General features: G+C 37.6%; 8 protein-coding genes across 15 annotated transcripts; 5 read left to right on the top strand and 3 right to left on the bottom strand.

Annotated features, from left to right (window-relative positions):
• Positions 1-42,968: 42,968 nt before the first annotated feature.
• si:ch211-76l23.4 (uncharacterized) lies at positions 42,969-48,636 on the bottom strand. Of its 2 annotated transcripts, none has more exons than XM_067478362.1 (4): positions 48,500-48,636; positions 45,767-45,893; positions 45,056-45,185; positions 42,969-43,614 (listed from the first exon to the last, which is right to left on the bottom strand). In XM_067478362.1, exons 2-4 carry the CDS (start codon positions 45,882-45,884, stop codon positions 43,356-43,358), a joined length of 507 nt encoding a protein of 168 aa, XP_067334463.1. In that variant the 5' UTR covers positions 45,885-45,893; positions 48,500-48,636; the 3' UTR covers positions 42,969-43,355. The 2 variants fall into 2 exon arrangements, with proteins under 2 accessions (XP_067334463.1, XP_067334461.1); XM_067478360.1 differs by having other exon boundaries at positions 48,479-48,631.
• A 1,065-nt stretch (positions 48,637-49,701) lies between these two features.
• Positions 49,702-64,754, top strand: ift70 (intraflagellar transport 70). Of its 2 annotated transcripts, none has more exons than XM_067477916.1 (19): positions 49,702-49,883; positions 50,010-50,075; positions 50,736-50,945; positions 51,224-51,280; positions 51,421-51,556; positions 52,002-52,106; positions 52,214-52,342; positions 55,250-55,299; positions 55,817-55,969; positions 56,772-56,837; positions 56,985-57,038; positions 57,318-57,383; positions 58,223-58,293; positions 59,959-60,166; positions 61,014-61,085; positions 61,551-61,654; positions 62,424-62,502; positions 63,218-63,347; positions 63,487-64,754. In XM_067477916.1, exons 1-19 carry the CDS (start codon positions 49,836-49,838, stop codon positions 63,621-63,623), a joined length of 1,941 nt encoding a protein of 646 aa, XP_067334017.1. In that variant the 5' UTR covers positions 49,702-49,835; the 3' UTR covers positions 63,624-64,754. The 2 variants fall into 2 exon arrangements, with proteins under 2 accessions (XP_067334017.1, XP_067334016.1); XM_067477915.1 differs by having other exon boundaries at positions 58,217-58,293.
• Positions 64,755-64,793: 39 nt separating this feature from the next.
• On the bottom strand, positions 64,794-74,111 carry c15h16orf89 (chromosome 15 C16orf89 homolog). Its single transcript, XM_067477917.1, has 8 exons — positions 73,809-74,111; positions 70,326-70,478; positions 69,721-69,871; positions 69,489-69,606; positions 67,536-67,698; positions 67,053-67,157; positions 66,562-66,651; positions 64,794-66,297 (listed from the first exon to the last, which is right to left on the bottom strand). Exons 1-8 carry the CDS (start codon positions 73,984-73,986, stop codon positions 66,194-66,196), a joined length of 1,062 nt encoding a protein of 353 aa, XP_067334018.1. The 5' UTR covers positions 73,987-74,111; the 3' UTR covers positions 64,794-66,193.
• A 1,057-nt stretch (positions 74,112-75,168) lies between these two features.
• Positions 75,169-80,608, top strand: alg1 (ALG1 chitobiosyldiphosphodolichol beta-mannosyltransferase). Its single transcript, XM_067478422.1, has 13 exons — positions 75,169-75,485; positions 75,834-75,911; positions 76,014-76,117; positions 76,233-76,381; positions 76,561-76,650; positions 77,581-77,694; positions 77,988-78,103; positions 78,621-78,659; positions 78,757-78,816; positions 78,918-79,028; positions 79,531-79,645; positions 80,111-80,186; positions 80,277-80,608. Exons 1-13 carry the CDS (start codon positions 75,200-75,202, stop codon positions 80,406-80,408), a joined length of 1,470 nt encoding a protein of 489 aa, XP_067334523.1. The 5' UTR covers positions 75,169-75,199; the 3' UTR covers positions 80,409-80,608.
• eef2kmt (eukaryotic elongation factor 2 lysine methyltransferase) lies at positions 80,587-83,374 on the bottom strand. Of its 2 annotated transcripts, none has more exons than XM_067478423.1 (8): positions 83,212-83,374; positions 82,998-83,060; positions 82,811-82,891; positions 82,284-82,385; positions 81,824-81,957; positions 81,443-81,687; positions 81,020-81,166; positions 80,587-80,722 (listed from the first exon to the last, which is right to left on the bottom strand). In XM_067478423.1, exons 1-8 carry the CDS (start codon positions 83,329-83,331, stop codon positions 80,622-80,624), a joined length of 993 nt encoding a protein of 330 aa, XP_067334524.1. In that variant the 5' UTR covers positions 83,332-83,374; the 3' UTR covers positions 80,587-80,621. The 2 variants fall into 2 exon arrangements, with proteins under 2 accessions (XP_067334524.1, XP_067334525.1); XM_067478424.1 differs by having other exon boundaries at positions 82,284-82,382.
• Positions 83,375-83,904: 530 nt separating this feature from the next.
• pigq (phosphatidylinositol glycan anchor biosynthesis, class Q) lies at positions 83,905-96,861 on the top strand. 4 transcript variants are annotated; one of them, XM_067478415.1, is made up of 14 exons: positions 83,905-84,008; positions 85,882-86,076; positions 86,332-86,518; positions 86,650-86,867; positions 88,171-88,367; positions 88,818-88,961; positions 89,476-89,596; positions 89,866-89,992; positions 90,195-90,348; positions 93,741-93,852; positions 93,939-94,019; positions 94,496-94,610; positions 94,928-94,989; positions 95,235-96,861. In XM_067478415.1, exons 2-14 carry the CDS (start codon positions 85,924-85,926, stop codon positions 95,385-95,387), a joined length of 1,824 nt encoding a protein of 607 aa, XP_067334516.1. In that variant the 5' UTR covers positions 83,905-84,008; positions 85,882-85,923; the 3' UTR covers positions 95,388-96,861. The 4 variants fall into 4 exon arrangements, with proteins under 4 accessions (XP_067334516.1, XP_067334515.1, XP_067334517.1 ...); XM_067478414.1 differs by lacking the exon at positions 83,905-84,008 and adding an exon at positions 84,536-84,861; XM_067478416.1 differs by lacking the exon at positions 83,905-84,008 and adding an exon at positions 84,538-84,861 and having other exon boundaries at positions 88,818-88,949.
• Positions 96,862-98,866: 2,005 nt separating this feature from the next.
• On the top strand, positions 98,867-118,070 carry LOC137100543 (ras-related protein Rab-40C). Its single transcript, XM_067478421.1, has 6 exons — positions 98,867-100,327; positions 107,417-107,477; positions 110,103-110,163; positions 110,339-110,416; positions 112,822-113,044; positions 113,451-118,070. Exons 1-6 carry the CDS (start codon positions 100,186-100,188, stop codon positions 113,723-113,725), a joined length of 840 nt encoding a protein of 279 aa, XP_067334522.1. The 5' UTR covers positions 98,867-100,185; the 3' UTR covers positions 113,726-118,070.
• A 1,016-nt stretch (positions 118,071-119,086) lies between these two features.
• On the top strand, positions 119,087-123,603 carry LOC137100542 (zinc finger protein 883-like). Of its 2 annotated transcripts, none has more exons than XM_067478420.1 (2): positions 119,087-120,245; positions 121,237-123,603. In XM_067478420.1, exons 1-2 carry the CDS (start codon positions 120,122-120,124, stop codon positions 122,712-122,714), a joined length of 1,602 nt encoding a protein of 533 aa, XP_067334521.1. In that variant the 5' UTR covers positions 119,087-120,121; the 3' UTR covers positions 122,715-123,603. The 2 variants fall into 2 exon arrangements, with proteins under 2 accessions (XP_067334521.1, XP_067334520.1); XM_067478419.1 differs by having other exon boundaries at positions 119,090-120,317.
• Positions 123,604-124,324: the final 721 nt, after the last annotated feature.

The following is a 124,324-nucleotide window of genomic DNA, read 5'->3' as shown; positions in this document are numbered from 1 at the left end:
AAATTGGTTGCAGACTCTTTATGATCTAAGTAAAGACCTTACTGAGCCTATCAGAACTATTGTGACTGATTTAGTTCCTTTCTGAGGCTACTAAATAAATGTATGAGTATAAGTGGTACTTTTTGCATTTACACCATGTTTTTATTTGACTTAAACTGTCCATCCAACGTTAAGGTGGATTTCTTAGTGTGAACAAACAATACTTTTGTTTTCTGTACCGACAGTATGTCAGTGTATGATTTTTTGAAGATCCTAAAATAGAGCTGTGAATCATTTATCTGCGTGATGAGTGACTCCCCTTTTCTTATTTGAAAACACACACCTGCATACACACTCATTCTCACTAACACACAGCCGCACATATATTTTGCTGTTTTGCTGGATAGATGCCCCTGACAAGATTTCCCATTGGATATATGGGACCATCTGTGGGTTCGCCCAAGCTTTGTTTGCAGTCTGAATTAAGTCCCAGCAGCAGCCAGTAGATCACGACGTCCGAGTTAACACAGCTCACTGCGGCAGCATCCAGTAACAAGATACACCCCAGGCACCAACAATACACCCCTGCTATATAGACACCACCTCGAAATTATCTTCAAATGCTTGCACCAGATTATAAATGTCAGGACCATCACACAAGCACCTTTTACATGCTTTCTTTTCCTTTTTTTTCTTTTTGGACAATATGTTGCTAAGGTCAGGATGCAGTTTTACATTGTGCAGGGTTTAGTACAGTTTTCTGTCTTCTGTAGGCTACTGATAATATTCATGTGAAAGGGCAGAATTTCCGTCATCAGGCTGACAAATGCTTGTCGAAGCAATTTCCCTGCACACTGACATCAGTTTAGTGTAAATCTTAACTCCGAAAATATTTATTGTGTATCAAACATTCACTCTTTTTGTTAAAAGGTGGCTCTGAAAACTTGCTTATTCAGTCAACCATATGGCCGGATAAGAACTTTGATACTAGGCAGTTCTGCAGAATTGCAGATTTTTTTTTTATTAAAGTTCTTCCTTTCTTTCGTTGACATAGTATGGTTAAGGAAAGAAAACTGCTGCTTACTCTTCACTTTCAGTTTTTAAAAGTTGCGCACTGTATTTTAGACAGACAGCAGATGGACAGGACAGTGGGCAGCAGGTGAGGGTTTGGGGAATGGTGAGTGTCACTCACAGGGAAGTTGCACCCTGTCACACAGACTTCATCAGCAGAGATTAACACCTCCAACAGGAAGTGATCAACATTTGGACTCCCTGCAGGAGACCTCAGAGGTGAGGAGACAGACTCACTGCTTCTGACTTTGGACTCTGGTGTCAAATTTCTACCTGTCACTTTAAGAAAAAATCCACTGTGTCAAACACACGCGCGCACACACACACACACACACACACAGTTCCAGGGGAGGAATGGTTTCATCTCCAGGGAAACACACTGCCAACCGTTACCCACACAGCTGATATTTGAGTGCTGTCAGCAGCTGAAATTGACTCAGGCTTGTGAAATAAAGTGGATGTTGTGTTTAATCAAAGTGAGCGGTTCAGCTCAGTGACTCGGTGTGGCAGAAGTCAGATTTTATGACTAAACGCTTTGGCTCTAAATACTGAAGACAAGCTTTCATTTACATATCTTATTTTGTGCCTATTCAAATAAAACATCATGTGCACAAATTAATGTATGTGTGTGTTTATTGTTTACATATTTTATTGGGTTGAATATTATATTTTAAATGGTAAATGGTAAATGTTCTGCACTTATATAGCTCTTTTCTACCTATTGGCACTCAAAGCTCTTTACACTGCTTCTTATTCACCCATTCACACTCACAATGAAACACACTCACACACCGATGGGGGAGCTGCTATGCAGCTGGCCGACGCTCGTCGGGAGCAACTAAGTTGGGGTTTAATGTCTTGCTCAAGGCCACTTCAACGTGTGACCGGAGGGATTGAACCAACAACAATGGAATATAGTTTTTACAACAATCTATTTATGGAATAACTTTCCTTACGACTCTGCTTCTCTACACTGATCATTAAACCTAAAAAACATAATAATGTAACAAAACCTTAAACGGGGGTATGAAAGGTGCCTTTCATTCAAAGGAAGTTATAACAATTTTTTGGAATTGACTTGACAAAACATCAAAACATTTTTTTTTTACATTTCTTGAATACATCTTCTCCCTTGTCAACTTAGATGGCAACAAAATAATATTATGAAATCTGAATAGATACACTATAATTCGAAGCCACAACACAAACTCAGTTATTAACTGAGAACACCCCCTCTGTCTCTGAACTATATGTAGAAAGAAGATAAACAGACTTTCAGCTGTGATTAGTGCTGCTGACAGTTTAATTCCCTTGGTGTGCTTTTACTTAAACTCAAACAGGTTTTATTAGAGTCACCCAGACTCAAGAAAATAAACTAAATTCTTGATAAATTAACGTCTCTCAACTGTCAGTGTGCCACACAGTCAATAAAGCAGCAGAGAATGTGTCTCTTTATCACCTCATACATTAGAGTCTTTGAACACAGAGACTGACGAGTAACTTTCTTCAGTTTAATAAAGAGTAACAGTGTCCTTAAAACAACAGACTGTGCTATGTGAGATTTTTTTCAGTTTAGTTTAGAAAGGTTGGACGTTCATCTCCGTATATGGAGATGCAGATTTAACGCAAGCAGATTTAACATTAAGTCACTTGGCTGGAATTCTGTTGCAGATATTTGTAACTTATTTCTTTGTAATCAAAAAGAACATTTCATATATCCACAACGTGATTCTTCTTAGGACAAATGATGTCACTTTTGCCATTCGTGTGTATTAAGCTTAGAATTTTAGATATCTACAATGTCATTATAGTTAACAAGATTTATTATTCTTGAAATTATCTGGAAATGTAATTAGGACATTGAGTAGAAACAATGAAACTTCACATATCATCAAAGAATAGCTTTCGCATTGAGAAAATATCAATTGATAGGAAATCAAATCAAATTTAAAAAGTGTTCATTAAATATTCCAAATTATGTTCTTTGTATATATTTACTATTTATTTATTATGCTCTTTTTTCTTAGTCTTTAGTCAGAATGGCCATTACAGATATGCAATCACATTCTTGTAGAAATCTTATTTGTAAGTGTAAAACTTTAATTGTGCTGGTCAATATTCAATTTACTGTAAGGTATGTTTAAATCTTTGAAAAGTATAAGTTGCCATTTTAACATCACAGACTAAATATCTCTTGCAAATATAACATTTCAGATATCCACAAAGACATACTCCTTATCCACTGTTGTCATTTCAGATATCCATGTCATCATTCTTCCTAGGACAAATTTTGTCATTGTAGATTTTAATATATGAATATTCTGGATTTCTGCTCGTAGAATATTTACTGGATATTCGTCCATTCATCCTTTCATTTTCTATAACCACTTATTCTGCTCAGGGTTGAGTTCTGCTCAACCCTGAGCAGGTGCTCTTTCCACACAGGAAGGCGGGGGATTCAAACCGGGCACCTTCTAACTGTGAGGCAGCAGCGCTAACCACTGTATCACTGTGCAGCCCTTCTTCCTGAGATTTACAATCCAATTGTTACTAGTCATAAATGTAATTTCAGATATGTTAAATAAAATATATACATTTGTGGATGTCTGCAGTTGCAGATATCCATAATCCTAAATATGTTATAATCTGAAATTGCATTTTAACTAATCATTACAAACCATTTTTGATAGTCACAATGTCTTTTTGAATGTTTAAATTATGGATACGAAATGTCTTTGTTATTTTGCATATCTGAAGTCTATCTATAATAGTTTTTACCTAGTAGATGTATTACAGATATGCAGAATAAATATTTTGGATATCTGAATTTGAATGGCCGACACACATTTAAGGCAAACGTGATTTGTCTAACATAGATACATGACAGTTGTAGATAGAAAGCATATAACAGTATGTAAAATGTTCAATATGACAATGAAGAATTGCATCACAGATATCTGCAATATATATCCAGCCTACTTATACTTTTTAAAGAAATATCGAAACATGTAATTACAGATAGCAGTGTGATTCAATTTAATGATAAAACTGCTTGCCATAGTCTCAGGCTTCCGGAGTCCTATTACAATTTGCAAGTTGGATAAAAGTCAGACAGTAATTAAGACTCTTTGTTAATTTAGTCACCTTTATTTACTTAAATTCACACCGTGGGCCATCAGTTTGCTTAGAAGCAACTCCTGATTATTGTTAGAAAATCATCACAGATAAATACATGTTTTTAGCTTTTTCTTGTGCTACAGCAGTGTTTCTTTCATCGTTCTTTCCTATTTTCTAATTTCATTTAATTCATGAATGGATTAGTCACCTGGCAAAAAATTATCTGCTCTTTCATTGCTAACAAGGCTTAAACTCTTGTTCCATGAAGATTTACTCAATCCCTTCTCTCAAGTTCATAAACGTACATGTAACCAGCTCTAAATTTGTTCTTTTACTTAAGATATTTTAAGTTGCTGGCAAAATAAAATTTTAAACGCAGAACTGTTGCTGGATCATCCGTCTCTTATTGCTGTTGGTCACCTTCAGCAGCTAAACACACACACACACACACACACACACACACACACACACACACACAGACAAAAAGAAGAGCAGTTTGTGGTGAACATAATCTGTGAATCAATTCCACGCTCAGCACATTGCTGCTGGTTGTGTTTTTCCAATTAGGAATCTGGATGTGCATGTGGAGGAGGGTTCTGAGGAGAGGTGAGCTATAAATTTGGCCAGTAAATGACATTTATGCAAATTCCATCAACTGGATTGCTGACAGTGGGGTTTGGTATGTCGATGCAGATGGTTTTCTTCTCTGGATCTCACTCTACAGGTAGGATTAAGTGACGGATTAGGTGATGAGTCTTTTCACTACATGACAACAACTGGAGGTCAGTGGAGCACGTGATGTGCAAGTTACAAGCTATAGGTTTGGTTACGTTTGTATTGGTTAAGTTAACTAAAACTACTACTTGAATAAATTATTGTTCAGATTAAAGAACAATTAGTTCATTTAAAGAATGTCCTATAATGGTCATCATTTAAAGCAAATGTCCCCACTCGAACATAGAATGAAAAACAAGCCTGTCATATGAGTCTGACAATGGACCCTACTCACTTTCACGTTTTGGCCTTCTCTGCACCACTCTACCCACTCACACACCTTACCCTCTGTCAATTCTTAGACCTGCACTCTCTGTCTCTCCATCTCTGTCTTATCCTCTCTTCCCATCAATCTCTGCCCTTCACTCTCAATTCCTCTCTCACACTGTTTTCCCCAGCCCTGCTTCCTGTTTCCCAGCTTTTATTTTGTAGTCCCTCTGTTCCAAATCCTGTTTAGTCATTTCACCAACTCCACTACTCATCATCAGCCTTGATTGTTTTCACCTGTTCTCTTGCCTATTTAAACCCAGCTCTCCCCACTGTTGCCTGCCAGATCATTTCTTTATCTCCTCTATACTCCTGGATATTGTGTTATTCTGCTTGGACTCCAGCCTGTCCTGCTCTACCTGATTTCTCTTTTTGGACTCTCATTATTGGTCAGAGGTTTTGTATTTGTTTATCCCTGTCTATCCACTTTTGCTCAGTGTTGGGTTATTTGATCTGTGGTGTGGTCCTTAGTTTTCCCCGCTTCAGTCCGTTCATTATTGGTTATTTGGGTATTCAGGGTTTGGTCTTTAGTTAGCCCCCTGCCCGTCAGCTTCTGTTAAGTAATCACTTTAGATACAGTAGTTGCTGACTCCTGGTGTACCTTCCTCTTTATATATACATACCATTTGATTTATTGTTATCTTTGTTTTTGATCAGTCTCTGTCCGTGTGTACATTTACATCACTGTCATTAACCCAAATCATTACTGTTTTTTGTTGTTGTTGTTGTTGTTCGTTTTTCTTTTTTCCCTCTGTTGGCCCTGCCAGGTTTGCTTTCTATTCTTTAGGTCCCGCAGCCCTGTATTATATTTTGTCTGTTCCCTTATAGTTTGCCCTTTCTGTCCACTTTTGGAGTGATTTTTTTATTTTTTTTTTCCTTTTAATGCAACATTGAAATAAAATCCTTTCACCATCTTACCTCCTCTTGCCATCTCCTAATTGGGAACTTAGACAAAAATCCCCACACAGCCCAGTGAGAGGCAGTAAAATTAAAACAAACCTTAGTCACCTTTAACTTTCTCTGATGGTTGAGTGTAAAGGTCAGTCATAAGTGTGACATCGCATAGCACATCCAGGACCAGTTACCCTCATTCATATATATGACTAAAGTTTAATGCATTAACACATCAATTTCCTCTATATGATCACATCCTTTTACAGTGAGGCTTCATAAAGAGTTTAAAAAAAGGACAGAATTCTTACAGCTTTAATGGAAATTTTTGTCTGGCATCCTAACAAAAAGGGATTTTTAAAGTTGAGATATTTAGGGAAGTTTGCTCTAAACATGATCTGCCATCTTCCAGTTAAGAAATTCCTTAAACTGTTCAGGCCTACTAAAACGCTGAACATAAATCATCGTATACCTCTGTCAACTAGTCAAGCTGTGATTAACATGTAATTAAATAATTTCTTTGTTCCTAAGCGTTTGAAACTGCTAAATCAGAATTTGGGTTCCAAGTAGGCTTCAGTAATTAAGTCATTTTTCTGCATCTACAAGAGATTTGGGATAAATGAATTAATGCGTCGTATTACCCACTGTTTGAAGTCATCATCACTCATTTTACAGTTCACCATGCATCCTTTTCAGCTGCTCTCTTTATCCTGTATTTGTGTTAATTTTGTCAGGCATCATTCCAACCATGCAGTATTGATTTGGTCAGCTGACTGTTAATGAACTGAAATGGTGGCTGCAGTCCAGTTATGTTGTTTAATGATAGCAGAGATGAGAATTTATTGTTTTACTAGTCTTATTCAGGAGTTTCAGCATGGATAGAGATCGCTTTTCAGATATAAACATAGTCTTTGTAGTAATTTTATGGCTGACACAGCAAGGGCACACTGCACAGGAGTGTGTGTGTGTTGGGAAAGATATTTACATCTCTACCACTGGTAGAGGAAGAAGGGCTAATTGACACTCAGCAAAATGTTGAGATGCAGCAGGAGTAAATGCCCTGCTAAGCATTCCTAGTGTGAAGTCTTCTAGACATGTGTTTCCTGCTTACACTGTCGGGTTCAGCATGACCAGCTTAATAATCTTTACAGTAAAGTCCACTGTACACGACCTTAGCACTAAAAAAGACACACTCAACTATTTCCTGCAGCACCAATCCAGATCTAAAAGTATAGTGAATATGAGGATAAAAGGTATCGTGGAAAGAAAAAAAAAAAAACAGCTCTGTGTGCTGCTGGACATGAGAGTGGAGGACAATTAACCATTACATTTTCCTAAGACAACAAATGCACTTCCACCACATAATATTGATTTGACTTTGCTCTAATCACCTTTTTTCCTTTACCATCAGAAAAAAGTTGTGACTAGCACCTGTTACCTGGTACTTTTTTGATGTCATCTCCATTAGGCAGCAGTCAGAGAGCAGTGTCAAAGAGAGAGAGCAAAGTATTTCCTAAACTCTTCCGATTTTGTCCTGCTGCTTTCAGATTATTCTAAAACAAAAATAGCCTTCTTCTGACGAACAGCTACATAACAGGATCAAGGACCGCAATCCCTCGACATCCTCCTTTGTTCCTGTGAGTTTGTGTGTCGTGTATGTGGTGGTACCAAAACAACCAGTTCCATTTATTATCTGCAGTGACAAACTAGGTACCTGGTAACAGCGAGTAGAGTTGAGCCGAGTTGAGCCAGTGGCATGTGGGGGAAAAACACCAAAAGCTAAGTAGGATTGTGTCCATTTTTTGAGAGCTTTATGTGTAACTCATGTCCAAAAAGTACACTCGAGTTGCTTTAAGGTCAAAGGAGGTTGTGAGCGGTGTTTACTGACAGAAATAGATAGTGAACCTAAATGTTTTTAAAGAGAATAAGATTTAAAAAGTAAAACAGAGTCAAGACTGTCAAACAGCTTGTTAATCCTTTCTGTGACCAGCTGCCGACTTCCATAAGCTGCAGAGGAGCTGTGGGTATGCATGAATATCAGTCCATCTGTCTGTCTGCTGGTCTGTGCACACACTATAACTGTATTCAGTGTGTGTGTCTGCAACCAGAACCCCTGCTCATCCCTATTTTTTTTTTTTTTTGTGATTTCCCCTCAGTAAAGAATTGTGACTGTGTGCTGACCTGAAGCTCATTATACCCTTGGCTGAACCTCCTCTTCATGCTTCTCTCTCCTAATCTAATGGGACTTTCTGACTGTCTATCTGTCTCCAGCAGCCATCCGTATCAGGGTTCCACCAAAATGACTTTCTGAAGGCCAGTAGCAGTATTTTCATTATCCTAAGCAATTATCTATGGCTGATTTTATGCCAAAATTTTGCCTAAATAACAAATATGTTTATCTAAAAATTTGTGTTCTTGTTGAAACAGGAAAAGAACCTAAACCTGAATTTAATCTATTATATATTAGTGTGTGTAGCAGTGTAACTGAGAAAGTTGAATTAAACCAGTCTGACAACAAATGTTCACTAAACATGCAGTGCCTGTAAAATGGTGTGGACACTTGCAATTAATATAAAATTTACTAGCTTTAAAATACCTGAGGGGTCATTTACCCAGTGTTAGGACTACATTCAGTGGTAGGGTGGCTAATTGTGAAAATAAAGTGATAATTATTTTCATTATCAATCCACAGATGAATTGGTCTATTAAACAATAGTAAGTATTTAAAACAAATGCCTGTTTTAATATTCCACTGAGTAGTTCAAAACCCTAAATACATTTGTGTAGTGAAAACAATTCTGTTTGTTACTGCTTCACATTGACAATGTAGGTGATGTTGAAATTGTAATTGTATGTATGTACGGTCATTGTTACATACTGAAGAGACCACTCTGAACGAAGATTATTTAAATATCTATCTGAATTTAAAAATTGAGAAATTGCACCAACAACTGCAAAGGCTGCAAAGCTCACCCATTAACATGTTATGCATCCATTATCTTTAAACCCACATACTGTTAACAGTCACGGGGGCCTATCCCAGCTGTCATTGGGCTAGAGGCAGAGTACAGCCTGGACAGATCCCCCGTCTATCTCAGGGCCAACACAGAGAGACATACACAGGCAAACTTTTCTAACATGATATAATTTAATTACTCAAAGTTAAAGTGTGAAACATTTTTCACATTCTTCTTTTTCAAAAATATCCTCTAATGGGTGGAGAGCTGTGGTGGAAGCCTTTGAGAACAGCAACCATTTCTACTTGAGTTTTTTAACACACCTATTGTAATTTGATAACTATGAGTAGCTGAAACTCGGTGGAGTGTAAGGAACAAAGCAAAGCTGCATCAGAGCAGGGAGATTAAAATGTGGTTTTACTGGGCATTATGTGCTGGAACCATGTCTTAATGATCAGCATGCAGTGACTCGTCATTTCCATGATCATTAAACAGATGGAAGATGTTATTTTTCGGTTTGTGCACAAAATCCAAAGAAACGTGTTAGACGAGAAAACAAAAAGCACAAAAACACTTGCAAACATTTGATTTAGTATTATGAGACAAAGCCTTTCCACGTTGTCTCAAACACATGCTTTTTTTAAAAAAAATCATCTTTCTTTACTGATTACAAATAAATCACCAATCAACAAGGCTGTGGTGCAGAGGAAAAACTGTGAATATATCGGTAGAAGGATGCTGAGGTTGGAGCTGCCAGGCAGGAGGTCTAGAGGAAGACCAAAGAGGAGATTTATGGATGTAGTGAGGGAGGACATGAAGTTAGTTGGTGTGAATGAAGAGGATGCAGAGGATAGAGTTAGATGGAGGCACATGATTCGCTGTGGCGACCCCTGAAAGGGAACAGCCGAAAGGAAAAGAAGAAAAGAAGAAGAACAAGGCTGTGGTGCAAAGGGGACATATTTCAGCTAGGAAGACTGTGTTTTTTGCAAAAATGTTACCACTGGACCCTCAAACAGTGAAATATTGTAGAAACTTATAGTAGACTCAAGGTAACATGTTTGTTTGCACTGTGGACGAGTTGTTCTCAGCTGAATAGTTGTGTAAAGAAATGGATCATACGATGCTTTTTAAAGAGTGTTGTCTGTGTTTTCAGGAATCACTGCATTCGCTCAACTGCTCTAAATGAATTTCATCAGGGCACAATGTGTTGAGCTCGCAAGCTTAACCTTCTTCGCAATAAGATGCTTTTGCAGTGATGCTAGCAATGTGGCATCAGTGTAACCCCAGCGATCAATCACACTGCACAGACTACCTTCAGAGTGCGGAGCAGCAAAACAGGCTCGTGCTTGTACTTCAAATCACTGAAGTCATAATTTAATTTCACACCTGCTCCTGCTTTTATGGGGATACAGATGAGCTGTTTCTTAGGTCGAATGGGACTTGAATGGCTTCAGCACCTGCTGCCCGGTCTCATCTCAAATTGCTCCAATTCGACTCATCTATTCAGCTCCACAAGACCAGAACTGGTCCACAAGTTGGGAGGATCCATGAAGGACTTGTGTCAACTGGAGCAGTTTATCAGTGACCTGGGAAAATGAGTCAATATGCAACTGTTTTAAACAACAGCAGGAGAATTAACATCCAGAGCACCATGAATCGTAAGCATGAGATACTTGATTCAATCAATTATTACCTAAATTCAACAAGCAATTACCTCTTTACTTTTAACTTTACCTCAAATCTTCCTCTATATCACATACAAAATGAGTAATCAAAGGAGAAATTAGATGTATAGACCCAGGTGAGAATAATTGCTGATGTAAATTCTTTCTGCTCTCTGCAGGTTGCATTAAAGTCAAATTAAAATTTACTTTGTGTGGAACTTGTGAGGGAAACAAAAGGGGAAAAAATCGTTAGAAGATGGGAAATGAGATAAATGACGAGATAGATTCATCAATCAGCAGAATGGATGGATGGAGGCACAGCAGTGCAAAGCATGATACGTGCTTTATAGTAAAACAGAGTTTGTTAATAACTTAGGGATGATAGACAACATCCTAATTACAACCATTTTTACAGTATACAACTGAGATAAAAGCTGCAACCAGCACAATCTGGTCCACAGTGCTTTTGTTGATTTTGTGAATCAGACATTGGTGGCATTTTGTCGAAAACATAAGCTGCTTCTATGTTTTGTGATTTTGTGTTTTGTGTTCAATAACTATTCAAAGCACAGTGCTGTGTGTCTTACGGTTGCATTATGTGACATGTTTCTTCTTTAAAGAAGCCAGTCAGAAAAGAGCTCCAGTTGCTGTACATGTTTGGACTTTGTATTGAGACACAGCGACGACAAACTAAAGTACAAATACTATGTTCTTGGCACAGGCCCAGCGATTTGTAGATTTTTATGACAGCTTTGGGTTTTCCTGTTCTCCAGAAGATAAATTACTTTGGTAAATAGAGCAGCACCATTAGATCATAAACGTATATTGTATTTCATAATCTAAAGGGGTAGTTCACATTATAGGAATAGTTTGCTAGTACTTGGGAAATAGGCTTATAAGGTTTTTTGCCATGATTAAGATTAGGAAGAACAATACCTGTCTCAATTCTCTGACTTACCGGTGGAGTAGTAATTGGAAGCCAGTAAGTGTAGTCTAACAGTCCCTCTAAAATTCATAGTTTAAAATATTAGGGTGTGTGCGTGCATGCATGTGTGTGTTTGTCTGTGCATTTAAAAAGGGAGCATGAGTCTGAGGCTTGGACAACAAGGCTGAAGTTGTAAATCTGAGTCCCCACTTGGTGCACACAGCAAGTTGGCCATTACAGTACAGACAGACATGATTGATGGTTGCAGCGCTGGAGAGGGAGACAGGGAAAGTGACAGACGAGGGACAGACAGCAGGAACTATACACCATACGTCCTTCTGCACTGCCTGTCAGTGTGTCTTTATTCCTAGAGCTTTGCAGAGAGACAGGATCAGGTAGGAACAAGCGATGTTCTCAGCATTTTGTTTTTTTTGTTTCTCTGTTTTTACGTCAATAAAAGTAAAGATGTTAAAAATTCAAATCTGTCTTCTGCCTGCGAGTTGCATATGCAAACATTGAAACATATTTAAGAAATCCAAGCTGTCACACATTTCACTATCCAGTTCAGATGATTTCTAGGAACAAGCAAGAACCAGTCAAACAGTTTTATAGTTGCAATTAGATTAGATTAGAGTAAAAGCACATTCAGGAGTTGAGAGGAGTAAAGGATGTGCAAGTATATACTGCACTCAGGTAATCTACATTTAACTATGTTGGTTTAAATGTGCTGAATTCTCACAGTGCATCCAGAAAGTATTCACAACGCTTAACATTTTGATATGTTACAGCCTTATTCCAAAATGGATCAATTCATTATTTTCCTTATAATACTACAAACAATACACCATAATGACAACATGAAAGAAGTTTGTTTGAAACCTTTGCAAATTTATAAATAAAATAAGAACTCAAATTTATTCACAGTCTTTGCCATGACACTCAAAATTGAGCTCTGGTGCATTACGTTTCCACTGATCATCCTTGAGATGTTTCTGCAACTGGGAAATTCAGTTGATTGAGCATAATTTGGAAAAGCATACACTCTATATAAGGTCTCACAGTTAACAGTGCATGTCAGAGCTCAAACCAAGCCATGCATACAAGAAATTAGAGAGAGGGGCCTTATTCAGGCAGGTGACCAAGAACCCGATGGTTACTCTGAAAGAGCTCCAGCATTTCTCTGTGGAGAGAGGAGAACCCTCCAGTAGAACAACCATCTCCGCAGCACTAATCATCCCTGTATGGTAGAGTGGCCAGACGGAAACCACTCCTCAGTAAAAGGCACATGACAGCCCACCTGAAGGACTCTCAGACCATGAGAAACAAAATTCTCTGGTCTGATGAAACAGAAATTGAACTCTTTGGCCTGAATGCCAAACGTCATGTGTGGAGGAAACCAGGCACCGCTCAACACCTGGCCAATACCATCCCTACAGTGAAGCATGGTGGTGGCAGCATCATGCTGTGGGGATGTTTTTCTGCATCAGGAACTTGGAGACTAGTCAGGAGGAAAAGATGAATGCAGCAATGTACAGAGACATCCTTGATCAAAACCTGTTCCAGAGCGCTCTGGACCTTAGACTGGGCCGACAGTTCATCTTTCAACAGGACACTGACCCTAAGCACACAGCCAAGATAACAAAGGAGTGGCTACAGGACGACTCTGTGAATGTCCTTGAGTGGCCCAGCCAGAGCCCAGACTTGACCATCTCTGGAGAGAACTGAAAATGGCTGTGTACCCCATCCAACCTGATGGAGCTTGAGATGCACTGCAAAAAAGAATGAAACTGCCCAAACATAGCTGTGCCAAGGTTGTATCATCATACTCAAAAAGACTTGAGGCTGTAATTGGTCCTAAAGGGGCTTCAACAAAGTATTAAGCAAAGGCTGTTGATTTTGTGATTTTTTTTTTCATTTTTTATTTTTGATAAATTTGCAATGATCTCAAACAAACTTCTTTCACATTGTCATTATGGGGTATTGTCTGTAGAATGTTGAGGAAAATAATGTATTTGGCTGTAACATAACAAAATGTGGAGAAAGTTAAGGGCTGTTAATGCTTTCTGGATGCACTCTATGCAAACAACTACAGGTTTCCAGCAACTTGTATGTGTAACAAAATGAATGCCACAAACAATTAGGGCAGTTCTGAAGGCAAAAGTGTGTCCAATCTGTGCTCTACCCTACTTTGCTCCTTTTCCGGTGCAAAATGATTGTACAACATACATAATTATCACAAACAATTAGAGGATGGTATATTTAAGTCAGCAATGTCTTTTAGAGCCACTTCAAAATAACTCCAGATTCAAAGATCATCAGTTCAAATAATCATACACAAAGTAATTGGGAGGGGAAGCCACTTTCCACGGTTTGGAAGAATAACCAGACTGTACCACTCAGTGCATTAATAATACAATACTATAAAACAACCAAGGAACTGCTAAGGTACAGGAGTTTTGAGGATGGGTGTTTCAACAGGACAATGACCCAAAACACATGTAAATGCTGCTTGTGAACTGGATAAAGCAGGTTAACATCCCGACCTGCAGTCTGTGCCACAAAACTAACAATCATGTCCAATCAATTTAATTTACCACATATGGACTCCATATGTTTTCACAGTGTAGCTCAATGAGAAAAAAATGCTTAAACAAGTGTAGTATGCAAGGTAACAAAATTGAAAAAAAAAGTGAACAGAGTCTGAAAACTTTATATGATACTTGTCATTATGCCCCAGAAAAAGGACAGTTCAAGGATATTACTAATAACACTGTATTGCATGACAGTCATGTCCCAGTGTATGTACTGTAAACTTCTGACCATAATATAATTGTGCATTTGGTTAAAAATGTGTACTGTATGATATCAGTGTAAACAGCCAATCATTATCTTGCATTATCTTGCTGGAGAAAGTCAATCATTCAATCATGTCAATCATGTTCCTAATCATTTAAGTTTCAGTTGAAATTCTCAGCAACCATTATTAACCACATGGGGGTCCAATTCAGAATTCAACCACCCTGGGGAGGAGCCCCAGCATGGATCAGGGCCATCCTTTTTTTCTCGTGGCCCTCTGTCATGTGTCAGGATTAGTCAGGCGTTGAGATGGACCTTGTTATTGAAAAACTCACCTGTCTTGTCCAGCTCTCTCTGCTGCCATCCAACTACCTGTTCTGTGGTAGAGAAAAACATCCAATTTCTGTGATATTTTACGTTGTAATCAAAGTGTCAGGGGATGTGAAATGGAGGAGATGCACCATGAATCCCTACCCTGGGAAAACAGTTTGGAGGGTGTATATGTCTTTGCCGGTCCAACTACTCGCTGAGTCAATGTTTTATTCACAGCATCCGTTCTGTCTGTGTTCACCTCTCTGAGTTTTGACATAGAAGGTTCTTTAACTGGCAGGTAAAAGAAGACAGCCCATGATGTTGTTTGACTTTACTTCTTTCTCCTGCAGAAATACTGTTGATTCAATTGTTTCATCATTCTAATCCTTTTCTGAATAAAAGTGAATCTAGTTGGAACGGGGGGGGGGGACTGAATACGTTTTTCTTTTCTATTCAGAAAGGAGTGTGTTGGTGAGGACTGCAGTATGAGTGCAGATGTTGTCACATCTGCAGTTGATATTTCTTTGGCTTGATTCCCCCGAGGTCTGCTCAAATGAGGCATCGTGCCTCTTTCTCTTCTCTGTGTTTGCACTTGAAGTGTGGTCTGAGCTCCTATTGGCCAACATAACTGAGCATGTCCCAGGAGTTGCCACTTCAGTTGATTTCCACCACAACACACCATAGAATTTGGGATTTTGAGCAAACATTTTTCACCATATTGTATGGAAAACCATGAAAGAAAGTTTTACTGTGTACCCAAGCATTATACAGCATCTTATTAATTATTTCTCTGTGAGCTCCATTGTGACACATCAGCGAGTTACACTGTTACACAGGTTCTTTCATTACCATGAATATTTGCACTGTAAATTATTTTGACTCATTTCCACACACAGCATTGTGTTGTTCCAAATGCACACTCTGGTGCCCAACAATGACACTATTTTTCACTTCAGGTTAATCTGTCATCTCTATAAGGAAATTATTTTTTTAATAATGCAATATAACTTTGAGTAGTTTTTTTTTTTTTAAGAATTATGTCTTCAGTGGGAGCCAGTTGTTAAGGGCCACAGACAGTCATAAAAAACTGGGATGCAGAATAACACATGGTCTTTTGTGGGATTTATTGCCTGTAATAAACCTAAACAATATCAACAGATGTATCCTTTAACTAGGTTTTTGATCTAGCGTGCTAACTAAAATTTAACAAACTGAACTACAAGCAAAACTTTTTTGAAGACAATGAAACAAAAGCCTCCACAGAAAAGAGATCAAGATAATAGATTTAGACCATTATCAGCCTTCCGGGCAAAGCCTGCTGTGATATTGTAGGTCTCCAGCTCCCAGCCAAAAGCAGGTAAATATATGCTCTCTGCCATGATGCCACTGTCTGAAATGTCCAGGCCTGCATCAACAGAGCAGATGGACGGTTGGTCAATTTCAATTATAACCTTCCCTCCTTGTCAGCCTCCAGTGGGCCAGATCCCTGCTGCTGATTGGACAGGACGTGGCTTCATTAGCTGATGGCAAAGGCAATCAGTCTTCACTTTCCACCTGTCTTTACCTCCTTTTTCCTTTTCTTTTGGTGATATGTCAGTATGAAACTGCAATGAAAGCAGTCAAACAGGATCATAATTAAAGTGAAAGAAAAAGAAAGAAAAGTGTGAGAGAAGCAAAACGTGTTTACATGAGGGATCAATAGCTAATCCTGAGCCTAATCTGGTGTCTCTGGTTTACAGCATATCTGTCCTCCCACCCTGCTGCTGGTTGCCTCCTTATGAAGAAAACAACATTGTTTGTGTCTGAAAAAAGCCCTAGTGATTTAAGAGCTAATTCCTCCACCACAGCAGAGTCTGCACATTTTATCTCAGCCTGAAGGGAGGAAGGAGCGAGAGAAAGATTTCTGAAGAGAAGATGATAATGAAACAGAAACTTTTTTTTTTTTTACATACATTCACACTGTACGCTGAACATGTCAACATCTGCCAGGTTACAGCATTTATGGGCAAAAGTGTAAAAATCCCAATGCTTGTGCAAAAAAATGTCAACTCAAGGTCCAATTACTGGTTTTCTCTTGTGTTCAACTATATCACATATTATAGTTAAACTGAGTTGGATCAGTTCACAATACTTAATTTTGTAGAACCATTGAGGCGAAGCACATGTTCTTGAATTTTAATGCTTTTCCATGATGTTTCCTCAAACTTACAAATCACTTTTGCCCTTAACTTTAAGCAAACAGTAGACTCTTCATTAGCATTTAACAGTCTACAAAGGCAATAGCTGTTGTACTGTTGTAATTCTGTTGTACTGCCAATTTAATGTTGTTATCATAATGTTAACATTCACCACCTTGGCCTTCAACAGAATCCCTTTCTGCCTTGCTAAAGACACACCACTTCCTGCATTTAGACTTAATGTTGACACTGGACATAAATTGTGAACCAAGGATTTCTCCCCCAAAAAAGGAAAAAAGGGGCTTTTACATACATACATGGACATGAAGAATCACTCAGACTTTCTCTTGTTCATGTTAGGTAACCCTCTGTGATCTTATCTTTGAGTTGGTCTCAGATTCAATCCTTAGTGAACGCTCCAGCGCTCAGAATAAACCCCCTTCCCCACCACCTCTGATGTGCTCCCTCCTCCATCAGCCTCTTGCTTCATTCCATCCACAGCTCAGAATAATAACTCACCACCAGCCCACTGAAATATCAGGCTGGATATCGATTAGAGAGCCGGACGGGGAGAGATCGACTTCTTCAAACATAGACAGAGATGGAGTAGTTTTACGTGGGTGTGTTCAAGGAACACTCAGAGTGCAACAGTGTTAAAGAAAATCTGTGAAAATGACCTAGGAGGTAAACAAATGAACTCCCTAACAATCAGAGGTTCATGTCCTCATGTTATACTTCACTTGGTAATGTTTCCTCATATTTTATCAAAGGCAAAACCATTCGGCTCTAATCACTTGTGAGTAAGTGAACATTCACAATAACATTGTGAAAGGTTTTTCTTGTCCGGATGAACCTACAGAGAATCAGCTGAATCTGCAGCACCCCTCAGTCTGATATGTTTAGCTGTCTGGACCATAACTTTTCTGTTTCAGATCACTGGCACCTCTCTCATAATGTTGCTTGGCCAGAAGATCCAGATGTTTGTAGAGAGCAAACAGAAGTTGGTAGAGACCAAAAACAGAGCTAAAAGACAGTGAATAATAAGCTTATATTACTTAGATGGACACAGAAAACAATGAGAATGAATGGCAATGGGTTTTCTCTATACATCTTTATAGTCTTGGCTTTATTCTGTAAAGTGCCTTGAGATGACTATGTTGTGAAATGGCACTATATAAATAAAGTTGCATTGAATTGAATTACTACATAATCTACTGCTTGCCAACCAGTTCACCAATTTTTTAACTTAAAGGTGATGATACAGAATGTCAAGGTGTTCAAACTGTTTCAACTTTGCTCAAGAGATCAAATCAAAATGTAAACATCTGAAACCAGCACAGTAGGTTTCTAGTGTCAAAAGAAAATTATAACTTTACAAGTTTGTTTGACAGGCTACCAAGAATGTTTAAAGATAAAAGAATGTCATGTTCCACAGTGTTGCCCCAGGCTAGTTACTATTAATGTGACTTTAAATGAGGTTTTCATCTTTAAGCCACAGAAACGAAGTTTACCTCTGTGTTCAACTCACGTTGGTCACATAAAGCATCCACCAAAAACCAACACCATTAACACCAAAAAGGTTTAAAGTAAGAAAGTTTTCACAGAGATAGATATAAAACAATCCCAAGGTTGCATGTTAGGGTTTGAGGAAAATCAGGATCCCACGTCCTGATTGCACATTACCTTTAAATCTCGAGGCTTCTTTAACCTTGGTGGGTGTAAGCACAAGTGAAGGTTATCATCCCTCTCTGTCACCTTCATTCTTCACCGCAGACATTGAGGAACACAAACATACAGCTACAGGAACACTTCAACTTAATGTCAGATGTCTTTCAAAAAGTCTTGTTTTAATCCTTTCAACTTCCATTTCACCTTGTTTAGATTAGACATTTCAATGTCACGGGGCCAAAATTAATCATATTAGGGCTGAAATGTCTAATGAAGTGACCTCCACTTTATCTTTGGGAGCACAATATACAGTATACACTGGCTGCACTACAAACACACACACACACACCTACACACACCTCCACCACCTCTGTCTTAATTAAATTAGGCTCTACTCTGATCATTAGCATAACCAATTGAAGTTAGAGTGAAGGGCATGACAATAGACTGTTTCATGAGTGCTAAGGAATGTGCTCTACACTCAGCAGCATTGACAGTCTTATTTATACTGAGCAGTATGGTTGTAGTGAAGTCCCCAGACTTTCTTGCCAGACATATCTTTACAGCATTGCCAAACTTTGTTAAGTATCCCTTTACTGATACCACTGATAACACTTGTCATGTGTGCATAACAAATGAGAGGAAAGATGAGAGGAGTTATTTTATGCAATAACTAACCAGCCCCTATGTAATAGTACGGAGCCCAAGATGGGACATGGTTGGAAAAAAAAAAAAGATTAACTTTTCATTATAAAAATACGTCTGGGTCAGTTGGTCACAAGAAATACACAACAATGGAGGGCGTGCTTTACTTTGAGCTTGGTCTCAAATATGAAGACAGTAAGTGAGAAACACCAGTATCCTCTTGATGTGACCTTCATTCAAAACCAGGTTTACTGTCGAGCACTTCAACATTGTTAAGTTTGAGCCCAAGTTCCTATTTTGCGAGATCTTGCTAATATTGTTTTGAGATTTTGCAAAAGTTTATCTTATTTTTTCAACCATTTCCCTTAACGGGTGCTGTATAATACAACCAAATTACTAAAAAAATGTATTTCTTAAAGACATTTCACCTCTTGACCTTGGAATATGGTTGTTTCAGGCAAATATGAAACATAATCATAAAGGATTTCTTCTCAGCACTTCAGCCATATGTTGTACAGTAGTGACCTGCCACAGGCCCTCAACCTGTGACTGGATTACACAAAGAAAAGTTACTCTGTGGTTTGTTTGAGCTGAGTGAAAAAAAACAACCAACCAAAAAAAACCTCATGTGTTGTTGATGTGCTGCTCAGCACAATGCAAACCACACCCCCAGGTTTGAAGGCTGTGACAGAGCCTTTACCAGGCTATTCATGAAAAACAAGAGCAGCTGTTTCCTGAACCTGAAATATACTTTTGCCTGTCTTTGTTGTTAGATAGATGAACAGGTTAATTCAGATAAAGCAATTACTGATATTGCTGAGAACAGGCACTTCTAAACCACGTCTGTGTTCAGAGACGCCCAAAGAAGTATCAATACTGAATTTATCATGAGAAACTAAATAAATTACATAGCTCATTAAAATTAAATCTTATAGCAACAAATTCATAGATTGCTATTATTTTCAACATGTAAATGCACTATTGTAATCAATCACTCTCAAAACAACAGATGTTTCTAAATTGATTTAAAGTTTTAAGATTATTAAGGTAAACTGATGAGATCATATCAAACACCATTACCAAACAGCTTTGATGGTTTAATGCATTTCCCTTCCTATTAAGAGTTTCAAACAACAGCAGGTTTTGTCATATTTACCAAATGTGAGCACACTTTGGCATGTTTTGTAAAAAAAAATAAGATAACAGAAGTATTTCTATATAGTTCTCCATATTTGTCTCTGATAAGCACTGTGCAATACATACGATCAAGTGTGCATGGAAAACCAGAATGATCAAAAACTCTGAACATTGTACCTTCCAGCTGTGTTCATTGTTGCTGGTTCGCCTGTAACCACCAACATGAAGCAGAAGGAGCTCAGTGTACATTCAGTACACTGCTGTGAGGGGTGTTTGTGCAGCCATAAAGGGAGCTTACACTTGCAGATGCTGCTCTAAATATATTTTTGTAAACCCAGTGGCGCACCTAAAATTAAAACTGTAATAACACATATTTGGGCACAGGACTGCAGCTGTAACAAGTTACAAACACAGAACTGACCTGAACCATTATTTGAATTACAAATAGATAACTGGTTAGCAAACATCTGGTTCATTAGTTGCAAAATCATCTGCTATGGGCACCAGCTAAATATGTCCATCTACTGCAGGAGTTGTCTATTGAGCTCTGTAAAGCAGAGGGAAGCTGCAGAATCATCTTATACTTCTTGGTAAATTCATCACTACACATGACATTATCACAGTTTTTACATTGTGACTTGCTTCCCCTTACCCAAAACAGGCATCCTATTTAGTTCCACACTCATACTCCCAGTGTGAAGACTATCAGAACATACGACTTTTATAGCAAATACTGTATATGGAAAACCAAACTGTTGATTTTTCTGTACTGTCCTATGTTGCCCAACACAAAGAAGGAAGAAGGAAAGAAGGAACTTTGATGGGGGAAAGTAGTATTATTCCAGTTGCAGTGTTCAGGTTTCTCTGTCCCTGAGCCAAGAAACTGAGAAATCCCTCCAGATAATGAAACACCTCCCACTGTTGGAGGAGGTCGGACACACACACACTTCTAGAATTTATGGAGACAATAATGAAGAGAAATGATTTCACTTTCATGGACACACACACACACAGCGTGCCACTTGCAGGAGAAAGCATCTGGTCTCACCAATGGTACAGGTGGTGGGGTGTGACACCGGCCACCTGGCAGTCTTTACATATCCTTTAATAGATGAAATGAATGACATTGTGTGTGTGTGTGTGTGTGTGCGTGCGTGTGTGTGATCTCAGCAAAGCTTTCACCCTGTGGAGGTTCTTTATTAAAACACCTGTTGGGTTTTCTCTGTATGATCACACCTGTCCATTACTGACAACGATGACCATACCTGCCGAGGTGAAAGTGTGTGTACTGACACTTTCCGTTTGTGGTGCTGGGTTATGCTTTTCCCTCAAAGGAACCCAGTTACCCATACATTGTTTTTCTTTTTGGTTTTTATCATAAACTGTATGAAATATAAAAACAGGTAAATTGAAACACACTTGCTGACAGAAGCCTCTCTTTTTACTGATCACTCTCTTCAGCCTGACCATAATTGTTGCTTCTCCAGCGTATTCTCTCTGTATAAACACTGGATAACACTCCTGGAAACATGAGATTTCAACTTCTTCACTATTTCAAAATAAAAGCTGTATGAGTGTTTCTGTGTGAGTCAGGTAGTCTTCATTTCCTTTCGACAGCGAATCATGTGCCTCCATCTAACCCTGTCCTCTGCATCCTCTTCTCTCACACCAACTAACTTTATGTCCTCTCTCACTACATCCATAAATCTCCTCTTTGATCTTCCTCTAGATATCCTGCCTGACAGCTCCAACCTCAGCATCCTTCTACCGATATATTCACAGTGTCTCCTCTGAACATGTCCAAACCACCTCAATCTGGCCTCTCTGACTTTATCTCCGAAACATCTAACATGAGCTGTCCCTCTGATGTCCTCATTCCTGATCCTGTCCATCCTCGTCACTCCCAAAGAGAACCTCAACATCTTAAGCTCTGCTACCTCCAGCTCTGCCTCCTGTCTTTTCATCAGTGCCACTGTCTGTAAGCGGAACCACATTGCTGGTCTCACCACCGTCTTGAACATCTTTCCTTTCATTCTCACTGATACTCTTTTATCACACAACACACCTGACACTTTTCTCCACCTGTTCCAACCTGCCTGCACTCGCCTCTTCACCTCTTTTTCACACTCTCCGTTGCTCTGAATCGTTGATCATGCAGGACATGTATGAGAGCTGTAAGACCTTGGTAGGCGTGATGGAGGAGTTCAAGGTGGAAGTGGGTCTGCATCAAGGATCAGCTCTGAGCCCCTTCTTGTTTGCTCTGGTGATGGACAGGCTGACAGATGAGGTTAGACAGGAATCTCCATGGACTATGATGTTTGCGGATGAAATTGTGATCTGCAGTGAGAGCAGGGAGCAGGTGGAGGAAAATCTAGAGAGGTGGAGGTCTACTCTAGAAAACAGGAATGGAATGAAGGAGGAGGAGGAATGAAGCTTAGCCACAGTAAGACAGAATACATGTGTGTCAATGAGAGGGACCCAGGTGGAATGGTGAGGTTACAGGGAGCAGAGGTGAAGAAGGTGCAGGACTTTAAGTACCCCTCACATTCTCATCACCTCTGTTCTCTTGAAATCTGCTCCAATCACCACTCTCTCACCTCTGTGGATGCTCTGCATCACTTCATCTAGCTTACTCCAGAATTTCTCCTTCTCTTCTAACTGACATCCTACCTGTGGGGCATAAACCACTAACAACATTGAACATCAGGCCTTTAATTTCCAGCTTCAGACCAATCGACCTGTCTGATACTCTTTTCACCTCTAGAACATTCCTCACAAACTCCTCTTTCAGGATAACTCCTACTCCATTTTTCTTCCTATCTGACCCATGGTAGAACAACTTGAACCTGCTCCTAAGTTTCAAGCCTTGCTACCTTTCCATCTGGTCTCCTGGACACACAGTATGTCCACCTTCCTTCTCTGCATCATGTCAAACAGCTCTCTAGCCTTCCCTGTCATAGTCCCAACATTCAAAGTCCAACTGTCACTCCTACATTCTTAGCTTTCCTCTTCTCTTTCTGACTACGAACAAACCTTCCTCTTCTCCTTCTTTGAATTTGAAGGTAGTGTTCATGTAAAATAATGTAAAGGAGATGCCTAATATGGGACTCTTACTCAATGACTCATGCTCTGGGCATTCAAACCATATGCCACAGCACTAGTGCCACTTTATGTCCGTATACTATGGTGCTTTCAAGAGACCCAGGGATGCTGCTCACCAGCAGGATAAATGAGTTGGTGTTTGGAGAGCTGCAGGGTCCAGATGGAGCCCAGAGTTTGATTGTAATTATGAGAGATGTGGACCAAAGGTGAACACCTGCATCTGTAAATGTCCTATGCACAAAATACTTTAATAAACACATTTATTTTTGTTGTTTATTCGAATGATGTTTAACTTTCTTTGATGGCACAAAAAACTGATAACCATTGAACCAAGAGTAGCTTGTGTATTTTATACATTATTAGCTATTTAGCCATATAACCATGTATATTTTGCATGTGCAGAGTAACTTGTTATAAAAAAGCGTGATATATCTAAAAGAGCTCCATGGGTGGCCGAAAACACTGTTGCACTGACATATTCATTTATTACAAAGAACACACACAGTGCAGTTTATTTTCACTCAGTTGTGCACACACTAACAAACCAAAAATGTGGATTTTCTGCCCGACTGTCTGAGCTACCTATTTTAGGAACCAGAACCTTATCCACTATAACTAAATAAAACCACATGTTAGGTTTTTCTAAATGTGAATTTCTTCGGAAGGGACTAGTCCGTTTGAAGATGAGAGCCACAGACAAGGTAGGAATGTCAGAAAGAACTGAGAGATGGACTATTATTTTTCCTTTGCATCTCAGTGACAATGAGAAAATATAGAATGTTAATGCAGTTTACCACTCAACATATTAAATAGCTGTGTGCTCCCATAGCCATATGTGAAATAAAGACCAAATTTGTACTTAATCAGAAAGATTCTTTGTTGAGCTGTTTTGGTTGGTACTTTGCTCAATCTAATCTGAACAAACACGTGAATTATTCAGTTATTTAGATACACATTTAGAAAAATTTACACACCCCGACATGTAGACAGGTCTTTGGATGGGCTGGGATCCCACCGCCTGTGGGACCCACATGGCCTTCAGACCAGAGCCAACACAGACATAGAAACACAGAGAAATCCGAACCACTGCCAACCTCTGCCATCTGCCGTCTTTGTAGCTGTCCTATGAATGAAAGACAAATGTATGTGTGCATGACTGTGTACCTGAATGTTAGTGTGATGATGGTTTTTTTGCATGAGTATAAATTTGGAGGTGGTGCTCTGATTATTAAGTCATACAGTACAATTAGCATGAATTTCACGTGTCATCTCCAGGTGTGTGTGTGTGTTCTGTACATCTGTCATGGTTGGCAGCAGAAAATAGTGTCCTACTAGGGGGAAACAGTTCATTTCGCACACAGAATATAATTTAACATAAAACCCAAAATATAATATCATAATGTAAAATAATGACATTATTTGTGAGTTTTATTTGTGTTTGAATGTTCTGTTCTGGCACATTTTCCTACTGCAAAACTGCAAAAAACTACATAGATAAATTGTACATCTAATTAGTAATGGGGGTGGCATAAACTAAGGCCTCCACTGGGTGTGTGTTCATGCATATTTCTGTTCTTGGCTGACTGACAAGTAAAGTTTTATATTGATCACAAATGGGGATTTGTTTTGTTCCCAGTTCATCCAATTTAACACTCGAAGGAGTCGGTAGCTTCACTTTGGACTAATTGGAGTTGGATAAATCCGTCCCTCCAGAGACACTGCAAATAAACCCAGCTGGATCACAGACAGAAATGTCCCCCAGGAGTCAGAACAGTGACACTGATCTCAAAGCATTTCACAACTCCAGTGTTGTACTTTTACTGAAAAATGAAGAACTTGTAACACAACCAATGATTTTCAAAATCTGAAATTTGTTTAATGATGTCATCATTCTCATTCTCTGAAATCATTCTCAGTCATTCACACATTTATATATTTATTCTAAAAGAGTTTAGAAATTAGAACTGCATTTCTGACAAGTGGGAGATTTGTGGTGAAGACTGAATTTGTGGCTAAAGTCGGTGTTTGCTAAGGCTTCAGATATACTTGCTCTTAACTATGCCTATGCCCATGGAAAATTGGAGCTGTTGCTAAGCCTATGTTAGAGTGTTAGTCATGCTTGTTGTCTAAAATTAACGATATGATATGTGTAATCAAGAAGCAAGCAGCTCGCAGCTAGAAGGTCCCTGGTTCCAATCTACCTCCCGGCTGCAGTCTTTCTTTGTAGAGTTGTGTTCACCCTGTGCTTGCGTGTGTTTCCTTCAGATACCCCAGTTTCCTCCCACAGCCCAAAAACATGCATGTTAAGTTACACGGTATCTCAGATTACCTGTAGGTGTGAGTGTGTGTGAATGGTTGTCTGTCTGTGTATGTATCTCTGTGTTGGATGAATGGATGGATGGATGAAGATGCACATTGATGTTATCACCAGTTTCTCTACTGTGATCTCAAAATGAACTTCTTCAAGTGTTGCCATGGCCTCTGTTTTTTATTGCGGAAAAGCAGATGTTTATGCTGAAGAAAGACTGCTCTTTGTCAGGGCTGATTGAGCCTGAGTCTGCCCTTTGTTGCTAAACTTTTAGATCCTACAGATTTGCAAAAATGACGCAAGGCAGTATATGAATACACATGATGTCCATGATGCAGTCATTGTCTATGTATACACACTGGTTAATAGCAAATAAATTTGGGTCCAATGACAGCAGCCCTTAAAAAAGTCAGCTCCCGGACTAAACTGGTCCTTCTACATTTTCCCTCTATGTCATGGAGACCTTACAACATTCTTGAGCCTAAATCTAATTACAATTGTATTAGGAAGAACTGAGTAGAGTCATACGACATACAAAAGAAAAAAAGTGACAATCAAACACAAAATAATTCTGTCCAGATACATACAGTGGGTATAAAAAGAAATATCCCCCCTTGGAAAAACTCCCCCACAGTTAGTTGAAGATTGAAAATCACCATTAATAGAATAATTTATCTCTGTATCCCAGCAGAGGAGCATGTGCTACTTGCCAATCAGGCCTTAAATCAAAAACGATGAATTCCTGGCAGATCAATGACCTTGTGAGTTCAAAGTTAAATATGAAATGCAAGCATGTGCTATCAAAGTGCACTCACTGGCCACTTTATTAGTTATACCTGTGCAATCTAATTCAATCCAAAACAGCAGTTCTGAATTATACTAATTCAACTAGGTTATAATTTCTGTTTTTAAGTTAACACTTTCAGAAGGGTGATTATTTTACTAGATCATACGCTTTGGGCTTGTCCCTTCAGAGGTCAGCATAACAGAACATGATCCCTACGTTGATTTGGCATGAGTCCTTACACTGGATGCCCTTCTTGCCCCAACCCTCCCATTTTATTCGGGCTCCAAGGTGGCTGTTGGTGGCTATGTGGGATTTGAAACCACGGCTTTCTGCATCCCACCCAATGGTCTACCACTGAGTCACCAGGCTCAGATGATAATTGTACTATGTGTTTATTATTGAGGTCACAGTGGGTGCTGGAGTGCTGGAGTCGTACTGAACATTAGAACCACCTCTTATCATTATGCACTCCAGTAAAACATGTCATGCAAAACATGATCACATGTTTTTGATGACCATTTAAGCCTTTAAGGTAAAATTTCAAATTCAAGTTTAAACAGTATTTGACCAGTTGTGATCATTTCTGGCTGTTGAAAGAAAAAGAAAATAGAAATTATTATTTTGTATCTTTTCTCAGTTCTCCATCTTCTTAGAGAAACAGGTGACTCCAGGTTCCAGTTCCCTTTTGCCAGCTTGAAAAAACAAACATAAACACAGTTTAGCAAATTGTTTGCAGCAAAACAACAACAACAACAAAAAGAAATAAACATCAGAGAATCTGGGTAAGACTGATATGAAAGTTGCTATCTAGTTATTTAAAGTGGACATGAGCAGAGCTTCTGCTAGTGCAGATACTGTGATTCCTCAATAGTCCATGGAGTCAGTGGACCACCCAAGTACTGGCTGTGGTGCTGTTTAACACCTGGGACATGAATAGAGAACTAGTTTGGATTATACTGGATGACAACATGAAGTTTGTAAGCTGTTCTTTACAAATGATGATTAACAATGTTTGGCAATGAACTTGCACTTCAGCTAGTGCAGAGATAATTAGATGCTCAGATCTTGGATTTCTTCTTTTGGGGAGTCATATTGTCTGCTGAGGGTTTCATTAAGGTGGCTCAGGTTGTTTTTCTCTTTTTTCAGTAAATTATATCTGATTAGCAGACTTTTTTCTACACTTAATTTTATCTTTCAGAGCACAGTTTATGTGCACACTGTAGGTCATTGTTCTGTGCTTTTACCACACTGTATCTCTCCTTTAAAGCTTGACCCTTTGACAGGTTTTTCTCCAGCTTCTGAAGCTTTTTTTATTATGGGTGATAAGGCCCTTTTTCTCAGCCTTTAATAACTTATAGTTTGTCTTAGAATTCCTTAGATTTTTGAGGTTCTTTTTGAAAATCTGAACTTCTTCTTTTGCTGTCATTTTTTGATGGGACTTTTTTTTTTCGTTTCAAGGCATCTGTCTGCTCCTTCGGTGTGTGATATTTATGGTTCCGATCCCATTCATCAAGAAGCTTTTTAACCAGGACTTTCTCCACAGCTTCCAGTTTTTCATCATGCCATTAGAAGTTGATTAATCTGATGCTTTTTGTTCATACAGTATTTTCAATTAGCTTTTTCAAATAATATTTTTTGTTAACAAACCATCAATATGGAATCTCCTCTCTTTACACATGATCCCAAAATCTATACATTTTCATACTTTTTAACAGTATTATTTGGATAATTTATGACAGTGTTGTAAATTCTATGTAAATATACAGCAATTTGTTCCATTGTTCTGTATTTGAATGAAAATACAGTATTTCCTAGGCTGAAATTGTACTTGTGTAAGGTTTGAATATATAGGTTATTTGAACCTGCCAAAAACATCCAACAGGTGTACTGTATATTTTCTAGTGTTTGCAGTCAGCATGGGACTCTCAGGTAGTATTCACACCCTCAAAAGGTTGTCAGGAGGAGGCTGAGATGCTTGAATGGGTCAACAAAGCAAAGGACTTAGTGAGGATTTTCTTTTCCTTTTTTTTTGTAGGCCTACCCTGAAGTTAGTATCACCCTGGTTCCTGCAACAAAGAGCCAATGGAATTATTCCACTCAAAGTTGTATCTTGCAGAAGAAAAGCATATCGCATCAACAAAAACCTAAAGACTTAGGGATTAAAGAACCAGATGCAAAATTCATGTAAAGTCATGTGATGTGTCTTACATCATATTTTGTTGAGGAAGAACTCATTTTTATTGCATTTTACTCAACCTAACCATTTACCCATAAGTTTTTTAGGCCTAAAACAAAAATTCTTACTTGACTGAAAGCCCCATGCTTCTAAAACCAGCGCAATGGGTACCTTCAGCATCAGCATGTAACACCAAAGGACTTGGACAAAGCAACACTTTTTTAAGCTTTGGGAATGAGAAACTGTTACAGTCATCATCAGATCAAGTAATCAATACCAGATCATATAGTAATGTTACTTTCAACCTTAACTGGCTATGAAACTGGATTTTCTCAATAAAAAAAGATGCTTTATTAGACATCGATGGAGTGCAACCTCAGCTATAGCACAGATGGCCTTCAGCAAACAGGTAAAGGTACATTAAGTTATTATGGCGTAGTTATTGCACAATGCTTTCCATCAGGACCATAGTTAGGGCATTATTAGACATAGGTGACAAGAGTATGTGTCCGTGTGTGTGTGTGTGTGGGTGTGAAGAAAGGACAGAGAGAATCAAACTGACAAGGAAAATTTTCCGCTTCAAGTGTCACCTACTTGTTTATCAGCATATCTGAAATCAAACTGCCTCCCCAAGAAAATAGAGCTGCCATCGTCTGTGACTCCTAATCACACTAACCAGTCTGTCTGTGCAGACACTGTTGTTTCTGGAGTCCCCCCCCCCCCCCCCCCCCCCCCCCAAAAAAAAAAATTTTTGCTGCAACAGATTCGCTGTCCTTTTGAAAGACAGGCTGTGACCCGCTGTCACTGGTGCCACTGTAAATGTCAGCAGAGCCATCAGGGGCTATCATCCTCATGGGAAAGACATGACGTAAGTTTTTTTTTCTCTTTTATTTCATTAACAATCTCAGACGTCTGCTGATGAAAAGAGCCTACTCTATGAATGAGCCCCATCCTTGTCATCTGACATTTCTACTGAGGGTCTATAAAAGGTGTCACGTGATGCTTTTCCAGCATGTAAAAAGCAGGCCTGTCTTTTCAGGAAACAATATTTAAAAAATCCACATCTGTGCTGTCTAAGCTGAAGGCAACTCTCTTTTTTATCTTTGGCAAGTGTTTGTTCATGTCTTATGGTGTCCAATGTTAGTTTTTTCCATACACATTCACACAAACAAACTTTAACCATGCAGTCATGTAGAATGGTTGATGAGAAGGAACTACACGGCTCCTGAACTTCGTGGATCTAGTTTTGTTCTCTGATTGTAACAGCAAAGTGATGACGTTATTTTCATGAGCATTTGTTGCCGAGATAGCAACTAGGCCTCATATGTTTTGAACAGCAATGATAAAGGATGTAGTAATGTAGTAAAACACATTTTGCTTATTTAGCTAACTTTTTTATGAGGAACTGCAAAAATACATAGACAAAGACACAAACTCACCACTTTTTCACTTTCTTAATGATTAGAGAAAATCCTGAACTCACATGGTCGCACACATTATCTGTTGCCATGGCATTTACCAGATCATCTTGTTAAAATGGGATTACTCATAAATCACTTAAACTAATTAATAGATTGCTTTCATGATTTATTCAAAATGAAGCTTTGCAGACATTCAGTTAATCAACTTAGTACCTTTGTAACTTTGTTTTGAAAAGCGGTGAAGCCATGAAGATAAATAATGTCAAGTGCAAATAATATCTATTAATATTATCTTACACAACGTCTCCTTCCTTTCTCACCTCAGCTGAGTTTGGGCATTCACTTTTTCAATTAACCTAACATCACGACTACCTTAGTATCATCATGTCAATAACATCCAACATACAAACAACTTCTTTGTTTCAGTCAGTGGCCATAGTGGGTTTATAACACCTTTACTCTGACTTGTCATTCTGTATAAAATGCACCAAACAAGCATGGGGGTTAGACTTGACCCTCCTTTTTCTCCAGAGATAGTCTCAGAGCTGGGTGAATCACATCAACTCTTAGACCACTCATTTGTAAGTAACCCAAGCTGGTACTTGGGTTTAGGAGAGAAGGACTAAGACGTTCTGATGACATTTTATTTTGAGAGCAGCTACTGGGTAGTTTCTTTCCTGGGAAACTGTGAGGAGAAACATCACTTATGACATTTGGACTTGAGTAAAGATGTTATTGATTCTGCAAAACATATTTTTTAATCTTTGTATTTGGGTAACATCACAATCACAATGACAAATTAGACAACACTGGAGGAGAAATGAAAAGACTTGCAAAGGAACACATGTATTATTTTTGCTTAACCAGACCAACTTCTTACTATAGTACCCTTTACTACCTTGGCCTACTTCTGCATCTGTCTCAGAAAGTCTTGCTGTTTCCCTTCCAGTGACACACACTTTCCTGCAGGAACCTGAAACTCTGACCAAAATCATTTATGGCCATGCTGTAGTTGGTGTACTCATTACTATTGTTTTGAAAGAGACGTAGACCATATGATGTGCATCTTAAAGTGTATGTCACATTTTTATATTTCACGTTGCTAATTACATGAGCACATTGTAGCATCTTTAGGGTGGCAGTTTTCTATGTAAAACTGACTGAGGTACCTTATAGAAAGACTAGCTGAACACCAGTACAGTGGGTTTCTGTGTATAAGCAACTAGTACCAGATCGGTGCAAACTTCCCATTTTCCTCTATGTTTTCCAGCAAAAGCATTCATGTTTTATTTCAATGAGCTGATCAGAATCCATCCATCCAGACCTGCAGCTTTCACACAGTCATGAGGCTGGTCTTCTGTTTTCACAGAACATATGTTTAGAAGTGGACAGTCACAAGCCTTTTTAATGTTGGTGTAGTATTCGGTCCAACCAAATTAAACTGAATATAAAAAGTTTGTTAGAACCAAACCAAACAGATACTCTTTTAGTTCAGTTTGTTATAGATTTTGTGAAACTCAGCTTTTGTGAAAAGCTCTGTTTCATTGTGAAAACAAATGGACCAAACACAACCAGATTGTTTGGTTGCAGATCAGTGATTTTTAAATGAAATAAAGTTAAACCACACTGTGGTCGTAATTATGGAGAGTGGGAATTTCTTAGTGAGGTCTTTGTACCGCCCGAGAACAAGCATACTGTACATGCATAAGCACCATTAAATCGCAGAGTAACCTGCCATCAGACACAGGAATTAGGTTGTCAAACATGTGGGATGACATGTTTTTATTTTTTGCAGCAGTAGCATCATGCAGCTTTTCAGTGATTTATGTCATCTTATCTGATAGAGATCCAACTTGTTTACCTGTTTATCATGAATATTAGCCATTAGATGGTGTGATCATATCCAAACGTCTACAGAGTCTCCAAACAAATGAATGAAACACTCAACAATTCCAGCTGTTTCCTGCTTTGTTTCCAAACAAAATCCCTCTGTTTGTGTGTGCTGAGCTGCAGCATCCTAGTTACCAGACATATACACACACAAACACACAAAGTTGGCTCAGGAGCCCGAAGCATCTGGGACTTGGATTAGAAGCCATGACAGGGAGATGGAGGAGGGATTACTCGGCCTTCATTTTCAGCTTTCCTGCCTCAGTTTGTTTGCATGAGTAAAAAGGGGGGTGAAGAAAATCTAAGAGACTGAGTTTGTACGCCTGAAGGTCGGCTCCATTATTGGAAACTAACAAAAGAGAAAAAACAAACTGAAGCTGAGAAAAAGGACTATTGAAACTGTTTCAAAACAGACATTAGTGTAGATGATCTGTCATTGAACCAACACCAGCTCCCTCCAAATCCAGCTCAGCTGCTCAGCAGGGAAACAACTAATAGGCAAAAGGAAAGCGTTTGTCAAACTTAAAACTCAATACTAGAATGTATAATGTAATGTATGTATATTATTGTAGACTGTGCATTAATGCTTTTAAGTTTTTGATAGATAAATAAATATTGTTTATTACCCTCCTTTCCATTTCTGTTTATAGGTTGTTATTAAACTAACATCATGATTACTGTATGGACGAAGAGCATAAAATCCTAGATTACATTTAAGGACAAAGTTTTTTTTAATGTTCAATAATAAAAATAATTTGAATGTTGGCCTATAATGGGCCATGTACTCCAGTTTCCCACAAGATATCGTGCATCATTCAGTATGAACACAGTATAGGATACATCCTTAAGGCCATCGACATAATGTGCAGCAAAAACCAGACATGCTGTAAACATTATGGTTTCAAAATGACACTGCCCTGTTTATTCTGTTTTCTACAAATGTTCCTTGGGGCAATATTGGAAATTATAATTATAACATACCTCAAACATTTTAATCATATTCTAAAATCAGCAGCTGCATGTCCTTATCTATAAAACCCCTAATACTTACGTTTTTAAATTATGGTTTAAATACCATAGGGAGAAGGAGTCGTCAGTGGACAAACTAGGGTGACTGTTGCACAATGCAGTCCCACAGTCGCTATTGTATGCACTGCATTTTTTTCTATCATTGATACAGGTAACGCTGAATCCACAGCAGAACAGATTTGCCATTTATAAGACTAAGTGACAGCTGCATCCTCACTGGCTTATCAGTGCTACACACACACACACACACACACACACACACACACACACACACACACACACACACACACACAAGGCTTTTTCCCTGGTAAATTTGGTTATGTTTCCTGTGCATGTTTTAACCTACATGATTTTGGTTTTATAGCAGTTTGTTAGTGCATATATTTCATATTATTTCTCATGTTTAAAGCCTGTTATTAGGATGTTTCAGTGTTTAAACAAGCAGCAAGCAGCTGTATCCTTATGGAAAATATTAATTTTAATATTTGCAAATTCTCCATTCTAAATATATCAAAATTCCTTTAGGGTGCTTCTGATATTGCTCCTTTCAAAACAATTTTTGAATAATGAGAAAAATGTGTAAAACTGTATGAGGCTGCTAGTCAACATTTAATTACTTTCCATTATGGTGAATAAATATTCTGCCAAGTCTGTGTTTTCCACAGGGCAAACAAGTGGCTGAGGATGTGTTGGACTTTAGTACTATTTTAATAACCACCATCAGTACTGCAATTCACATTATTCCGCAGAACAGCTTCAAGACAACTGAGTGATGCCAAAAACAAACTGTAAGAAGAGCTTCGGGCAACACTGTGAATGTAGCAGGCACAGAGGATCAATTTATTTCATGTAACAAAAACAAAACACACAAATAAAATAGGCTTGCACTTGTACAAGTGATGATGTATTCAAATTCTGTCATTCTGGTATCAAAACCAAAACAGAGGGGTGGGCAATACTCCAAAAGTTGGTTCTGATCTCATACCGGGAAGGCCGGTGCCAGTAGCAAAAAAAAAGAACAAAAGTCTAGTCTTCTTCTCTTTTGATTGAAGTCCTTAGTGTGAAATTGTGCAAGATGGGACAAGTCATGATTTATGGGGTTAAAACATCATCGGTATGCTTTTAAATCCTAATACTGTTTATAATGACGTACAACAATTATCTATCATGTGCATTGTCTGGTCTAATGAGAGTATTCATTGTTCCTGAACATGGTCCAACTTAAAATAGAGCAACCCTACTGATGTTATTGATCATATGTTGTGTCATTAGTATTGCTAATTAGAAAACAGCAGAATAGAGACGAGCAAACATTGTAATAGTGGGGAAAGAAGGGAAAACAGCTAAGAAACATAAAAATTTACTGAAAATTAAAATGTGAAACTGTTATAACAATCCATGATGCTTGTACATTTTGTGTGCTAAAACACTCAGTTAGTAAAAATAGCCTTAAGACATAGCCAGGTATTAAGTGTGAGATAATTTAGGAATTGTGTCTCTTTTACTAAACTCTCAATATGAGGTGATTGTTTAGTACAATAAATGGTCTGGAAACCCCTACAGGGTGTTCACCCTATGTCAGCTGGGACAGACTCCAGTCCCCTGGATAAGCGGTTACAGATAATGGGTGGATGGATTTAGTTGTGTTTGATGCTATTTGTTAAAGTATTTTTCCATATATTATATTTGTGCAGCCACAAATACAATGTAGCTGCACAAATTAATTGTGGGGCAGCCTATGACTGTCCACTATCCCTGTTAAATAAACACAAGTACAAGAATTAACAGTTAAAAAAAAAACGGAATTATCAATCTCACCGCACACTCTAGAAAATAAAATTTCTGTAAAATAATCATGTCATAGGTGGGGGTTAGTGGGTGTGAGACCATCTGGGTGGTACAAAATGTCACTCACCTATGTTTTTTTTAATGATCCTTGAAAGCATCCCTGACAAACGCATCAAGTGAGCTGTGGCTGAGAGGTAGGATGAGAGAGAGCCAGTGATTGAACATAGTGTAGGGACGCATGTCAAATGAAGCAGTATTTGCTTTTCATCTCCCTGTATGTGAAAAATGTTCCCGTTCACATTCTTTAGTTACGCTTATTTCAAGACTTACCAAAAAAATAGCATGTTCTGTGAGCTGTGCTATTTTAGACCCCCCATGCATAACACTGCTCCACAATAATACATTAATTTTTGCTTTTTTTTTTCCAGCTTGTAAAAATGACTTACGCAGTCATATTTTACAGGACGACCATGTAATAGTGGAGGTGAAACTATTTCTGGAAAGAAGCTGTTCCTGATGGAGATCGTTATTAATCTCAGTCTTTTTCCTGAGGGAAGCAGTTGTCCAGGGTGGGATGGGTCTGAAGTGACCTTGCTTGCATGCTGCTCACCACAGGAGGAGACTACCTGATCATTGTGGGGACGTTTTCAGGAGATGATTGTCAGTGTTACCGTCAGTTGACATATGTAAACTCCCAAAGACGCATTTTTACAGAAAGACCCAACATGAATGATCCCATTGAGAAGCTGGTAGAACTGGAGCATAACTGTATTTTTTGTGTTAATCATGGCACCCAGCACCCACTCTTCCACTGGTCAGTTTTATTTCAGGTCAATAAAGTAGACATGATGGCCATTTAAACTGGGGCTACTTCAGCAAGTTGTTTTTAGTTCAAAAAGTAAAAGCTATTATTATTTTCAATGTGCATCTTTTATTCATTCTGGTGAGTATCAGTATGCATGATTGCGCATATGCTCATTGACATCCCAGACTCCCAGAAATCAGACAATCAAGAGAACTGTAGATCTGTACCTGATGAATTATGGAATCAGAGCAAGAGACTGCTGTCTTTGCAGAGTTGGCTGATTCTGTAGATTCATTCACTTCATAAAGTTATGGCAGATGGGGATTTGGTTGAGTGATGAGAGGTATATATTTAACAACTCTCATAGATGAAATTTGGCTCAAAACATACGGTACATTTAAAAGAAAACATGGTGAAATTAATACAGGAGACTACTATAAACAAACATAGTTTTCATGTTGGGGAAGCAGAAAATCGGGGATGTTTTCTTTGCTTATTTTCACTGATTTTTCCTTGTTCGCTACAGAAAAACAGACCTGAAGCACACTTGTGTCTAAGGCTACGGATAATACTAGCTTTTACTTAATACCGCATATCCATATTAATGCGAACCATCTATTGTCCACTTTATTAGAAATTAACATTGATCACATGAATGCAAGACGCAATCCAAATTAAACTACAACACTATGTAAAATTGACCCTGCAAGCTTCTTTAGCTTAGCCAAAAGTGTTGAGGAGTAATCCACTTCTAGTAATATTATTACTGAAATACTATTTTAGTAACAAGTAGAGTATTATATTGATATTTGAAAATGGTAAAATAATTACAATGTGTGCCTGAGTGCTGCTTAATTTTTAGCCTGTTTGACACATGTACTGGTATCCTAACATTCTCCTACTTCACCAAGTGAGCCGCTCAAGATTAACCTGAGTTTATCCTGTGAGTGCCCTAGTTCAAAGTCCGGATTATGTGTGTGAAGAGCGGGCTGCTCAGTCCCTAATTGTCGCGGGGATTTAAAGGCCTCAAAAGGGATTGTATATGATGTTTCTATCAGTCGGCTACCACAGAATCTTTTTTTAATGCAAGGCTCAATGTGCTGTCAACAAAACACTGTTTTCCAAGACCAACTTTTTCTACTGTCTTTTTTCGTATGTTGTGCCTCTTGTATCCGCCTCAGCACCGCTTAAGTCAGCTGCAACCTTTCTTTGTGGATTTTGCATGTTCTCTCTTCGCTTGCAAGGGTTCCCTCCAAACCTTACTTGACAGGTTAATGTTAGGTTAATTGCCCTTACTGTAGGTGTGACTGTGAGCGTGAATGGTTGTTTGTCTGTGTATGTGTCTCTGTGTTGGCCTGTCCAGCATGTACTCAGCCTTTTGCCCATTGACAGCTCTGATAGGCTCCAGTTAAAAGGTGAAAACTTCCAAGTAGGGTGATTCATTTTATACCCACTGTACATCTTCACCAATGTATTTTTGCACTCAGTTTTGGGTGAAAATGGTTCAGTCAGGCTCCTCACCAATCTGTTGTCTGAGCACTGACTGAGCAGCATATTCCATTTCTTTTCTTAATCCTCTCTCATTACTAGTGTGGAGCCATGAATAAATGGGGCCAAGTCATGCACTATTTTTTACAAGCAATGCCAAAAGCAGTGGCCCAGCTCCACCACACTAGCTAAGCGGTGCTCTGTTTCCACATTTAGCCTTCTTGCCTTGCATCTTTAGATTTAATTGAGTATGTAGAAAAACATTATTTTCGTCCAGGGCTTATTTTATTATAGACAACAAAGTATGCCAACGTTACTAATATGACCAACACAGGGTTTACAACATATCCATGGAGAAATGGATGGACAATCTGTGGAACACAGGGTTGTACAGTATGTCATGCAGTAACTGAGTGAATGCTGCCTCTTTGGGGCTAACACAGACTGCAGTAAATGCAAAGGAAGCAGACTTGTCCTGCCTTCGATGCTGTACAGCTGCTGCTTCTAGTATTGCAGCAGATGACAGAAGACAACTGAAGCTCTGGAAAAGACATTATGAACGTCTGTTACACCAACCAAATTAGAAAAGAAACAAGCTTATGTACAAAACCAAAAGTCACAAGCTAATCTGATATTAAAAAAAAAAGATATTGTGCTAATTGTCTGCAGGTGTATAACACAGTGCTGCCCACATTTTCTGTTAATCTGCTGATTTCATTTAAGGCCGGAGCAGCTCCCTCCACCACCACCTTCTGTGCAGCCTTTTTGGTGTCGTGGATTTAAACAGTAGTTCAGCTGAATCTTTGTTGCTGCTCTAAATCTTTAAAAGCACGGCCTTTCTTCACCCTTTATCTTAAAGCCACCAGCTATAAATAACCAGTTCCTTGACATAATTGTCACTTAGGCTGAACAGTGGCTTAAAGAGGTCCAGCTCTTTTTCTACCTTTTTAAAAAAAAATAAGTCTTTATTTTTTATTTGAAATGTCCAGTTCCATGGCTGGCACTACTGGTTTATTACCAGTCTTCATCCACTTAGGTTTCATTTTGGCTCTGTCAAGGCTGCAAACTTCTGGGAGGAGATGGCACTGTCAGCATAGAGAGACTGTGTGACAGTTGTTCTGCAAACAGTTTGTAGAGTGTCTTTCAGCTCACACACACATCACCATCTTAAAAGAAGAGTGGTGGGGGCATGGGGGTACGAAGTTTTTCATAACCTTAAATTAAATGTGGTCTCAAAATGACCTCCAGCACTCACAAACAGGAATCAAACAGGGTGTGTTGAAGTATTGACATGCTGTGAACAAAAGATGTCCAAGAGACAACCACAACAGACATGAAGAGACAGTAAAAAGACTTGGCAGCCATCCTTTTTCCCACCTGGTGCTGACAGTAATTTATTCATGTAAGATGTTGTTGGATAATATGTAAAAAAAAAAAAAAAAGAAGAAAATGTCAGCTACTGCATCCCCTGTACACCGAGGTCTATGTTCACTGCAACTGACAAATCGACCTCCGGGGCACTTTTTCCCCTTCTAGACCTCATAAAAGTTCACTCTCATTTTTCATCTGATGTTTTTTTTTCTGTTAAGTCATACCACAACCTGTCAAGAAAAATCTTACTGTCAAGCTATATCTAATAAAAGTCTGTTTACTTTATTGGCTGGGGGGTCTGTTCTTGAATCCAGGACATGCAGACAGTTCTATGAGGAGAAAAATGATGCAATCATCCTGTTTTTCAAGCAGTCTGCTGAGGTGAAGGTAAGACTGAAAGTTGTCTTTTACAGGCAGCGGTCAAAATTTTCAATTACCAATATTCTGGAGATGGTAAGAACATCAACAGGCAGATATTTGGAGAGTTTTGGGGTGTAGAAATGTCTTTTAATTAAACATGATTCTAAATTAATATAAAAAACTATATGTGTATGTACAGTATGTATATGCCGGAAAGTTTGGGAAACAATTTAACCAGCATCTGAATGCAAGTGTTTTATCTCCCAACAAACAGTGTGACATGGGTTTGAAATGTCAGAAAAACCACACTCAAACAAGTTATACTGTACACATCTGAATAGACTGAAAAAATGACAAATGCCATCAAATGTTCCGTTTGTAAAAAGCACTGACACACCACATGGCAATGCAACAGTCAAAGTCAAATGTCCATAAAAGCATGTACAAAGAAATCTTCAAAATGTGAAATATCTGAATGTGTCCATGTCAAATATCCAAAAAATCATGACATAAGAGAAACTTTTGATTTTACCTACCAGTCAAGGTTTTCCCCTTTCAATCAGACATTTGTTATGATGTATTGATGGGTGTGTAAGGGAATCACTGAGTTCATCTGACAGACTAACTGTACAGTAAATTCTGATGAATACAACAAGAAAAAGGTAGTGGAAGGAAAAACTGAAAACCAGTGCTCACTTTCATGCCATAAATCACCATCACATGCTTTTATTGGTCTGCTTCACTTGACCAATTCATGAGTGGCTTATCTGCTAGTGTCCTCTTCACCTTTTTGTGTCACTGGGGCTCAGATCAATAACAAATTTCATGCTTTCTGCTGTCAGTGACACGCTGCACCGGTGAGAGTGGCACTAAAGAAAAACCATTTTGCTCTTTGCAGCTTTTATGTGAAGTATTTTCTGTTCATTTTGCTTAAAAACACAATGTTCAAATTTCTAAAGCTGATTACCAGGAAATTCGTCTTTTGTGTTTTTTATATGCAAACCACGAGAGCACCATGGGTTTTGTGCACTTGTTCTCTGTGTTGTCATATGTCACCTATGACGCATCTCTACTAATCAGGTGTGCTTATTGATTTTAGAGCCCATCGCTCAAGGCTTTTCAATCCAGAGGTCAACAGGAGGTGGCACTTTAAACTTGCAAACTGTCCTGTTCTTCTGTTAAGTGTTCAGTCGGCAAAGTTGTTTTTAGCTCAAATTAATTGCTGAAGCAATATCATAGATGATGCTTTTTCAGTTATTTACTAAACAAATGTCTTCATTGTTTTAGAAGCTATCAATCTGACATCTGTAGAGGCACTCTTGTGAACCATCTTCCCTTGGAGTCGGATGAGAAGGTGGCTCAAACGGTACAGCAGTCGTCCACCAATGATAGGATTGTTGGTTCAATTCCTGGCTCCTGCCACTTGAGTGTTCTTAAGCAAGACACTGATCTTAGTTGCTCCCAGTGAGTTCAGGCCAGCCACATCCCACATTGACATGTGACCAGAGGAGCCAGGGATCAAATCAACAACTGTGGGATTGCTGGAAGACTGCTCTACCTCCTGTGCAACATTTGCCCCACAGTAAGTGTAAATTCAAATGGGTGAATGAGACGATTTGAAAAGAACCTTGAGTAGAGATGACCTGGGTGTGTGAACTGTGCATATTTTTTGTAAATACACTTTTGGGAATAGCAATTTTCCTTTTTTAGGGTTGGCTGGTGGAAAACTAGAAATTAAACTGTTGTCAAACCGTAAGTCTGACTGGCACCCTGGCTTTGACCCAGTAAACAAGTGCGAGTGTATGGGATTACTGATGTTTCTCTCAGGGGCTCTGATGTAATACAAATTGGGTCATAGCTCACAGACCCAGATACAGTAGTTTGTTTGGGGCTTTTCATTGCCAAGCCTCTAATGGATTATATTTCATATCTTCACCCTGTACACTTTCACAATATCCATCCTTTACAGTTTAGAGTGTTGCTAGAGCTGTCAATCAAGTTTTAAAATTGAGATTGGAGTTTTTCCCACATGCTAAGATGCTTTTAAAATGAAATGAAACTTAGATCCACTTGATCTTTATCATCACCTCTTCTTTTCTTTCTTTCACAATTTTTTCAAAAAAGTAAACATGTCATTCAGTGAGTCCAAACTTTGTTTTATTCACTGTATAAAAAAAGAGAAACACATCCAAGCTGATAGAAATTACTTGCAAAATACTGAATCTCCAGTGCACCTGTGTCCAACCCCCGGCACAAAATTCTTAAATCAGCTATCAGTTCTTATTCCTAAATAAAACATTTCAAAGCTGCCTTGCTGTTTGCAACTATAGATCCGAGATGCCGAAGAAACATTGTAAGAGTTAGAGGCCATGACGGAAAACCCTGAGGAAGAGGGGTTTGCATGTGTGCTGGAAGAGTTGTACGGAGATAAAATACAGCTCAAGATTCAAATGAAATTTCGTCAACAGTTATTGACCATGTTAACAATCATGTCCTTTAAAGGACAAAGGGTGCAGCCCATTCTGAGTCAGTTTTTTTAAATCAGAATAGGTATGTCATCATCTTACAGTAAACCACTGTATGGTGTACTGTACACTGTATGATTATGCATTTCTTCTCCCCTTTCTCTCCTTTTTAAACCTCATAGAAGAATTATTTTCAACTTAGAGATGGAAGGTGTATGATCACTGGCTATATGACCATAGCCTCCCTGCTGGAGGCAACGAATGCTGGTTGTTGGGCAATAACTGTAAAGTACAGCCAGGGATGGATGTGCCGTGCAAGGAGATTTTTTTCTCAGAGGATTTCAAGGAAAAACTTCCACTGTGATGTTGATCAGTATCTGTGGCCTAATTGGTTGTAGAGAATGAACTAAATGTGAAGTTCTACGTATTTCAACTCTTCATTTTTTTAGGTGTAGTTTTCCTTTGGTTTCTTTTATGATTGATAGAGTTTGCCCAAAAGTTGCTTTGGCATATTCTTAGTGTTTGTAAGAGCAATTATCAAACAAAGCCTTGTTTTGGGCAGTGAGCTTCTCCTTCAGCCTGTGTGTTAACTAATTTCAGAGTGGACAGAACTGTCTAAGCAAATGAGACAAACTGTAAGAGTTTTTTGTAAAAGTTTTTACTACTTTAGTGGTTTTTTATTAATCAGTGGAGTTAAAAATGGTTGATAAACTTAACTAGGTCTTTGACATTTGTGTCAGAAATGTCACTAAACGAACACTTTAACACACTATAAGCCAACTTTACGCTGTTAATTATTTCTTAAAAGGTTTTTAAATTTGAGTTCAAATTCTTTTACATCATTTGTAAAATTTGCCACCATAATTTGAGTCTGTGCACCAGTTCGGGCACCCCAATAAAAAAAACTTTGCCCCTGGTTGTGGAGAGTAAGTATGTGTGGAGTGTGTGTAAAACCGAATTCTATTCTCATAAGGATATGAAACTAGCTGAAACTTATTTTTTGAGCTATTCATGGGACACCGAGATTCATTCAATCAGTCATTAGAGGCTGGCAATACCAATATTACCAGAACATGTATCGTATAAAACTGAGAAATGGCCCTGAACATTGACTTAGTTAAAAAGTGAGTAGCTAAGATAAAATAAATAAATACATTTGACATAGAACTTATAATCTTTGTATTTGTAGTTGTTATAAAATAGGCACTACAGTTATATCTACCTAAATTTCTGTCCATCAAGAACTGAATCAATTATGCCTCCAAATATGATATGTCAGGGCTGCAACACATTGTTGCTGCCTTAAGCATTTTCAAAATATGTGTATAGGTGTGCATGTCGTGGCTCTGCTCAACATCAACGGAAAATGAATTACAGCACCTTTTCTGAAACTAATGTAGAAATTGTATGTTTTATTCATTTATATAAGCAGAATAATGTAGTTGTTTAAGTTTTGATGCAACTGGGATCAAGTGTTTCAGTCCCCACAGCTTTCTAGTGATGAAATGTGTTGACACAAATTACCTTTCATAGTGCTGCTCCATTCAGATCAAAGTGAAACTTGTTTGTGCAGAAAGAATAACTGAATGATGACTATATGCATAAAATACATTTATTTGAAGCCTTTCTAATGCAGCAGTAGACCTTTGTAAAACAGGCAAGCAGTAGCAATTTAGTATCTGCCTTTTGTAACCAACTCAGCTGTACTACATAAAATATCATTTAGCATTTTAGTTAAACTTGTCCGGCAGTTGAATAATAAAAAAGAAATGAGAATTTGTTTTTAAATTGAGAAACATTCAAAATAATTAAATGCATACTTTTACAATTTTGGGTTTTCGTTTAGTCGTTGTATGGCAAACTAATTTATATAAAATTTAGACTAAACTTTAAAGTTCCTACATGAATCAGATGCTTCAGAGTGGCACCACTGCCAGATACATAACAAAGACACAGAAAAGCCTGAGAAGAAGCAATAAAGCAAATTATTGGCTGGTTGTGGGAAGGTTCTTCCTCTTCATCACCCTCCTATTGGCCTGTCTGGGGGCAGGGACTGAGGCTGGAGCTTGAGCCGGAGTCATGCCAGGGGATAGATCAGCGTTGGCGTTGCTGGAACGGCCAGCCTTGACCTCATCAATGAAAGATTCTATGGCAGTGAACTTCTCAGTCAGGTCACCCAGGTGAGATTTGAGGGCATTGAATTCTTTGTAGAGGTCGTCTAAAGCCTCAGACAGTGGCTGGATCCTGAACAGGCACACAAAGCAGCTACATCATTGGGTGTGGTCTGGATTGGGAGGTGACTAGCTCTTTTTTTTTTGTCAGTTTGATCTGAACTTAGAACAAAAACTTTATAATAATGTTATTAAAAGCTGCAGAAATGCATTTAAGCCAATTATATAAGAAATTCCAGTACATATTGCAGTCATTGTGTGCTCAAGTGAGGGTAAAGTTTCTTGAAATAGACCATCGAAACTGTCTAAACTCTAAAACTTAAAAAAAAAAGATTCTTATGTAACTAGTGGGCTATAATGATGTCTGGCACTCAAAACTGTGGTGAGGAGCAGAAAACACCAGACTTCCTTGTGGAAAATTCAGGCTTGTTTCTTTCACACTGCATAACAGCATGTTTCTATTTTGACTTTCAAAATTCAGCTTCAGCTGCACTTTCTTTTGACGGCATTGGCCACAGAGTGTACCCATCATGCTCCATCACGCTCCTGACATTTTATAAACCAAATTCCTGTGGTGATTCTCTGCATCCAGACTGTTTAATTTCACTCATGTGGAATATTCTGTTCTCTTAAAACACAGGAGAACAAAGACATTTGCTCTATCATTTGTGATGAAAGTATTTCTTAGGATAATTTACACCAATTTCAACACCAGCTAAACTCAGCTGGTATTTTTACTGTGGTGTCTTCACATTACCCTTCATTATGTCTTGTGTGTTTTATAGAGGAGAAAAAATTATAATAATAAAAAATACCAAATGTATATTTTTGTAAGCAACTGAATGCCTAACTGTTAAATGTAATTATACTGAATCATTTTATTTTAAATTATAATAGTGCTCTTACTTTAAAAACCATCTGTCTGAATGTATCTATGGTACTTTGCTAACTTTCATAAACTTGATTATGAGGATTTATTCATTTCTCAAAAGGTAAATATGTTGTTTTTGGATTGAATAAATGTTTTATAATAAAGATTTACTTAGGTGTAGTTACCAAAACAAATTGGTTAGGTTAAGGAAAAGATTTTAGCTACAATAAATATGTTGAGCTTAGAGGACGGCAGTCATGATGGGTACAATAATGAAACATGTTTAAAGTTATACAACAGCATCACCAGAAATGCTCCTTTGCTCCCACCACAATTACAATTACAGTCATTTAGCAGATGTAATGAGCACACAAAAGGGGCAACTTCAGTTCAGTGTCTTGCCCAAAGAAAACTTCAACAAGCAGCCAGCAGTAACCAGGACCACTAACTCTGTGGTTTCTGGAAAACTGCTCTACAAACTTATCCACAGCCTTCCTTAGAATTTCTATGACCTACTACAGTGCTTTGTCAAATAGGCTGTTTTTACAAACAACCTATGGGTGCATACTTTTATTAAGACCTTCTGCCTTTTGTGGCAACTTTTATGTAAGGTATTTCTTTTTTGCTTTCCCTCCATGCATACCTAGCATAGTCGGGCAGCAGAGACTGGTGATCATTCTGGAGGAGTCCTTTCACCTGGGACAGGATGTCAAACCTCCAGTTGTCCAGAACCTGGGTCAGGTTGGCCACACCACGCATGCTCACCTTCTCAGCTGGGAGAGAATGAGTATTTACAACTTTAGCAAAAAAAAAAAATTACTTGGTTCACTGCTCTTCAATATATATACACATTTTGCTCTATGCTCCTGAGTTCAAAGTTGCAGAGGAACTGTTAAGTTAGAAGTATGCTCTGACATTTTAAGGACCGCATTACTTCATACCAGGGCGACATGAAGAATCCAAAATTTCACACTTTTTTCAGAGTTACTGTGTTAAAAATGATAGTCTTTTGGTAGATAAAAAAAACACACTGGGAAAATGTATTCCTGTATTATTCAGACTGGACCAGCTTCATCCTGTACAGGGTGTGTCTAAGCTATCTTAAATCAAAGACTGGAGGCAAAGGAAAACTGCTAGACTGCTCTGCCAAACGTGAATATTTATGTGAGATGGAGGTTGGTATGTTTCCTGAGATCACTTTCTAAACAAAGGGACTTTCATACAATTAGAGCCAGGATGGCTCTGAACTGCGATTTTGCAGCGTGATCTTTCACCTCTAGCTTTGACATCATCATGATGAGCCCTGAACTTGACCTTTGACCCAGAATAAACAGAGACTAATCTGGGTGCTCACAGCCATCCTTGTAGTTCCACTCGTCGGTGGTCGTTGAGGTTGGGCGCCGCCTCTGGGCCAGCACTGTTCCTGTGGCAACAGCCAAAAACAGCAGCAGCACACTCAGTTTGGATTTCATGATCAGCACCTGGAAGAGTATGTTAAATAAAATAATACATTTAAAAAAGTTTATTTCTGGTATCACTTAAAGCTACTATTTAACAATCGTTATGTTGGATTAACTGGCTGGTGTGACTAGTACGTTTCTTCTTGTCTCCCTGTCTTCCTTTCTTGTTGTCTTAATGCTTTTACAAGACTTACATAAAACATTTTGTATTGACTTGTTGCTTAAATGCTAACTAAACTTAGGTAAACTAAACTTACCTTGACTTATCAGATCATCTTTAAACTTTTCTTTTTATTTCCTCCTGCATTCAACAATAATGCTGTACATGTAAAAACCCTTTCTTATATTTGTTGTGAAGTACATTGACATAAACACTCTCTGTAAACTGTGCTATGTAAAACTGTTGCATTGGTGAATAACTGATTGACAGATTTCAGCAGTTTAGTTTAGTAATGATTGAGCACATAGAAGGCTCTGTAGTAATTCATTTATACAGCTTGGTATTTAATTTATAGCATGTGTTGCATCTTCATCAGGCTCAAGTGTCAGAAAGCAGAGTGACACTATATATATTCAATTTAGTCTAAAACTATTATTCTGAACAATATGTGCCAGTCTGCTGCAGGGATTACACTTTACCTCAGGAAAACATTGTAAGGCTTTGTTACTGTACTACTGCGGCCATCAATCCTAACAAAGTAGAGAAAGGGGCAATCTAACTTTTCTGAGTGAAAACTTTTAAGTCTTCCAAGCCTTTCAGAGGTTAGAGCAGAGAAGGAAGCCTGAGGGCTCCTGCAGTCAGCTCACATTAAGGAATGAGTCTAATACACAAAACTGAACCAACAGAGTGATTGTGGGAAACTGGGAGGAGAGCTGCAGAGACATGCAGAGTAGAAATTACTGTGCATAAGCAGCTCTATGTTTGTTCCAGTTATACACACACACACACATTTAAAATCAGACACATACCTACAATAATATACAGAGACACTGGTAGACTATACAGTTGGTCACTGTGGACATATGTATTCCTCATATTTGAGAGGAGGTCCTCATGGATATTTAAAGACATTTAATTAGTACTGTTTGCTTTGACTCAATTAGAAGGAGGCTGCAAGTAGGGAGAAACGTTTGAACCACTTTGACAGCATATTAGATTTTTCCTCTGGCATAGGCTGTTTATATTTAAAAAGCTCATATTTTAACAAACAGTATAAAGAAACATTATACAAATGCTGTCCTCATCTCAGTTTCAAAGCTCCCTTAAAAAGACTGTTAGACATGTTAATCATTTAACAATACCTTTGTATGTTAAGACAATGGATAAAATGAATGTGTGTTATGCAAAATGTATTGCAGTGACTAAGTCACAGAAAAAAACCTCTGTTATTCCTATCTCTCCCTTGCACTGTCACTCTGCTGCGACATCTACATACACACCAGAGGGAGAGAGAGAAAAGTCAAAAAGAAGCGTTTTCCATCATTATACAGTTAAAAGCTGTGCGCCAGTTAGTGAGATAGAGACTCACTGGTAAATTTGGTAAAGCATTTAGGCGTTAGTTGATAAGATTTTCCCAGGTGATGGTGGAGACCAAATAGGCGGGTGAAAATTGAACACTTACACCAGTCAAAATAAATGTAAATGTCATATAAATGCTGGATATGTAATACACAACTTGAAACATTACTCTAACAGCTTTTTATGGTTATAAAACAACAGCATTATTATTTATAGTTTATTGTTTTAGTACAGTTCATTTGTTGGGAACTCTATCTGGTGGCTACTATTTGAATTGCAACTTCAGACAATTGCATAGTGAGCACTTAAACTGCAAAACGGACATCTCTAAATCAATTTTAGTCTCTAACACAACCTATGCAGAAGAGCTGCTGTGTAAATGTGGCTGATTTTGGTATTACACTCCTCGCTTAATGCTTATATAACCATCTCCCATAAAAGTGGTTTTATTCAATTAACTACACATGAACAGCTCATGTAACTGCAGGTATGCACACCCTCAACTTGTCTGATAGAACTTGTGTAACTATGCATACCTGCACACACATTTCTGCCTCTCTCTTTAACTCCCCTGCATATTTTCTCAAAAGTATTTGCAATTTTTTAAACCAAAATCTCATTAGCTCTAACCATACTCAATCTGGCAGCCATTAAATTTAAAAGTTTGGCCCTGCAGAGAAAGAAGGCACATTTCCCAGAGTCATTCAGTATTTAAACGGCAGATGCCCTTTTCAAATTCATGCTCAACATTAATAAAGATTTACATTCAGTTTATTGCTCGCTCTTTTGGGTAGCATGAATACAGTCATAGTTTCCTTCAAACTACCAACAAAACCTAAAATAAATTGCTGCAGTTATGTAATTGTATTTCTTGTTTGTTTTAGTTACAATCAAAGAAACACAAGTTGACATTTATAAGTCAGAGAAATTTAAGATATGATAAAAAGTTGTAAAATGTACTTTTGCTGTTTCAAAGAGAATTTCCATTTGATAGCACTCCTCTGCCTTTTGTTTTTAAAGTCTAAATATTAAAAATCAATTGCCAGTATGACCAACATGTACATAAAATCTTGGACTCCGCACATACCTGTGTAATAATAATGTATACCTCTTGTTTTGCAGCTCCTCTACTGCAAAGCCTCCCAATAATCCCAACAGTATGCAATGGACAGCCTTACAAAAACTGCACAAAGAGAAAGAAAGAAAACACACACCCCTTCTGCACACAAGCATGCATTCACATGCATATACACAAAAGCTCACACTTTTACTTTCAAACACACACTTACAGAGTCTCTCTCACACACACACACAAAATCTACCTTTCCTCCATCATTATGGAGGCCCAGTGGTCAGCACATTATAGTTTAGGTTTGAGGCCAAGCACTTTGGTTTCATCTGTTTTGACTACTGTTTTTGGTGTGTGTGTGTGTGTGTGTGTGTGTTTGTGTGCGTGCGTGTGTGTGTGTTACATGCTGGTTCCTTCAAATATGAGATCATTATCAGTGCTTGTGCTCTGAAGCTTGAAATGAAAAGAAACAGAGAAAAGAAACAAGGAAAAAAAGATTTATGAAATAAACAAAGAATAAACACAAAACATGTAATTAGCCATTAGACTGTGAAATAATATATTGCAGTTTAATGGTTAAATGTTATTTTATTCAGCTTGTTTCAAAAACTTTTTTTTTTCAGAACATTTTTGCACGTCATAAGACTAAGATTACTCGAATTTCTTTAAAGAATGCGGCGCATTGCATTCACTTACGAAAAGATAATTAGAGACCTTAAGGCGTAATTACGAGATACGTTTTTCGTAATTATGAGATGAGATCAGGATTTCGTATTTACCAGGATGTTCGTATTATCTTTCTCTTAATTACGAAATCCGTATCTTGCAATTAGGATAACCTTTTCTCTATTTTTTTCTTTGGTGAATGCCAAACTGACCCATAAATAATAAAAAAACACTTTGAGCCTACATTTCTCCTGTTTTTTTCTCACCAATTTTTTTCACCCACTTGGTCTTTATCACATTCAGCAACAGCTGAGCATGGAGGTGTCTAATGACAAACGTGATTTAGTGTAATTTAATGATTATAATATGTCTGTGTTTTTGGTCTATACAATATTTGTATAATGGCTTGTATTTTAATTTGATGTGTAACACAACATGCGTAGACGATGAAAGTTTTTTTTATGAAGGATGTGTCTTTGTTACGCTGTTAAATAAAGGTTGAATTCTAAAAAACTTTATCCCACGTGGACTTTTCTTCATATATGATTGGCTGTTACACACTTCTTACACAGCTTTCGTCGTTGCTAAGTAACAGGTTCTATGCGCTCTTTTCGTTTAGCTAAGCTAAATGTTGTGTTTCAGAAACTAGGAATTCACACAAAGACAAGGTTAGATACTTTGTAGTAGCTCTTACTACTCATTTGAAGTTATGACCGCTATCAAGGACGGAGAGTATACGGCCACAATCTATAAATTGGTAAGAACATTGATGGGGATTAGCCGCCTAGCTCTGGGTTAAGCTAGTGTCGATACAACAGTTGACGCCAGCTGAAACTGTTTCTATGAAAGTATCACTGTTAGTTAATTGTCACTTCTCTTTTAGATTAAAGAAGGTCAATATGTGGAGGCAATTCACATCCTGAATGGGCAGCTTCAAAAACATACGAAGGTAAGGGAATGTATGTATGTATAGATAAATAACATATATATACTTAGGCCCAAAGGGCTTTTCAGTCCAATTTTAATAAAAGCTGACTGATAACCTAATTATAACATTATTGTGATGAGCAGTTAATCGTTTAATTAATCGTTTAATTCACCTTTTAAGCAAAAGTAACAAAGTTTAACTGCGTCTTGTATTAAAAATAGGTTATAGGTCGTTGTTTTTTTTTTCAGTTTAATGAAACTGTCAGAGTAACTGATATAGTTAAAATGATAATTCCCCTAAATGCCAGCTGTTTTAATCGTATAAGTAATGGTCTTTTCTCTGCTTTCTGACATTTGATAGACAGATTACTCAATAATAGGTTATGATTAGTTGCAATTATAATATGAAAATATGGGGGGTTTAAATAGTTTTTTAAATTTAAAAGGATTTAAAAAGTAATTTTAAAAAGTCCGATTAATATTCAGCAATATTGTGTTTTGTAATTATTGTGTATTTTTTTACATTTATTTCTAAATGATTATTTATATTGATTCATAAAGACAATAACAATTTCAAAAGTTTATACTGAGATAATTGCAGACATCCCAATTGTATTTTATTGTTGTTGGCTTATTTGCTATGTAACAGCTTAGCTCTCTCATCCTTTTGGTTGTGTCACAGTCCAGAGCAGCACTGTCTCTGCTGGGTTACTGCTATTTTCACATCCAGGACTTCACCAGCGCTGCCGAGTGCTACGAACAGCTCACACAGCTGCATCCAGAGGTGGAGGAATACAAGGTATACTACGCCCAGTCCCTCTACAAAGCTGGGGCTTATACAGAGGCTACCAAGGCCTCATTCGTACTAGACAACCCCAGCAGTCACAACAAGGTAAAACACATAAAATGCCACCTTTTTAACAACTCAACTTGGAATTTGCTGTGTTGTTCTATTAGGCATCTAAATGTGTTTTCAACAAGGTGTTGCATCATTGCAAATTAAGAATAAGCATCGTTATTTAGATTGAAATGTTTCACCCTGTTTCCTCCATCTATTACACACTTTTAGGTTAGTGTTGTAGTCCATGCCCCCAAATCAGACTAGCACTTGGCTTAACAGCACGACCTGTTTTACCTGTGGCTTATACTTTGACTCTGCCTCTTGTACAGATGGTCAAGCTGCAAGCCTGTATCAAATATTGTGAGGAAGATTATTCTGCTGCCAAGGTGACAAGCTTTTACAATTTTATGTATAAAAAATAAAATTTCTGTCCATTTTGGTGACAATTTTGAAGTATTATCTTCAGCCAAACGTGCACATATATCCCTTTCATACTAATTGCACGCGCGTGTATGTTTGAATATAGTCCCTGTTGGAGCAGCTGCCCCAAGATGACCCCGACTATGTCTACAATATGGGCTGTTTATTGTACCAGGATGGAAAGTATGAGGAGGCCTGCAAGAAGTTCACATCTGCCATGCAAGTCCTAGGATACGTACCAGGTATTTTTTTCGAAGACACATCAATACACCCTGAGTGACACTATATCATTAGATATATCAGAGACACACGTGATTTTGAAAGCAAGAGTAACATTGGTACTGGATCCACTCTAGAGGACTAACCAATAGATTACGAACTACTTTGGTAGCAGGCCTGCTACATCACACAAGTATGGGCACATACACTATCACCTAGTAATTAAATTGATCATAAGATGAGATTGCATGATCCAATTTAGCCGTGGTGACAATGATTAATTAATTTGTTGGTTGAAAGCTCAGTCTGGGAAATATAGAGGTAAACAGCTCAGTTAAATTCACAAGGGGATGTGTGAAGAGAAATCTAAAACACAAATAAAACAGTGCAAGCTGTCATATACTGCTAAAGTTAGTTAATATTCAACAGCTGAAGTTGTTTGACAAGTTTTCCCTTCCTCCATTTCAGCATTATCGTACAACATCGCCCTTTGTCACTACAGTCTGAAAAACTATGGTCAGTCCATCAAATACATTGAAGAGATCATAGAACGAGGCATCAGGGAACATCCAGGTAAAACCCCATTTCAGTGAAACTGACATCACTTACTTTGTGACATCGGTTAACATTACATTATGTGATCTATAATTATGTTGTTTTGTTTTTTTTCTATGCCCTAGAGCTAAGTGTCGGAATGACAACTGAGGGCATTGATGTCCACAGCGTAGGGAACACGCTGGTGCTGCATCAGACGGCCCTTATTGAAGCCTTCAACCTCAAAGCTGCTATTGAGTACCAACTGAAGAACTGTAAGAACCCTATTACCTGTCTCTTGAAATCTGCCTCGTTACAGAAATACCAAAGTATAGATTCAGATAGATTTGAGAGTTTTATCTTCACTATTATAAAATAACACAAGTTAAGGGCATAAATTGTGACATTATCACAAAACTAATTCTTAGAGCAAGCTTGAATGCCGATACAACAATGATTTAACCTGAATTATAGCAATATAATCAAAGTTGTAAATTAGTTTTTTTTTATAAGGTTCTGATAACTATTTCTTGGGAAAATAATTAGCGCACAGAATGTGATACATGTTATGTATCTAATTTGTTTGCCATGAATTGTTATTTAAGATTGGAGTGCTGAACTTTATACATATTTTAGTTAATTGGAAGGATACTTTCCCACTGGAATAACCGGTGTACATGATAATGAAACATCTATAGAACACAGGAGCTCTATACCATGCCGAATTTAAAGTTGGACTACCTGCACCTGTTTAGCAATGCTATATGAGTGGTTTACTTCAACAAATTTACCCTCATGTTTGTATAACCCAGCTAAGCACACGCAGCATTTTTTATTTATTTTTTGTCCTTTCGGCTTATCCCGTGAGTTTCAGGGATCATTGTCCGCATGTTGGTTTGGTACAGTTTTTACGCCAGATGCCCTTCCTGACGCAACCCTCCCCAATTTCTACCGGGCTTGGATGGGCACTGTACAGCTGGGGGTGGGAATGGGCCATTAGGGGTTCAGTGTCTTGTCATAGCCGGAATCGAGGATCGCACCAGTGACCCTGTGGTCTGTGGACGACTGCCTTTACCAACTGATCCCCTTAAGCACACACAGCAATATTGGTATAATATAGGCTACACAAGGGTTATTCTTATTTTACTACAGATTAAATGATTAAGGCCAAAAAACAACTTTCACCGAACTGAAAATGCTGTGACAGAGAAAGAAAAAGGGATGGAAGATAAAAACAACCTAGTAAAGAACTTTTAAAGCTTCTTTTTATCTTCAAAAGCAGAGTTGTGCTCCCGCCTTTTTTAACCCTCAGACACATTATCAGAGCACGGCTTTAAAGAATAGTGATCAGAGGATGACAAGCAGGAACGGTGGATATCTGAAGCTCACATCAAACATCTGCTCTGTCAAAAGGACAGAGAGCTACATCACCTGCAGTATATCCTGTCTGAGACAAGACAGAAGGATAAATGTGCTCAAGGCCAGATCTGAACCCAGGATGTAGGGATGAACCTGCATCTACAGATGAAAAGAAGTTGAATTGAGTGGCGGGGTAGCCTAGTGGTTAAGGATCCAAACAAATAGCCAGGTTCTAAATTATTCTCTTTGTCTCTCCACATTTCCTGCCTTTATCTCTAGTATTAATTTACTATTAAAGGCATAGTAATGCTGCAATGTTGAGAAATTCTACATTGAAATAAAAAATATAAATGGGCCACTGATTAAGGACGCCTTCACCGATTTTAAACTTGCTTCTTTTGGCTCTAGTTTGGGTAGTGCATGCAACTGAATGCCATAAAACTTCCCCCTGATTTCCATATATTAATATATCCCGTCACTTCTAGCTGAAAAAACTATGTTGTTTGATATAGGTTTGTAATGATGGTCACCATGTTATTTTTCAAGAGTTCCTTCAGATGAAATCACTTGACCTCCTAATTATAAAAAAAAACTCCTCCAGGTGGACAAGTTTTTCAGCTAGAAGCAAAGAGATATTTTAATATTGAAAAGTCTGAGGAAGGTTTAAAAGTATTAAAGTACATTTACAATTTAAACTAAAGGCATAGAAAGCAAGTTAGAAATTGGTGAAGTCGACCTTTTAAGTTTAAATCCAAATGAAATTAATAAAGGCTGATGGCACAGGTTTGATTTAAAATGTGTTTATGAATACTAGTCCTTTTAATATGAATATGTGTAATTTATGTTTCTTGATTATTCTATTTTACATTTCAGATTTCCATTTTGAACTTGGTTTTGAATGTTAATTATTTCTAAACCTATTTTAAGTTAATTAAGCTACTGATAAACCTTTTCATTCAACTCAACAAATGTTTTTTCTATGTGAATGAATTGTTAATTAATTTGTTAAGTTAATTTGTTTTTTAGCATTATAAACTCTTAGCAATTTAAAGATACCCTGTATAGTCATTACTTAGAACAGATGGCTTAATTAGGATTTTGGTACGGAAAACTACATGGAAATATAATCTGCTCAAAACGAAAAGATCTCTGTGCCCCCAGTTAAGATGCAGCATTTTAATGCAACAGGAAGTTACGTTGGCATTCAAAAACATGAATATTTATCAGCTCTGTAAGTTAAAATAGAGAAAAAATAAAATGCATTTTTGTTTTATATTATTGCTTGTATTATAAATACAGGAATACATTGTTTGCAAAAACTAAATGAGATTACTTTAGTATTGAAGAAAAAATTTGAAAAGGATACTTTAACTTTGAGTATTTATATGTTGCGTTGTCTTTAAGAAAAGGTGTCTTGCATCGATAATTTTATTGTTACCTACAGTATTTATTATTTATTCTGTATATTTATTTACTTTAATATTATTGTTGGTTAATCCACTGGAAGCTATTTCTGATTTATATGTCATGTAATCCCATACGGAATGGACCACTTTGATGGCATGACAGGAAAATATAAATACTACTTCTAGTAGTAATAGTAGTAGGTAGTAGTAGTAGTAGTAGTTAGTAATAGTGCTTGGGCTGCTATGCAGCTTTCCTATTTGTCGTTCATTAGCCAAGTAAAAATAAACCTGTAAGATGGCAAATATGACTGTAAACAATGCTGTTACTCTGTCAATAAAACAGTAAACAGTAAGAAACTGATATGCACTAAATTATCTGTTTTCTTTTTCTATTTGTTTCTGTGTGGATTCTTGTAGTAAAAGCTGCTCAGGAGGCGTTGACAGACATGCCCCCCAGATCAGAGGAGGTAATTATTGTGTGTGTGTTCTCATCATCCTTTAGCTTTGTGTGATTATTCTGGTGTAATCTGAATTAAAACTGCCTGGATCTACCCCACTGACAGCTTGGAGATAAGAGAGATTAATAGAATATTAGAATAGAGAGGTAGATGTGAAGTCTTACATGAAAGTAATGAAGATCATTTTATCGTCTTGAGACTGATTTATTAAAATTAATGTACAGATGGGGCACTGTCCTTGGTCCAGGCTCTCACTGTCGGAGTTATTACTGTCTTTTTATCCTGATATAAGTGTACTACTATTACCCCCAATGGAAAATGCCCATTAAATCTTATCTGTTTGAAAGGGAAAATGTGATTAGGCTTATTTTTATTTGTAATTATTTTTATGTGTTCTATATGCATGTGCCATACAAATTCTATATTTTAAGGTCTTAGAGGTGCATCTAATAAATTGGTCAGTGAATCTAGTGTTACTTTGTTACTTTGATTTGATTTATTTTGATGCATGTGTGGGCCTTGTCAGGAGCTGGATCCAGTGACGCTCCACAACCAGGCTCTGGTGAACATGGACACAAAGCCATCTGAGGGTTTTGAGAAGCTAGCTTTCCTGCTGCAACAGCCCTCTTTCCCCCCTGTCACCTTTGGAAACCTCCTGCTGCTTTACTGCAAACATGAGGTAAACAACAAGCTGCTTGGTATCAAAGAATGCTAATCTGCTCAAGGGCTGTCCACTTGTGGCCAGAAGTAAACTACCTGCTATCACTGCAACAGCTTCTTACTTGGTAGCCTGTGTAGTAACATAGTGAAAAGTTTTAATTTCTTAACCAGAGTTTATTTTCAGTAGCAGAATTAAAAATACTTCATTAATCCCGAAGGGGAAATTGTTTTCTTCCCAGAAACTCCATGCAAGAGTAGGAAACTGTGCATAACAAACTTGACATATAAACATAAAAAGAGAATAGAATCAAAATAAAAAGTTAAAAATGTACACATTTACAGATAAATAACCCATGTAGTTACGAATCAGAATATCTGATCTCAGAGCGAGGAGTTATAAAGATTGATAAAGAGATCCAGCAGAACCTGAAACATTTTGATTTCATTATCAACATTTTGATTTCATTATCAACATTTTGATTTCATTATCAAGATTATAACCTAAGAAATGTCCCCAAATTTGTCTCTTTCTTTAATCAATGGTTAGAAGTATTTTCATCTGCACATGATCACATTTAAACTTATGGGACGGAAACAATAAACTTCAGGTTTGAAATGACAATAAAGAGTAAAATGCAGAGTCCTTTGCTTCAGGAGTAACTGTGTCAGCATTTTCCACCATACTGTACACCAGTGAGGATCTATGCAGGATGTCACAATGTTTTAAGAAGGGTCTGGACTCATGTTATGTGAGCTCCAGAGGGGTGTGGATTTTTATTAAAATGGTATTATAGCTCTGTTGGATTCAATCTCTGTCTCAGTACTTTGACCTGGCAGCTGATGTCCTGGCAGAAAATGCCCATCTGACCTACAAGTTCCTCTCCCCCGTAAGTTTTATAGCGTATTTATATATCTAAAATCATGTTAGTTGCATGTTTTTCTAGCTTTTCCTCTTTGCTTACACAAAACAATATCAAAAATTCTGCTTATGTAATTATGTAAAGCTATTTGATATGTTTTCTGGTCTCTTCTAGTACATGTATGAGTTTCTTGATGCCTTGTTGACCTGCCAGACAGCGCCAGAGGAGGTAAACGTGAAAACAAATTTAAATCCTTTTTAGATTAAAGCTGTGTCCATTACAATTTTAATGTAAGCAGTGTTGAAGTGCAAACTTGCTGCTAAGATTTTGTATTTTTTCTGACTTTAACTCAAGATTTTATTTGGGGCTTTTTCTGTATCAATATATGAATTGATTGAATTAATATTGAATCTATATTCAAAGTTGTGCTTGCATGTCTGTTTAGTTTGTTGTTTAATCTAAAAATAAAATAACGTTCAATCATTCTCACGGATTTACATTTTACAGGCTTTTAGGAAATTTGATGAGATGAATGCAAAACTAACCGAACAGCTGCGCAAGGTGTCCAAGCAGGTTGTTTACCTTTCTTTTCTTTTTCAATCTGTACATTTTATATACATTTCTTTGTTTCCGTTTTAATTATTATAAATTGTACTGTACAATATTTATATACAGATACTATATAGGTATTTTATTTTAAGAGATTTTTGTAATTCTTCAGATTACAGCCTGCAAACATATTTACTGTGTACTTATTTATTGGTAACAACAGTGTCCCTCCATAGTACTTGTGTGAATACTTACGGTGTAACTACTGTGTAACTGGTTAGAATTACAGCCCTCATTTGCTATAGCTATTGTGTAACAACAGTTAACAAAGGGGTTTAGATCTAGTAATTTTTGAGAAGCTAAATAGCAGTCATGATTTTATTTTTATTGGGTCAAAGCATGGGAAACCAGTTTAAATCTGTTGAATTTTACTATTTTAAACAACTTATTGATAAATATTTAAATGTCACCTGATAGGTGGGGGTTAGCGCTGCCGCCTCTTTTCTCAAATATAACTTTGCTACCTTTTGTTATGCAGTAAGTACAAGTAATAGGGGCTGTAATTTAAAGTGGAGACTCTTACTCTCTTCTCATCTATAGTTATACAGTAGCTACACCTATCATGTAATTATTTAATAAGTACTCCTTACTACAAAAATACACTGTAGGTATTTTTCTCATTCTTATCCTGGATAATCTCCAGAGCAACTTTCGACTTTCGGGATCGTGAATATTTTTACCCCTTAAAGGCAGACCTCTTAATTTGTTCTCAGTATTTTGTAGCTATTATGATATAATAATTAGAGATTAATACAGAGATGGTTTAGCTGAACACAACAGTTCTGCCCCTCTCTAAGGTGCAGGAGGCCAGATTGGCTCGAGAAGATGAAGCACAGAAGAAAGCCCTGCAGGACTATGATCTAATGCAAGAGAAGTAAGGACACATGCACACACAGACGCACACAGATGCGCACACACACACACACACACACACAGGGACAGTGGTAAACTTTAAGCAGTAAAGTATATGAAGGCCCTGTCTTACGCCCTACGTGTATCAGTGAGCCTTGATTCCCCATTACCCTGTTGCCAGTTCACTGGTTTCCTTCCTTGGACCTCTTTTGGTAGGTCCTGACCACTGCAGACTGAGAACATTGCACAAGAATTAAAAATGAATGTACCCAAGACATAAAAAGTGTGTTGATTTTAGAAGAAAGCCAAATGGTTGTAGTCAGTCTGTGATTAAAAGGCGCATTGAACAGGTTCGGTCTTACAGATATCTGTGCACCCTTATTAACCTAAACTGACTTTCATAAAGAATACCACTGCAATCTGCAACAAAGCCCAATAACTACTACTCTTCTTCAGGAAGTAAATATGGTTTGGGGTGTGCAGCAGATTGGCAACACTGTTTTACAACTCTATGATTGAGTATGTTTAACTTTTTCCTTAATTTTCTGGTTTAACACTTCCTCTATGAGGAAAAAGTACAAGTTACACTACATTGTTAAAGTGGCATTACACTTCCTGATTTGCCAAATATGCTTCAGAGGAGAGCTACTTTAAAGGCTCCTGCTATTTTGTCCTGACTGTCCTATCTTGTTTATGGAAAAAATCCAACTCCTTCCCTCTGGGAGAAGATTTGGGTTGCCAAAAGCAAAGTCTAAAGACTGAGAAATTCTCATACCATCACAATCTAAATGCACAAAATTATGATTTAACTGGTAAATATCTTTGTCTTTATAGGTGATGGTGTTTAGGTCTTTAGATTGCTTTAGATTGTGGCTTTTATAGTACTTCTGTATTTCATATTTTATGGAGTGTAAGTGGTTTTATCATTTCATTATGAAACTGTGTTTTATGTCAATGTTATCTGTTTTATGTCGACATGTTTGTGTTTTATATAGCTTTAGGCCTTCACAGAAATTGAACACAAAACAAAGGCAACCTAAGTAAATACAGAAAACAGTTTTTAGATTCTAACTTATTGGTTGAATTAAATACATTTTTCAACACCCGCTGGGCCCATATAATTCCTACCTTGATTACTAAGCCCACTAATCCATCAGGCTTGAATTTGTTTTTCAGCTGCACTAAACACAACCAGGGCTGTTGCCATCTACCCTGCTCAATCTAAAAATCATGAGGAAAATTATAACTTATATACATCCATTTGGGTAGGGTTACAAAATAATTTGTTACAAAAGGGTTACAAAGGGTTTTTACAAAAGGCTTCAAAATCAGGAAAACCTTCGCAGAGTGGCAGACCATCCAGATTACCATAGGCAAGGATGTCATTTAAGAAGTCACACAAGAACCAATAAAACATCCAAGGGTCTACAGGCCTTTTTCAGCTCTATTTGTTTTATTCTGCCCTCTACCAGGAAAATCTGAGGGACAATATTTAGTCATCACTTTGATGATTTGAAGCTTTAGATGGAGAGACAGAATTAAGGTTATAAAGTTGCATATTCAAAGTTTTGACTCAAACTGTATTTTGCATTTAATAAGCTTGCTTTAGTTTATGTTGCTTTTTTTTAAGATTTGAAATATTTACATGAGCAATATTGTATGTCTAATAGGCTGGCTCTTGTCTCAGGTATATTGTGGTCCTCATGGCTCAGGCCAAGATCTACTGGAACCGAGAGAACTTCCAGATGGTGGAGAAGATTTTCCGCAAGTCAGTGGAGTTCTGTAATGAGGACGATACCTGGAAGCTGAACGTGGCCCATGTACTCTTCATGCAGAACAAATACAAAGAGTCCATCGGCTTCTATGAGCCCATTGTGAAGAAGCATTATGATAATGTGAGTGCTTTAGTATTGCTAATTACATTAATGAAAAAAATGTGTAGAAGGAAACTATTGTTCACCTATTAGCACCACTGGCAGTCTGGGTTTAGGACTAAACTGTGACAGCTTTCCTTTCTGTTCAGGTGGAGCAGTGTAACATTCAGGAGTGTCCCTGCAAATGTAAACCCTCGGTAAAATTTTAGACCAAACGTTTTTCTTTATCTGCCGTGTCTTCACATCTGTGCATGACATCTGTTTTAAATTGTATTTTCTTTTTTTTTTTTTTGTCTTTCTTTTTATTTTTTGGGGGGGTGGGATTTCTTTATTTGTTTGCTGTGGTGTTCCTGACACTTCTTATAACTAAAACATTTTAAATTAGTTCAGTTTCAGAAGATTAGGTCACAATAAACTAATCCTGAAATAAAGTCAAGTGTTTACTATATAAGCGCACTGAAATTTCGTTATTAGCTTTTCTAGCTGTGATTTTAACATTGTGTAATATCTGCGTGCAGTAAGAATGGCAGCAGGAAACATTTTAATTTCTTGGTGATGTTCATGGTAGCAAAGTGGACTTTGTGTCAGCTTTCATTTTCTAATGGTAATAATTATTACTGTAGAAAGTTACATTTTTTTTAATTCTACTTGGCACAAAGAAAGTCCTGGGTAAAAGACATGGGTAAAAAACCCATGTGGAGCAAATGTTGAAGACAACACTGTCTTGGGTTAGTTTCATTAAAGGAAATATTACACTGAAAATACGCTGTACAGTGAAACAAAAATCCACCCTAGCAATTAAATTAAGTTTAACAAACTATAGTATTGATAAATAAATGTGTGGACGTGTCTTTGTCTCCCACTGTAGATCCTTAACGTTAGTGCTGTGGTCCTGGCCAACCTATGTGTGTCCTATATTATGACAAATCAAAATGAGGAGGTAACGTACAATTATTCAACAGCATTCTCATGTCCTTACATAGAATTCTGTCAACATGAAATCCACAAAGCATTTTTATGTTTTGTTTCTGTTTAGTTTTCATTAACCTATGCATAAAAGTCGAAATTGATATATATATTTACTTATTTATCTTGTTTGAGTTTTATCTTGTTGAGTTTTTGTCAGTTGGTTTAGTCCTATTTGTTACATGAAAGACATGGCTCAGAGGTCTGTTGTGTGTAATGATGACTATAAACATTGTCAGAGAAGCAAAAGGTTCATCAGAGCTGGTAAGTGAATTTGAAAATGGGCATTAGTGAGTAATTTCTCTAGATCAACATATTGAAATACAGACAAAGAACTTTCTTTCATTCCCTAAAATCTCCTACATTGTTGATATGTCTTTCAGCTAACAACAATGTTTTATGTCCTCTGTTTCCTCCTTATGTTGTCCTGGTCTAACAGGCTGAAGAGTTAATGAGGAAGATTGAAAAAGAGGAGGAGCAGATCTCCTATGATGACCCTGATAAGAAAGTCTTTCACCTCTGCATTGTCAACCTGGTCATTGGGTGAGTTGCCGCCGCTGCTGCTTCTACTTGTCATATATGGCGCTACGAAAACGGAACGAGGGCCTGATTACAGTCGGGTTGTTCTTGAAAGCTGACAGTTGTGAGCAAAACTGGTTACTGCTCTTTTGTTTTTCTGTTGTTTATATTCAAATTACTGTCCTCTGTACACCCAGTACAATACCCTGCAGATACTGGTTACTCTTGCAGTCCACTGTTCACATTGCTTCTGTTCATCTGTAAAGAGAGGACTTCAAAATTGAGATGGGCTCCCTTCATGAGATGTTTTGCCAGCAGCTGACCTAAATAAAATATTGTAAAATATATATGTAAATATATCATTTATAAATATTTGTGAAAGTGAAAATCTGAAAGTGTTACTGCGAGATGTTACGAGAGACATGATGTTCAGCCATGTCATGATATGTCACAGTTATTTTGTTTTATTTGTGTGTTTGTATGTTTGTGTAGTTTTACGTTTATTTTACTATTTATTTATTATTAAAGATTTATTGGACACTTTGACTTAAAATGTACCTTTTTACATATTCTGGAAACCTTGGAATTGGTATTTTGATTTCTTTTTTCTAATTTAAAATTTTTAGCTGAGCGGACACATATTGTTTGTGTATGTGATAAATAAATGTCTGAATCCTTAAAAAATGAAAACATTAGCAACCTTATCAAAATTATTAAAACCTGAAGTATTGTAAAGTGAGAATACTTTTAACTGTATCCCACAATCTTGACATAAGATGTGTTTTTCTTTCAGCACACTCTACTGTGCCAAAGGCAATTACGACTTTGGCATCTCTCGCGTTATCAAGAGCCTGGAGCCATACAATAAAAAGGTTAGCCGTTTTATTGTTCTCTGACTATAACCTATAGAGATTGTAGTAAGAAGACGCTTGGTACATTCAACACAAATTTTTAGGGAAAATTGTTTTCTCTATTAGATGCAGGCAATATTTATCCAGCTGAGTGATTGACAGGACAGCTTAAACACAATTACAAGAATATTTTTATTGGACGTGTTAATTTGTTACATTTGAAAGACTATTGACAGTTTTGACCCAAAAATAAATTTCAGAGCCTCCAGGACTCTTTTGCCAAGGGTCCTCTCTGTGGATGAACCGTTCTTTTTTTTGGGACCTTTTTAATGTTATCTAGTCAGCACCAGACTCTGGCTGCAGCTGAGTCCACTAGGCTCCAGCTAAGAACACAAGCCATCATCCTCAGTGCTTCCTCCTCACAGCAATCACTAACACAAAGTCGCATTTACAGTGAAAGCAGAGTGGAGTTCAGGAATGTGAACCCTGGTGAGGCACATAGCCACACCAACATTTCACAACCTGAGCATCAAGCCTGAATTCCAGTTCACAGTTTCAAACAGCAAAGTCACTGCAACATGTCCTCTTGTATATGCAAAGAAAACTCTAATTATAAGGCTCACAAAACCTAGCCAGGACCTCAGACTGTGTTTTAATAAGGTGAATGTAATTTATTACCCATATGGTTATTGCATGTGAGTAAAATATTAATTGGTGTGTGTCTGTTTGTGTGCAGCTGGGGACGGACACATGGTTTTACGCCAAGCGTTGTTTCCTCTCTCTATTGGAGAACATGTCCAAACACATGGTCATGCTGAGAGATGCTGTGATACAGGAGTGTATTCAGTTCCTGGAGCACTGTGAGGGTGAGACTCACTCACTCACTCACTCACTCACTCACTCACATCTACAAACATAATATTGTTGGGTGTCATATACACTGGGGACTTTAGACATTCAGGCTTGTTCTGTTTGTACTGACATTCTTATATGTCTCTGCTGAAGTTTACGGTAAAGAGGTGCCAGCCATTATCGAGCAGCCTCTGGAGGAGATCCACATTCACATCGGCAAGAACACTGTGACCTACGAGGCCCGACTGCTCAAGGCGCTGTCCTACGAGGTCATTGGCTGGAATAAGTGACATTGCACAGGTGTTACAATAATGTCTGAGGTGTGCTGATACAGTGGTGGAATGTAACAAAATACAAGTACTTTTTTACTAAACTTAAGTAAATTTTTCACATATCTGTGATAGGACTTTGCTTTGATGTTTTTGTCCTTGACTTTGATTTTTGCTGCCTTGTACCTCACTTGTGTCTGCTAAATGACTAAATGTAAATATCTGTACTTAAGTTGATTTAATTATGGCTACTTTCACCTTTATAAATATCTGTACTTTTTAACCCACTACATTTCTAATATTGTTGCATTACATGTTACAATCACATTACTGTACACATGATCATGATTAACCACTTTGTTCATTTTTTTTTTATGCAAATAAGTCACAAGCGACACAGGAATTGCTTTATTGGACCAGGCACAGACAGGCTGTTAGTCCCTCCATCCATTGCCTTAAAGGGCAACTTCACTAATTTTCAACTTGCTTTCTTTTGCTTTAAGTAGTAGTAGAACCATATAAACAAAATAAATATAAGTGAAGGTGTCCTTTTAAGTAAAATACTTATTTGACAGATTAGCAAGATTCATATTGAGCAGGTACTCAGTAATTTTACTTTTTGACATGTTATCCTGAGTTTGGCATGTCTACCAGCATCTGAATTCACTGCGCCGGACCAAAAGCCCCCAGACTAATAGTCTATTTTTAGACATAAAGCTACTAAATCCATTGTAAAATTTGGCTTTAAATGGAATAATTGAACACGGTGTCAAAGTCGATTAAACAATACAGCAACCAGCGCTTCAAATGTCCATCTTCGTACATGTGCTCAGAAAGGGGGATATGCAGATTTGTAGTTCTTCGTGTTATTGAACTTAGAATTGGGACAGAGCTGGTCCCTGCTGATTCAGACATCATAATATAATTGTATTTAGGTATTTTTGTGTTCTTTCAGTAAATGTAACTCTCATAGTGACATGGTTGCTTCAGTATTTGGCCAGAAGCGGACAGAGTGTGACACTCCCATTGGACCCCATTACGATGGAGGTCCAGAAATTGTCCTCAAATCTCAGACCGGGCTGCCCACCACTCTGCCTTAATTTTCTTGAGTATCTTCAAATAAAGTGTATCACCATGTTTGGTGAAGCCTTCTGCCGCTCACAGTTTTGTGTTGTTTTTGTTTTTTTTATCTACTGTGAATGCTTCCAGCATTCTTTGACCTACTGAGATTTCCAGGATTGTTATGCTACTATTTCATGTTACCTCTACTCGGGGCAGAATAGTTAATCTACAATTCAGCTTTTATTTTATTTTATTTATTTTTTTTAATTTGTATACATTAAACATTACAGCTATTTTAGCAAAAGCAAACATTTCAGCTCTTTTAGCAAAAACAGTTTTTACTTTTGCATGGAAATTCCTTTCAGCGTTCACAGTGCAATGCTTTTTCTAGTTTATATCCCTCACCATTAATTAATTAGTTTTACTTAAGTACAGTTTAAGTAAGTACCAGTTTAAGATACGTACCTTATCCACCCCTGTTGATACCCCAGACTGCTATTCAGACTTTGTTTTAGTAGTTGTTTATTCTACTAACATAAAATCCATGAACAGATTTACTGTATGTTGCAAATAAGTTAATGTACATACATTTAGACTCCATGCTGTACAGCTGCCTTAATATTTATATTCAGTAATAAAAAATGTTTGTGAAAACAAAGCAATAATTTAAAGAAAATAAAGTATATTTTTCTGCCAAAAAAAATGTAATATGCAGGATGTTTTTCTATAGGAATTGACTAAATACTGTGTTGGCCATTGATGATATGGAGGCTCCAATCGAGTCATTATGCAGAAAAGGTCCTGTAAAACATCACTTTGTCTTAAGGTTTGTTTAAACAGGAAGTTACCTTGGACTTTTTGCATGCATTTTTCCTTAGGTTTACTTCAAATGACACTGCTTTTCTGACTTTATCTGGAAACAACAGGGTAACAGAAGTCCAAGTACTAGCTGAACAGGAACAAATTATTCATTTTGTTTTGAATTTATCCTTTATTTATTCTGGGAATTGTGGCTGAGAGGCTACCACACCTTCACACCTTGAACACTTGGGGTTATGCGGCCTTTATCTAGCACACCACAGAGATGTTGGTGAGGTAGGGACAAGTGCTGCTCTTCCCTTTTTCCAATCAGATTTAACTCTCCCAGTCCAAATTGGCAACTCCCTGCTAAACATGCCTCAGACATTTTTCTCCCCTTTTTTAATTCAGGCAATTAATTCAAATTGGCTGATTCTAACTGTTTGCATGGATTAGAGCATCAGTAGTTTTAAAAGGCATTTTGTTTCAAATTTATTTCTAACAGCACAAGGGAAATAAAGTCATTTTGACTGTTATAATAACAAAATCCAGTATGATCCACATCCTATAGTAGCTTTTCATTTAGCGTTTTGATCATCTTGTTCATAAAGCAACAAATAGTGTCAGGACTCTGTCTCAATCACCGAAGAACATCTCTTCTACATTTTTCTTGCGTGAATGCATCCTTTGCTGTGTAGCAGCAGGGTGAGAAGCGTGGGTGTTGGGGCCATTCACAACAGCGGCCTCTTCGTTATGTCCTGTTCTGCCAGGTAGTAATTCAGGTATCCTCCCAGAGCACCAACAGCCACTGCTGTCATGTGGCTGGAACAACCATCTGTGATAAAAGTAATTTTGACATGAACTCAAGCCCGTTAAGTAAAAATACCAATGATACATAAGTAATATCAAGTTGCTAAAATGCATAACATCTTTCTAGTTGGTTCAGATTACAAAAAGAATAAATATACAAGAACTGCATTTTTTGCCTCTGTGGGAGACTGAGTTCTGCTGAGTGCAGTATGATTCTGTCAGTGATGTCTCAGGTAAAAAACAAGACCGTCTGATATCTGCTTTAATAGATCTATCTGCACAAACTGACCAGGAAGTATCTTCTCCCTCCTCTTCACTCGTCTGTGAGGCTGCAGCTGTTCCAACAGCTCATCTCCAATGATCTGAGAGATGATGCTCTCTGAGGAAGGAAATGGAAAAATGGAGCATCTCAGATTATCTTCTCCAGTTAATGGAATCTCAGTTTTTTTAAAAAAGCAAAAAAATAATTTCCTATGTTTTTACCACTTGTTTAAAATTCAGATTTTAGCTCCTGTATGATAACAACATAGATTCTGATATTTTTAAATCTGTTTTGAAAGTTTTTTATGACTGGAATGAAATACAACTTTGAACTAAACAGACACAAAATGACTGGGAACCGCTGGGCCAAACTCCTGTCCAACACAGGTTAGCAGGAATCTCACAATACAATTCAGAGCAGGTATCATATAACAGAGTATGTAAGTTACCCATTTACAATTAGAAAACACATTCTCAGTGTCGTCTGTGCTGATGTCATAATTGTGTTAAAATTCTTACTGTCCCTCCCAAAGCAGCCGACTTCCTCGTCCTGCAGCCTGAGGATGTGCTGCAGCCAATCAGCTTTGTAGAAATCAGAGAAACCAACCAATCCACAAATCAGGACTGTCGACACAGAGTGAAGGAACTCGAGTTAGGCGGGGAAGAAAATTTCCAAACTGTTCCCATTCTGCTGAATTGTCCAGTGTACTTTATCCAATTTATAACGTGACTAGCTTAAGATTAAACCTTTTAAAAGTTTTGTTTGTTTTTAAGTTTGTTTTTAAGTTTTCCAGAAGGGAACCATAGTATCACAGCACTATATAAAAAGTTTGCTCCACTAGAATCATAAAAAAATCATAAATTTCTTCTTAGTATTGTTTTAACTCAACAAAACATTTTGGACAGTGTTCTCAATGCATTCTAAATACCAAGACATTCCTTTTGATCTTTCAGCTCTTTTGAATAATTTGCATAAACTTTGCCAAAATAGGAGATGCCCACTGTTTTCAATGAAGATGTCCACCATTTGTTCAGTTAAGCCGTCTTTGATGATGTCCTGGTTGGCCTTCATCATGTTGGAGCAGAAGATCTTCTGGTAGTTCTCTTCAGTCATGTTGGCTCTAGAGATTCGCGTGTCGCCTTTTAGCAGGTTGTTGCATCCTCTCTAAGAGGGGAACATAAAATAGTCAGATTTTGACCAGGAGTCTCTTATGAAGTTAATGGAGTTTAGATAATTAATAACCAAACAATTGTTTTTTTTTTTTTATCTCTAATTCAGTGCATTTGTCTACATTTTTAAGGTTACTGCATACAGTGCATCCAGAAAGTATTCACAGCGCTTAACCTTTCAACATATTATGTTACAGCCATATTTCAAAATGGATCAAATTCATTATTTTCCTCAAAATTCTACAAACAATACCCCATAATAACAACATTAACGAAGTTTGTTTAAACTCTTTGCAAATTTATCAAAAATTAAAAAAACAAAATCGCATGTACATAAAGATTCACTGCCTTTGCCATGACACTCAAAATTGAGCTCTGGTGGATCCTGTTTCCACTGTTCATCCCTGAGATGTTTCTACAACTTGATTGTAGTCTACCTGTGGGAAATTCAGTTGACTGGATGTGATTTGGAAAAGCATGCACCTGTCTATATAAGGTCCCTCAGTTAACAGTGCATGTCAGAGCACAAACCAACCCATGGAAGAACTTTGAAACCACCAGGAATCTTTCTAGATCTGGCTGGCCAAACTGAGCAATTGAGAGAGAAGGGCCTTATTCAAGAGCTCTAGCGTTTCTCTGTGGAGAGAGGAGAACCTTCCAGAAGAACATCCATCTCTGCAGCACTCCAATCCGACCTGTATGGTAGAGTGGCCAGACGGAAACCACTCCTCAGTAAAAGGCACATGACAGCCCACCTGAAGGACTCTCAGACCATGAGAAACAAAATTCTCTGATAAAACAAAGATTGAACTGATGCTGTGGGGATGTTTTTCAGCATCAGGAAAGATGAATGCAGCAATGTACAGAGACATCCTTGATCAAAACCTGTTCCAGAGCGCTCTGGACCTCAGACTGGGCCGACAGTTCATCTTTCAACAGGACACTGACCCTAAACACACAGCCAAGATAACAAAGGAGTGGCTACAGGACGACTCTGTGAATGTCCCTGAGTGGCCCAGCCAGAGCCCAGACTTGAACATCTCTGGAGAAAATGGCTGTGCACCCCATCCAACCTGATGGAGCTTGAGATGCGCTGCAAAGAAGAATGAAACTGCCCGAACATAGCTGTGTCAAGGTTGTAGCATCATACTCAAAAAGACTTGAGGCTGTAATTGGTCCTAAAGGTGCTTCAACAAAGTATTAATCAAAGGCTGTGAATACTTATGTACATGTGATTTTTTTTTTTCTTGTTTAATAACTTTGCAAAGATCTTAAAGAAATGTCTTTAACATTGTCATTATGGGGTATCGTTTGTAGAAATTTGAGGAAAATAATGTATTTGATGCATTATTTTACATGCATTAAGGCTGTAACATAACAAAATGTGGAAAAAGTTAGGTGCTGTGAATGCTTTCTGGATGTCCTGTATAAAGAGAATATGTTCATGATGGATGCTGTCATTCCTTCTTCCTAATCTTTATCCTTTTATACTTTGTAAAGTTTGGGATTTCTCTCAGAGGATGCTATGTTAACAATTAGGGACCAGATTTTGCTGTGGATATTTACAGTGAATAAATTCCAATACTTGGTTTGGGTCTGCACTTTAGCTCTTTATTTCTTGTTTTTATGCACCTGATCACATTCAGGTTCATAATCCATGGACCCCTAATCATAAGTTAATTTACAAAGTAATAACTTCCCTAATTTGTGGTTATAGATGTAAAAGTATAGATGTGTTAATTTTAAATGGTTTTGTGTGTTTTGGATTTGTGCTGAACATCCCACCATTTTTCCAATCATGAAGTAGAGCAGCTGGTGAGACAGAGAGTAGTGTGGACAACCAAAACGAGTCATGGTGTCCTGACAGGGCTTGGTCACAATGCAGGGTGTCCCATTAATCTTCCTGCTCGAACACACACAAAAAAACTCTCAACACTCTCTGTGATTGATGCTGTTTTGATTGTGCAAAGAAAAAAAAATTGAAAGTGGTGCTGTCTTTCCTGTCGTGTGTTCATACCAGGTTCCCAGTAGCAGAGTGAGACATTTGTCACTGAGCTGCTCGTCGTAGCACTCAGTGGTCATGGTTGAGGGGTAGACCAGACTGGGATCTGTGGAGCTCCACTCCTGAGGAATCAACCAGAAACTCCACGAAAGCAGTGGCTCAAACTCTGCTTAAGGCACACAGAAAAGGACGAGTGGAGGAAGCTCATTAATGCATTTAATAATTCTTATGAACCATTTTAATTATTAACGCCAAATTTAGCTGTCAGATTTGTCGGATGTCTGTTCCTTAAATCACTAGTCCCACCAAATTGAACGTTGTTTGGCTTTATGGTAGCAAGTGAGGGGGGAAAGCAGCTGCTGACATTAGTTCATAATATATATAAATGTTCATAATAGCACACAGTATACAATATTTGTAAGCATATATATTTGAGTCATAGTGTAGATATTATGTTGGATAATATAAAAATGTAACAATACATTTGAAATTGCAAGTAACTTGTAAGAAGCGCTTACACTTAGATTTGCTACAGACTTGATGTAATGTTCCCACAGCAGTTGACAGCATACCACAGGAATTCTGAGAAATAGAAGTTTGTCTGCAGCTATAAATCTCACCTCTGTAGTATTTGGGGTCATTCTGCTGCAATGCAGAGACAGCCTTGCTGAAGCTTTGGTCCAGACGTTTGACCAGAGCAACAGCGGAGGTTCTCTGAGCCCAGCTGACTGGGTCGGTGTGAGGCCACGTCCGAACTGCTTCCTTCAGTTCAGCTGAGACACGGTGGATCAAATAAAACCCATTATAATCAGCATGTACGGAGGGTATATGCAGATTTACAAACAGTAAAGTTATATGGAACTTAATTATCAACATAGGGAAATAAAACATTCACAAGGCTAAGATACTGTGAACTAGAAGGGTTTGAATCTGAATTAAATCTGGTCCAAGAACTTCATAAATTTTATTCCAGATTTAACATGCATAATGTCAGTAAGGAAAGTGGGGCTTTAAAAAAGAATCTGATTCTTGCCATATACAGTGCCTTGCAATAGTCTTCATACCCCTTGAAACTGTGCATATTTTGTCACGTTACAACCACAAATGTAAATGTATTTCATTGGGAGTTTATGTGATAGAAAACACAAATTGGCACATAATTTGGAAGGGGAAGGAAAATGAAAAATGGTTTTCAAATTTTTTTACAAAACAATATCTGAAAAGTGTACCGTGCATTTGTATTCAGCTCCTTTGTCATTACTGTGTGAAGCCACCTTTTGCTGCAAAACAGCTGCAAGTCTTTTGGGGTATGTCTTTACCAGCTTTGCACATGTAGAGAGTGAAATGTTTCTTATTTGCAAAATAGTTGTCTGTGAACAGCAATTTTCAAGTCTTGCCACAGATTCTCATTTGGATTTAGGTCTGGAAATGAGTGGGCCATTCTAACACATGCACATGCTTTGATCTAAACTATTCCATTGTAGCCCTGGCTGTATGTTTAGGGTTGTTGTCCAGCTGGAAGGTGAAACTCTGTCCCAGTCTCAAGTCTTTTGCAGACTTTTAACAGGTTTTCTTCTGAGATTGCTCTGTATTTGTCTCCATCCATCTTCCCATCAACTCTAACCAGCTTCTCTGTGCCTGCTGAATAAAAGCATCCCCACAACATGATGCAGTGGAGCAGTGTTAGGTTTCAGCCACACATAACATTTTGCATTGAGGCCTAAAGGTTTTGGTCTTATCAGACCAAAGCACCTTCCACATGTTTGCTGTGTCTCCCACATGGCTTGTGGGGACTTATGTCTTTCTTTCAACAATCTTGCCATTCTTCCATAAAGGCCAGATTTGTGGAGTGCATAGTTGTCCTGTGGTCAGATTCTCCCACCTAAGCTGTGGATCTCTGGAGCTCCACCAGAGTTACCATGGGCCTCTTGGCTGCTCCTCTGATTAATGCTCTCCTTGCCTGGCTGGTCAGTTTAGGTGGACGGACATGTCTTGGTAGGTTCACGCTCTTTCCATTTTCTGATGATATATTGTACAGAGATGTTCAAAGCTTGGGATATTTTTTTTTATAATCTAACCCTGCTTTAAACTTCTCCACAACTTTATCCCTGACTTATCTGGTGTGTTCCTTGGACTTCATGATGCTGGCTGTTCACTAATGTTCTCTAAAAAACCTCTGAGGGCTTCACAGAACAGAGATTAAATTACACACAGGTTGGCTGAATACCAATGCACGCCATACTGTTCAGATATTTATTTGTAAATAATTTTGAAAAACATTATTTTCCTTTCACTTCACAATTATGTACCACTTTTTGTTGGTCTATCACATAAAATCCCAATAAAATGAACTTACATTTTTGGTTGTAACGTGACAAATCCTAAAAAAAAAAGTTCATAAAATAGGTTGTGCAGACTCAAGCACTGCAAACCATTGAACAAGTCCTGGTCTAATAAAATCAGCAACTTAACTCCTATACACTGTTCAAGCAATATGGCTACATTTTTAATTACATTTACAACCTCTCTTTCAGTCAGCAGAGGGACCCAAAAGAACTTCTTGTGGACCCCCTGCAGTTTGTAAATAGAGTGTGATGAACAATGGTGAAACATCTCATGGTCCTGTGGTGGATAACCTTTAAAATTGTGCCATGAATCCTTTCCTGGGTTGAACATACCATTGTCTGTAATAAATGGCCTGACTGTAGAAATATCTGAGTCCTTTAAATACTTGGGCACCATAATCTGAATCATTTGTCCATATTGCAAACATGCTGTGGAAGGAAAGTCAACATCTGCGATGGCTGGCCAAATTTCAGGTTGACAGAAGATTGTTCTACAGGTCTTGTCCTTACTTCTTGTATCTGTGGCTTTGGCTCTAAAACAAAAAATGTCATCAAATAGGATGGATGAAGTCAATACAACATGTTGGATGTTGTATTGCCTATCTTGCTGTTTCTCTGCTGCTGCATGAATAATTGTCCTTTTGGGACAATAAACCTATTTTCGAGTCTTCAAATGTCTTCCTTACCAAAGGGAATTCAATTATAATTAACACTATTCCATGGATTACTTTAATATTTTGTTCACGCATTTGCATTTTTTGGATGATGAGTTGTACTGACTTTTGTGATCCTCTCACTTTCCATTTTTAAGGCTCAACTGTCTCAACAATTTTTACCAAGGACTAATATCATAACGGGAAATTATCTACAGTTTTGTTCCACTGTCCAAAGTAAGACATATATTTAGGGTTTGTTTGTTTTTGTTTTTTTACACTTTTTTTCAATATTTGCTTTTCTGTGAAATGCTGGATCAACAGTTACTGACATTAAACCATTCTGGAAGTTTAGAGAGTAAATGAACAGCTGATAAAACATCTGAAAGATGACACACACCAATTCTACTTGAGGAAAAGAACCAAAACCATAGCTGCAATAAATGGTTCTGTTATTTCCTAATAAATGATTTACTAAGAATTTATAGGTAAATTATAAACTATTAATAACATCAATTTTTGTCTCACCAGTTTGTTAAAAATCCTCCACCAACATGACAGTTATGTTTTTTCTGTTCTTCATTTGTCTGAAAGATTTCTCTAATGGCCTCTTTGACCCCCTCTCATCCAGAGGTCACAGGGAACCTGGACTAAGTTATTCTTAACAATGACAATTGCAGACTTGATTGATTATTGTAATAGTGTTTTATTACTATTTTTAAACTGATCAATTAAGTACTGCAACAGAAAGTTAAAAGCAACAATGCAAAATATTTGCTGTTTTTAGCTTTGATGTTTCATGTTAATAAAGACAGTATGTAGTTACAGCATTTTAGCTTTTAAGTTGGTACCTCAAAGTGGTACAGTAGTTTAGAGTGCTACTTTTTTTAAATGTCACATTTCTTTTAATGATCTAAGATCCTGTCCGTAGCTAATCTGTCTAAAAAAGTGGCCTACTTTAGCTGGCCCCACCCGTGAAAAACAATCGGAGACCTGCAGATATTTCCAGATGTTTGCTGCTGCTGAAAGGACTCGTAGGTTATCAGACATGTGACCCGTTCTGCAGCTGCAGCTTCATAGCGCAGGTTTAGAGTTGTTTGCCTACCCTGCAGCATGAGGAATCCAACCACCCCGTCCAGGTTGATGTGCTCATGTTGGCGCTCCAGGAAGGATGCTCCCCTGGACAGGCTACCCAGGATGTCATCGATCACCTCGGCCCGTGACCTGAACACTGCGGCAAACAGAGCCAGCACCGCGGCCAGCTGGAGCCTCGCTTCCCGCATGTTCTCACAAGAATAGATCCAGTCTGGAGGATCCGGGACAGTTTTCTAAAGAAACAGGGAAAGGTGCAGGGAGGATGGGCTGTCTCTCCTCTAACGAGGGAGGAAAGTAGTGAGGCTGGGGAGGAAAACGCTGTGACGTCAGAGGGGCTGTCATTACACAATCCAAACTTTACCTCTGGTTTTTAATTACTGAGCTGTGATGGAAAGTTTATTTACAAAGGTTCCGTTGCTTAAGTAAAGGTTTTAAAGTACTTTTACCTTTACCTGGGTATTTTCATATTATATAAACTATGTGGCAAATAACTATACTGTACCTTTTACTCCGCTGCATTTATCTGAAAGCCATAGATTTAGCATTTACATACAACATAGGATCAAATACAATACAGACGATACGTGTAATTAGGTATCAGTCCCACTGAAATCTTTTTAGACTACATTTTGCTAATAAAGGCACACTGTAATATATTTATTTAGGTATTGTTTTGAATTCAGGGCTTAGAATACAGACTGTGTTGTTAACTTCAGAGAAGATTTTGAGGTTTTATTCAGAAAGTGCTTCTGGAAAACTTCATGTTTAGAAACCATGTATCTTCACACTCAATGATCAGTATTAAACCAATCAACGAATACATCATTTACTATATACTATACATTTAATTATAGTATGTAAAAGTCTCCTTGATAATCTAGACCTGATCTGACAAGTCTAAGTGTAGTGGTTCTGGATGTGGAACTTACTCTTATGTGGTCTACATATTTTTTAAAAATCAGTAAAATTGCTCTTTTACAAATACAATATAACTTTTACAAATCTGAAATTATTTTAAATATTAAAAAAAAAAAACTATTTTCCCCACATGCATTGTTAGCATCATTGGTAGCTCTCAAGGACATGTTCAAAAAGTAACAATACAGACAATCTAACAAAATTAATTACAGACAGAAAAGTGCTAATTTTTAATATAGATAATATATATATATATATATATATATATATATATATATATATATATAGAGAGAGAGAGAGAGAGAGAGAGATAGTGGCACAGAGCACCTCATATAAGAGAATTCTACCTCTGTCCAAGTTGGATCTAACATTGTACATTTTTACAAACTGTACTAGTCCACGTCGTTGAACGCCCCAAAAATCTGCGTTTCCTTTAAATATAAAGCTCCTCCCCCTTTCTCAGCCACGTCATCAGAAACAAACATGGCAGTGTGGGGCACCGTTTGCTGCACAGTTTTTGCCCTAGTTGCTGCTCTTTCTTCGTTCTTTTACCTTAAAGGTTCAGATGCTACATGTGTGGTCGTTTGTCTGACTGTTTCGATCGTGCTGGTGTCGCTGTGGTTGTGGAGGCTTCGGCTGAGGGACGCTGGGACTGAGCGGCGGGTATGTGTGCTGGTGTTAGGAGACATCGGTCGCAGTCCTCGGATGCAGTATCACGCCTTGTCATTCAGCAAACATGGATATACTGTTACTTTTGTCGGGTTTATAGGTAAGACTACAAAACACATTAACAGAGTTTCATACTGTCATTCATTTATTCATCCGTATCCCTCGCATCCAGCCAGCTCCACCATGAATTGTACTGAAATTAAGATTCAAGATAACATCAACTACTGGCTTGACTTCAGAAAACTTGGGACTACATAAAGTGTTCAAAAGGATTGAAATTAGGCCCCTAACAGAAGAAGAAGTTGAGGAAAAAGGAGAAAATCAAACAAGCAACACACAAACAAACAAAGTAGAAATATTTGAAGCCAAAAAACTAAATGTAAATGAACAGTTATTCAAAAACATCATGATCTGTAAAGGTTGTTTCTCTGAAACGTTATCATTTCAGATACCAAACCTCATCAAGACATTCTAAGGGAGGAGAAAATCACTTTGGTCCCAATAGCAGAGGTGAAAGGGATTCGAGGTAACTGGAACTATCTTACGTTGTATGTCTGACTCCTGGTAAAGGAAAAATCCCACAATAGTGATGACGTAGATCACAAAAAGTGCTGTGTTGCTTTTCCAGTGGGACCAAAAATCCTGACATATGTGACAAAGGTGATTGTTCAGTCTCTGCAGCTTCTTGATGTGCTGCTGAGGATGGAGCTACAGTCTCATATACTGATGCAGGTTTGTAACATGTTGATATCTGCATTCAAGAATACATATCAGACACTGCCTGCTACTGGGCCTAAACTGTGTGTTATTAAAAGCTGTTATTCCAATGATGGTGTTTGTATCCCAGAATCCTCCTGGTTTGCCCTGCATTGCAGTGGCCTGGCTGGCGTGTGTCCTACGTGGCAGCAGATTCATAATCGACTGGCACAACTATGGCTACACTATTATGGGGCTGAGCCATGGCCAGAGACATCCGGTGGTCCGATTGGCAAAGTGGTCAGTAGTAGAGCAATGAACTGAAACTTTTATAGATTATTTATGATAATGTACAAACCAACATTGTCTGTGGTGGCTAATATTTACTACGGTTAATATGATGAGTTAACATTTTTTTCAGAGGACATTTGATTATCACTCTTCTTTGATTATTTGTTTTTATTCCCATCTCCTTCCAGGTATGAACACTTCTTTGGCCCTCTGGCAACTCATAACCTATGTGTTACCAACGCAATGAAGACTGACTTGCAGAAAAACTGGGGCATCAAGTATGACTTATTTTGTATTTATTGTATTTTGTATTAGTGCTACACAAGACAAATTTCTGATGCTTCACTAGCAGGCACTAGAGGGAGAGAAGGTAGTAGGAAGGTGCGGTTTATGGTGCTTTTGTAGGTCCTACACATACAAATTGACCTTTACCAAAGCATTGTACTCCGCTTTTGCGCCTTGTAAAATAGTTTCTGTTCAGAGGCAAAAAAACAAACAAACAAAAGTAAAAAAAAAAGAAATGGTGGGGATGTTGTACAATGCCATAACAGTGGGGGCTATATAGGTAAATCTGTGACACAGAGCACCTCATATAAGAGAATTCTATCTCTGTCCAAGTTGTATCTCACATTGTACATTTTTACAAACTGAATGTCTGTGAACGCCCCAAAAATCTGCATTTCCTATAAATTTAAAGCTCCTACCCCTTTCTCAGCCACGTCATCAGAAACAAACATGGTGACGGAGGGCACCATTTGCTGCCCAGTTTTTGCCCTAGTTGCTGCTCTTTCTTTGTTCTTTTACCTTAAAGGTTCAAATGCTACACGTGTGGTTGTGTGTCTAAATGTTTCGATCTTGCTGGTGTCGCTGTAGTTGAGAAAAGCAGGTTTAGAATTTACAGCAAACAATCAGACTAAAGAGCAGAAGCCTGCTATTGTACATATGATTTGACCATTGTTTTATACTCAGTGGATTCTGAGTGCCTCAGTCTCTTTTTCTTCTGTTAATTTCTCGTAACTAAATCTCTCGGACTAAAAAAGAATTTGAGTAAAAACATCCAGAAAGATAACACTTTTGAAAATGCCCCTTCTTCTAATTAGCACCACATTATAGCTACTGTACCTCTCAGCTTATCCATCCTCATGATGGAAGGATCATGAAGAAACCTTAAGATTGAGGGTAATAAAATTGTTGTTCAATGTTTGCAGGGCAACAACTCTGTATGACAGGCCAGCCTCCATCTTTAGAGAGACTCCAGTGAAGCTGCAGCATGAACTCTACATGAGATTAGCTAAAACTTACCCTCAGTTCCAGTACACTGGGTGAGTAGATAAGGTGCAGAAAATCTCCACAATTCATACCATATCTATTAAAGCAAATGTACCTTCAAAATGCAGAAAATAATACAAAAATCATTATTGCTGGTCAGGCTTTACAAAAAGTGTTTTTTAATGAGCCCTGTTTAAGCTACAAAGATTGGAAAATGTTGACACACAGTATCTTTAATAGTAAACGTAGGGCAGAGTAAAAAAAGCATAAGGGAAAGGTCTAAGAAACCACACTTGTTGGGTGTTAAATATCAGCTTCCTTGAGTGACCTGTTGTGTGTTTCGCAGGTCTGATGATGCCACAGTAGAGAGGACAATCTTCTCAGTTCACGACTGTGCTAATGACACAGTGACCTTGAGAGCAGGGCGACCAGCGCTGCTCATCAGCAGCACCAGCTGGACAGGTCAGACAAAGACATGATGGTCTTAATCAATTTATATTAATGAACCATCAAATGAAAGACTAAGCAGACTGTAACTATAAAAGACGTAATGACTTTTAAAGACTGGCTAAACAACACCAGTCAGCAGGAATTTGTTCACCACTACAAAAAGCAGTTTGCTTTATTTATTTCCTCCAGTTTATTAGTTTCTAAATTCACAAGATCTTGTGGATTCTAGGCAACACAACCAGTGACGGGTAAGATTAGGGGTCAGAAGTTTAAAATATTTCACTTATGCAAAACAGGTTAAAATTTGATGTTGTAGTGAGTCAGACATTAGCGTCTTGGTTGGTTATTCATTCATTTTTAGTCATTTTTATTAATAAGTGAAATTTATATGTTGGCCTTTGGTCTGCAGACAAAACAAGTAACTGAATTTTTTTCAGGTAGTCATAAAAATAATAATTTGTTGCAGCTATAGATTGTTGTTAAAAAGTAAATAAATTCACCAATCATCACATTTACATTATTTTAACAGAGGATGAAGATTTCTCCATTCTACTGAAGGCTCTGGAAGGTATGGAAGTCGAAGATTTAAAATGCTACTTATGGTACACACAAGTCTAAATTATAGGGCCGTGTGTTTCCTCACATCATGTTGTTTCTTTTAACAGACTACCAAGGTTTTATCGATGGAGGAGCTTCGTTACCATCTTTAGTCTGTGTCATCACAGGTACGCTCCTGCTGCCTCACTTCAGTTAGTTTCATTGTCTGACTCCAGATTATTTTAGTTTTCACTTGTTCATTTGTGTGTGTGTGTGTGTGTGTGTGTAGGCAAAGGTCCACAGAAGGAACACTACAGGAAGCTAATTGATTCTCTACATTTAGAACATGTGAAGATCTGCACTCCCTGGCTAGAGGCAGAAGACTATCCTGTTTTATTGGGTAAGACAGATGCAAACATTACGTACTGTATCTGTCCGTTTGTGTTTAGCCCCTCAGACATCCACCGTTACATCTGTTTTGTCAGAAATTTAAGAACCAATTATTTTGTATATACTGTATGATTGAATGTAAAAAGGCATTAGATGATCACTTGTAATATCTAATAATTATAATTTTAGGCTTCAAAGGCAAAGTAGGGTTTGAAACCTTACCTGTTAATGTCAGCCAGTAGTTTAATGTCTTAAAACAAGTCATTTCTCTTTTACGAGTTATTAGTTAACTTACAGAAAGCCAGTTTCCACTTTCTATTACATACTGTGAATTCTGAATCATCCGTTTCCTTTACTACACGTCACACAATCGTTTCATTCCTCAAATTAGAAAGAACCTAGCTCGTGAGTTTTTATCTTCACCACAAAATAGCATACTTTTTTTTTAACACAGGCTCCAAAACTACTTTAATACCTTTTTTAATCATACTTTGTTTTTGTGTTTCCCCCAGGCTCTGCAGATCTGGGTGTTTGTCTCCACAAGTCGTCCAGTGGTCTGGATCTACCCATGAAGGTAGTGGACATGTTTGGCTGCTGTCTGCCTGTTTGTGCAATCCATTTCAGCTGGTAAGCACCGTACAGAAAACGAAGGACTTTGAAAAGTGTCTCATGTAAATTTTAATCAGATAAAGAAACTTAATGACCCCCATGATCTTTCTCTCACACAGTACTTTACGCATTTGCCTACAGTACTGTTAAATTTAGAATACTACAGGAACTAATCTTTAAACTTCTTACTACTAGTTCTAGCTCCTGAAAAGGCTTCTGTTGGGCAGATGTAATATAGTACTGTATTTGTTTGTAAAACTTCGACTGCTAAAGAAATAATAATTTGTAATAGATGTTCACATTTAATCAAACTCACAGCTCAGGACGAATATTTGATTTATTTCTTTTTTTAGGATGAAGTATTCTAAGAAGGTTTTAAAATACTACTGGCTGCTAGCAAAAAAGTGATCATTTGTAAATAATATGTAACACTGACCTTTTTATATGTAAAACTGAGCTAACACTATAGCCTATTCTACACAGTTTACATGAGTTGGTGAAACATGAAGAGAACGGGTTGATCTTCAGAGATGCTGAGGAGCTAGCAGAGCAGCTCAGGGTAAGGAACTGATGTCAATGTGTGTTTTTCTCTGGAGCCTCTTCTATTCAGGCTTATTTTAAATGACTGTTGATTTATCTGTGTTTCCAGTCTCTCCTGTCTGAATTTACCAGTTCAGATGCGAGACTAGCTTTGTTCAGGAGGAATCTCAGAGCCAGCAAAGGACAGTGCTGGAATGATAACTGGGACCAGAATGTTCTGCCTCTGTTTACTACTCTGTGATAAACCCCACTGTCACATTTGTGTGTTTACTGTACTGTATGTAAATTAATCATCCAATGACCAATCTAAACGATATCAGTCTTTTCTATTTCTTTTTGAGACGTTTTACTTTTTATAAAATGAGCTGCAGCACCAAATCAAACTTGAATGTATTAAAGAACGATTCATACAATGTACATTTGTAAATAAAATATTTATCATGATAGAGCATTTTCATTTGTAAAGTGTAATCATTTCTATGAAGGAATCTCTGTTGTAAGGAAACACTTTCCTGACAGGTCCTGTGATCACATGATGGCTGATTCCTGCCGCTTCTGTCAAAACAAAACCTTCAGTTCAGCTAATGACCAGTTACATGAGTTACTTGAGCAAATGTCTGGTTGAATTAAAGTACATATTTTAATAGATTCTACAGTCAAGCCATAGAAGATGTAAAGATACTGATATTTTAATTTATGTAAAAATAAAAATGGTGATCTTTGGCTAACACTGTAGGCCTCACAATAGTTTAAATTTTATGCAGATGTATTGCAATCAAAACTAACACCGGTGGACTCGAACAGATCTTTATGAAGACCCACATGTCTGCCTACATTTCTGCCGTCTCTTACCCAGCTGCTGTTTAAAGCCACTGTAAGTCTCTGAGTTTCTTATGGTGGAGCAGATGAGGATCTTAGGCGCACCTTCAGCAGACCCGCTTAGGATCTTAGACAGCAGCTTAACAAGACTTTCTACGATATCAGGATGATATACAACATCTGCAGCACAAGGAACAAATGTATTTTATCATTTACAGGTAACCACACAACACGCACTACACACTAAACCTTCTAAGGTATAAATTATATAATCCATATACAGATAGAGATACATATATATGTATATGTGTATATATAGATATAGATATATATAGAGAGCGAAATGAACAACAGGAGAATAATGCAACTAGTATGAAAACTGGCCTATGAGTACAAAAATTTCAGATACTGTTAGAATAAATGGTAAAGTGATGGAGCTAGTGCCTAAACTCTGACCTGCAGCAATGACCGTGTTGACCTCCATCTCTTTTATTTGTTCCTTCGTTACTGTCATCCAATCCAGCTCCTCCACACTGACTGCAGGAGACATCTTCTCAGTCAGACCATTGAGCTGAACATTGTCTCTTAGTTTCTCCAGCACTGTGGTGTGACAGTCACTGAAAATGAATTTCTTCGGGCTGCAGGAGCGGCAGATAGTGATACCAGTGAACCCCACACCACTGCCCAGTTCCAGAATGGTCCTGCACAAATATTTAGAAACTACTTAGAAGGACCTTAATGATGGAAAAAGAGTCAACTTGAAATAATGATACAATCATAAAAAAAGGCTCATAACTTGTGGAGGAACTATTTGTGGTAGTTTTAGAGACTGGATACCTGCCCGTAAAGACCTGCTGGTGATCCAGAGCCCACTCTGCCAGGTAGAGTGCAGCCTCCCAGGTCACCAGTCCGGTGGTTCCTTCTGAGATCAAAGCAACGTTTTCCAGCAGGCTGACAGTATCACCACAAGGCTGCCCCACGCAAACCAAAATGTTACTGAGAAGAATGATGTGTTTTATTTCTAGATTATGTTTGTGACATTAGAAAGTAGCAGGAAAGAGGGAAAAAGAGGCTGAGAAAACAAGGAGGCAGACCGGTGTTAGACTTTATTGTGATCTACAGGCAGAGTAGATGATTCAAAAAGTATTGAGGGTCAGAAAAACCTATTGGTGGCTTTCATCTGTGCTTTTTGATAACAGAAATATTAAATATTGCCAGACTTGTCTTTTAACTAATGAGGAATACACGCTTTGAGAAAATGTCTCTATGATTAAACAATTCGATGTGTGTTTAGTACCAGTAAGTAGCTCTTGTAGCACTCGGATTTCTCTTCAGCTCCCACAACGTCAGCCAGAGCATCATACAACTCATCCAGAGGTGCATGGTCTACAGTCTCCTGCTGTGGGGAAATGTAGACATTACTTATAATAATATTTTTGTTTTGTGACCACATTTTAGCCATGTCAGTGGCTCTAGTTTAGTGTAATATAAGCAAAAGTTACAAAACCTTTTGTTTCCTTTTCACCACGATAAGAATTGCGAAAATTCTCAGTGTTCTCAGCTCACACCTTCCCAAATATTTTACATACTTTATGGTTTACCAAATGATTAACCTACATATTACAAGTAGTGGATGTAACATGCAAGATAAAAGATAGGGGCCTCTTAAGTCCCTATCTTACAGAAAACTTCCTAAATATGTAAAATAACAGAACCAATATTTAATATAATTAGTATTAAAATGTCCTGGAAACATTTATGAAATAATGTACAATAAAATAAAGCATTATCATAATATTTAGATAAATCTGACAAACCACTAACCCGTCTGATGAGCTCAGTGAGGAACCGTTTCCTATAGTTTACTGATGGTGGAAACTTTCTGCACAGTGCGTGAAAACATGTCTGAAAACAACATAAAAGAAACTTCAGTTAGTTAGTTTGTTTATTGACAACCGAGTAGTGACTGAGATTACAACATGATTAAAGGTTTATTTGTATGTACTCTTGCCTGTTTCAAGATGTCTAAAATTAATTCTGATGATTTGTTGGTTTGGAGGTCTTCTTCTAATAACTGTAAATATAGAAATAAAGAAAAAAAGAAACAAAGGTATAAATAAATGTGTAAACATATTTTGTAGAATGTTTGCTGCTTGAAGCCACGCGACGAGACACATTGTTTTACTGGAGTTCAACTTTCTCTCTGTTCAGCATGTAACACTCACAGTCCAGGGAAATGAAGCCAGACGACTCATGGCGAAAAAAGAAACCTGAAAATTCCGTAATAGTTCTGTCCTGAAGGCTCTATGTTCGACCGAAGCTCGGTAGTGTGCTAAATGTTCCATTATCAACGTGGGTTTGTTTACTTCCTGCTTAACCACAATTTACCGCGAGCGTCTGTCGCTAAAGGTACTGGGTAGTGTAGTTTTAAACGTAACGTTAATTAAACGAAGCAGCATCAAATAAAATAAATACCACAACTGAAATAAATAATATAAACCAACAAACGAAAGACTATAAACTGTAAAGAAGAGCATTTTAGAAAGAAGCAATAAACAATTAATCAAAGTAGTATAGAAAAGATTCAGCAAAATATATTATTAATCAATTAGCTCCATAACACTAAGCCTATTAAAATGGTAAAGAAACAAACTAAAAACAATTTTAGCTTAGCCTTTAAATTTTTATATTATGTGAATATGGAAGCAACAAGTATGTTTCATTACACCAAAACAACGATTTTAAATGCTATCACATTTTAGTTAAAAAAAAATGAATGAAACACGTGATACAAAGTGTGTAACTCCTGTTAATTGTGTAAGTATGTACAGAGCGAATACTGTGCAATGAGTTGTATTCACAAATAATAATTTTTTGTGTATTAAAGACTCTCATCCCGCTCTTTTCTTGCTGTGTCACTGCAGGGAGAGATAAACCTCTTTACAGTTGGGCCAACTCCTTATTCACCCACGACTTTGACAGCAGCAACAGAAGCAGCCACCTATACTGTCAGCATTTACAGGTAAGTAACAAACATGATTTCAGTTTGATGATTTTTACTTTACATTTAGATCAGAAAAACTGCCTTACACTTGTGGATATCAGGCACAAGGCACGTTCCCTTTCACAAAGATGCAAATGTAATAAACACAAATGTAAAATAGAATATATTGATTTCAAATAATCTGCAAAGCAATAATAAACAATGTATAACTTATGAAATGAATAAAAAAAATAAAGATGTATATATGTTGCCTACAATACACTAAGAATCAGCCTGTGTTAACACAATTATAGACTTATACGTTTGAAGGCCAAGATGTCTGATCCACAAACAGTAACTTTAACACCTGCAATTGTGTTTCAAATGTGGACTCCTTGAAAAGATGATAACAGCAATGAAGATTAACGCCGTGTTATCGTATATCGTGTCATTTTGGACGAGCTCGTTCATTTATTGTTTTATTTTGAAATATTGTATCGGAAGTGTTCACATGTATTTTGACCGGTGTTCACTGCTTATGTTGCCGCAAGTGGCCACAGTGAGAAACTGGATCACCGGACTAAACAGGAAGCACAATTGACACAGTCGACAAAAAGATTAGATGCTGGTAAATTTTAAAAAAAATGGTTGTTTGGATGTTTCAAATTCAGTCTCATCTAATAGAATTTTTGCAGTGCAAATAGGGAACATTCAAACAAAGGTCGACGGCAAGGACATTTTGAGTGACGGATCAAAAATAATCGTATGTTTCTGATCGGAGCGATTAATGCAATGGACTGTCAACAAACAATACAGTCTACCTAGTTCGTGCAACTCTACTAGAACTCGACTTTCAAATGGAAGCTGAAAGCTCGTGTTGTTGTTAAAGAAGGTAAATAAGTTTACGTTTTTATATCTTGTAATAAAAGTGTTGCTACACACAGTTCCTTTCTTCTGTATACTACGAGTTTAGCCGTATAATACTAAGTTAAACGACTTGACAAGCAATACTTGAGGATATAATCACCCAATCCTTAACTATAAATTTGCATGTAATTTTTGATAAATTTGTATTCTTTTGAATGGATCTCATATTCCTGAACATTACACACTAACACTACCGTTACAGCCAACATTAACCTACTTTCCTGTGCTAGCTTGCTGACTGACATTACTGTCATTGAAGTCAATCTCAGTCCTGCCCGAGGCTTTGTGTGTTGTCACAATAACACGCTCCAAACTCAATATTTGAAGGGCATAAGGGAGGGCAATCGTCTAGCCTCACTACACCTCGTTATTCATACTCAAATATGGGTAGACTTAGTGTTTCTCCTTCCATCATGCCTTTTGAAAATACACTCCTAGAGCAACAATATCTTTAATTTATAGTGAGGATACAATCTTTATTTGGCCTATAGCAGGTAATATGCATTTTCTTACAGTTTGTGTGAAACTCGTCATTGGCACAAATCCAACACAACATAATCTAAATTGTATTCAAACACGGTACCAAGACATATATGTATTGCCATTTTATATGATTCCATGTTTATACAAGCCCCTATTTTTTCCACTGAATAGATTAAATTAACAATATCATTCCGCTGCTTATTCTCCAGCGGTTTATTCTCATACAGACTTTTTACCATCTATCTTTCAAGATGTTTTTTATGGCTGAACCTTTGCTTTTGTTTTCATGTTTTAGATTGATTGTAATACATTTAATCTTCAATTCTAAAACAAAGGAGGTTCTAATCCACAACTCTAGTCATAACAAAACAGACTTTTGGACAACGGTGATTGAAGTACTTAAGTCATTTGTGGCTCTTTTATTGTGGTGTTACAGCTTGTACTTAAGTATTTAGAGATGGTACCAATCCTGGTAATCTCTCTCTCTCCCTCTCCCCCTTAGACCATCAGAGCTACATAAAGGCTGAACACTGAGTTGCAAGTCATGGTGCTAAAGATCTTCTTCCCACAGTGCTGTAACCGGGCAGACAGTGGGCTACTTGTTGGCCGCTGGATTGCTGGTCATGATTTGGCAGTAGTACTGGCTGTTATCCACTACCCATTCATCCCTGGACAGGTCAAACAATACATCCAGCAGGTTTGTGCAGCAACAGGACAGGTCTTGTGTGTTCTCTTAGATCCACATGAGGGTTTAATTTAGCCTCAACTTGTGCTTCTTCTGTATTCTTAGAACTACGCACCCAAGATGCTTCCAATCATCTTTAAAAAAAAAAAAAATTAATGTGAAGCCAAAGTCACCTTCTTTGAAATTCAGTCCTATTTTTAGAAATGTTATTTCCCCAAAAGTCAAGGTATATTTCATCATGTAGGTAAAAAACCCTCATTCCCCCAGATGCAGGCTCAGAGCGGGGTGGAGCTGTCAGTGTTGGGCTCATGGAGTTTACCCACAGATGGTCAAGAGAGCATGGAGAGCTTCCTCAAAGACCTCAGCACCATCTTCCCCCAGGAACGCTGGCTCCAGATCAGCCGACAGATAGGCAAGATGGGCTTCACCTGTGAGGTCATTGACCAGGATCAGAGTAAGACCCTCAGACTGATATTTATTGCTTTAGATTGGGACAGACAGAAATGTCAGATAAATTCTCATCAGCAAATAATGCATATAAATGTATTCAGGAGTTGAAAAAATTCTTATCTTTGTCATGGTCAGATAGAAGAGTGACTCAGCAGGAAGCAAGTAAGAAGGAGGAAAAGGAGGATGGGAAGAGTAATGGTGAAGCTGGACGTGAGGGAAAAGAGAAGGAGGAAGAGGAAGAGAAAGTGATCTTCATACACTATGAGCAGAGAAATGTGATGTTGTCGCATCTTCACCCGATTGAGAAGAGAGCTCCCAACCCCGAAACTGATGTATCATCAGAGCTGAAACAGGTACCAGACAGCAGGCACAGAAAAAAAAAAGCTCTATGTTTTATTCCTATGTATTTTTTGTTGATTTTTACCATGTAAGTTCACTGGGTATAGAAATGAATCACCCCCTAGAAAGTGTTTTCCTTTCATTTATTAATTTATTTTAAACATTGAATTGCAGTTGATTTAATTTGGCTTTTATCCACAAAGATTTACAAAAAAAACACTCTTGCATGTCAAATGAAATTTGATCTTACAAAATAATCTACATTAATCAGAATCATAAAACTTTAAATAAGTGATTACACAACAGTTCATCCCCTTTAAAGTAACTCACCTGATTACACTGGTGCAGCAAATTAATTTCCAAAGTCACATAGTTTGTTATATGGAGATCCCTTGAAGGCAGTAAATTTATTTAAAGGACAATAGTAAAGGTCCATCCTGTTATCCTGGCCACAATCTACTAGGTGAAGAGAGAGAGAAAACTCCAATCACCTCCATGAAAAGATAATAAAAAATCAGAAGTCAGGGGATGAATATAAAAAAACATTTGTCATTAAATAAAAGTACAAACAATTTAACATTAAAAATGGAAGTTATATGGCACATGCAGAAATCTGCATAGAACAGCTTGTCCTCAAAAACCAAATAATCTTGCAAGAAGAAGACTAGTGAGGGAGGCCACCAAGACGTCTATGACTCCTATAAAAGAGTTACAAGCTTCAGCGGCTGATATGAGAAAGTCTGTAAATACAACAACTGCAACCTAGGTTCTTAGTCATAGCTGCTAGTCTGATGACCACAAAATCAATTTTTCACTTGACTTCAGAGTCTCCCGCATGCCTTCTGGCAGAGGTTGTGGTGATTTATTAATATACTCACTATATATGAGTGAAAGATGATTGTCTGAAGGATGTGATCAATTTTCTTTCTTCGTGCCTTGCTTACATAATGCTATTTTCAATTTTTTACTTTTTTGAATATTTTATGGCAAAAACATTCTGAAGACGGGATAATGACTAAACACAAAATAATTTGATTGTTTATTAGGTTTTAAGAGCCTTCCAGTTATTGTATATACAAACTAATACTTGTTGGCCATCCTGTTTTATGGAAATAATAAAAAAAGTTGCACAGTATTAAGAAGTTTCTCTTTTCATAGCTTCTTTTACAGCTTACAGCTCTAAGTTTTTTTAATGTTCATTGTACAGTCTAAAGTGTGTGTGTGTGTGTGTGTGTGTGTGTGTGTGTGTGTGTGTGTGTGTGTGTAAATCTGTTGTCGTGTTTAATCCCAACATGATGCTTCTCACCTCAACTCCAGATGTTTCAGACTGTTGCCCACAGCCAGCCTCTGTTCTTCCTGGATAAATACGACGATGGGCCGCTCAAGTCGACTCACTGGCAGTCTGAAGGCCGAGAGGCCAGCATCATTGTGGAGCTACTCAAACAGGCAACTGTGCCACTCTGCCTGCTTATCAGCTGGATGCTCTCCATATGGACGTGGATCTGTAATATCTGGTGAGATATTGGTATTTTTTCATTATTCCAGATTGAACAGAACATATTTACCAATAGAGATTAGGGTTTTCAAAAGTATACATTTTTTATACATATGGATTCTGAATAGTTTAGAGTTATTCATATGCCAGATATCGCTTTCTAACTCTTTTGTCTCTAACCCAAATTTCAGTTTATTAGAGTGGGTTTAATATTTAAATTCTCACTATTAATGATACATTAACTAATAGTTTGCATTTCAAAGGTTTTTAAATTAAAGGTAGATTTAGATGTTGCGGTAATCTCAGACAATAATAATTTTGATAAGTAGAGTAGTTTTGTCATTTTGCCCTTGTGGTATTGTAAAAAGGATCAAATATTGATATATTTCAACGTGTTAACAAAGTTAGAAATGTCAGTATCAATGACATACCTATTAAGGACCTTTATTTTTTTGTATTTCATCTTCAGGATCTTAAATCTTTCCCCGCTGCGCTTCCTGTCCAGTAAATTGTCAACATGTGTCCAGCTCAGCTACAGGACAGGGCACATGAGGACACTCAGCTCACCAAAACCAGCCGTTGAACACATGCATTTCATGAGGTGTGCAGTTTTGTGAGTGTGTGTGTGTATATATTATTTTTTTATAAAAATTTTTCTAGATACACGAGGAGATTTTGACAAGGAGAACAAAAGGTGTTTCCATAAGAGATTTTGGCATTTTGTGGACATGACATTAAACACCTATCAAACAGCTTTTCAGTCAGATAATATAAGTCACAAAAATTACAATTTATTACAATTATATCATTTTCTTTTCTGGGAGCTAAATCTATCTATAGTATTAGTATGATTTGGCTACTTTTTTGGCAAAATGGCATGACATCTTCCATAAATTGGACATAATGGTTAAATAGTATTTTTTAATAATCTGTTAAATTGGCATTAGATCATTTTGAGGATTGGGAACTAGCAAGATTTAATGAGCTTTACATGTCGTAAAATTTTTGTGTCAGGAGATGTGAAGCAGTGCTAAGTCTCATACTACAGATACTATACTCATTGAACACCACTGGTTTTACTCGTGTTCTTATTATCTTTACAATTCTCTCTTTCTGTGTGTCTGTAGGAAAGCCAACATCTTGGTGTCGTTCCTGGTAGATGTAGCTCTCGGCATGTTGCTCATCTCATGGCTCTACAGAGACAACCACATCGCCATGTTAGCCAACACACTGATTCCTGCAGCAGATGTAAGTGTTTGTGTGTACGGTAATTTTAGCTGTGATAAATTTATACATAAATGAAAAACATTTCAACTTCAGGTTCACTTACTTTTGTTTTGACACTGTACACCTTTGTCTTGTCTGCGTGAAGACAGCATAAGCCAAATAACAAAAGCCACTAACATGGAGAACAAATTACACAGATAGAACCCATCAAATAATTGTTAACCAAGCAGATTCGGCCTAATAACACATCTTTATTTAAAGATTAAACTAAACGATTTTTTTTCCTGTAGCATGTAGCTAAACAACTGGAGAAGCTGCTGCAGTGGCTGATGGGAGCTCCTGCCGGGCTAAAGATGAACCGAGCCTTGGACCAAGTTCTGGGTCGCTTCTTCCTTTACCACATTCACCTCTGGATTAGTGAGTCACTACACAAAACACACAAAGCACAAGAACAGTAAATTTCCCCTAAGTATATATCTGATTACATCTGTGCTACGAAATACAGAAAACAGAACTACTAGCCGTGCTAGTTCATGGGTAATTCATACCCTATAACATTCAAGTGTCAAAATTCTGCTTCTGCATCAAAAGCCTATTGATGTATAATCTATCCATTCAGGCTACATCCACCTGATGTCTCCATTCATCGAGGGGATTCTCTGGTACGGAGGTCTGTCAGCCTGCTTCGGCCTGACCTTTGCCCTGTCGTTGCTCTCTGACATGGTGGCTCTGTTCACTTTCCACATCTACTGCTTTTACGTTTACGGAGCCAGGTGAGACGTCACCTTTTCATTTTTTACGTTAGATGTTTCACTGCCAAAAAATGAAAACCAGGGGCTTTATTTGACTAAATTAGGAATATGTTTCAAGTAATGAATCTGCATTTTAGTAATACAACTATCACTGCCACACTACTGCTGTCACATTTAAAAAAAAAAAAAAGAAATATTAAATGACTCTGAGCTTTTACAAATAAAATACAGGAGCTGTCAAGCAGTGTAACTTTACTTTTTTCATTGGAAAATTTCAGTTATTTTGTAATAATTAAGGTGAAAGATTACAGGTATTCATCAGTTAAAACTAATAGAATAGCCAGTGGCACTGAACGCAAGTATGTTCATCTAATTATTAGAGTATTTTTTTAATTAGTATTTGAGCAATCAACATACAAATTTGTTTTGTGTATGGAACAATAGCATGCATCAATATCAAAGTAAAAATATCTTGCATTTTTAGTATGCATGATAAAAAAATATGAAGCTCTGCAGGCAGCTTTGTGCCACCTTTTTTTCCCAGTTTAGATTTTTGAGGTCGAGTACCCAGTTGGAATGCACACTTATTTCCTTCTTTTAAATACGTCAGCACCACTTTGAATTAGCACATGGAATTGAAATGGACCCATCAAGGGTTTGTGTGAGACAGTATTGGGATTATCAGCAGGGGGCAGTGTTTTCCAATGTTTCGCTTTCTCTGCTCTTAACGAAGACATTTTAATCACAGTTCTTTGGGAGTTGTGCATTAGAGTCATTGTGGGGGTGGAGTAAAAGTGGGGGCACATGAGAACTGTTACAGTCTCTCTCTTTTCACTAGGAGACTGATTATGCAATATGGGAAATTATCATCCCCTGGACACTCATTGCAATATCCCCTAAGATTTTGTTGTTTTCCCTGTGTTTCTATTTGACAAAAGATCAGCAGGTTAACATCTTCTGGGAGTAATGAGCATGCATAAAAATTTCTAGAAAAAAAGGCTTAAAAAAAAACAACAGATTAAGTACGACACCCACCAGAGTCATGTGCAGATTACGTCATGTATATTAGGAGCTATGTTGTTTATTTCTCAGAGATAATTCAGAGATAGTGGAGAACAACATTGTTGTTATTGTCCCTTTTAATTATAGCTGGTACAACATGTAAATCACCTGAATTTGAAGTGGAGAACAGGATGTTTTGTTTTACTTAAGATAAGTGGATGAGATTGTAAAAATAATTATGCTTCAAGTTCTTTCTCCTTTCTGTCAGCTTCAGTTCATGAGTGCTGTCTTCCTCTACTTCCACACAGTTTGTTTGTGATATTTGCTCCGTCTGTGCTTTCTGGGATGGTATAAGCATAAGGAGATGGTAGAGATTTTAAGCAGCATGGACTCATCAGACAAGATGATATAAACTGAATAAGCTACACAGGCAAAAAAAAACATAAACTAATGAAAATTATCTCTGATAGAACAAGTCAAGAGTGTTTTTTGCTCCATAAAATACTGTGACATTTAAGTATGTTCTCAGGAATACTGGACCTAATTATTATGTTATTATAAAAATTTTATATTTAAATGTCATTCTCTGACATCTTACAGTAAGTATCCCTTTGTAATGTCAGACATCTTTATAAATGTGTTTTTATGTTTATTTTTAGCTTGGTTTACATCAGAAGTCATAGTGGGAACGTCCATCTTCCTATCGTTCAGTCCACACCTTTGGCCTTTAAATGGATTAACATGAAACTTTGTAACAACATTCATGATACACACAAGGTGACTCCTAAAGAGGTTTCTGGTAGCACTATTAAAAGGCTGATGTTCCAAAAAATGTTGGATAGTTTGCCATAAATCATGGTTCAGATATTTAAACACAGTCTGTGTTTAAGAACAGTGTGATGTGTATAGTTATGTATTTAGTTTACTGATTAGCTGGGTAGAATAACTCAAAAGTGGCTTTTGTTTCATAAAAGAATATGAGATTTAAAAGTGTTTTGGTACAACCTTGGAAATTATTTTTGCTAATCTAGAACTTTCTAATATTCTTAAAACATTATTGCTAAATAGATTTTGAATGCATGTCCTTTGAGTTCCTCTGTTCTATTTTAACCAAGAAGAATAATGGGTGTAGATCCCTGCTGAGTCTGATGCGTGGTGTGATGGAAGTCTGTACACTGGGATAATAGTCCTGCATGTTGGAGGAGAGAGGATTGACTAAATTATGCATTTGCTCTAAAGATAGCTTGACTCCGTTGTGCATAATAAAATATTTCCCACTTTCCTTGTTACATATTTATGCTCCAACAGCTTTTGGAATTTGGGTGAGTGTGTGTTTTAAATTCAGTTTCAGAACCGTTGTCAGATTGACTTATTAAGTCTGTTTGCCAGGAGCTAAAAATATCTCCTGCTGTGATCACAAGTCACTGTCTACACTGAAGAAAATGAATTAGAGACAAATTAGCTTTGAAAGCTTCTGTGGCTGTAACTGTTTATGAAAATGGATACAGATATTTTAGGCTATAACTAATGGGTCTTTTGTGACCAAAAGGTAAATAATATTAATTTATATGCAATAATATTTAATTTGTACACAGTTACCAAAACTTAACCTACATAATTGTTAGTTTTCTACAGCTGATCTAATCTCTGTTTAACTATTTACAGTCAGCTACAAAACCAGATCTGTTGCGCACAGTTTTCTTTGCTTGTTGTTAGTAAAAGAGAGTGAGAAGCGATGAAATCTTTGATAAAATATTTGTTAGTGTCGAAGCATAAAAAAATCTGGGTATTTTGCCAGCAGGGTACAAGATTCAATATTGAGCTGCCTTAGCTTCTCTTACTTGTAAGAAGGGCTTAAGGATTAGTCAATGTATTGATAGTGGTAGCTGTCTGTGGAACCATAGAACACAAGGCAAATGTGCTGTAGAGTTTGTCTGCCATTATCTTCTCCTTTAACTTTAGTTTTTCCTTTTCCTTGTCAAAACATAAAAAGTTTTATTTAATGTTGTGTCATGGCAGCTGGACTTATGGAAGTTCCACATCTGGATAACTGAGAACTTTAACCGACATCTTATGTATTATGGTGGCAGTCAAAATAAAATATGCAAATATTACAGTAAAAGACAGCTAAAGTGCTTTATAAATTTCGTTTTGGAGAATTTGTTTGTCAGGAGACTTTTAATTTAAAGCTTTTTATTTGATCAGATCTGAAGAAAATAGTCCAGTGAAATCCATACTAATAATATTTTATTTATTGATCAGTCTCTCAGATGAATTCTCCTAGTACACTGTCACTTATTTGTCCCACTTCTGAATCTATTCCCAACCACATTGCTGTCCTCTGAATGTGTACACCTTACAGTTAAGAGTACAGAGTAACTGATATATGTTTTCGTCTGTGTTTTTGCCAGACTGTACTGCCTGAAGATCTATGGCCTTTCGTCTCTCTGGAGGCTCTTTAGAGGGAAGAAGTGGAACGTCCTGCGGCAGAGAGTGGACTCCTGCTCCTATGACCTGGACCAGGTGACACATGTGCACTATAAGCAGCGGCATCCCCATCATTGCACATATTTACTGTAAATACATTTTGTGTTTTTCTGGTGCTTCAGCTCTTCATTGGAACACTGTTATTCACCATCCTGCTGTTCCTGCTGCCCACCACAGCCCTCTACTACCTGGTATTCACTCTGGTAAGATGATTCACATTTGTATACACTTTAAGCAGATGTTTTCTGTGGCAGGGACATTAAAACCGTGACAAAACAATGGCCAGGAAGGACTTGTTTTCTCACTCATTCCTTTGGACATCTTCACTATTATATTTTTTTTTAATTCCTACATGCAAATTCAAACTGACAGTGGTTGCACATTAAGTGTAGCAGCCAATTAACATATATCCAGCCTCTTTAAAAATATATATATGTGGTGTGTTTGATTAGTTATAAATAGATCCTGGGTGTAGCATCACTTGAAATCCTCTAATGAATGTTCACTTGACGTAACTGGAAACCTGTTCTTAAAAATTGGAAACATGTCCAAATAAGGACACAACTATTTAAAGCCATTATTCTAAATCCACAATGCAGAATGTTCCAGTTTAAAAGAAAGAAGATGAAAAAACACAGTACGTTTGTTTTAACCTCTAGTGTGTTCCTGTTTTGCACAGTTGCGGCTGGTTGTGGTGTTATTCCAGGGCATCCTCCACCTCACTGTGGACTTCATCAACTCTTTTCCTCTGTTTGCTGTGGGCCTCCGCATCTGTCGGCCCTACAGACTGGCAGGTACAAAGTTGTGTCATCGATCCATTTTTATTGTGTAATACTGTTTGAAGCAAAGTCATCAAGATGAAAGTTGTGTGCAGTGAAAGACATTAAATAAAGGTGAAATGCCGTACTAGCATCACAATTTGCTGCTTAATGTTGATATATTAAGAAGCAAATGTCATGTATACAGCTAATTCATTGAAAACATGATGCAGGGTATGTGCAGGTGTTTTAAGTGTCTTAAAATCATTTTCTGTTTAGATGAATGGGTAAGTGACATAATGAAAATCAGTACAGTATGGTCTTATTCTATGGTGTGTATTTGCCCTTAACAGAAGGTGTAAAGTTCAGGGTGCTCTGTGAAGAACCTGGCACAGCCCTTCACCTGCTGATGGAGGTAAAAGGACACATTTTGTCTACATGTCATTTTTAACATAGTGTAAGACATATACATGAACAGTCACAACATTTGGCTGATGTGATGTACTTTAAAATCTAAATATTGAAGTAGCCCTTTTTGTTATGGGTGTGTTTTTGGGAAAGTATTACTTAGAACACTTTTTACGCCAAAACATACAAATTATGTGTTTTATCATTATTTACTTTATATATTTCTGGCTGCTTTATTCTTTCTTTTTTTAGATGAATCCTCTGAGGTGCAGCACAGTGGTTAAGACTTACCGCACCCCAACTTACAGCTGTTATCCTAAAGACTCCTGGGTGGCCCTGATCCAGAAGCTGTTTGTTGGGGAGTTGATTTACCCCTGGAGACACAAAACCACCAAGACTGACTAAGAGACACCAGCCAAAAGAGATAGAAAAGAAGAAATTCTGAAACAGAAGAGAAGGAAGAGACTGAATAAATAATGAGATGAAAGCTGATGGAGGGAACCAAGGGTTGAAATAAGCATGAAGGCCTCAGAATTCAGCTGCTTTTATGTTAGATTGGAAGACCATCACCTTGACTAACCACACTCACTGCTTTTAACACCTTAAAGGTGAATGATAAATACATGAAGTAATGTTATCCTCTTATTTTTTTCAATGGTTTATTTGAAATGAAAATATTCTTTTTATGTGACATTAGGTATTATTAGATACCTATTCAGTGGCAAATCCCAAGGGACCAAAATAAGAAATGTACATTTACAATAGTTTTTGTAATGCAGTTCGCAGTCTAAGCCCTTCACCTCTCAGCTCAATAGAATCATTTACCTGCAAACACAGATTTGACAGATTTGTGTGTATCATGCCATCCAGAGGACCTGCTTCCTTTGATGAGCCTTTAACATTTTCTCCAGCTGTAAGGTCAGAATAAACACATCCTACTTCAAGCACTCCATTAAATTTCATCTAACACTACCTTTGGGACAAAATTACAATGATTCCAATGTCAAGCAAGATATTTTATAACCCAACAACATTTTCCAACACACACAAAAAAAGGGGTGGTTATACTAAAGGGTGTTACTAAATATGTGTAAAGGCAACTTATCTGGGATATTTCATAGATACTGGTCATAAAATAGCAAATTATTATGGTTGCGATAAATTGAGCAAAGGTGATATTTACTTAATCTTTGAGTAAATTTGTAACATCTCTAAAAAAGTTATGTGGTCTTGCTTTAAACTTTTAGCAGCAGGACATTATTTAACAGTTGAAGAGGGAGTTGAGGCAGGAGCTATAGGTACTGAAATGGTGTGTGAGACACGAGTTAGTAGATTAAACAGTATTTTTATTTATGGATGAACTGTTTCTTTAAAGCCTGGGTCTACTAACAAAAGAGCCTAATTACTCTTGGACATGTGGTATTTATGTATGACTGACGTGGACTGTGTGGATCATATAAATACTTTAGATTTAGTGTTAGCATGAGCCTTAATTAACTGAGGGGCCTACTAACTTTTTAGTGTCATTTTCTTTTAAATGAATTGTTTGTTTGTTTATCTTTAAGAGTTTTAGTCTGAATGGAGTGATTTGTATTATACGTTTCCACGATACCTCCATACATTGCAACTACAGATGAACGTCATTATGGTATAAAACATAGTAAGTTGGATTCTGTTCAGCTTTCATTTGTCAGGACTCTCCTTTTTTATTTATGTGCCTAATCTATTTGATTTTTAATTGAATGTTTCCATCAATTTGTTTTAACAGTTGACTTGACACAATTTCCATTAAAAAAAAACACAATCAAGCAGTTTTGAAATTTGGCTTTGTTTTTTTGTCTTGCTCAACACGTAAAAGATGAATAAAATGTCTGCAGTTGGTTGAAGGTGCGTTTGTTTCCTTCTGGTAGAGCTATAGGCTCTACCCCCCCACCATGTATCATTTTGCTAAATTAGGCTGAACACACTTTGGGTCTATTTTAGACACAAAGATGACACCACTATTAATCTTCTCATCTGACTGGTGTGTAGGCAGCATTACCCAGTGTTTCAGACTGATCTTTAATGTTTTTTAATTTGTCAATTGTAGGCGTTTTTGTAACTTTGAATTCTTGTTTTTATTATTTTTTTTACATTCATTTACAATCATCTCCACTAAATGTTACATTGCAATTTATTATAATGAATTGGGATGTTCATTAATTGTAACAGCCATATTGGATTTATTCAGATCTTTAATTGGAGTACTGCTACTAAACATCTGCATCTGCTCATGGGTAAAAGTTAATCGGTGAATACAGTTATTACGCTTTTAAGAGCTATATCCAGCAAACCGTCTGCTCTTTACTGATTGCTGTCACAAATACTTCTTAACACAGTAATTTAATAACCAATTTTTTTAGGGGGGACACTAAAGCTTCAACTACAAAACCTAAAATGTAGCCAAAAAGCAAGACAGAAATCCATAATGTGCATAGAATTTGTCTATGCACTATGCTGAATCAATTTAACTCAGTTTCATGTTTTGTTAGGTTTTTGGAGGAGGAAATGTCTTTAAAGTACCGAAACACTGGATTACATAACCCTTTTAGATTTGCACAAAAAGACAAAAAACAATAATCAAATATGGGATGAACGAACTCTTTAACTTTTTTATCATACTGCAGTAATGCAGTGCTTAATCATAGTTGATACTAAAGTGTAATACTTTACACATCACGAGTTCTGTTTCTTGAAGTAAATACTTTTTTTTTGTATAAATTCTGATACTTTAGTCCTCTTATAAGCAAACTATTTAATGAAAAAAAAATTATTTTCAAAAGCTGGCACTGTAGTGTGAAATTTGATTTAATGGTTTATGTTCATAATGTATTATATTAAGGATGTATATGTACCAATCTGTTACCACTGTTTTTCTTTAATGGGCTCATTCAATCTGTTGCTGACAATTCAAGTCTATGTCTTTATTCTTTATAAGTATGGGCATTGATCTTTAGGGAGAGGTAAGTCACAGATTTGACATAGATAGCATTAAATACACTTAACCTGCTTGTGTGCATTACATGTCATAATATCATTAATATTGCAATTCTGAAACATAAAAAATGCAGGAAGTGGGACCAAATGTGATGTTTTCCCCCAAATTGTGTCATAAATCTTATTTAAAAGAGATAGTCGCTCTGAACACAATTTTCTCTCTTTCTATCTCCTTTGTCTAATTTTAGAATTCAGCATCAGTAATATTAACAATAAATAAATATGTTTGTCATTGAAATATGTAACTGCAGCTAAATAAAACTTGAATTTTAAGTAAACAATCAACATAATGGACAAAACGATATCTTCTCCAAATCCATTAAGCCTACATTTTGTGTTTATGTCTTTTATTCACTTCAGTCTATGAGTGTAAGCTCATGGAATCAGACTTTTTTTTAATTGTGCTATGGTGTCAGAGTTTCACTTTGTATGTTTATCACCACATTTTTTCCATTCTTATGTATGCATAGATCAATTATGGGAATATCTCAGGTAAAAGCCTTCCACAAGGTTTTTCTTTAGTAGTATTACATTCTCTTTATTGTTGTTTTGTGTTTCTTTTTTTTTCTGGTCTTTTTCCGTTATAATCGTTTTGCATTTATTTGTGGTCACTGTGTACCTGATGACTGTGACATTCAAACTTTCACCGCACACAGATGCCCAAAAGATCCCTTTGCAGTCCTTTGTCTCGACAAAATGAATCATCTTTGTTGTCCACATCCTACACACCATCTGTGTATTGTTGACAGCAATGTTTGATCGATGTTCTCGTCAGCCAATGATTTCCACTGCGTGTGTCAACGCGGACTCAGGGGCAAATCATATACAAGAGAAGGCGGAGCTTTGCGCGAGAGGCCGGAATTACAGAGGAGAGACAGCAGCAGCCGATCTGTCAGCAGCATAGTCGGTGTTGTGTGGTACAGAGCAGCTGCAGCTGTGATTATGACTGAAAATAATGGAGAAAAATGGAAACATCACGGTTTGAGATTGTTGCGTACACATTCATGGATTTGGACTGGACGTAAAAGTACATCACATTTTTAATCCCACTGCAGAAGTCTGAATATTCTGGATCTATCGCAGTGAGGGTAGAGGAATCTCTGTCATCGCGGACTAAAAAAAGACAAGGGGGCCTGAAATTAGAGAGACATCGGTTGAAGTTGAGCTACGGGGCTGCGCTAGCTAAGTTAGCATTTATTTGCTGTGTCTTATTTTAATCATCTGGGAAGTCACCTTAAAGTAAGACGGCACTTGATTTAGCTATGTTCAGCGTGGCAAAACGTTACCAGTGACGCTGTCCTTAAATAATTTTTGTTTCACGTTCTTTGAGCAATTTTTACTATAACGTTAGCGGCAGCGGTAATAGCTAAGCTAGTTAGCTTTGACAGGGCTAGCTTGTTGTTTCAGTGCTAAGTTAAGCAGAAAGCCTCACTTATAAAGCAAGAAAAAGCCACACTCTCTTTAGGATTTGTAGTCGTTTGCATACTAGAAAACATCTCTGCGGCGATATCAGTCTAAAATGCAAAGTGGCAGTGGCCCTACAGCTTAGTATAAGTAACGTTAACATTACCTTAAAGGCAATAAGCATAAATGTTTGTCTCCTCTTTTGCCAGTAACAAACAGAGCTATCCCGTCCAGATACAGCTTGAGATGTATATAGATTATGATTTTTTTTACTCTCTGTCTTTGTTAATCTAAGAGAGATAAAGTATCTGGACTCAAGAAAGAACTCGTTTAAATTATGTTTACACACATTTTGTTTTAGCTGTCAGTCATTAGCTGGAAAAGCATTTCCAGTTGTTTACATATGGCAAGACTTGTTATTTTTTCCCACCTGTGATCAAAATTATTACTTTATTTACCTTTTAACGTTAGCAGTAAGGCTGTATTGTTTTTCCAAAGCTAATTTTTGCACCCACCTTGTTTTTCAAATAGAACATTCCTGTGCCACGGTTTTTGGTGATTCTCGGTCTGAGAATTATCTGCTCCGCACAACTTTGAAGACTGTTAAACAGGGAAAACAAGGATTCATCAACATACATTGCCTTTGTTTTGATTCAACTGAGGAGGATATCTCAAACGGGAGTTGGTTGGTTATCCTTTTTTTTTAAAGTTTTCAGTCACTAATCTTAAACCTCCATCACTCTGGGCTCCGATGTGAGACACCATGGGCAGCCAGGGCAGCCCAGTGAAAAGCTATGACTACCTGCTCAAGTTCCTCCTTGTCGGTGACAGCGATGTGGGCAAAGGAGAGATCCTGGACAGCCTTCAGGATGGATCAGCTGAGTCCCCTTATGCTTACAGTAGTGGTGAGTGACTCCTGTGATTTGTTATTGGGATCTGTTTCCTCAGCTTTGCCTGCTTCTGTTAATGAGCTTGTAATGTTGTGTCATGTTTGCCTTCTAAAAAAAACCCAAAAAATACTAGCTGTCATTTACTGTACGCATTCACATACACTAACGCTCATACCACTGAGCATTCACATGGAAGTGAGTCAGTCATGAGTGTATGTGCATTGTTGTGTGGTTGGTTAATAATGTACCTTGATAACCAATTGCTTTTCATGGCCTCGTAGTTTGACAAAAAGACAATAGGTTTTAGACCTACGTTATACAGATGTTGGTATTACATGTTGATTATTTTTAAGTCAACATCCTCTTCAGTATGATCGTGGTTCCTCCTTTTCTTTTAAACAGCTATGGTGGTGTCCAACTGTAAAAAAATAAGCAAAGCAGCGGGCTCAACTGTGGCATTATTCTTTGTTACTCGTAAATCTGTTTTAGGAGAGCTTTCCTCTCTATGCAAAGATATGGAGTGACTGAGAAAAACAGAATAGGGTTATCGTTTTGTATCAGTGGTATTTTTTCCATTAAAGTAGGTGTTTTCAGGATCACCAACACTTTTATCTGCTTTAAGGGAAGGCTGATGGAGTTATGCCCAGTCAGATGATCCCTCCCAGAGTGGAGCATCTCAGATCACCTGGCTCTCACTGCTCTTGCTCCAGGGCTGACAAATCTGATCACTGCCTGCTTCTACAGTACACTTCTGTCTATAGCTGCTGTAGACAAACAAATATTCCCATTTCCATCAAAAAGAAATTCTAGGAGAAGAGCACATATGACAGAAAGGAGAAAAAATAAAGAATGTTGTTGAGCATACTGGAGTTATATGTGCACTGTTTTTGCTTGTTCAATACAAATCTCACAGCTATTGCATTTTTACAAGGTATTGAAAAGAGTCCGGGCTTCTTTAAAGTGTTTTTTATTCAGTGATTCCCCCTAGTTGATAATCGGTTTGGATTTCTATATGACATTACATTCACAAATTAACTACTAATGGTAACAAACATTCCGTCTTTCTTGCATGTCATGTCTGGCCAATTACATCTTCAGTAACTAGAAGCATTAAATAACTGGCAGAAGTCAACTAAAGGAATTTTATAACATTTTTTGTCCTTTCGGCTTATCCCGTGCGTTCAGAGTCGCCACAGCGGAAATTGTATTTTTTAATTTGGTAACTTGGCTAAAACATGCAAAAGCTCTTTTATAACCTTTTAGTAGCTTAGGGCCTCCTTACAACCTCTTTTCTCACAGATGTAGGGAATAGTGACAGACTTCATTAGATGATGCTAGTAGAGGTTGTGTAAGATTTGTAAGTAACAGTAACAAGGTAAAAGAGTGCGCAGGAACGAAGTACACATGCTGCATGTTACACACATGCTGCATGTTACACACATGCTGCATGTTACACACATGCTGCATGTTACACACATGCTGCATGTTACACACATGCTGCATGTTACACACATGCTGCATGTTACACACATGCTGCATGTTACACACATGCTGCATGTTACACACATGCTGCATGTTACACACATGCTGCATGTTACACACATGCTGCATGTTACACACATGCTGCCCAACTAAACACTCGTCTCCATTTTAAACCATTGACATCCGAATCCACTGGTGAACTGTCTGTGTGATGGGGTTTACTCCATCAAACAGCCCTCACAAGGCAAATTGTCATAGATGAGTTTCTATAAATATTTAGTTTTTCTGTTGAAGATATTTTTCTCCTCCCCTTAGCAATGACAGCGTGTGTTCATGAAAAATCCATCAGTCAGCAGATTGACCCTTTTCCACTAGTGCTTATCTGATGAATTCTGCCAAAGGGTGATAGTGCCTGTTTGTTTGTTTCATCTCATCGTGTGTTGGCAAGTGTGACAGTTTTATTGAGTTAAATTCTCATGTTTTCACATTTTAATTTTAGAGCTAAGAAGATTAGTTGGTAAATCATAGATTCACTTAGGAATTATCTGCAATTATTGTCATTACCAGCTAATTGTCGAACTTATATTTAAGCAAAAATGTATCACATTCTCCATAAATAGCTCGAGAAATGTAAAGATTTGGTACTCTTATGTTCCTTAACTGAATTATTTTAGGTATTGGGCAAGGCTATAGTCATCATGTTGATTTATAATGAAAATAATCACTAGTTGTATACTTACAATAGAGGGATAAAGAATCACATTTGAAAACTGTTGAGAAAAAATAAAAAAAATACTACCCAGTTTTATACGGTGGAGTGTGGAGGTGACCTAAAGATGAATGGGCATCACCTCTGCTCTGAATTTTTTGAATACCAGGCCTTTGGTGAATCTCGTTCTCCAAAGACAAAGTCTCGGGTAAATTGTGAACCAGGACAGCTTCTAAGCAGTTACTAAAAGAGGAAGCCATCCTAATTGATGTGAGCAACATCAAAGGCTTTCAAACCACTTCATTAAATATAAAGAGCAGAGTGGAATGCAGCTGAACTGCTTTACCTGGGATGCTTGAGCAGAAAGAAGCTCTTCTATTGATTTCCATCCCTCTGCCAAGAGGGAGAGGGGTTAGCATAGAGGGATTGGGAATAATTTTGAGGAACCTAAAAATTTTAAGTGAAAATCCATTAGGAAAGGAAGACTTATTCTTATAGGATGACATTGTCCTCAACCTGTGATTGAGTCCTCATAGCAACAGTTAATGCGTCATACATTGTCTCAGTGAAAGATGTCTTTGTTACAATTGTGTTGTTTTTCATAATGTATATAATGTAAGTATATAGTTTTGCTTTGCTCAAACCATTAGTTGTTTGTTAAGTTATTGGTTGTCAGAACATTAATTATCATGTATCTCTATTTCTATCATTTTGGGGTTATAGGTTCAATCTATTGGACAGTTGGAATTGTCCACCATCGTCTAATACGTACATACAGATGCATACTGCACCTTAGCTGATACTTGCTCTCTTTCGAAGGGTGGCGTTGGTGTGTTGGGGGTTACAGATGATTAATTTTTTACACATGATTAATTTTTCACACTAAAGTTTTGAATTGACTGTTAATGGTAGCCATCAGGTAGCACCACCTAAGGGGCAGTGACGGCAATTAAAATGCAAAAGCGGCTTGAAAGGACAAATTTGAGTGCAGCTGCAAGACAAGTGAGATTCTTGAGTCTTTATTCATTCAGCACACACTAACTACCTAATTTTCCCCAGGGGTCTACCAGGCACAACAGGCCATGTCTGTGGCAGTGGACTGGCTGTTTTGACCGTAGCATGTCGATAGACAACAATTATGCATTGCTTGATGCAGGCCAGCTCACAGCTAATCCCCCTATACTGTCCTGCTGGAGGAGAGGGGGTTTAATGTGTGTTGGTAGGTAAATGAAAAACTGAACCTGGTCTAATCCTCCTGATAGATGCACAGACCACACACATATTTGAATATTAGCACAGAGCTTAGCTAAAATTGCAGCCTCACTGCAGTTAATTCAGATTTTCTGCACTAGGCAAACCATTTCCTCTGTTTTTGTTCTAATCTTATTTCTCCCTTTGCAGCCCTCTTTATGATATTTACACCTTGTGGATGGAACTATAATACTAAATTGTAATATATTTATATTTACTTTGACAGTTTTGGTTTCCTTTTTTACATTCCTACAACATACAGTCACATAATGAATAGTAATATCCAGTCCGATGGACTATCTGTCCACCGTCCACCCTCTTTATTAAACTCCCGCATAGATGCTTCACATTGGCGTTTTTCAGATCTTTGTTTTATAGATTTTTGCATGTTAACATTATAGAAAAATCATGAAACTGTTTTGTGCTACTCTTAGTTTGCACTCCTCATATTAATACATTTTTGCCAAACTTGCCATAGGAGACAAACCAATTGAGGTTTTTCACTGCACCAAGTCATATGAATTTTGTGTTTTTTGCTATACTGGACGTGTCAGTGAAAAGAATACAGTGCACTGTAGTATTTTCTGCTGTGTTATATGTCTTGTTCATGTGTTTGTGGTGGTGTGGAAATTGTTACTCGGTAGACTGCTGACTGGACCTTTGCCTTTGTTGCTTTTCTGACAAACGCTTGCTAAGTGATGGGGTTATGTCTGTGTTGTCTGGAAGTTGTCTCATCAAGATGCATTTCCAGTTATACAACCTAACTGTAGAGTCTATCTCAGTGTTTATACTACCTACCTAAAAGTTGAATTAGCCAACATTAGCTATAATTTTCATAAACCTAAACTAGTTTATGAGCAAAGTAATCCCATCCTCACTAACAAAATTCTTTTAGGTTAGCTAATTACTACCAGTGCACTTGCATATCAGTGGAAAGCTTCTTTATTTAGCTAGCTATAATATCAGTTTTACACTCCCTTTTTAGATATCTTCCTTTACCACTACTCAGCATTTAATTTTTTTAAAGTGCTAAACGTAAGGGAAAACATCCCAGTGGGAGAACAAACTTTAACACACTCAGAATAGGCTGCATTCCTTCTTCTAAATGGTAAAAGCAAACACAGTTAGGAATTGCTGACCCATATATTTTTCCTCCTGGCATGTTCACTGGCATCAGATTCATCAGACTACCCTGATTTTATTTTATTTTTTTATTATTTCAAACTCTTCATGCCTGAATCCAGAAGGAAAAGCCTACTGATCATTGATGCCCACCACTATTGCAAAGCAGGGTTGGCAAAAGATTTTGTATATACTGCATATTGTCATGACAGCCAGCAGCTACACAACAAATAACAACTTTCATAAAAGTACTTGTAAATTTTTAAGAGTTAAGAAGTCAGGTTAAGGCATCACAAGCAGCAAGCAAACTCTCAATTCGTCTATGTTTACACATTTGCCTCATGCATCAGAATCCTCTTTGGCTCAGCTCTACCTAACTATCCATCCACAAGTATGTTTTATTTACGTTGGTACATAAGAAGTACACAACAGCTCAAACATCATAACAACAGGACCATAGAATACATGGCATGACATGGTAGCCATACATCCAACATGCAAATACTGAGGTAAAAATGAAATCACATGGAAAAACATCCATTCTTGTTAGTTCAGTGGTGGCCTGAAGGCTAGAGAAGTGGGATTTTGACCAAAAAGAAACAATCAACACACTTCATGCAATCTTTGACTGCATGTATAAATGAAAATAATTGTGATTACAATATTGAATTGTATTGAAACTAAAGTTGACAGTGTACACCGTAAGCAAATTTTGATTGTTTGATTTCAAATCCAACGTTCGTGCTCTTCAGAGCTCATGTGATGAAAATCTGTCTCTGTTCAAATACTACTGGATTTAACTAGGTATCCCATTACCAGGTGTACTAAGACTTAGTCTTTAGTTCAGTGATAAAAACTTTATCTTCAAACATAGACACCATACCATAGAGTTAAAATCCACACCTCTTTGACACAGTCTCAACAAAATCTGAATATTATAAGCTTCCCACAGCTTTGAGCACATCACCAACGTCAGCCAACTCCCAGAATAGAAGCAGTACTTTTGAGCTAAGACATCAGAGACATCAGCGAAGCTATTGATTATCTTGGATATGTAAGTGAGCCCTGGCAACTAGAGGAAAGGAAGCACTTTGTATGAAGCCCTGCACTCACTCCAATTCAATTAGACAAGCCTGAGCTCAGCACTTTAACTCAGCAGCAGCTTTATGCTGCCTGGAAAATTGGAAGATATTGCTAATGTTGTTAGCCAGCAGCTGGTACCTGCCAGAGGCTGATGCATTCATGTTTAAGAGTCTGGGAACTGACTGTTTTGTGGCTCTGTTGTTAAACTTTTACCGTAATGCATTTTCCACTGGAGTCTTAATTCTAAAACTGTGTTTCTGATAGTTGTGAGTAAATAAGTGGTTGAATATTGGTGGTGCAAGAGTTTTTAAAATGTAAATAAGAAGTTGAAATTAATTTGTATGATTACACATGCACGCTTCTACGTAAATGCCCGACTTTCATGATATAATATCACTGTAGCACGAACCTTTTACATTGTCCATAGATTTTACCTAAAAGTCAATCGTCCCTAACGTTTTGTGAGTAGTGTATTTGAATCAGATCCATTATATTTTAGGTTTCCAACAAATAAAAGAAAGAATTCACCTTTCACATTTAATAAGAAAATAAAAATCTCATTGAAAAAGCATTTGGCTGGTTAGCATTTACTCATAAGGTGAGGCACATTTCAAAACATCTTCTACAAAATCACATAAAGCTTTGTATTATTTCTAAAACATGTTTTAGAGGTGGAAAACACTCATTAGGCAGTGATGCACCTGTTTGGCCTTGGGTGGTACCAGATTCAGTGAAAACCTCAGGAAACTGGTGAGCATAGTCAAGTGAACATGTTCAGACATGGAGCAGCAGGTGTAGAAGTCACACAGGTTTGTTGGAGATGAGTGAATCAACATGCCACAACAGTTCACTGAGATCCTGACAGTTGAACAGTAAACACAAGTGAAAGTTTACTACAGTACACTGCTTATGTTTGCAGAATGGAAACATGTGCACACTAAACACAGTGGTACAGAGAATTTAAGTTATTTGACCAAAGGAAATTAACTGTCTCCACAATCAAACTGAAAAAAATAGCATCATGACAGTTGTATGCTGTTTTCCTATAAACAAGCCAAACAGTTAATCACTGTAGCTCAGTGACTAGTTAAAAGCAGGAATGGGAAGGGACCCTGCCTAATTTTTACCCTTGGCAAAAACAAGTTGAAAAAGATTTGCACAATAAGCATTAATACATTCTGAATGAGCTAAAAGATCTCCATCATAACAGCTTTTGTTTTGCTCCCCTTAAATATATGGTTGTCACGTTTTAACAGCTAATCACAGTGCTCTGTAGCATGTAGGTAAATTTACACTTTAGTTCAGTTTAAGTGGTTCAAGTAGAGGAGTCTTTTTGCTGAGTACCACTTCTTTGCTGGCTGTGTTATTTGAATGTTGATTGAGGTTGGCCTTCATGTATCGATTTGTCTAATGCCAGTCTCTTTCTGCGCTCTCTCCCTCTCCCTGTCTCTCTCTAGGTATTGACTATAAAACCACCACCATTCTTCTGGATGGGAGGAGAGTGAAGCTGGAGCTTTGGTAAGTGCAGGCCACTGATAAATCTATGATTATGGTTATCTGTGCAAAAGGAAGAACTACTGTTGCTCTCTTTCTGCCATGTTCTGCTAAGTAGTTAAACATGTTTATTCCTCTCAGTTATAAAACTTGAGGCTGACATCTCCAAATTTGGAACTGAAATTCAGTCAAAAAGTTAAGCGTTTAAGTAGACAGGGCACTGCAGTTGCACTTCCTTCAGTTCATAGGTGTCGGCTGCTTCATTCATGTTTTACCATCAATGGCTTATTAAGCTGTTTAGGAACTAGTTTACATGTAACATTTCATATTCAGTTCTACAGCACCACCATCTTAACCTGGCACCTCTCACTCTTACTCTCCTTTTACCTTGTCTTCATTTAAAATTCCTGCTACAGGTTCCTCAACCATCCTAACCACACTTTATATTCTATCTTTTCAAAAGAAAATTTCAACCTAGCCTGTTTTAAACAAACTCACAGATTCTATTGGTGTAACCTTCAAAAGTCTCCTACAGCTTTCTAAATGAACATGATTTTTACATGAATCATATTTAACATCTCTGAGCCTAACCTGAGGCTAAGACAGGAAGTAGGCTCCATTCAGAAAGACAACTGCACCTCTTCGTTTATTTGAACGTGGTTCCAGTTTTAAGGTCGTCCAAAAAATAACCTTTACTTTTGCCAGAATGTAATGCAGCATCATTCTTCATAATTTTGACAGGTTGCGAAAGTTGTGTTTCAACTACAAACATTACCCCAATTGTTCCTTTTCTTTTGTTTTTCGCAAAAATAACAAAAACGGACACTAAATGAGCCACCAGATAAAAGATGTTGGAAGCATTTGAATCCACAAATGTTTTATGCACATGTGAAAACTTGAGTTCATGTGTACAAGCCTGCACATACCCATGCTTACATACGTATATATACATCTGTGAACTTATGTATACACGAATACTTGCAGACACATAAATGTATATGTATTTTTGCACTGACACTTGCATATGCACCTCCAAATTAGTGCTCTTGTAAACAATAGTACACACACACTGTTGAGTGATTTTAAAATTCTTTATTCCTTCCAAATAGAGTCTGGTAAAAATTCTAATATTTTTATTTGGCAGAGAGAAACATTGCCTGTCTATGTATTTGTGTACTGTGCTTTCAGAAAGTATTCAGACCCTTATTACTTTTTCTAACTTTGTTATGTTGCAGCCTGATACTACAGTTGGTTAAACTAGTTTCTTCTCATTAACGTACACTCAGGACACCATCTTCTGACACCTGTGCAGGTCTTTGTTATACAGTATAGCATTTATAGCATCTACCCAAAATGAAATCTTTACAAATAATCTTGAATCAGATTTGCATAGTTGTCCATCAAGACACTGCAGCACTAGACAAGGGCTGTTTGGTGGAAGTAATCCAAGAAATTCAACTCCTCTGGGGAGAAGCAAAGCCTTGTTTCCCCAAGGTAGAGAGAACTTAGATGCCCTGTAATGCAGAAATGTCTTTATTTTTGCTGCTTCCGTGTTTCCTCCTCTTTTATTTGCCTTAATGTTTCATTACTGTCTAAATATCATTGTTTGCTCTTGCTCACACTCCTTTTCTCTTTCTGTCTTACGACTCTCAGTTCTCTGTCTGAAGTGTAAATGCAATTGAAAAATTTAAAGGATAAAACTGATGTTTACATTGCCATCAAATAATACTGAAATCATCTATCCATCCATCCAGAATAGTCCTGACACCACCTAGTGGTTTTGATATAAAATAATTGCATGTTATTGCATTTTGAACAAATACACAATAATTCGCGTAATATAAAATATTTGATGTGGAAATTTTTAGGCCAATACTTTAACTTAATATTAAGTTTGTGTACACTTTTGTAAAAACTTTTATTCTGGTAAGACAAAATCCAAGCCAGTGTGAAAAGTAGTGCTACTTGTGTAAATACAGTTTTAATTATCTTTTTTAGGTTTTATTAATGTCTTCATGATTGCACAAAACATGTCTCAGGTCTTACACAAATACTAATGATTACTTTCATCTCATTAAGCCAGCCTCAGTCTTTGACTAATATAGTTTTTTGCAGATTTCTAAAGCATACTGCTTTTAAGGACCACATATTGGCCTGTCAGTTTTTTCCAGCATTAGTTAAAAATATGACCGTTATTTAATTGTTATTCATAAAGCCAATCCTGCTCTAGTGCTTTGTAATCCTTTGATTAGCAGGGACGTTATCTTGATTGTCAATATTAACACAAACACTGGATCTATTTGCTGGGCTGTCACTACTCTTTGCATTTATATTCAGACTGGAAAGAAATGCAAGCCATTCTCAAACAAAACTAGTTTCCAGATAAACCAGAGAAAGGAAACTGGCTTTGAAGATGTAGAGACCTTGTTTGCTCTTGCATTTATACCATCTATTTTAACACACAAGGTTGCGGTTTTGAGAGTCATCAGCTCCCAACATTGTTTAATAATCAGTTATTCATTTTAAAAGCCAGGAAGGTTTTTAGTTCATTATTTTGCCTCTAGACTTTAAATCCTGCTACTTTTGTAAAAAAGAAAATTCACAAATGTGACTGTTAAGCGGGCTGTGTACCATTTTCATTTCTATTAGGGACACATCAGGCCAAGGGAGGTTCTGCACCATCTTTCGCTCTTATTCACGGGGGGCTCAGGTGAGAAACGAAATGAGAAACAACTGTACAGTGGTTGTTGTCCACACTTGTATTAAATATACAAAACAGTTAAATATTGTAAGTTTCTCTTCCGTTTGCTTTGTACTGGTCAAAAGCAAATTTACAGTGTTGAAAACTAGCTGTTGATTTAGTTTCTGTGTTTGTGTCTCTTCAGGGGATCCTGCTAGTGTATGACATCACTAACCGGTGGTCATTTGATGGCATTGACAGGTGGATCAGAGAGATTGATGAGGTGAGTCTCAATTCCCTTTCAGACATGAACTCTAGAAAATGTCAGGAGGCTCAGGTCCTGACATTTTCTAAAGTTTCCCTTTCAGACATGTCACCAACATCGGAAGATAGTGTGTGTGATGCGTTGTCACTTGCGAAGAAATACTCTGACTAACTGGGCAAGGGGTGGTGCTTAGGCCCTTCAAGCAGGGGGCAAAACATGACGCAAATACAAAACTGTGAAGCAACAGTGTTTTCCTTCCGGCACATGAGAGATGGCGAACGTGACCACTCACCAGTAATGTTGGCTTTTGTTACATGGATATCAATAGTAAATGTATTTAGATGTATCTGCAGTATTAACCAATAACAAAACAGTATAAGGGAAAGATGAAAAGAGAAAGTATTTGCCCGGTTTCGTGGCAGCAGCCTCATGGTGACACTCATGGTGAATCTATTTACAAATGAGCTTGATTGGAGATAATCCAGGCTTCGCACTAGGGAGCTGGCTGGGTAAAGTCTGGGTAATGTCAGAGCCAACAGACTTGGGCATTTTTTTCTTTCACACATACGCCCACCCAAGTGAGGGCTTACCTGCTCCAGGTCCAGGTTTAAAATCTAAAATTAGCCTGCTCATTAAACAATCTGACCACTGAAAAAAGTAAATGTTTCCAGTGGTCGAGACTTCTGTAAACAGTTCAGTATTTGTCACGTAAATCCTGGGTTCAAAGGTCCCAAACAGATAATTTACCGCTGCAATAGCAATGGCAAGTAAGTAGCTTTAGTTTGGTACATTAGGATGTTCTGGATAACGGATGTCAATCTTTGTGAAACCTAACAAAGCCGGACTAATTCGGTTTGCAATTATAAGACATTGGTTGCTTCATTATTATTGGGGCAGAGCATGCGAGAAATTCTCAAATCTTATGGGATTTGTAAGATCGTCCAGTTGTCAGGTGTGTGCACCTTCCAGACGGCCAGAGACTAGAAATCTGTCACAGTACAGTGTTTAAGTTTGAACTTCTTTTAGCTGTGCAGTGGATTGATTGAAGAAGATTTTACTGTTCAGCAAGTCATTCTAGAAGCACAGCACACATAATTTAGTACTTGTACTGCTTTTACTCAGTCTGGAAACAACTGGTATTGGGACGTCCCTGAAAACTTAACGTTCAGAGTTTGGGCTGTAAATTCTGCTCAAATGTTTCGCTTTAACAGTGAATTGACATTGAGTTTTCTCTGGAAAAAGTGTTACTTTTGTCAGGTTTTCATGCCTTCTCCAGTCCTTGAGGTTCCTGATGGACTGGACACATGATTGATAGAAAGTTATGTCCTCAGACAGCCCTGGTTCCCTGAATGGGCATGTGAAAAAAGGTAAACTAGCGGTTTGTATTGTTTATACAAACACTTTTAATACTCCTCAGGTAAAGCACTAGAACGTGTTCATGTCTGGATCACCAGTTGTAATATTAATAAAAACATTCTGTAGTGTGGATAGAAATCTATCAGAGGGCAAGTAGGTACCATAAAAACCATGCCGATCCCTAATATTTGGCTTTTAACTTTGCCAGTTAAAAAATGCTGCTGTCTGTGAGATGGAACAAAGGGTCAGTAATGTGCAACCTGTGTATGTGAGTGCGCACAGACCACTCACATCATGTCCTTCCTTACAAAGAGGATGTCCGCTCTGAGTGTGTTGATATTGTATTTTGGGACTGTGGAATGTATGTTTCATTTTGGTCTTTCCTGCTCTAGTTCCACAGATGTGCACTGACTAGCCACTTGTTAAGAAGGGATAATGAATTAGAGATGGAGGAAAGGAAGATCTCTGTGTGTTGAAAACAGATGTAAAGCATAGACCATTTGCAGACAAACTTTTCTAAATTTTTTTTGTTCATCAATGAATTATGTGAACTGAACTCCATGAAACTCTTTGCTGCTGCCAATACAAGACTGACCTCAGTGGAGAGACTCTGAGCATGAAAAGGCAACAGAGAGGAAACTCTGAAGAGAGGCCGATGAGTGCTGACAATAAGGAGGAGTGAAGGAGAAGACGGAGGAGTGAGGTCACCCTCTCATTGCCATCATGTTTCATTCATTTAGTCAGAACAGATGGGGATGCATTAGAGAAGCTGAGTAGCAGGAGAAGATAAATTCTGCCAACACCAGCTTGTTGAATTAATAACTAGCCTTCTGTGGTCACTTAGTATGAATAAAATCTCATTTGGTGTCTTTCTTTGTTGAGTGCTTTAATCAACAGATTTTCTGCTTCTCATGCAAAAACAACTAGAACAACTGTTTATTTATGTATTTTGTATATTATTGAACAGGGTACCAACAGAACACATTGAACATTTGGTCCATATATACAGCCATCTTTTATAGGCCACTCTGTCTTGTTTGTTTGTTTGTTGTTGTGTCTCTTCCCAGCATGCACCAGGTGTGCCGCGAATCCTCGTAGGCAACCGGCTACATTTGGCCTTCAAGCGGCAAGTTCCCACTGAGCAGGCGAGGGCGTATGCGGAGAAAAATGGTATGACTTTCTTTGAGGTGAGCCCTCTGTGCAACTTCAATGTCATCGAGTCCTTCACGGAGCTGTCCCGCATTGTCTTGATGAGACATGGCATGGAGAAGTTCTGGAGGCCCAACAGAGGTGAGTCAACCAAGGCATAGCATGTCAAACTACTGTAGTTAGTTACAGCCTGAAGTCCAGTCACTCAAAGGTTGGCTTGGTCATTTGGGACTTGTATTTGATTACCAGCACACATTTGTGTGTGAAATTTTATTAAAATTAAAAGACAAATTATTTATTTTTGTTTCAGTCAAATTTTATTATATACACAACAAGACTGTCCACACAGTTCTCTTCCTGGTCTGGTATCCAAATTTCAGACTGTGTTCACTCTGATGTTGCCCAAACTGAAATCTGAGTCTTTGCCACGTTTCTATCTACTTCAGAGACACCGTATTAAGGATGGTTGTGCTTTATGAATGATCGCTAGAAACCAGAAAGTCACAAGCACTGTTGTTAACTTCATCTCCTTTTTCCTCCCCTGCAGTGTTTAGCCTCCAGGACCTCTGCTGCAGAGCCATTGTGTCATGCACGCCAGTCCATCTCATCGACAAGTTGCCGCTGCCCGTCGCCATAAAGTCACACCTCAAATCCTTCTCCATGGCCAATGGCATGAACGCCGTCATGATGCATGGACGCTCCTACTCACTGGCTAACCCAGCCGGTGGTGGCAAAGGCAACAGCCTGAAGCGCTCAAAATCCATCCGTCCACCACAGAGCCCACCACAGAACTGTACCCGAAATAACTGTAAAATCTCCTAATTAACGGCATCCTTGGAAGAGTCTGTGAAAGACTAAGTGACTGCATGGGATCAAAAAATGAATGTTGTTAGTTGGAGGAACTGTGCTCACCCCTGAACCTGAAGAGCTTAAAAGCAGGAATGACGGATAAAGGGATAATTGAGGGCCACCTCCCACTGTCATGAATATGAAATACTTTCTAAAGGAGAATTGGGAGGTTGGTTTAATGGTGCCTCAGGATATCAGAATAGCTACAAACATTTTGGTCTCCACATACCTGATTATCACTACATCTAACAGCTACAATAAGATTTAAAAAAAATACTTTGGATTCACTCCTGTCTGCTGGAGTGTGAAACTACATGTACAGAAATCTCTGACCAACTTATATTTAGTCACTCTACATGGAGCACAACGCTCGTCGCATCTGTGCGTCGCACATATCACCTCAAGGTCAATTCTTTTTGCTTATATATTGCACATTTTATTCTTTGTTTCTTCTGTCTCTGGTTATAAATCCACCTTTTCTGTCCACACCTCAATTTATTTGCTATTTACTGACCAAAAAGCTAATAATGAAGATACTAGTAACCGGTCAGTCCTTTTATTGATAATTTTTTGTCCTTTGCTGGTTGTTGGAACACTCATTGTGCTTTTGAAGCGTAAGTGTTTATTTTATTTTTTTTTATCTACAGGCAGGGCTTGCTGAAGTTAAATCATGTGACAAAACCAGTCAAGGTCCTAGTGTGATGTTGTTGAAGGGGAGGTTTTCAGAAAAACCTAAAAAGGTCCAGCTTGAGGTTTGTGGATTTTACAAACAAACGTGAATTTCGATTGAACCTGAAGGCATCTAACAAAAAACAGCCTGTTAAAGAGCTCTATAGCTTTTAAGAACTTTGTTTTTAGACTTGATGCCAATTGAAGAATTCTATGGTTGCAGGCAAAGAATGATGTGGAAGTCAGTGCTTCCTGCTTCTTTCCCTTTCTTTTTTCCCTGTTCTCAGTTAAACGTTTAGGAACTCCTACTCTTTCTGTTGTCAGATTTCATACCGCGTCTTTCATTCGAAACCTTCTACATTCAGCAGAAACATGTCTCTGCTTATCTTATGGTTTGTCCCAAAACATTCACACACAAACATCAGCCCACGCTAATTTTATATCATTCTACGATATTGATGATTATACGATGATTGCACATTTATGTGTTTCATCTTTTTTTGGTTGTGATACTCCACCCAAAATCTATATGAGTTTCCTACTGTGTGCTTAGTAGCTTGATTATATAAATACTGTGTTCAGTCGCAATATTGCTGGCAGTACACTTTCATGGTGCACAGTTGGTCACATGGCCTACAGTTTATGATGGAAACAAAAGGCTGAATAATCCAAGTCAGAAAAAAAAACACAAATTTTAATAATCAGTTTGTCTTTGAGTCATTTTTACTTTTTTGCTACTTTTTCTCATTTTGTATAATTGTAACTATGTTATAAGTGAATTTCTACCGTGCACTTGGAAATAGCACAGCTTTCCATTTTCCAGCAGATTTTAACTAAAGTAGAACAACATTTTAAGTTTTAAACATCTGTAACGCAATAATTGATAATGTTTTTTCACCTCTCATTGAACTTGTAGGTGTACAACATTTGATTTAGTCTAACCAGCCTTTTAGGAATATGCTGTAACCAACATTAGTCTAAACTGACCTGAGCTGCTTTTCATCCTAGAGAAGAACAGCCTACAAATGAATTCAAAAAGCCTTGATTTTTGGTGGAGTATCAAAGTATCATAACATTCATTTCACTGAGTCTGGATCCCTTGGGGAGAGGAAGCACATATATGAGGTTGTCTCAAAAGTGTAGCTCCAGGTCTTGGTCTGTCCTCAGATGATGGCTCATGGTATAATGAATGAAGTTTTTAGGTAAACTGAAACACTTACTGTGTTGATCGTAAACACTGACCCATGTCTAGCACTTCTCTCGGAATGCTGCTCACTTCTCTGAGAGAACCAAACTGGTGATTTTGCATGTTAGAGCACATTCATTGAACTTAGTTAAGCCGTCCGTCAGCTATTGATTTTCTGAGTAAAACATAAAAAACACCAAAGGGGTCAGTTCTACACTGCATCATTATAACAGTTTTTAACCTTTGAAACATTTGCTGGTTGGCTCCTGTGCCTGGTTTTGTCCTGAAGTGGACTCAAAATATGTATTTGAAGATAAAGCTGGAATTAATAAACATGTATTGTTTGGAATAACATAAGATAAAGCTAAAGAGGAACAAGATATCACATTTTAATCTACATTTGTTTGTCTTTTGGTCCTCATAGAATTTGTTGACAAGGAAAGAAAAACATCTATCATCACCAGACTTACCTTTTAAATGTGAGCATATTTTTATCTTGAGAGAACAGTGTGATTAAGTTAGTATCATCAATAAACAGTTAGGCATAAAAATGGTGAGCGAGTTCATGTTCTCACCACTTGATGCATTTGGGTCGAGTGGGAAAAACGGCAGTTACATGTAAATATTATTGAACAACAATAGAACAATCTGCTGTTTTGTTGTTGTCCCTGACTCGGTTTGTGTAAGAAAGCAGGATCAGACTGAACCAGCATTCGTCTTGTGTTGACATGAGCTTAAGCATGTGAAATCTTCCGAGTCGCTGCTTTTCAACCGTCAAAACTGCACTGACTGGATCTCCCACAGGAGTGAATGCAGCTTGTCTTCCCCTCACTCCCTCTGATCTGCACCTCCGCCTCCGCATGCTGTCCCATGATTCATAGCTGCTGAATAATAGATGCTCTTTTCATATATCTCTGGAGGGCTTCATCAGTACGCCCCGGCTTCATCTCTCCATGCTGCTTTTTCATCCTGCACATAGGAAGCTCTGCACCCTGTGTGGTTTGTTTCTTAGGAGTCCTCCGCAGCATCTGTCTCATTCCCCTCCTATGTAATGTAAAGAATGGGATTAGCAGCAGGTTTTTGTTTTCATACCACATTTTGCTTTATTTTTTGTTGCTTCTCCTCTGGTATTTTGTAGGAATGTCCCCCTAAATCTTGTCCATTCCATTCAGCTCAGTGTTTGTCTGTCTTAGGGGACTATCCCAGCTGTCTCAGTCATTTTTGACTCCAGAGTTGAAGACTCACGCAGTGAATCGTCCCAGCTTTAGGCAAGATTTATACTCATCCAAAATCAGATTACTGCAGCATTAAAGCTCCATAACTGGGTTTTTTTAAGCTGTTGCCCATTTACTGTACATCTGAGGTTCTCAACTTTCTGGGCTTATGTCCCTTAGAGCAGAGATGTGTTCACTTGCACCTTTTGATTGCTTGTTGCAACCTACGGAGAGCAGTTGAATTAAACAAAGAATATTCGGTGTTCAGTTCTTTATTTTATAAATTAACCATATTTTCAACAAGCCCCATAAAGACAAAATCTACCATGACTTACCCTCTACTCGTGTTTAGTATCTTTAAGTCTGCAACCTGGATTAGTTTGTTCATCTGTAAAAAAGACCTGTAGTCCAAAATTTATTTAAAGCACATCAGCCAGACATATTTCTTTATTACAAACCCTACGGTTGAGATTGTTTCAAACTTTTTGGAAATACAGGTTATTTAGAATTTAGAAAATGACCTAAGTAAAGCTTTTAAAGTCTCTTTTTGTTTTGTTTGTTTTAAGTAAATAATTGTATTTAAGTAAAAAGAAAAACAACTCCCAAAACAATTCCTATTTTTTTAGGGGCCTTCATTTTAACTTCATGACCAAACAAAACATGATGTGGATTATCTCAATGTGTGATTTCCAACAATTTAGCTTGTGACTACTTAAAATGAATCATCATTTTAATTTCAAAACTAAAAAACATTGTGTAACATAGATAACCTCTTTATGTATCTTGTACCCCATCAGATATAACCGGAGGAACGAATCCTCAACCTGAGAACCTCTGATCTAAAATTAATAATTTTTCAGATTTTTAAAAATAAATTCAAAACTATTGTCGCCTGGAAGGTAGAATAACAATAACACATTGACTAAAGCACCACATAGGTGGGAAAACATGTATTGTTCTGAGATTTGCAGTAAATGTGTTAACAGCTGTAAAAACACTACCTGGATCCTTTTGAGACTGAAAGTACCAGAGAACCTTTTTATTCTTGTGTCACAGTGTAAATGGCTGAAACAAATGTGCTGACACACATAAACCTGTATGTTGTGCAAGCACTTGTTGTTTTGCCACCAGTGTTTTAACAAGAAAGGCGCTATTCTGTATAATTGAGTGTGAGCTTGTTGCCAAAATTTTAGCAGATGTCTCTCTCTCTGGAATGAACAGGAAAAGGCTTTTCTTGTCATTATTGTCGTCATTGCTAAATCACGGAGCATATTAATCCTCACTGGTTGTAACTTTGTATTATATTGTGCATCTAGCGCATTTGTATTATAACTCAGCTATTCTCCACATCTTCCTTTATTTTTGTGTTGACTTCCTCTGTGATTGTTGACACTTTGCAAAATTTGTTTGTCATAAACTGAGTTTTCACTTTGGGTTTAATTTTGAAAAGGGTGGAAAAGTTTGTGTAGAATAGTGGGAGGTTGGATTCAGGACCCTTCAGGGATGCCCTCTGATATTGCCTGTTGTTGAAGTGTTGTGATAATGATGAAGACACTGAGGGGGGGAAAAAAGCACCTGTACAACACTATTCTTGTTTTGGCTAAAGCTGCTGAGCAATCTGAAGTGTGTGAGTGAGTGTGTGTGTGTGTGTGTGTGGTGGGGAGGGAGGGTGAGAGAATGTTCTTCAAACACCAAGCTGAACATTTTCGTCTTGTTTTTTTTTTTTTTTTTTTTTTAGTTTTGTTTTTTTAAATTATTGATTGTTGTTATTGATTGAAAATAATGACTTTTTCACAATAAAACTGTTGAATGTTGGAGTCTAATGTCTCTTCTTATTTTTCTTTAGTTATTTTATTTTATACATGTATAAGATTTGTTTTGATATTACAAAATATAACTTCACCTACAACATATACACTGGGTACAACGAATTCACAACCACTACAACAATTCCATTATTAACTTATTATTTACTGTAAATGAAACCATACAGTGCCTATAAAAACGTTTCAGCCCCATTGCAAGTTTCCAAGTTTTTCATGTTTTTACACTTAATCGTGACTGATTTAATTTGGCTTGTTCTTTACCAAAAAAAATTTCAGTATTGCACACTTTAAAGTAACTCACCTAAACCAACACTTGTGTTTCGTAATGGTTTTAAAAGTCATGAGTAGTTAAACATATCACCTGAGTGCTATGGGTGTGTTTTAAAGGATTGTAGTATAAATACAACTGTATCTGGAAGATGCAGTATTCTGGCAAAAAAAAAATGCACATTGAGGACAAATCCAGCCAACTCAGACAGCACTGAAGTAGAAATTTATTTAGGTCATCGAACTTCTCAAAAAGCAAAAATGATGCTAGTGAGGGAGGCCACCAAGATACTGTGCCTGTATGAACCTGAACCTCAACCTGAACTTTGGTTCTTCACCAAAGTTTAATTGGAGAGTTTTAAAGATAAATCTAATCCACTGTCAGTCCACTGAAAGTTTTATAGTATGATGGGACTTTCTGACCATTAGACTAGAGGCTACGACTGGTGATGACCTTGGACAATAATTGTTGGTGTGATTTCATTAAGCAAAGGCTGCCATCTACTGGAACATCCCCATAAGCACATCACATCACCATGTAGACAGAAATAAAACTCAAAAGACTGGTATTGCTAAAATTAAAACTAGACAATTAAATGCCAATACAATCAAATGTCTTAATGTTTGCTCACATTCAGGCTAAGGATGGATCTGTATTCCTATAATCGGCAGCAAACATTCCTCTTTAAAAAAAAAAGAATCAGCACAGAAGACACTATGAATGGGTTTGCTATCAGATGTATCCTGTTTAAATGTCTTTAGTATTTTCAGAAACAATGTGGATTTTAAGTTTTGGTGTCTTATAAGACAACAGGTCTTGATGTTTTACATACAATTTAAAGGTTCATTTTTAGTGTAATTTCACTATAAGTATATATATTAGTATAGAATAAGGGAAAGAAACACAAAAACTATGAAACAGGACTGAACAGCTAGAACAGCAGCAATATCAGTAACAATCATCCCTTTTTAATATATCCCCTTAGAATCTTTACATTTTAAATTAAAACTGCTAAAGCAATCTGTAGAAATGTCGCTCTTATTTTGAAAATAATTACCCCTGACCGGATACTATCGCTGCCCCCTCAACACAAGCGCGAACTTGCCGTCGATCCAGCTTTGGCTGTTGACCTGTCGTTTTCAACGAGAGTAACAGCGTGTGAAGTCAAATCCCTGTCAGCTATTGGCCTGTTAACGCAGCCGTATCATGTCCAGCATCCAGCTGCTCAGAGTGCTGGTCAACGAGCGGCTCTCCACGGCTGCTGAGGAGATCTTCGAGGCGGTGAAAAAAACCATCGCGGGCTACGAGGAGGAGCTCCTGCTCTCCAAACGTGAGATCCGCCGGCAGCGTAGGAGGCTGCAAACAGTTGCAAAACCTGAAATAAAGATAAACAAAAACTCAGGTTTGTGAATAACTGCGATGCGAGGGTGGCGTCGCTCTGAGCATTGGCCGCAGCGCTGTCATCCTGAACCCGTCAAAATCCACTTTAGCTCTAATGGGGGAATTTTAGTGATGTTAATAGTATGTAGCTAATCAAACCAATCCACACAGAAATTAAGTTTTAGCAAGATGTGCCGAATATTAAAGCAGTGTCATTATCACCTTAACATGCCTCAAATTAACCCATTCATGTGTTTACCCGTAAAATGACAGCACCAAGACGCTACACTCCATAGATACGTCTCTACATTTAATGTTTGGCTGTTTATCTAAAATGTTTATATCTGATAAGCTACAGTTAAAGATATATTGATGCTTGCAAAGGTTTAGTCACGTTCAAATAAACTTCGAATATAAAGCAGAAACTTCAATGAAAGACCACTTTCAGAGAGAAGTGGTGTTTGCCTTGTGCGAGTTTAGAAAAAATATTTAAAAAAAACCCTATGGGTGTAATAAGTAGCTATTATAAACCTTTATATTAGCAAAAGTAATATTGGAGCTAGTTAGCCTGTGTGTGGTATAACTTTATGATATTTTATAGCCCAGATACCTGTTTATGTAAATACATAAGAAGCCTGTGTTCTTTGTACAACTAACATTTTAATTAATATCCTGTTGCACAAAGCTGTACAGGTTGAACTCGAAAAAAATATGTAATAATAATAACAATACATTTTATTTATATACAGTGATTTCTAAGATCCAGGGGGATTCACAATTCCCACCGATTGTCTCTGATTTTCTTTTATACATTATACATAATCTCTTTATAGAACCTATTTGCTGTATTTTCATTATTCTACAGTATTTATCTCCTACCCACTGGTTCTGCAACATAGTTTTTATAGGAATAATTGAAACTTCTTGTTTTTTTCCTGCAGACCAACCGGCTTTGTCTGTCTGGGATGAGGACTTCCCCTCTGATCAACAGCAGCCAAAGGTGCATGGTGAGCACCAGGGCAACAAGGAGCCTCGACAGACTGAGAAGAATCAGGAAGTGCTCCCTAGCAGCCAGGAAGAGGAGCAGCTTCAGGAGCTGGAGGAAGATGACACCATAATCTTCACTCCTCCATATGTGAAGAATGAGCTTGACCAGCTGCAGTCCAGTTATCAGAGTACTAAAGGAGGAGGAGATCCTCTGCCGAGCACATCAGCCAAACAGGACCAGACAAAGGTTGAGGGTGATGATGGGGCTTCCATGAGCTCTTCTGAACCTGAATGTGACAACAGTGACGAAGAGTGGAGGGGCAGCGTAGGATCTCAGAGCGATGACAGTGACAGTGAGGGCAAGTGGAAGAAAAAGAAAAAGAAGAGGCCTTGTCTGCCAATGGCCCCAAAACTGCATCCAACCAAAAACTCAAAATCGCGAATCTGCTGTAAAGTCTGTGGGAAAGGCTTCCACGCTAATGTCTCTTTAGTGAATCACATGGAAGTTCACCCTAAGGATGTCTGTGGCGTCTGTGGGGATCGATTTGAGAATGAAGAGAGCTTTAAAGTTCACCTGAAAAAACATGTGAAAGCTGAAATATGCAGCATTTGTGGAAAATGTTTTGGAGCCTCCAGCTCTTTGGAAACACACATGAGGATCCACACGGGGGAGAAGCCATTTAACTGCAGCGAATGTGGAAAATCCTTCAACTGTCGCCACAACATGATGCGACACATCAGGATACACACAGGTGAAAAGCCGTATCCCTGCACTGTCTGCGGCAAATGCTTTAATGACTACTCAACACTGAAAAGGCACTTGATGGTTCATGTCCACAAGAAGAACCTCAAGCCCAAGAAAACTTCTGCAAATGACAGTGAAATCAGTAGTTGCATTGAGAAGCAGATAAAGACATCATCAACTAAAAAGCAGCAGACTCGAACCATATGTGAAGTGTGTGGGAAAATGTTCCACTCCATGGTTTCTCTGGTGAATCACGCCAAAAGTCATGCTGCAGACCTGTGCGGCGTTTGTGGGATGCATTTCGATTCAGAGGAGAGTTTAAAACTTCACCTGAAAACTCACAAAAACGGGAAGATTTGTGAAGTGTGTGGTAAGTGTTTTGACAGTCAGGGAAACCTGGAAATGCACATGAGGATCCACACGGGCGAGAAACCGTTTCTCTGCAGCGAGTGTGGTAAATCCTTTAACTGCAGACACAACATGATGCGCCACATTAGGACACACACAGGAGAGAAACCCTACCTGTGTAACGTCTGCGGGCGATGTTTCAGCGACCACTCCACTCTGAAGCAGCACAGCAGCACTCACACTGGGGAGAAACCACACCAGTGTGAGGTTTGTGGTAAAGGTTTTCACAGAAAGACGTATGTCCGACTCCACATGAAGAGCCACACAACTGAAAAATGACAGCTCTGTAAACTGTGTTGTGTGTACAAAAAGGCTTTTTTATTTAAAGTGCCAATTTGTCTTTTTCATTGCGAACGTTTTGGGTATCATAGCATGAAAAGCACAGATTTAATGCACTTGAATTTCTGTTAGGTGAGTGAGACCTGATGTGCTTTTCCTGATATGTTCCTCAAAAGAGTTTCTGTGAAATCAAGGAGCTGGTAAATAACTAGGATAAGTCTGAAATATGCAGAAATATAAACTCAATATAATAAAACTAGAGATACACTATGGAGCTTATTGTGAGTAGACTTTGGTGACAGAGCTAAACTTTACATATAAGTAAAGACAAGCAATATTCTGTATTTTTATTATTGCCAAAGAATCCCATGTAAAGACCCAAACTTAAAATGAGTCACTTTGTTTATCAGCAGTATCAGATTTCCTTTTTCAGGTCGAAGCCAATTGTTCACTGAAGATATATTTTTGACAGCATTTTTTTAAATGTAAAAAGCTTTAACATAGTTTTTTTTAAAGCTTCAGTAATTTAATACAATAACAAAATATTTTAGTGGTGGATTAATTCACCTTTGAGTATATAGGACAGCAGGATGAAACACAAGCTGACATAAAAAAAACCTACGAGGTTTGTGTTCAAGGTACAAACAGAACATTTTATGTGCCACAGTGAGGCTCACTGATTTGTTTTTAATCGTTTTTGGAAAACTATTGAGCTGCACAGTACAGCACAGAGGAATGAGACACACTCAATACTCAAAAACGTGATAGCCAGGACTTTTCATGGGAAATAATTGTTTTATTTTAATAATCCCGCTCTTTTGCACAGCACATACATAGGTCATATTTTTGTAATGTTTTCAATTCATAAATATTTTACTTTAAACCTTTATCTATTGTACTCTGTTGTTATTTTATATACTATATTAGTTTTCAAGCACTTTTATTGTTACAAGATTAACATTTCTTGGCTGCATCATATTTCATCCCATACCTTTGCTGCGTTCTCACAAATATACGTTATAGATCAACGGCTTTCAGCTTGTCCCTTTAACTTGTACTGCATTTTGATTTATCAAGAGTTTTACTGGATGCACTTCGTGCCACCACCCCACACATTTTATCTGGGCTTGGAACTGGCACCTGATGGGTTGGGATTTGAACCCAGTCCCTGATGGGTTCCAGTTCTGCATCCCAAACAAATGCTCTACCACTGAGCCACCAGCTATCAGAGATTTGCTTTACACCGTTACTCTTTTCTGCAGCAACAAAGGAGTTCGCTTACTGAGCACTAAAATTACTTTAGTGGTCAGTATTAAGACACACACAGGCTCCTGCAATCACTCTGATAATGTACATCTGTGTGAGTAATGTAAAGTCGCAGTGTGGCTATGACAGATGGAGAGATATGGTAAGTATTACTTTTTACCTTCTAATTTATAGCATTTTGATGTTATTACATCAGAACAAATTAGTACCAAGATGTTAAAAAGTAGTCTGCAACTGAAGTCTCCTCTTTAAATGGGGGCCTGGTGCAGAAGGCAGCGGGTTCAAATCCCACCCACCCAGCCACCAAGGGCAACCTTGGTGTCGGTCCCGAGTCCGGACAAAAA

The sequence above is a fragment of the Channa argus genome, chromosome 15 (assembly GCF_033026475.1).
Source record: "Channa argus isolate prfri chromosome 15, Channa argus male v1.0, whole genome shotgun sequence".
NCBI classification, from domain to species: Eukaryota; Metazoa; Chordata; class Actinopteri; order Anabantiformes; family Channidae; genus Channa; species Channa argus.
This window is presented reverse-complemented; position numbering and strand designations above follow the sequence as displayed.

Bases quoted from the DNA above. Each gene is read 5' to 3' on its own strand.
- si:ch211-76l23.4 (XM_067478362.1), bottom strand. From the start codon at position 45,884: ATGAAATCCAAACTGAGTGTGCTGCTGCTGTTTTTGGCTGTTGCCACA. The intron at 45,186-45,766 runs GTGAGCACCCAG...ATTCTCTCCCAG, and splicing joins GTGGAACTACAAGGATGGCT to CTGAGAAGGTGAGCATGCGT. The intron at 43,615-45,055 runs GTATGCATGGAG...GTGCCTGTTCAG, and splicing joins CTGCTGCCCGACTATGCTAG to GATCCAGCCACTGTCTGAGG.
- ift70 (XM_067477915.1), top strand. From the start codon at position 49,836: ATGACCGCTATCAAGGACGGAGAGTATACGGCCACAATCTATAAATTG. The intron at 57,039-57,317 runs GTAAACGTGAAA...TACATTTTACAG, and splicing joins GCCAGACAGCGCCAGAGGAG to GCTTTTAGGAAATTTGATGA. The intron at 62,503-63,217 runs GTTAGCCGTTTT...GTTTGTGTGCAG, and splicing joins TGGAGCCATACAATAAAAAG to CTGGGGACGGACACATGGTT.
- c15h16orf89 (XM_067477917.1), bottom strand. From the start codon at position 73,986: ATGCGGGAAGCGAGGCTCCAGCTGGCCGCGGTGCTGGCTCTGTTTGCC. The intron at 69,607-69,720 runs GTATGAACACAC...GTGTTCGAGCAG, and splicing joins ACTCTGCTACTGGGAACCTG to GAAGATTAATGGGACACCCT. The intron at 67,158-67,535 runs GTGGGCATCTCC...CTGTGTCGACAG, and splicing joins GGACATCTTCATTGAAAACA to TCCTGATTTGTGGATTGGTT.
- alg1 (XM_067478422.1), top strand. From the start codon at position 75,200: ATGGCAGTGTGGGGCACCGTTTGCTGCACAGTTTTTGCCCTAGTTGCT. The intron at 76,382-76,560 runs GTCAGTAGTAGA...ATCTCCTTCCAG, and splicing joins GTGGTCCGATTGGCAAAGTG to GTATGAACACTTCTTTGGCC. The intron at 76,651-77,580 runs GTATGACTTATT...CAATGTTTGCAG, and splicing joins CAGAAAAACTGGGGCATCAA to GGCAACAACTCTGTATGACA.
- eef2kmt (XM_067478423.1), bottom strand. From the start codon at position 83,331: ATGGAACATTTAGCACACTACCGAGCTTCGGTCGAACATAGAGCCTTC. The intron at 82,892-82,997 runs GCAAGAGTACAT...TGTTGTTTTCAG, and splicing joins TTTTAGACATCTTGAAACAG to ACATGTTTTCACGCACTGTG. The intron at 81,688-81,823 runs GTATCCAGTCTC...ATATTTGTGCAG, and splicing joins CAGCAGGTCTTTACGGGCAG to GACCATTCTGGAACTGGGCA.
- pigq (XM_067478415.1), top strand. From the start codon at position 85,924: ATGGTGCTAAAGATCTTCTTCCCACAGTGCTGTAACCGGGCAGACAGT. The intron at 86,868-88,170 runs GTACCAGACAGC...CCTCAACTCCAG, and splicing joins TATCATCAGAGCTGAAACAG to ATGTTTCAGACTGTTGCCCA. The intron at 88,962-89,475 runs GTGAGTGTGTGT...GTGTGTCTGTAG, and splicing joins TTCATGAGGTGTGCAGTTTT to GAAAGCCAACATCTTGGTGT.
- LOC137100543 (XM_067478421.1), top strand. From the start codon at position 100,186: ATGGGCAGCCAGGGCAGCCCAGTGAAAAGCTATGACTACCTGCTCAAG. The intron at 100,328-107,416 runs GTGAGTGACTCC...GTCTCTCTCTAG, and splicing joins CCCTTATGCTTACAGTAGTG to GTATTGACTATAAAACCACC. The intron at 110,417-112,821 runs GTGAGTCTCAAT...GTCTCTTCCCAG, and splicing joins GGATCAGAGAGATTGATGAG to CATGCACCAGGTGTGCCGCG.
- LOC137100542 (XM_067478419.1), top strand. From the start codon at position 120,122: ATGTCCAGCATCCAGCTGCTCAGAGTGCTGGTCAACGAGCGGCTCTCC. The intron at 120,318-121,236 runs GTTTGTGAATAA...TTTTTCCTGCAG, and splicing joins AAAGATAAACAAAAACTCAG to ACCAACCGGCTTTGTCTGTC.